The following is a 144,179-nucleotide window of genomic DNA, read 5'->3' as shown; positions in this document are numbered from 1 at the left end:
AATTTTGTTAGAGATACCAACAATATATATCGACTATTATATCAACAAGTTTGGTATATCAACAGTTTTTGTGAATATAGCACAGTTACTTCGTAGACTACATTGAGTTTATTTTGGCATTTTTTGACACTTCTGATACATTAATTGAACCATTTGAATTCTTAGCCGGTGAAAATGCCGAGGAAGTATAAGCAAAAGCGTGGTTCAAGAGCATATACAACTTCATACAGTCAAGAAACGTCCAATGCTATAAAAGAATGTTTAACTGGAAGAGTAAGCGTGAGAAAGGCTAGTCGAAAGTTCGGAATATACGCTTCTCATTTGCTTTAATCGCTGGACGTTGCTGTTTTCCGTCCGCTAAAGATAGTAACGCGCATCAAAGAATCAATACCAAAAAATCAGTTCCTCGGTCTTCTTGCTCTACTGCAACGTCAATTGAAAAGCGATAATTTGAGATCTGACTTCAAAAGAAATGGTCATGAAGCGTTTGCCACAGGTTAACAAAGACATTGGAGGAGGTACCGGTAGTACTGTTAAGGAAGCATTCAATGAAGATTATTAGTGAAACATTGTGGACAGGATGGGAAAACAAATCGCACCAGAGGGAAAAAGATCACACCTGGCAAAGCGATAACACCGCAAGATCTGGTGAATAACACAACTCCTACCACATCAAAGAATAACAATAACACCAAGAATAACAGTAACACCAAGAATAACAAGAAAAGGGCAAGAGTTGAACAAGTGTCATCATCCTCAGATGACGATAATGACCTACTAGAAAATGACTGTTAATGACTTTTGCACAATAAGAGGGAGCTAGTTGCAAAATTTTTTGTCCATTTAAATGTTCTTTTCATGTTTCTCTAAGTGTTTAAGGGCTGATGATTTTTTAAAACTCCAAAAAGTGATCGATGTTACCCCATAGCAGGGGTATTATTGATCAAACATGATAAAAACCTGGGGTAACATTGGTCACTTTTCGGCGTTTAAAAATAAATATTTGTAATAAAAAAATTAAAAAAATAAATATAGAGGCCTATAGCCAAGACCTATAATGTTATTACCACAAGAGAAAACTGTAAAAAGTTAATAAGATTCAGAGATGTTTAAGAAAAACTGCCAAAACTGACCAAAGTTACCCTGGCTAACGATACTCTTTAATTTGCGCAACCCTCAAATCCACAACAGAATATGCTTTGATATTTTGATTAAGGCATTGGGAAGCATTCTTTTTTTATTTTTGAGCAAAAGCTCTCAAAGAGAGTTTCAATTATTTTTTCCAAATTTTTTTTCCCTGTAATTTTCTAATTCTACAAAGTTATACAATTCTCATGACATTTTCTTTTTCATTTGACCTCCTCATAGTATCAAAGCTTTTAAACTCCTAAATAAATTATATTTCATGAAAAAATAGAACATAGATACTCACTTCTAAAAGAATTATACTATACTAATTATAGTAATATATACAAAATCAAATATTTTTAAATTCTCATATTATAGTTCAAAAATATAAACATTTCACCATGAGCTCCTGTTAAGCTATATCTCTTTGCAGTATATACATTTCCACCTATACTAAAAAGTCTTTCACTCTCCACAGAAGACAGTGGGCAGCTTAAATACTTTAAAGCAAGCTTTGCTAATAGTCGCATTTTGGTTTTCTGTGATTTCCACCACAACAAAAGATTGCTTTCTTTGTCAATAAGGTCTTCATTTGAGTAGTGTTGAATTTTGTTTAATAAAGTTTCATTTGAAATTAAAGTTTGTGGTTGACCGATTTATTTAGAACTAAATCCTACAAGTTCTTCAAAGCAATTATCAAAACCCATTTGTACTATATCTTTCTATTCATTTAGTAATGTACCATTATTTTCATATTCTGAGTCAATATTTTCAATGTCACAAGCTGCAGACCAATCATTTACAGTAACTTTGATGTTTTTTATATTTTCATGGGTTTTAATAAGTTGAATGGTTATGTTCTCAGTACTTGTTTTAGCAGCTGAAAAGGTGTTTTCATTTTTGAACATTTTTAATTTGAATCTGGGATCAAGAAATATTGACAAGATGATGTTATAGTTATCAGTATATTGTTTGAAACTATTCTCCATTGAATTAGTTGTCATCAACTAAAGGTTTATTAATGAAATGTTTCAAAAACTGTATCTGTGGTATAATATCTGAGACAATAGAATTTCTTTCACTCAAGCAAACTCTTGTTTTGTGGAAATCTTTTAGCAAAACACAAAACTGTCCAATAATCATCCATTTGTTTGCATTTAATAAAGGAAGCTTACCATTTTCAAGTGCATATATGGTTCCTTTGTTCATAAATTAGTTCTAACATATGACAGGTACTATTCCACCTTTTTGGATTATTTTGAATAAGTTTGTGCTTAGGAACATTGTTTGCTTCTTGAAGAGCTTTAAGTTTAGGGCAGACTTGGGGAGAATGGCTGAAATGCCCAACAATTGAATGCCAGTTTGCAATGACATTCTTGACAACTGTTTGTTCAAAAATACACTCATTAATTACTAGTTGCAGTGTGTGTAAAAACAAGCCATACTATCCAGTGGCGTACCAACATGTTTTGGGGCCTAGGGCGGCACTTGGTAAATGGGGCCTATATATATATATATATATATATATATATATATATATATATATATATATATATATATATATATATATATATATATACTACATTAATGAATGTATGTATAACACATTATCTTTCTCCACTTTCTTGAAAACGTTTGTAATAAACAAAAATTAGCAAATACCATCTATATCATTATCTATCAGTTTATATGTTTATATAAATATATCCATTAACGCCATTTTATCATTTATAGAAATTCATTTATGTACACAAATGATTAAAACATTAGTTTTGATTATTTATTTTAAATGATAATACAATGATGTACAATGTACAGTAAAAAAAACAGATTTACAGCAAAGAGTTACCTCTAGAAACACATTAAAATGCTTTCTTGCGAGCCTTGACTTCTGCAAATCGTTTGATTAACTCATCAAAATTCACATACTTTGCAATTTCGTTTTCTACTGATATTATGGCCAAGCTCGTCAAACGAGACTGGCTCATTGTAGAGCGGAGATAGTTTTTAATTAATTTCAATTTTGAAAAACTCCTCTCACAAGAAGCCACGGACACACATATAGTTAGAAACAGTTTAAGAGCTTCAGTCACGTTTGGCAACGATTCACGAAAGTCCATTTCGATGATAAACTGAAGCATTTTCAAGGATGTCCATGCAGCTGCAATGTCTAATTTGATGCCAGAAGCCTTCAGATGCCTTCTTAGCCTCTTTATTTCAGGCAGCATTTCTTCCTCCTCTACATCATTGAAAGTTTCTGAAAACTGATGGGCATAGGTTACAATTTCTTCATCAGTTGCCTTCAAAAGATTACCTGTGTGTACAACAGCAAACTTTTCATACACAGTGTTCATCGAGGTCAAACGTTTTTCTAATTCTACATGAAAGTGGTCAATGCACTCGAACATAGCACGCTTCAATTCTTCCTGTGGAGTTAAACCTGCATCTTTAGCAGTTTCTCCTGGCATCATCTTTTTCACTCGCTTGCGTTTTCTGCTTTCAATATCAATGCCCATTTCAGCACAAGTCTGGGTCGCATATTCTACAGCATTATGGACCAGAATTTCTCGACTCTCTACTAAAAAGGTCTTCAAGCTTTTCAGCTTCACAACACACATTTCCAAGCTAATACCTTCGATTTGAAGATATTTTTGGGCATGATTCACCTCGAGTAGAATGTGGTACCACAAATACAAGAAGCAAAGGAAATTGAAATTACAAATGTTTGTCATCAACACCTCCGCTGCTCCTCTCGTATCTAGGTTTTCAGAAGCATCACAAAGCTTTTCCACAGCCTTAACCAACTTTTCGAAATGTTTGAAGATTGGTTTCACGGCATCATGATGAGCACTCCACCTGGTATCATTAAGTCTCTTCACTGTCACTCCAACGGTTTCTTTTAGGACCTCCCATCTATGTGTTGAACATGAAAAAAACGTGTACACACTTTCCAAAGTTCCAAAAAATGTGACACAAACAGAAACACTACCAAAAGCATGTACGCCACATAAATTAAGCGAATGGTTAGCACAAGGCACAAATATTGCTTTTGGATTAAATTCTTTAATTCTGGTTTGTACTCCTGTATGAATGCCAGACATTGTCGTGGCATTATCGTATCCTTGGCTTCGACAAAGCTTTAAATCCAAGCCGTCCTTTTCAAGAGATTGAACAATTTCCTGTGTTATGGAGTCTGCCTTTTTCCCACTTAGAGGAATAAAACCTAGAAATGATTCTTTCACTTCCACGTTCCTGTTGTCAATTTTCACATACCTTATGACCTGACTCATTTGTTCAGTGTGGGATATATCTGGCGTGCTGTCAAACAATATGCCATAGAATTTAGCTTTCTTGATTTCACAAATTAATTCTTGTTTTACAGCATCGCCTAAAAGAGATATAAACTCATTTTGCACTGCAGGCGATAAATAAGAAACTGGAATCAATCCTGATTCCAATGATTGCTGAAGCCGTATGCTGTGCTCCTTTAAAACAGGGTCATAGTTTGAAAGGAGGCTAACAAATTCCAAGAAATTACCACGGTTTTCAGAAGCAAAGTCTTCCCTGTGGCCTCGAAAAGGCAAATTCTGCTTTGCCAAAAAAAGTGTTATATCTAAGAGACGATGCAAAATGTCTCTCCATTTCTTCTTCTCTCTTTCCATTACGTCTTGGTGAGCAGCGTCGATGGTTTTGTTTTGGAGAAGCCTTGCTTCAAGTGTTTTCCATTTTTCTAAATTGTTAATATGCAATTCAGAGTTTTCGTGATCTGATACTTTAGGATTCAATTTCCACCAACTATTGAATCCTGTGATGAAACTTGATTTGGTCGTTGGATTATCGTTCTTATTAAACAACTTGCAACAAAAGCAAAACAGTGATTTTTTTTCATGAGAATAGACCATCCATTTCCTCAAAATCTGTTCTCCACTTGGAAGCTTCTTGTAAAACCAGCTTTTTGTCAGCTGCCTAGTTTGACCCTTTGAATTTTCTCCTGGTTTTTGAACTGGATCAAATGGCCCCTCCAAGTTCTGGTAAATTTCACTGCCTTGTCTTATAACATCGATTCTGAGATAATCTGGCATTGGAGTGGGCCAGTTTCCAACATCATAATTTAATGTTAAATCTTCTGATTCAGAACGTATCGAATTGGTTATGTCTTCTTCTTCTTGCCTTTTGTATTGTTCTTCTTCTCCTTTTTCTTGTTCTTCATTGCTTGTTTGTTCATTCCGTTGGCCATAGCTTGTACTTGGGCCTTCTAAAGATTCAGGGCCCTCCTCTGGCCCTGCTTCATTGTTTGCCTGGGATAGTGCTCTTTTAGTAAATTTAAGTATTGAACCCGACAACCGTTGTAGTTCTTGTTCTTTGGCTTTTTCTTTTTTCTTCTTTTCCCATCCACTGGGATAGTTTCGTTTCATGTTATCAACAGGTCTCTTGACTCTGAAAATAATTGTTCTACTTTAAGACAATAAAGTATTTAGAAAATAAAACAAACCTTCGCGTTACGGGGTTTGAAATCGAACCAAACCTAATAAATAAACACTGTAAGATAAAACTGTCAAGTTTTGAATTACATTTTTCGGCTATTTTCTTTGAAAAATTTCAGTATAAGTAACAGCATAACTAATGATGTTTTCACTTCGCTTGTTAGTAGATATCTATTTAAAGTGAAATGTGCGCACATGAAAATGTAAAATTTCTGGTTTTAAAATTCCATTGTTCTATCGTTGTAGGTTTTCAATGGCCTATTGTTCTATTTACGCATCAGAGCTTCGCATGTCTCCACGAATAAAGTTAGGTAATTCTTAAGGTGTGTTTAATAACGTTTTTCATTGGAATTGTTTTTTGTCATTATTCGTGGTTTTATTTTAGAGACAGGTTGGCAGAGATTGGCTGTCTCAACGGGAGTTGTTTATTCTAGAATTTTCTTAAGGGAATTGTTTGATTGCCTTTTATTGCTAATGCTTTCACGAGTATTTTCAGAGCAGCTGTTCAAAGGGGAATTCAGATGTTCTCATTGTATATTAATGTGCCTCTAATTTAGTTAGTTGTTTGTTTTCTGTTTTGACGTATATTATATTTAATATATTATTTATTATATATATTATATTTATTATATTTACAACTATTGTTGTGTTTATTATATTAATTATATTAATTATATTAATTATATTTGTTATATTAATTATATTTATTAAATTTATTATGATAATTATATTTATTATATTTATTATATTTATTATATTTATTATATTTATTATATCTATTATATTTATTATAATTATTATATTTGTTTTAATTATTGTATTTATTATATTTATTAATGTTCACAAATAAGCTAGATATTAATTTGATTTATGAACCATAAGAATAATATGGAGGATTTAAAAAAAACGATTTTAATTTTAATGTTTTCGGAATCTGGGGCCCCCAAGATGAATGTTATCATGGTTTCGGGCTTAAATTTGTCCATTCCACCTATGGAAATAGCTCCTTCCATATGGGAAATTCGCAAGGACGAGCAAACAATATCAAAACTAAATGTTTTCGTACTACTCATAAAAATTGTTTACCAAAATAGGCTAGGCCTACTCATTTTTAAGGTCAAAATTAGTTATTAAAAACCAAGTAATTAAATTGACAATACGGATAGTGTTTAAGGACAGGCCCCTTATGTGGCTTCAACATAAAACGACGTGTGATATAAAATTATAACCTGATAACTAAAATCTTCTCACGCAGCCTTGTTAGGCCTATATGCAGGAATAAAATTATAACTTACCATGTAACTTGGTGATGACGAACTGAAGACGTGATTTGCTCTCGAATTATTGAGGTACTGAATGATAGAGTATATTAATCACATTAACGAAACAACATAAACGAATCTATTTATTAGCACTCGCGGGTGTGGGGGAGGGAGCTTCGCGGAGGGCCTCCGAAACAGTCACGGTGGTTGTTATTGGCCAAGATGTCATTTCAATTTCTTACATCTTGGTTTGTTTGCTGTGGATGTTTATTATCTTGGCAAGCAAATACGATCATGTTTCAGGTGCATTTTTGTTGTAAACAATTATGATTACAGAACAAAAATGTTGACTATTACAAAATCCGGCTGAAGTAAAAAAAATATAAATTGTATTAACATTTGGGGGCCTACTCCCAGACGGGGCCTGGGGCGGACCGCCCCCCCCGCCCCACCCTCGGTACGCCACTGATACTATCATATGGGCTATCTTTAATAGCCTTAACAATATTTCTACCGTTATCTCTAGCTATTAAATGAATTTTTGAAGGTGATATTTTAAATTCAGCCATAATATCTTCAATCGATTCAGCAATATTTGCTGCTGTATGCCGCTCAGGAAATCGAGCTACTCTAAGTACAACAGTTTTCTGATTAAATGTATTGTCTAAACAGTGACCTGTCAGGCTCATGAAGCTTTCATTTGAACTACTGGTCCATATATCAGTAGTAAAGCTTATAAATTCAGCAACTGAGTAAACATGGACAGCCATTTTTAACATAAAGTATAAAATAATTTCATCAACTGAGTAAACATGGACAGCCATTTTTAATATAAAGTATACACTAATTTTTATTATTTTACATACCCTAATGAAACAATGAAACTTTTTTAACGTCTAATTTCATTCCCTAACGAACCTCCTTTGACCGTACTGCGCATGCGTAACGCATGCGCAGAACTAATTGTTAACTTTTTTAACGCAACAACGGTGTTGATTTCGAAATTGCAGAAAATGAGCATCGCCACCGATTGCCTCGAAAGGTTGGTGTTTAAAACATTACTTAAAATTACTAAATTTTGATGTATTTTTTAATGATTTTTTATCGAATAAAATCAGAAATCATACTAAATAGGCGCAGAAATTATATTTTTGTTTTGTTCTTCAATTTCATTTTAGTTTAAATGGCCGCTTTTTTAACGAAGATGTTTCTGACAACGTTTTTCGAGAGCAGTATCGAGTCCCAAGAGCTTTATTAGATTTTTAGAAGCTAGGCTTAAAGATGGTTTGCAACATTATACTAAGCGAAATAAAAGCATTTCAGTACGTTTCCAGATAATGATATTTCTTCATTTTATTGGCACAAATGTTTTTTTTCATGTTCTCAGAGACTGTCATGGAATCTCTACCAACACAATTTATCGTATTTTACACAGTGTAGGAGAAGCTATTTTCAATGTTAGTGTACTAAGTTAATAAAACTATTGAAAGTATTTATATTATATATTTATATATATATTACATATATATAAAATTGATATATACAATACATTACATCATTTTATCATTGTTAATTTTATATATTGTAATACATCTCTGCTGTTGCTACTGTTTTTGAATATAATGATTAAATTGCCATTATTATAACCCTTGTTATATATCATTAGCACTATTAGTAGTTTACTTCACATTAGTTTATAACTATTTGTGTGTAAACTTGAATGTAAAATCTTTTGTTAGAATATGATTGATTAATTACATATGATTGATTTATATGATTGATTGATTGATTGATTACATTCTTATATTATGTTAATATATGCTATATATTGCATACTTATATTATAACAACACTTGTAAATATATATATATATATATATATATATATATATATATATATATATATATATATTTATAAGTGTTGTTATAGTATAAGTATGTAATATATAGCATATGTATAATTACATGTATATATATACATGTAATTATACATATTTTTATTTAAATAGTTTGCTAATAAAAACTACTAAGTTCCAAAGAAGAACCTCTTTATTTTCTCTGATCTTTATTGCTAGTATCATTTTAAGTTCTTTAGACAGCATTTTATTTTGTTGTGTATTTGTGTATTATTTTTTTGTGTATTTGTGTATTATATGGCATATTGGTCGACACAACAAGGAACTGAATAATCGATTAAATAGTTACTAAAATCCTCTTCAGTTTTATCTATAAAATATCTACATAAAAACACAAACAAAGAATGTTCAATGATTTTGAAGCGGTAACGTTGTTCCAACAATGGCCGCTAAAAATCACGAAGAAAATATCTAAAATTGAGATCAAAATACTATCTGAATTCTTATTTCGAAAAAACGCATTTTTTATCTGAAAAGGCAATTCCCTGGTTCGTTTATAGCATTGGATTTAATAGCGAAGTTTTTATCTTAAAAACGGAATTTTTTGAATGTTTATAGCAATGGACTTTTTTTTCCTTCGCTTTTTACGGTAAAAACTAAGCATGGAATTCTCGAAACTATTTTTGTTTCGATACGTTACGAAACGAGACTCGTAACGGAACTCTTCTCGAAATGTTTTTGAGTTACGAGAGTAAAGTTTTTAAACTTTCGAGAAATTTATTTCGATCGGGTCCCGGTTGTTACGAGAATCATTACGAGAACGGTTTCGAGTTTCTCGTAATGATTCTCGTAACAACCGAAACTCATTTTTCCCAAATTTTCATTTTCTCATTACGAGAATTATTTGTGTTTCGGGATATTTCGAGTTATTTCGAGTTCCAGAAATGATTTGCAAAAAATTTGATTAACCAGTTAATCAGTTGAAGTACGCATTTTTAGGACATTTGACGAGCGCGACAGCTGAATTTTGTTTTCTTTTTTTAAAAAACACAATTAAAGGTTGAAAATATCAATTTAAAGTCTTTTATTATATTACTTATCAAGACTAGGGTTAGGACTATTGTAATTGTAATTGTAAAAATTAAATACAATTACACATTACAATACAATAAAATTGTATCGTAATATTACAGAAGATTAATTCTTCTGCGGCTGAAAATTCAGCCACTTATAGACTAAAAATTGCTTCTGCGGCTGAAAATTAACGCATGCGCAAGTATTCATATTAATTTACTTCATTTTCTTAACTTAAATATCATTGTGAGATATCTTTTAGGAATTTGAAGAGAATTTGAAGATAATTTAAAAAATACAATGAGCGACCTATCGATTGGAAAATCTTTTGAGAATTTAGTTTTTTTTTGATGTTATCATTTATTTGTCATCTCGATGTAACTTTGCGCATGCGTTAATTTTCAGCCGCAGAAGCAATTTTTAGTCTATAAGTGGCTGAATTTTCAGCCGCAGAAGACTCAAGCATTACAGAAACAATAACAAAATTTTACTTTAGTAATGTATTGTTGTGATGAAAAACAATAACAATAAGTATTGTATTGTTTTTCTTCTAACAATACAATAAAATTCGAGAACTATTGTATTGTTTTAATGAAAACAATTACAATAACTATTGTAGTGTATTACTTTACATTAAAGTAGAAAAGCTAACGTATTTTAACGTATTTATATTCATCTCTTAACGTATTTATATTCATCAGTTTTTTGTTAATTTTTTAAAAAGTAAATGTACTATGTATAATTTAAATAATGTATTTTTTTAAAATTTTATTAGACTGTTTCAATGGTCGAGCGGTCTGAGGCATATGTCCCGTTATTAGAAAGTCGTGAGTTCGATCCCGAACAATCTATGACGTTTCGCGATTTGACTATTTCTTTAACTTCATCACTTCTTCAAACTACGTCACATTGCAAAAGCAAACCATCCTCAAAGCAAATTATGACCATTGAAAATTTTTTATTAATATTTTTTTCATTTTCTCGATATGTATCGAAATTCAGCTGTTGCGCTCGTCAAATGTCCTAAAAATGCGTCCTTCAACTGATTAACTGGTTAATCAAATTTTTTGCAAATCATTTTGGGAACTCGAAATAACTCGAAATATCCCGAAATATCCCGAAACACAAATAATTCTCGTAATGAGAAAATGAAAATTTGGGAAAAATGAGTTTCGGTTGTTACGAGAATCATTACGAGAAAATCGAAACCGTTCTCGTAATGATTCTCGTAACAACCGGGAATTTCCCGTAACGTAACCGAAATGTTACGAGAAATTAGTTGATTTTTCGAAATCGCTCTCGTAACTGATCGAAACCTCTCGTATCGTAACGTAACAATTTTCTCGATTGATTTTTCCCGAAACGTTTCGAGAATCCCTAGCTTAGTAAAAACTTCGTGTTTTATGGAAAAAACTTCGTTTTTTATGTTTATAGCATTGGCCTCTGGTTGCAGTTTTCTTAAGCATTCCTTATAATTAATTTTTGTCACTTAAATGGGCATAACTTTCAGCAGAATCATTAGTTTTTTATGAAGGTTTCACCATCGTAATACTGATTTAAAGCTCTTTACAATGATGTATAATAATTAAATATTTGAATAGTTTAAAAGTTTTGCACACGTACCTACTTTAAGTTAACTATATCAAAAGTTATCAGTTAGCCATATTCCTAGCTACTATTTCCTTTTAATATAAGTTTCAACTCGAAAATTATTAACAACAAAACAAAAGTGTTGTATAAAGTTCTTTCAGAAAAGATTTTATTTGAATAACTCATAAACTCTTTATATCTTCAAATATGGTCTTCTGTTGCATTTTTAATTGCAGTAATCGTTCTGAAAACTGCAAGAAGTCGCTTTATAGAATGCCTAAGGTTATTAATCACCATCATAAAGATACAAAATTGTTGTCAACAGAACGAAGATCAAAATGGTTTGCTGTTATAAAACGTAAAGATATCGATACAAGTGCCAGTCACTACAGAGTTTATTCTGATCATTTTGCTTCTGATTAGTTAATATTAATATATTCATTCTTATTCATATAAAAACTATATATAAGATATTTTTGTACACGTATAATAGCCTGCACAACTGAAAAATGTCTTCTTTCTTGTCTTATTGGGAATTTTGTTTATTTTGATATTGTCTTTATATAGTTAAAATATTTATACGATTCTAAACTTTTAAAGCATTTAAGTTCTTCTTTGGTGGCAGGGCTTGGTGCAAACAATAAATATGTAACAATATCAGCATGGGAAATTTTAGGATAGAATTCTGGATCGGAGAGATAATCTGTCTTTTTCAACGTATATGGATCAATATTATCAATTTTTGAGATCTTAGTTCTATATCTAGTTTTACTTTGGTTTGAAAGGTTTTTATAATAATCGCTCTCTGCCATTTTCAAGACAAAGATTGAATACGCTCAGTGTTATAATTTGTTTGTGAACCAACATGGCGGATACGCATAATTTGACATAAATTAAAACTTCATTCGGAACCAATGATATATTAACTTGCGGGATTTTATTGGACGAAAAGTGAAGCCGCTTTTTTTGTTTAAAAATTGAATCCGCTACACAGTGGGCCAGAATTCACTTTTACTGGACAAAATTCATAACTAATTTAATATTAGGGCTATATTGACTAAAATTAGGATGAGTAATAATATGATGTCTGCGCTTCTTATGAAGGTGTTATTTTTGTAATTCGTTGCTATGGATACCTAATTTTGGGTAGCAAAAACAGTTTTTTTTTAAGATATTTTTACAAGTGCTATCTTCACCAAATTTTACATAAGTACCAATATGAGGTCACGCTTTTTAAAAAAGTAAATATATTTTTTATTTAGTTGCTATGGATACCTAATTTTACTTAGCAACAGCTAAATTTTATTAGTTGTATATGTTTTATTTGTGCTACGTACACTATTTAGCACGTGTTTTATTATGAAATCCTCCCTTTGATCCTCGCTCGCAGAAAGCAAATCTTTTTTCAGTTTAATATGTGTTATTACACGTGTCATATTAACTAGTGTTATTACACGTGCTATTACTCGTTGCTAGATAAACTTGGTTTCCTGTAAAATAATTATATTCTAGCTTAGTTAATTAGTTTTTCTAATTAGCAGATTTTACAAGCTTCTACATTACTTTTCAAATTTGTATGGGTGTTATTGTACCCATGCATTCACAATCACCGAAAATCTTTGACAATGTATGCTACAAGTAGTACAAGCTTAGTAAGTGGTAGGTCTACATACTTAAAAATACAAAATAATTATGTACAACATAATTCAGGCGAAATTACAAAATAAAAGAATGGCTTTCTTTTAAGAGTTGCACAACACCATCTAGAAAATTTTCTTTTTTAGGGTGCTTAGGTGATCGTAAAGCACTGATTACTGGATCGGATGAGCACATAAAGCGCCGTAAAAGGTCTTCGTTTGTCTTTAAACGCGAACACTTCCTTGAAAAAAATTCACGGAATTTTTTAAAGTCTTTATTTCGTGCTTCTAAGGCCTCTTCACTCATCATCCCAATTGGCAACACCATCTCATCAACAACCTGCCACCCATGTATCAAGATTTTGTGCAAGCTCTGTGGCATATAGTACCAGGGATAAAGTTTTATAAAAAGCTGTGCTGTTTCTAAGCAATAGTCTTTTAATTTATCGGCATCAATCATAAAACCAGATGACAAAGTACAAAGCACAACATATATCCTTTTAATTAAATGCACATCAACATTAATAATTGCTGCTATTTGTTCAGCATTTCTGAAGAAGCGTCGGGCAGTATTGCCATTATTTGATGATCCAGAACCACCAGACCTGGGGATATCAATCACCAGCCCAACTTCATTTCTGAACCGAGATTGAATTAAATTCTTTTTAGCTTTAACTTTTTCTTTGTCTGCATCTGACCTTGATGCCCATTTCTTCACTTCAGCTTTGTAGCCGACTTTTAACAAACACTCCATGCTACGAATCCATGCATGAAGTGTTGACAAACCATACTTCAATCCGGTTGGAGTTAATGGCAAATTGCAAACAATATTAAGTTGGTTCATTTGAGTTGGTATTGAACCACAAACTGAGCAGCACTGGCTTGAATTAGTAACTGTAGATAATGCAGTGGCTACTTTTCCATCTATCATAGTAACATCAACTTTGTGAAGAACAGTTAAGTTTTCATACTTAGGCACAGCAGTTGTAGTTAAGTTTCCAATAGCATTTTCAAGAAATTGATGCTCTGCATTCATTACATCAGTTGTCTCCTTTACAAACCTAAACCGCACAATTCGGCAGTACAATGTTGATGACGGATGTGGATTTCTCCAAACAATCTTCTCCACTTGACCAGAGAATCCTGTCAATTCAAGTGGTACAAAGCAGGTAAGAAACAAACTTGCTTCTTGGACAAAGCTTCTGTTTTCCAGCTCATCAGTAACTTGAGTATAAATGTTTTGCCCGGTTGACCCATCAAAACCTACCTTTGAGCGCAGAACTAGCCTATCAAAAACAAACGAATTGATAACATCATGTTGTACTTCCAACAGCCGCAGAACAGTATGATCTACCAATGCTTGGAAATTGATGCCTGCAGAGTAATCTGTTGCTGTCCATGATTCACGACTAGGCAAACACCTCTCTTTTGCTTCACGTACATCATTGTATGGTGGATATAAATTACTTTTTTTGCTTTTCGCATTGTTTCTTAAGCGCTGATACTGAGATTTGCTCATCTCATTATCTAACAAAAGAGCCAACGCTTCTTCAGATGTATTATCAGAATGATCTAGTTCAGCATCTTTGTTATTAGCCAACTTTATTGCTATCTGAGCATATTTCTTCTACCTTTTTTCCACAGGTGTGTGCCACTAGCAAACAACAGCTCACAAGAATTTGAAGCTGACAAAGTTGCAACTTTTCTTTTCTTTGTTTTTGAAGACGAATCTTCAAATGGTAATGTAAGTCTGCCGAGTTGTTTATTTTTACTCTCCTTCATTAATGTGGTATTAAAATCATTTTCAAGCCAAGCTGAATTCTTCCTAATAAACTTTGCATCGGTTCGTTTACTTCGAGTCCATCTTTTACCATATTCAGAAATAAATAAATGAAATTGACTCTCAAACTTTTTGCCTTGAAACTTCAAATCATGTTCTTTAATAAAGTTGTATACAAGTATACTGTCTTCTTTTTTATGTATTGACAGACTGTTGAGTCTGATAAGCTGGTGAATTTCGTTTCTTGTGACACTCATTAAGCCTAAATAAAAACAGCAGTTCAACATCTAAAATGAGTAACCCCAACCAAACCAATTAAAATAGATTATTAAATCCATTTGGTTTGACAAGCGCTAAATTAACAAGAACTAAATTTGAATTACGATATATATATATATATATATATATTATTGTTCAGTACTACGATTATATTATATGTTTTCCGCGTTTTTTAAAATTTTATGCAAATAAAAATTTTTGAGCGCAATTACAGATTTTTTGTTAGGAAAGAGATGTTCAAATGTGAAAGAAAACCAAGGTGGCACCTAGTGGCAGCCATATTTATGAAATTATTAAAGGAAACATATAGAAGCTTCAAAATATCTAAGTATAAAAGCAAGATGTAGCAATAAAAAAAAATACTTTGTCAAATAAAAACAAAAGTCATACAATAAAATATAAAATAATAAGCTTGTTTAAAGTAGCTGCAAATTTGTTAATTACATACCAATTTGAGTCAAACAACTTTTAAAATCCAGATAATATATAGAGTTATAATATAATATTTTAAAAAGCGCAATATTTTATGTAAATGTTATTTATTTCCATCAATTTTTTAAACAACATTTTTCTCTTTATAATTTTTTTTTTCTAATTTACATTTGCGTCTACTTCAACCACATCATTTGTATATCCATTAAAATTTTAAGTGTATATAAACAGTTTTAAACTGTTTTATAATATCTATATAATTGATTAAAACCATTATGACATTAAAATTCTGACTTTGGTTTTTATACTTTTGTCCAGTCACTGGCCCACTGTGCGCTATTTGTAATAAAGGCAAATGCTATATCCGAAATGCGAAATAAAAGTTAAAAATGCACGTTTTTGCCCGAATTAGAAATGGCTTCCACGGCTTCACTTTTCGGATCGAAGTTAGACATCTAGTATATATAATATATCATTGCTAGGAACACAGAATAACGTTTTTCTTTTTTTATACATTTTGGTGAAATCGTTTACCGTTCGTTTTTCATGTTTACCATAATATTTTGTAAAAAAACTTCTTTCGTTGCTCTTTTTTCTTCTTTATTTCAATGTTGATTAGTCTCAGCTTCGCAGATATTGAAACCCTGGTCCATTTTAACTCATTCTTTTTGCAAAGTTTTCCACGAAAATCAGTTCGATATAAATGAAAGGATCTTTATGTCTAACACTTACTATACACACTTACTATATAAAACCAAATATAAAGTGTTGGATCAAATTTAAAGTTAAATACAGCAATTCATCTTTTTTGAAGAGAGATTTAAACAAATTCCCACATTAAATGAAATTAAGACTCGATAATTACAAACTACTGATTCGTCAACAAATTAAACTCAATATTTATATAAAGTAATTTTAAAAGTTTTTTTAATTTGTATAAACAAAAATATTCACAGATGAGGAGTTAATAATTTGAAGTATACAAAAATTATTTACATGATATTTACATATTATACCTAGTATCTCTAATGAAGAGACATCAATCTAGAAAAACTTGAGTGATTCGAAGACCCGCCAAAAATTTCATTATTTTGAGAGTTCTTAAAAGACGTGTTGTTCATTGTCTTTCTTTCTCGCAGCCATCGTCGTCAAAAAGGCAAATAATTTATATTTAAGCAACTTTCACAATTCACCTTTCGCCTCTTTTACCATTTTCTCTAGCTCAAGAACTCGAGCTCTTAATAGTTCGTTCTCTTTATCTCTATCTATTTTCTCTGCGTTTCTTTTTAAATTTGTTTCTTTGTGCCGATCAAAAGTGTTGGTTTTTAAGTTGGACATAAAATCATTTCTTACGACTAGAAAGGAAAAACTGCAAGTAACAAATAAAAACTATCGTTGAATTTATTGTAAAAAATAACTAAGGGAAAATTTTGATAAACAAAATACAAAAACAGAATAAAAAAAACATTTTAAAATGAACGAAATACCGTTAGAACTCTGGTCGTTGTCGTCACTTTGGTTTTTTAACTTAACCACTGAGTTTATATTTTTGGAGAGACTAACAGATATTTTACGATCCAGATCTACAAATGACGCACGATGGCGTTTTTTCTTTTCGACTTCGTCATTCAGCTGAGTGTTTTTTGTTAATTTCTCACTTAGATTATTAAGTTCATTTTTAATATGTTGAGTAAATTCTTCCACATTTTTTTTGGAGCCTCTTTCTAATGATTTTTCAATTATTTCAAGTTCATATTTTAGTTGATTGTGATATTCTTCCTCCCGTTTCTTTTGTTCGAGGAAACGCTCGTCTGTTACTCTTAGCGCTTTCTCGAACTTTTTACGCATTTTTCTCATTTGTTTTTCAAGTGCAAGTTTTGACTCATTTAACTGATACTGGAGTTCTGCTTGTCTCTGAATGACTAGATCTTTTTCTAAATCGAGTCTCGGTTCACGTTTATTATGGGACAGTGATCGACTAGTTCGTTTTGATTTGCTCTAAGAAACAACATACAAAAACACGCACAATAACAATTAGCGGATTTAGTAGGATGGGGGAAGGATGGTCGTCGGAGAGGAAAAGGAGGGTTGACCAACTGAAGCCATTTTGTACTTCTCAGCATTTCTTAGAAGTACAATTAGGTAATTTTCAGGTATAAAATTTCTTTCTTAAATTCTAATTCTTAGATGATTCTGTATATTTTTTTTGTACTGTGATATAATTGTCTTAAACACCCAAACCCCCTCCCCCCCCTTAAATTTAGTATGAATCTACTCCTGAGAATAAATCAATGCTTAGAAAACATTAGAGTAGAGAAAAACATTGAAGAAAAAAAAATTACCATGGGAAAACAGCCATAATATTGCAAAGATTCATCAGAAAGTACCCCTGAGTCATCAGGTACATTAAGCATTCCTGTCTCAACACATTCCTTCTTCCGGTGACCTTCATTTCTAGTATTATGATACTTTTTTGATGAAAGACGAGGAGATATAAAACGCGGATCTCTTCTGGAAAAAGAAAAAAAATCTTGTATAATATGTGTGTGTGTGTGTGAGAGAGAGAGAGATGACTTCAAGACCGTAGTAAAGCCTAATTAGTGTTTACAACTAATAAAGTTTTTGGGGGCGAAAAAAATCTTTTAAATCACTGTTTTCTACAGTGACCGCCAGGTTTCAAACCTCGCCACATCCATTTTTTTTTTTATTATTGAAAAGTAATATATCAGTTAAATAAACTAAGAGTATTAAGAACCTCCATAGAGATGGATAAAATGAAAAAAAAGAAACATTTAAGTTTTAAATGAAAAAAATAGGGGTTGCTACATGGTTGGCTGTTCTGAAATAAAGTTATTTCACATATATTTAAGACAAAGTTTTCAAACTAATTTTACTCTATATTATGTATTTTCCTATGAAAAAATGCATTAAAAACGGTATGCATTTATGAGGCTGCACCTCATAACGCACAAATAACAAGATACTCAACAAAAAAACAACAAGCTTTCTTGTTTTAAAAATAGTTTGAAATACAATTTACTCAAAATGAACAATAATGTTTAGCACAATTTTGCACTAGGTCAACAATATATCACTCCAATAACAAACATATAGACAATTTGTTTATTTAATGCTGCAAATTCAACAACACTTGGCTTCAACCTTTTCAACATGTTCTGAGTGGTTTTGTTGTCTCTTATACTTAATCCATGTTTTTTTGAAGTCATGATGAATGGATTCACCAGCTTGTTCTGAGTAAATTCCAAGCCCATTATCAGTATTGGTACTTTTTAGGAATGGTATAACATGGTTAACTGCAATATGAACTTTCCAGGGAATATTTAAAGAAACATTTTCAGAGTAAATATTTACATATTCCATCAAATTGGCATAAGATGTCTTGAATTTTATAACTGTAATCTCATAATTAGCATTTATTTTTACACCAAAGGTAGCTTGCTTCTTTGCCTGAAACTTTCTTAAACATTCAATTATTGGAAATAACTCAAGCTTTACTTGATTAGAAATATCCAGAGCAAGGATATCTAACTTATCCAAGAATCTGTTGGCATTATTGCCATCAAATCCAATGCCATGGTAAAAACTCTGAAAATTATATAATTTGAGTTTAACAATTGCTCAAAGGTTTTTTTCAAAAAAAAAAAAAAAAGTTTTAAAAAAAGTTTCCCAAGAATGGTGACTATTCCAATTAATCTATGCAACTCAGGTACTGAAATTAAATTTCCTATAATTGCACTTGGATCCTCTTTAAGATAAAATACTCTTGGGTTAATTACATTTTTATAATTAGTCATCTTTGATTTTAGTTTTCCAGCTTCAGCATATTTATTGTAATGGTTATCAAGAGAACCAAGTGTTCATTTTTGTCCATCATCCAAAAGACTCTCCTTAACACCACAGACAACTACATTTTCTAGCATGACATAAAATACCAAAAATTGAGTTTGCACACTTTAAACCAAATGCAACAGAATACTTAACATTTTGAAGATCAAGAGGATAAAGTAATTTCCTAAAATTTCCATTGCTTTCTGATACTCCCTCTGCAATAGCAACAATAAAATAGTGCTTGATTCCAGCATCGTCAAGGTCAGGATGGTTGCTAGTTTTATCAGATGGATTAAAAACATTCATAGTGACCTTCAAAAGAACTTGACCAGAATCACAGCAACTCTTACAATTGCAGAAAGAGGGTCAATATTTCTTTCAGTGATTATAAATTTAGTAAATTTATATCAATATCCTTTATATAAACCATTGATTGATTTACTATATCACCAGCTTCATAGAATTCTTCTTATTTACAAGTAAAATACTCATCCAACTCAGCTTTTAAAGCCTTTAATTTTTCAAATATATTTCCTTCAATGCTACATCCAAACCCAAGACTTATTCTAAATATAGAACACATTTTCTTGGTTTGATACTGGCAAAGTTCATTTAATAAGCTCTATTATTGTTCCAAAATTAACTTGATTAAGACCAGCACGGTCACTTTTTTTGTCTTGAATCCCAGCAATTATGGTCAATGGTTTACCATGTGTAGCAATTGTGAACTTTAACCTCTAAAAATATTTTCCTGTTTCATTTTGGTTTTTAAGATACTTGAGGCAACACGCTCTGGACTTGCTGATCCCAACCCATATGCTGCATCAACTAAATGTTTTACAGTTTGAACCTTCCCACAAAGGTGAACTATTCCTGAAGTAACAACTCCATAACATTTTAAGCACATCCTTTCATCCTTTCATTTTTTTCATGATTAAATTCAGAAGTATTAATACTAATATCTTTTGATATTTCTAAAACATCTGAAGTTCTTCTGATAACTTGACAGTTTATCTAAACAGAAAATATCTTAATGTAAAACAATTAATTTTTTATATTTAGTTGCAGAACTGAACTTTAATGAGTCCATAAATAAAAACAATAGTTATGACCACACAAATCTAACAGTATATGTGTAGAAATATATAAAAAGGTAATTTACAAAACTTTAATTATTTATGAATAAACATACTAAGTTCTTAAAATGCACTGTTAAAAAAAATGCTTTCAAATTTATTAAGGTTCATTGAGATTAAACTTTTTTTTTTTATTTAACTATAAAATGAGTTCTTGCCTTCTATAAAATTGATTGAACAAAAAAAAAACAACAACAAAAAAAAAAACAAATAAAGGTAATTAAAAAGTGTATTAGTCATGAATAAAATGAAACTTTATCTTATTAACTAACCTGAGATATTTGTTTCAGCCATTTATCAAGATATTTTGTATGATTCTTTTCCAAACAATAAAGATTCTTATAACAATTACAACAAATAACTTGAGGATGGTTTGCTAAATTTTGATCATAGATATTCCAGATAAATTTATTTTTCTTTAGCAGCTCTAGTTATTTTATGAAGCTTTGTAGACTTCTTACTAAACGTTTTAAAACAAACAGCACAAACATTGTTTTCCTCCATTTAAAAACACTAAAACTGCTGTGAACCTATGTACTGTATAAGTATGTTGAAATACAAAAATGCCATTTTTAATTGAGAACTAGAAATTCTTCTTTTATTATTTTGATTTACCTGTATTTTTCCACATATTTATTTTCATAAATGAAAATAAATATACATAAAATAAAAATTGATGTGGGGAAAAATCAAACCTGGCAGTCACTGTAGTTCACAGTGAAATTTAACTTAAAACATTTAAACATAAATTTTCATTAAAAAGTCACACTGCCTTGAGCATAGTGAACATATCAATTAAATTGCTCATAATCAGCCATTTGCAATCTCGTCATTATCTCTTTAATTGACAGTGTTGATAGATTACACTTTTTGTGGAACTCAGTCTTTTAGAATAGGTAATTAAGGCTATAAAACGCTGTTTATATAATTTAAACATTTCACTGAGAACAGTTTTAAATTGTTTCACTCGATTTAAACCATTAAAAACATTAGTTTAGCATTACTATTGTGTAATTCTAAAATTGATATCACATCTTAACATATTAGAAATGATATTCATATTGTTTAGATGAACTTTTTAAAAACAATTGAAAAACTAGTAAAAAAAAATTCTAAGAACCCTTCAGAGCAAACTTTAGGTTTATGAAACCATTATGAATCTAGTTGCTTAAAGTAATTGATGTTTTTGATGTCTAAAAGAATGTTAATAACTTAAAAAAGTCTGAAACTTGCATGAATAATGAAGTTCAGCTCTTAGTTAATTAGAGTATAAGCTGGTATCAGATTACAAGCTGGCTTAAATTTTGAAACTGCAAAATTTAAAAACTCACTCCTATCTAGCCAAAACTTTGCACATGTTTTTTTGTTTTTTTTAACCTTTAATTTATGCAAAAAATTAACAGAGACGAATGATAAATATATGCAAAAAAATAGAAATGATGAACATATGTAAAAAATAAAATAAACAAAAAAACAATAACAATAATTAAGTCTATAAAAACTGAACAATTGCTTGTTACAACTGTATCCAAAAAATATCAGTGATGTTTATATTTTTCATTCATTAAAACAAGTTTTGTAATTTAAAAGGTGTTTCACAGGAGAAAATTAAAATTTTTCTAATAAGAATGATAAAACAATCTATGGCTTTAAAACTTAATTTTCTGCCCCATGTAAAATGAGACCAGGGCTAAAAAGTCTTCCCCTTGATACTAATTTAAAAAAAAAACAATCTATCAACAATTCATCCACCTCAATTCTGTGTACTCGTAAATCTTCATGTCAGCCTTTTTTGCTAGCTAAAAAGGAGATAAATACAAATAAATAAAAAAATTCAGCTTGCAACCAATCACAAACAAACATTATTTTTTTACTTTCTCATGCTTTCGGCTTTCTTTAGTAAGTAGAAAATTTTTATCGTATTTGTTTAGCTTGTGCAGGGAATGCTCCTCTCTGTGTGATTTCTTATGGCGCTGTGAAGAAAACATGTGTCGATCACTCTTTTTGTCCTAAATTAAACATCACTATAATAGAGAAAAAATTCATGGTTTTCACCATCATTATCTTAAGAAGATCTCTGGAAAATTTATTTTTTTGAATAAATTTTTCAGAGATCTGGTTTTATGATAACTCCTTTTTTACTTTAAGGAATTAAAGGATGGTATACTCCATATAGAAATTAAGAATGTTACATTGTTATATAAGAATTTAGCTGCAAATGAGAAAAAAAGAGTTCTTAATGATTCAATATATATAGACTACCATTTATAAAAAACCTGGTTATTGAATATAATTTAGTGAGAATTTATCAAGTCAATTTCAAAATATTTATCTCAAACCTCAAGTAAATTAGGAATACAATCTTTTTAAAAAGTGAAGATTTACCCAATAGCTGTGAACAAGCTTCACTTGTTAAATAGTTTTAGAGTTTCATTATCTTTTAAATGATAATTTAAACATTTTTGAATTGTCAACCTTATCAACCATCAGCAAAACAAAAAATTGCCCTGAGACTTTCAAGCTCATTTATAGTTTCAAAAACATCAATAAAAAGCTTACATTTAAATACTTGAGAAATTATAACAGTCGAACAGTATTCTCTTTTTTTTTTTTTTTTGTTTTTTTCTTCTTCTTTAAAACCATTAATAAAAGATGGAAAGGAAACCAGGATTTTACTTGTTTTATTAATAATAAATATAAAAAAATAAAAAAAAAGTATAGGAGCAAAGTACTAAAACTTACCAAAGGCAGAGAAATTCCTGAATCAGTAGTAGGGATCCATAAGCTTAACATACTAGATGAAGTTGCTGAAGGTATTTCTTCAGATGGATGCTGCAAAAAAGATGACTTTGCTGGTGCATTCTGATAAACCCTACAACTTAAAGCTTCTTGTAAATCCGGTAAAGATGTGTGAGGACTTGGAAAACTCGTTGAGGGACTAGTTGCACTACCACCAGAACTTCTTGTACTTCGGCGCAATTTTTTCTGCAATATAAATAACAAACTTAACCTTTTTATACAAAAATAATCTGAATAACAAAAGCCAGATGAAAAGAAATGTAATTCATAGAAATTAACCAAAAAAATCTAAAATGCTATAAGAAATTGTGTTAAACCTTTTTAAAAGGATCTGGTATCAATAGAACAATGTCTTTATAACCCCGTCTGATAGCAATATCTTTTGCTGTGTCTCCTACCTGTACAAATAAGATTTGATGAGAAACTGTAACAAACAAACAAAACAAAAAAAAAATTAAATTAGTTCAAATTTAAAAAATCTAATGATAACTTCTTTTATTGCAGCTCATTCATTTTTTTATTCATGCTGCAGCTCATAAGTAGTTATTATAATTTCATGGTGTTAAATGAACTTATGTTGTGTCAAAAGAACTTACGTTGTTTGGACTTAACTCCACAGGTTGTCCACAATTTAGAATATATTGAACAAGTTTTGTACTGCCATTATCAGCACATAAATGAAGTGCTGTGTCTCCATCCTTGAATAGAAATTTTAGTTCATAATTGTGTTTTTTTTATGAGAAAGATTGAAATGACAACAGCTGCATGTAAATAGAATGTTTTAGAATCAATTAAAATTTCTTTTTATTGATATCATTTAAAGAACTTAAAAGTAAAATCAACTCACATGGTTCTGTAGGTTTGCATCTACTCCATTAGATAGTAAACATTTTAAAGCTTTCAAAGATTTCATTTGTGCAGCCAAATGAAAAGCTGTATTCCCATTCTAAATATATTAGCACTAAAATATATTCAAACTTATAAAAAAACTCAAAGGAATGAATTAAATGAAATGATCATAAAAGAAAAAAAGTTCACATTCTCCTGAGCATTCCTATTGACTGCAGCATTCAAAAGAAGAGTCATAGATTGTAAATGTGAATTAATTGTAGCTATATGAAGTGGTGTGTACCCATCCTAAAAAAGTATCATTGTTAAATAACTTAAACACAATAATATGAAGATGAAAATATATCTAAACAAGTATATATTTTAGCTGTATAAATACAGTTTTATATATTTTAGCTGTATAATATATTTTAGCTGTATAAATACAGTTTTTTTGTTTCTACTGGTAAAAACTATTAAAACTATTAGCTCTGTAATCACCTCCTTGCCGAGTTGTTGGAGAGGGATGGAACTTGGTTCCAGCCATAAGCTCTCTGAAAATGGAATCTTGTCCAAACCTGGCCTAAAACCTACCCCTGGATGATGATGAAGGTTTGAGGAAAAAGTTAGATGATTGAAATTTTGTTTGGGATATAAGAACTTTTTTTTATAAAAAGATATCAAAAACATACAGAAAAGAGAGCATTTTGAGAAGTCACACAGAAATATCTATTGAAAGTTAGTATAGATGAGTGCAAGAAAAAGAAATCAGAAGAAAAAAAGATAGTAGGATCAGAACAAAAAGTAATACTTTTAATATACTGCAATCTTTTAAACTGGGGAAGTTTATTAGTACACTTTTAAGATATTCAGTAAATACAATATGCTACATAGAAAAGTAAACTTGGCAATAATTTTTTTCTTTTTTCTTGAAGCATTTTTTTTTACTAAAAGACATACTAAACACTTCAAGATTCTAATAATTATTTATCAAATAACTAAATATTTAAATTATTGACATTTTTTAAACATTATTCTTACTAAATTTAAAAATTTAATTTTACTGTGAAAAATAACCATAAAGTTACAATTTTTATAATTTCAGTAAATTGATAAAAATTGGTTCAACTTTGTTAACTCTTAAAGTCTGGCTTTTATAGTGTCAACTGAAATTTGCTAAGTCTAACTTGTTACAGAATCCCAAGCAGATTGCAGACCATTCCAAATGTATTAACATTTTTTTGAATTTAGAGTTTTACTTTTTCTTCAAAAGGTGTTTAAATTATGAGATTGCAGTGGGCAGTCAAACTTTTTTTTTGATGACTTGATTTCTTGATAACTCTTGTGTTAAATTACTTGATTATAGTGGATTACATTAACAATAGTGGAACAATGCTTCCCTCTCCAAATATATTTGCTACAGTAAAAGAACTTTTGAATATTTTCATATTTAACACCTGAAACTGATGTTATACTCTTCATTAATGCCTAAATAGCTTAAAGCACTCATAGCGTCTTTAACTACTAAATTTTTCTTTTTTTTTTTTTTTTTTTTTTTTTCTTTGTCACATATCTTGTATAAACTAAGTTGGTATAAAACTAGAATCCACAGAAAGCATTTTTTATGAAACCTTTGGAAAGCCAGCTAAAAGCTCCTTGCAATTTATATGTAACCTTCTAAATCTTTTAATCAACATAGACAATTAATAGCTTTTCATTATGCTTTCATTTCTTAGAGTTAACAAAAAATAATGAAAAAAAAAATTATCAATTTAAATCAGCAGACATCTATATCAATTTAATAATTGAATAAGCTATACTTTGTTTTTAACATTTAAGTCAGCTTTTACATGGATGAAAAGTTCAACAACTTCATAATTATTGTTGATGCAAGCAACATGACATGGAGTGTTTCCTTCCTAAAAGAAAAAATTATTAAAAAATTAAGGCTAATAAGTAAAATGAGATATAACTCTTATAAACACCCCAAAATAGACAAAACAGTCTAATATTTATGACATAATAAAAATGTGTGTATTATCAAAATATTTTACAAAGACAGAGTATTGGCACTTCTTGCCTATCATTAATCCTATTAACCAAAAAGTTGCTTAGTATAAATCAAGCTTAAAATTTTTCTCTGCTGCATTTGCTGCTTGCAAGATTTAAGTTTTAGACAATATTTGCAATCTCCTTACTTCAAAAAATTCAACTGAATTCCATTAAAAGTAATGAAAAAATTTTGTACACTGCTAAATATTATATAATGTATAAAAGATTCTATGCTGTCAAAATGTTACATACAAACAAACAACATTTTAATATTTTTAACAGTTAACAACAAAAATTTAAGACTGCTTTTTATTTGATTCAAAAGTTGTAGTTCATTCAAAAAAATAAACCCATCAGAGAAAAATATTTTACGAAACATTACCTCATCTTGAATGTCATACTCTGCATTATTATCAAGCAGTATAGAAACGATATCATGATGACCTTCTTCAGATGCTAAGTGTAGAGGTGTTCTATTGCCCTAATTTTTTTTTTTTTTTCAAATACAGAAAAAATATAGTATAAAGTAAAAAAAAAAATCTTCCATGACAAATGTAATTCTGGACACCAGTAATAAATGTAAACTTAAATCAAAACTTAAATATTCAGCTTCATTAAGAAGCTCCAAAAAAAAAGTTTTTAAAAATAACTTGCATAGTTTTTTTAAAGATGACAATTAGTAATAGAAACAACATGTTAAATTGTATTTCAAAACATATTTTCTAGATTTTAGTAAATAATACTCATCAAACCAGAACTAGGATTAGTAATTTAACAAAAAGCAGGTATATTTTGTATTTTAATTTGGCATTTCCACACTATTGGGTTGTGTCTGCTTAAGAACATTTAGCCCTATGCAAACATTGACAGCCAAGTGACACAGACAACTTTAAATAAGATGAAAAAGGACCTGGGTTGATTTCAAAGCAGCCTTTTTAGCAGAATACAGTACTGAAACTTAATCCAGATTTCTTTACCAATAATTCAACATTAGCAATGATAACTACATTAATGCCAGAGAGACTTGTTGCACTTTTTATTGTTATTGATTATGCAGAAAGAGCAGTAAAATTTGCCAAGGGCTTCAACCTAATACTGAGATATGATGAGGAGCAGTACCAGCTTATCTTTCAAATGCTGGAGTACCACTGGAAGCAAAAGTCTGTACCTGTGAATTTTAAATAGCTGAATAATTGATCTGTTCTGTAGTCATCTGCAAAAAACTAGCAGATGAATTGTTGAATGTATTTCTATATAATTCCCATGCTGAATAACAATAATTACTTCATGCTTTTTTTTTATATATATAATAAGAAAACACTACAAAAATGCTTGTTTTCAAAACTTTGATATGGTTAAGCTGTTGCTAAACCTTTTCTAATCACTAAAAAATTGCAAAAATGTGTTTATATCATCAACTGTCATAAAACTAAAGGGTATTCAATGTGCTAAAAAAAATGTTTTTTGTATATTACTTCTGGAACAGCTTAAGCTTAATTGCTAAATATTTAGAAACAAAAGTAAAAGACTACCTTATCACGGGCATTAATGGCGCATCCTTTTTCTATGAGCAAATTTGTAACTTGTATATGTCCTTTGCAAGCAGAGTAATGAAGACAATTTTTGCCATCCTAAAAAAAAAATCAATGATAAGATTAATAAAAAACTTATCTAACTAAAAATAAATTGCTATCAACTCAGAACAAGGATCTTTACTTTTTAAACATTTATTGATGATAAAGTTTTAAAACTATCCATAAAACTATGTTATAAAGAGAAAAACAATTACTTGATCCTGAACTCGAACACTACCACCTTGCTGTAACAGTAAAATGACATCAATTTCTTTTCCCCAACCACAAGCTATAAGGAGATCCCGATGAACTTTAAGTGGATCTTCATCTGCCATTTATTTTACTTCTGACTATTTGGCATGCTTGTTTCTTCAACAAAAATAAAAAATGTTTTGAAAACAAAAACATCATATGAAACTAATAAAATTGATTCAAGTCATTAAATGTTAGAAAATGTGCACTAAAAATACTTGAAGTTCCTCATGGTTTTCATGTTATCAAGTGTTTGTGATCTGCAGACTTTTAATTTTTTATATTTATAGCTTTTACTTTTACATGGTAAAAAAGACAATAATTCCTAAATTAAATCCTTCAGCATGAATACCTTGTTTATTTTTTTAGAGTATGTATCGATAGCACTACTTAGAGTACATAAAATTTTGAGAGTACATATAATCATGTATTAGGAGTATTTACATTCAAATGTATGATGTATATCACATCCTAGTAACTCAAAGTTTTTGTTAGTTTCTTTCTGAGCAGATTTTTTTTCTATGCAGATCTTTATCATGGTTTATCAAATTCTATGTAAAAAATAAGTTAAGTTTAAGAAAAAAAATGTCAGGTACTTAAATTCATAAATTACCAAAAAAAAAGTTTTAGTACTAAAAGTTGTTAAGTTGTTGTTGAGTTGTTGTTAAGCTTTGTAGAAAATTGTTATTAAGAATTATTTTACTTGTAATCATAATCTAGAGATAAATCAACCAAATTGTCAAAATCTAAGGATTTTACAGATTTTTAAACATCTTTAACTTTCACTAAAGGCAAATGTAAAAGAAACTGTTTGATTAGTTAAATCTCAGTTTTTGTAAGTTATAAACAAAGTTTTAAAGTTTCAAAATCTCCAAAAAATTAGCAGCAAGCATTCTTATCAGAGATAAGCTACCAAACTCAATGATAAGATTGTAGGAGTGATTGTTTCTAAAATTCTTTATGAAACAAAAACAGCGACAACAAAAACTATTTAACAAAACTATCAACTGGAGAAATTTTTTAACTTAAATAAGTTTTTTTTGTAAGAAATCATTAAACATTTCAAATATATTAATCATAACAAAACCACAAAGAAATGACAAACCACAAAATGCATGAATCTTTGAACTATGCAATTTTTCATTTACCAAATGAGCTTAAAATAAACAGATTTAAAAAAGATAAAAAAGATGCTTCTTAATACTAGGATTAAATAACATTCACAGATAAAAAAATATATATACATATAATAGACTTATGGTACAATAGCTTAAAATATGAATTAACTAGCTAATTTCTTTTTAAACTGATGCTTCAATGCCTTAAAATATGTCTTGATAGCATAAACATTAACAAAATTAAAGTCTTAACAAAAGGAATATCTTTACAATTAAAGATGAAATATATTGAAGATTTAACTGTCATTTAGGAAATCATAGCCTTTATGATTGATAAAATCTAATCAACCACTTAAGTAATTAAATATTTCCTCAATCGCTTGTAAATTTAAAATTTCATTTTAATAATGTAAAGAAAACAGCAAAATAAATTGAAATTAAACAATTAAATTAATTCTTTCACAATCAATAATAAAATAATATTGTTATAGTGAAGTAAAAATAAGATCTATACTTTTAAATTATTACATTAATTTGAAGTTTAAGTTAAAACATAATATTTAAATAAGAGTAAACATTCAATTACACATATATTAAAGATTCAATTACACAAATATTATAGTGTTTTCATTAGAAAAAATCATAAGTAGAAAACTTCTCATTTAGCCTTATTTATCTTTTATCTCATTCTCTGACATGAAATACTTTGCAGAAGAAAAAATATAACTAAAAAAATGCTTCACAGCACCTCAACATATGCACCTGTATTTCTTTTAGCTTACTTTTAAAACTAACAGCTTAAAGTAAAAAAAAAAAAAAAAAAAAAAAAGAGTAAATAATTCAGAATAAAAAAATTTCATTTAACTTAATTTTAATCAAATTCTTTTCCTTTTTTTTTTTTTTTTTTTTTTTTTTTTCTTCAAAATTTTAGGATTGTTCATAAATTATTCAATAAACAATTTTTTTTTTTTTCAATAAACAAATTTTATTACAAACAAAGAAAAACCAGAAATAAGAAATTAGAGAAAGAAAAGACACAGCAGAATATTGAGAGAATAGCTAAAAACATTCTTCATTCTTCTTTTCCCTGTAAACATTAAAATTAATATTTTAAAAAAGTAAAATGAGAAGGTTTTTTAAAAGAATGTTGTGCTTTGAGTTACTTTTTTATAATACACTGACCTAAACACAATGATACTGACACTATAACGTAACATAGATTATTAGTCTTTTATTCATAAATGAACTGCTTAGACTTCTATTTTAAAACAATTTGTTTATGATTACTGTTTATTAAGAAGGCTTAGGAGAATTTTTTTTTTTTAACTGGTCAATAAAATGGTACTTTTTAAAGTATTTCCTTATCATAAAACTGAAAAAAGTTTTTTTATTTTAATTCTTATTTTGTTTAGCATAAAGTTGAAAATGTCTCTATAAGTCAAAATACAATTAATTTACAAAGTAACATTTTTGTTATGGTTTATATAAAATTTAGTAATAAAAAAAGCAATAAACATTTTTAAATAAAAAAAAAAAAATTCAAGCATAATACCTAACTACAACCAAATGCTAATTAAGGTATTATATACAATTGGTGTAAAAGTTCCATTTCCATTATCACCTTCCAAGTAAACAAATAAATTACCTTGTCACCATTCTATAAGAATAAATAAAATCATAAAGATATAGATTGAAAGAACATAAGGTAATGCTTTTTGTGAAAAGATTTTAGATATTATATATATATATATATATATATATATATATATATATATATATATATATATATATATATATATATATATATATATATATATATATATATAATATCTAAAATCTTTTCATTCAAAAACCTAGAGAAGTTTTAATGGCTATAATATTTTGGAAAAAACAACAACAATACATTAAAAAGTAACATATGGAATGTGGTGGCTTTTTTTTTTTTGGTTGATTTTTTTAGTTGTTTACTCTTTTTCAGAACCATATTATTTCAGGCACTCATCCAGAACGTTAGGAGAAGTGGATGCCTGAACCCGTTGTATTACTAGAAGCAGAGTCCTTTTAAGTTCCGACCCCTCTGAATCTCGAAGATTTCTTTGCAAGATCCCAAGATATAATTCCTTCGTTATAATTTGATCGATAACTCGAAGTTATCAACCCCAGTCATGGAGTCCCAGTTCATGACTCTTCTACCGCCGTATTTTGGGTTTAAATCTTTTAAATTCAAAGCTCCTCCCTTCTTTTTCCACACTTGCCGGTGTCGTACATATTTATTTCCCCCATAAATTTATTTCCGTGGCGCAAGTTTCAGTTACTAAGGAAAAAAAATAATGCGGCTTGCGCATAAAATTGTTTCCCTATATAAATTTATTTCCGTAGCGGAAAAAAAATTGCAGAAAAAAAATTTTTTTTTGTTTATTTGCGAGGTAAAGAAGGTAATTTTATAGCAGAACTTTTTAACTCAATAGTAAGCTAGTCACTCAAATTTATAAGGAGATCTAGAGGGGGAGCGCAAAATACCTGAGCCCATGGATTTTTTGGGCTGATTTTGTTTACTTTTTTACTGGTATTTTAATTTTTTCTATACTTTCTTAAATTTATTATACCAATACTGCCAAAAGGGGCCCAATTGGAATTACTTAGTCCGAGCGTCTGAGTACTTTTAACCGTGCCTTTAAAATATTCTCATAATACTAACTTTACCAGCTGTGAGCAACCTTTAACACGGATTATTAGTAAATAAATCAATAACAACTTAATTTATCTGAAATGTATTATCATATGACCAGATCGACAAAAAGGCTTGTATTACAACCTAGCCAGCACGGGAACGTACAAAAAACGTATAATTTACGTTTAGGACGCGTTCTAAACGCATGCAAGTAAAGACGCTCAACGATGTTCTCTTTGGGTGATTAAGTTCCATATGTCTATAAAGTTGATCCTGATTGATCCAGTTAAGAGACCAATTGCCTGGAGGAAAATATCACAATCCAGATGTTGATGTTCTTGAGGAAACTCAAAACTGCCCTCGTACTAACGTTGTGTCTGAACGTCCCCGTAAGCAAGCCCACCTAGAGCCGATTGTAGGCAACCTCACTTCGGTCCTAAGTGTGTCTGATGTTTGGTTTTTTTGCGGGACCAATATGGGCAAACACAATTAACAAATAGTGAGCACAACTTTACGGGACCGGTCTGGTTTTAATATGGGCTTCCCATATATAAATTTAGAAGTGGGCAAGTCCACATAAGGCCTATTATAGGCTGACTTATATAGGTCATAAGTGTGTTTGATAGTTGGTTTATTTATGGAACCAATGTGGGCAAACGGAACAAAAAAAATGTTAAAAAGCAAGATAATTCAACTTTACTGGACCTGTGTGGTTTTAACGTGGGCTTATCTTAGGGAGCGAAAACCCGACACGAATACCAGCGGGTACTCGTAGACGGGTAATTTTAATAACTTTAGTTACCCGATATCCAAGCCTTCGGGTCGGGTATTACCCGATTTAAACTAACCAAGTATTACCCGTAGAAGTACCCGATTAACGGGTAATTTTATTACACGATTTCGTTACCCGAAAATCGGGTAATAAAATTAACCGATAATTCGGATAATAAAATTACCCGAAATCAGGTAATAAACCCGATCCTCGAACCGAAATTTTCGCGCTATCGGGTATTTTCGTTCATTTTTTTTTTTTTTTTTTTCTGTGCTTTTTCAAAATTTAAATTTATTTCAATTCTTTTAATATCACATTTATTTCTATTTATTAGTTCCACCCAGCTTGTGTAAGTATTAATTTTTAACTAATTTAAAGTTAATACTTACATGGAGTGGGTGGAACTAATACTCCATGTAAGTATTAATTCCACCTACTCCATGTAAGTAATAATTTTTAATTGAATAATTTCAAATGTTTTTAAACTATTTTAGAAAACATTTGGTGATAATTACATTTATTGTTTAGGATTGCAACTAGAAAAATTTCATCAGATTTTGAATCTGAAATGGAATTTGAAAATGACATTAATTATTTCCCTCTTAAGAAAAAAAAATTAGCTGGGAAAACTCAACTTAGTGCCACAACTCAAATTCTTCCCCCTTTATTTTCTGTGCCATTTTCTGTTACGGCGTCAAGTTCACCAACATTAATAACAACTTTACCGATTATGCCTATATCTTATGAAACACCATTTTCATCTCTTGACATAGCAGCATTGATGACACCAACCCAGTGTACTCGTTTATCAAACACGTCAACAGGTTGTATGTCAAAGACGGTAACAACGACATCACCAGATTCAAATATTGGTGAGTTACATAATTTAAAAAACTCATAAGGATGTCTACCTTGCATATTTTTTAATGTATTTGATCTCAAGCTGAATCAGCTGTTAGTAATTTGATTTTTATTATTTATGATTTATGGCATTATAGTACAGTTAACACTATTTTAGATGTTTTACAGTACAAAACATTGGGAGTGCATTATCTTGCAGTAATATATCTAGTAAGTGATTATTGATTGTTGATTACTTGGTTTTTTTCAGATTAAAAGACTATATATGTGATAATGTAAGTAATTATTTACACTTTACCAAGATCAAACAATGCATGGATTGGTGGTACAGTTACTGAAAGTGTGTGTGGATATTCAGCAAACCCAGACTATCCACACCAATATGCTAAATGCTATCCTTAGCCAAGGGAATAAAATGGTGCAGGCTTCACGTTTACCAGACGGGATAATATTTCTGATGGACACCATGGAAGCTTTTGATGTAATTAAAATGAAGCTAAAAGATATCAATATTGCAAACATAATTGTAAGATAATACTTATGACCTAGATATTAGTTTAATTTACAGTTCAATATAAAATAGGAAAGCAATATAAATGAGTAGAAGCAGCTACTTATCTATATTTCTTTCCTATTTTATAATGAACTTTAAGCTTTGTTAATTTTAGCATAATATTTTTAGTCTATCGTATTTTAAGATTGCAATATCAGTATTCTGGTGTTTAGTAAATATCATGTATCATTCATAAAAACTGTATATGCATTTTTGCTACTATATAATAAATTTTTAATTTTTATATTGTTTAAAAAAACCTTTTTTAGATTATCTTAAGGTGTTTGACTAAATGTTTTGCAGGTTAACTTTCTAGCCGGTATCGGAGGGAGAAAAGTCGACGAAGCTGTTCGCCGTATGATGCAGCAGTTGTTTAACAATAACTTAGCTCTGCAATTTAATTGTCAGCGAGGGCAGTCAAAAAAAGTGTTAAAGGGTACTGAGCTATTTCAAGTGATTTATAGTGAGTATTCATAGTTTTAAATAAATTTTGGTAATATTTCTCTGCTATTTTGCCAGATATTAAATACAATTGAACATATGTAAATTTTGTTTGGTTAGTTTTAAAAATTGTGCACTCTATTGTTATGTTTAGTAAAAACCCTTATGGTTTAGATCAGGCCAGGATTAACCATTAGGCAAACAAGACATTTGCCTCGGGCACCAAGCGTTTGGTGGCACCACAAGTCCTCAAGAAATATTTTTTTTTAACAAATTTAAGTCCAGAAACAACTGAAAATAGAACAAGTGCTATGAAAATGAAGAAATACCTTATAATAAAAATTCACATTCAAGTTTGGTAAAATCTTGAATGCTTAAAAATTAAGCTATGAATGAGCCGGTTTTTTCTATTTAGCTTTTTTTTAAACTAATTATTTTTTTCGCGCTTTAATGATTTTTTTTTTTGCGCTTTAACGACTTCACTTGAGGATATTTTTTTTATTAACAACGTGAAACTATTATTAAAGCCGCTTTATCATTTATTTTATCTTTTTTTTTTGATTCTGATATTAAGGAATTATTTATAGGAGCTTACACCTTACGTTTGTTGTTTTTTAGCCTTATTTTGCATAATTTTTTAATTTTTATGTAAATTACATTTTCGTTTTACATTATTTAATCATTTTTATTTACACCTTTTTGCATACTTTTTTCAATTTCAGATCCCAAAATATCAATATCAATCAATATCAATATATTAATATATATATTTCGTGTTAAGGATGTTACAAAAAACACAGGTCATTGCAAATAGTAATTCACTAATAAAACGCAATGACCTAAATAATATAAAGAAAAGATAAGAGAAAAACATAAGAAATAAACTAGTCACATAGTAAAAATAGAACTTTACAAAAATTTATAAGTAACACTTATAAAACAGACTTTTAAAAGAATTAAAATATAGGTCAAATAGTTATTATAATGTATTCACATATACATACATATATATGCATATACACAAATAAGAAATTATAAAATGTACATAAACATAAAGAAAAAAGTTATAGAGGTTAAGAATAAAGTTAAGCGTAACTTTTTAGATAAAAATGATGGAGTGACTTTAAGAACAGATTCTTGGATCTAACGATAAAATCTGTTTTTTGGGTGTACGGAAGGGTGTTCCAAGAAAGGATACACTGATATGTAATGGAATTTATTCCATGTTTAGTTGTCTGTTTTTGTGGGATGGTTAAGTTGTTAAAAGTGACTGATCTTAGGTTATTCCCACACGTTGTCCTACTGTTAAAGTAGTTACGAAATATGGAAGGAAGGAGACCGTGTTGTTGATCCCAGACAAATGAACAATTTAGAAACTGGATTAAATCATAGAAACGAAGAACTTTGTATGTAAGATACAGGATGTCAGTAGGGAAGACTCTCGGACAGAAATGAATTATTCGTATTGCTCTATTTTGAAGCGAAACGATTTTAGACAGACGGACGGTTTTAGATTGTCCCCAAACTTGGCATGCATATTGTAAATGTGAACCAAAAATTGAGTGATATATAGATAGTAATGTTTCAAAATTAACGTAGTGTCGAATTTTTGTTAACATGCCGTTGGCACGGTTTAATTTGAGAGTAAGGTTATTTATATGTGTTTTAAATGAAAGTTTCTCATCTATCACAACACCAAGATAAGTTATGTAACTAGACAAAGGCAGCTTTTGGCCACTTATTCTAAAGTTCAAGTATTTTGGAAGATTCTTGTTAGTTTTTTTAGAAAAGTTAGTATACTGCGTCTTAAATATTACTATTTCTGTTTTTTTAGTATTCAATGAGATTTTGTTTGCTCGGAGCCATTGAACAAGACTGGCCATATCCTCATTAATATATTTATTTAGTTTTTTGAGGGAGTTTGTCGTTAATTGAAGATTTGTATCATCAGCAAAATGATACGTGTTTGAATGTTTGATAGAAAGATTAAGATCATTGATGTAAATAATAAAGAGAAGAGGACCTAATATGGATCCCTGAGGAATACCAATGCAAACACTTTTGATGTCTGAGAAGGTGCCATTTAAAGTAACAAACTGTTGACGATTGGAAAGGTATGATTTAAACCATTGCAACGGGATGCCGCGTACACCATAATAGTTAAGCTTTGATAGGAGAATGCCATGGTCTACGGTGTCAAAAGCTTTTTATAAATCAATGAAAACCCCACAGGCAAAGTTTCCATTATCAAGAGCAACTCTTATACTTTCTGTAATTTCAATAAGAGCGTGAGCTGTAGAATGCTTTTTACGAAAACCAAACTGGTGTTTATATAAACATTGATTTTGGTTTAGGAAGTCGTATAATTTATTATGCATAACTTTTTCAAAAATTTTGCTTAAATTAGAAAGAAGAGAGATCGGACGATAGTTGGTGCAGTCAACCGTTGATCCTTTTTTGTGGACTGGAATAACTTGGGCCAGTTTGAAGACATCAGGAAATATTCCTTTGCAAAATGAATTATTTAAGATGATACTTAAGTGGTTTGCATAGATTTTTTGACACCAGTTTAAAAAGTTTTGTTGGAAGGCTGTTCGGTCCAACACTCTTACCTTCAATGATAGTGGAATTTATATAGTCGAGGGTTTCCTCTTCAGTTATTGGTTGCACATAAAAAGAGTTGCTATTAGGATTGGTCAGATACTTTTGAAAGTTGAATTTAGACTTCGGAATTCCATTGGATAATTTTGAAGCAATCGTAGTAAAGAAATTGTTAAAATGATTAGAGATAGCTTTAGGATTAGTTTCGCATTTGTTGTTGATCAGTATGCTTGTTGGGGAGTAACTTTTATTTGGCTTTACATTTATCAACTCTTTTATACCTTTCCACGTGTTTTTTATATTATTGATATTTTGACTGAAAAAGTTTGTGTAATATTCCTTTTTGCTGAACTTTATAAGATTGCTTATACTATTACGATATTGTTTAAACTTTATAAAAAGTAAATTTTTCTTTCTACAGTCTTTTGATTTTAAATATTTTTTATGAATTTTATTTTTAATTGTAATTGACTTGAGAATGCCTTTCGTTATCCAAGGTTTATTATCACTAGTTACTTGATCTTTTGTCAATTTTTAAAAAAAAATGAAGCATGTTCAGTTTATTAACTATTAATTTTAATTCAGAAATACTTTATTGTAGGTTTTATATGAGTGATAGTAGTACAAACTATAAATATATTTGTTAACAACTGTTTTCTTTACATAATATTGAACATACCAGCGGTCACAGTCAGCGAAAAATCAGGGGCCCCGGGCAGAAGGGGGCACCGATGTGGGTTTGTGCCTTGGGCACTAAAAAGGCTTAATCCGGCCCTGGTTCAGATTTTCAAAGACGATAAGAATATTGTGTATTTAAGATTCTTTAACTACTGGAAATGTATTATTTTTTATAGAAGCCTTAAAGCTTAACAACCTGACGTCGACATGCACGATGAAAGATTTCGAAATGTCCCTTGCAAAATGGCTTATTGGTGCTCGCGATCGAGATGGTAATAGAACTAAGCGTGGCGAAGCAAGAAAACAGTCTAACAAGCTCTAATTTATTCATACTTTTTTTTGTATAATATAATATTTACATTGATAGGAAATATATATTATTCTCAACATATTATTTATTGTTTTTATCAATATATATATATATATATATATATATATATATATATATATATATATATATATATATATATATATATATTAGGGATATGACTTTTTTGCAACCTACTAGGCCTGTATCGTAATTCAATGAACTTTTATGTAAAAAGAACGAATAGATGTTTCATTTTGACATATTTTGAAAAAAGGTCACCCCAAAACCAAAAAATCGAATTTTCAATAGGTACACTTTTGTACAGTAAATGAATATTAAAGGCTGAAGATGTTGTAAGAGTCATACTCCTGTTGTTATTTTATTTATTTATGCAACATGTACTGTGATATAACAAAAAACATTATGTGATATATAATTATACATGTATTACAAAATTAACAGTATCAAAGCGTCTAGTACAACAATATACATAACTGTCTGTGTCTATAGGCCTACTGTGTTTAGTACAGGGGTCACATGATGCTCACGTCTCATAAAGAGTCTAGCGCTTATTACTTAGAATGAATCGAAGTTGCAGTTTGTCTTTCTTTCTGCAGGAAGCATACAGGTCTTGCATCACCTTGATTGCACGTTCAGCTATCTGATTACTTCGTGGTATGTCGATGACGGATGGCTCTTTCTTCCAGTGATTTTTGAATGACTGCAATGCCTTTTTGTAAGGCTTCAATACATCAGATAAATTCTTGAAGTCATTGTCATTGTACTTTTGACTACTAAACCAATGTTCTGCCCACTCATATGAAATGAACCTGCAAACCTTCTCCAAATTCTTTCTCGCTTCAGGCATAAGAATGAACGCCAGAATGGCGAGAATGGCTCTTGAGTTCCATCTGGCATTGCTCATATTAGGAATGTTCTGAAAGTGAATCAGAGGGAAGTTTCTTTGTTCTTCATAGAACCTAAACACTCTTGTTAAATGGTACAAAAACTTCATATCGTCTCTCCACCCTGATTTATCAAGAATTTCTACAGTTCCATTCACAAACTTATCCTTCAGTTCATCATACTTATTCAACAGTTCAGACACAAATGGGTATTCAATGTTTGGAGATTTGGTATCACCCCCAAGTTCTTCGTCCATCACCAGACGGAGAATCCTGTCTAGTACGTGATGCTGACAACCGATAAATTGTGGTATTGTGACACCCTTTAATTTAAACATACGTTGCAACTTCACAACAACTCCATTTCTCTTCCCAGTATTGACGTTTGTTGTATCAGTAATGATCATCTTAATTGAATTCCACAAATTGTATTCATCAATAAGTTTGGCAATTTTTTCAGCAACAGTTTCAGCTTTGCCATCTTTTAAACGCAGTGCATCAAGTTTCACGTCAGTTCTTTCATTCTGAAGTACAACTACCTGATATTCCTTATCATCTATTCGTTTGCCGTCAAAGTGTAAGGACCACTGTTCCATTTTAAGTTGTTGTATCATTTCTTTTTTTAATTTACCTGCCTCTTTGAATGTGGACTTGTAAATTGCTGATTGACTTGGAGTTGGAATATCAATACCTTGTTGTGATAATACATTGCATATTTTAGCAGCTTTCTTTGTGGAAACTCCACTTGATGTAACCATACTTACAGCAAATTTACTTTTGTAGTGCTTTCTAGTTTTTTTCTGAGTGTCCTCATCATCGTCTTTATCACCGTCGTCGTCTTCATCATCTTCACTCTTACTTTTGCAGTTTTCAGATTCAGTACCACTGTCTGTGGTAGACAGGACTTGTGATGTGGAAGGTATTGCTGTTCCAGACTGGACTTTCCTTCTCTTGGAAGGGTGAATGGTTTCTTTACTTGCCACTTGTCCTGTTGAGTACCCCACCTGTCCTTTACTTTCTTTTTGTAGGTGGTATAGACGTTTATCTTCCGAGGATAACCACTGGCCATTCACTTTCGTGATGTCAAATAATGCATTGAGAACATCATATTTTCCACGCTTGACACATTCATCATAGACCTTCAACACCTTCATAAGCTTTGCTCTTATCACTTGATCAGACATGTGGAAAATTCAGTTTATTGTCCCACAATTTTGTAATTTCCTTAGAAATTTGGTCTATTCGTTCTTTTCTTCCTTTAACATATGCTCCGAGAAACTGGTATCTTCCTACGATCTGCAACTGAAGTGGTATTCTGGATTTTTCATCGAGTGAATGTTCTTCTACAGCCACGCTTCCTCTTCTTCTGTGTGACTCTTGAAATCTCACCAAATTTTTAGTCTAAGTCTTCTTGTTCTTTGTTACTGTGGTATGACTTTTCTTGTGAGACATCATATAATATTGTTACGACTTTACGGATAGCTGAGCGTAAATATCCGTTTAATAAAGTCGTTTAATTAATAAAATACTTTAACTGTATAGTAATCCAATTATAGTTCGATAATCCAGTCAATGTTGATAACAGTTCGATAATCCAGTCCGTATCCTAACGATAATGCTACAACTACTTATACTTCGTACACTTACAGCGTCTTTAGTTCGCTACAGTAGTTCCTTATTAGCTCAGTTACACGCAGAGTACTTCATAGAACTATTCACATTATCAACACTGAGCTCACATTAGCAACACTGAGAATTAAGCTGAGAATTAAGCTTAAGATTAAAACATCGGTCAAAAATGAATGTATAAAAATGGTAAATCAAATTTTTATTTTGGGGGTGACCTTTTTTTGTTGCAGAAAGCTATTTGGGCCTTTTTTCATGATTTTAAGTAAAAGTTCATCGATTTATGATACAGGAAACATTTTATTTGAAAAAAAATTAAAAAGTCATATCCCTAATATATATATATATATATATATATATATATACATATATGTATAAGTATATGTATATATGAGAACGTAAGAGTTTAGTTGTTAAATATTTAACTTGACATATAGGTCAAGTTAAATATTTAACATAGTAGTTTATTGATACCAATATATATTGGAATCCATATGGATTGTCAAACTAAAGTTTCATATAGGTCCCAAAAAAAAGGAGTTTATTGGGTCCAATATGGGCCAACCATCGAATGCGCCATATAGGTCACAGTTAATAAAAGAAAATAGAAGTTTATTGGGTCCAATATGGGGTAACCATAAAAAATTATGTTTGGCTCAAAGTAAATAAAAGAAAAGAGGAGTTTGTTGGGTCCAATATGGGCAAACCATGAAAAACTCTGTTAAGAAAAATAAAATAAAAACATAGGAGTTTGTTGGATCCAATATGGGCTAACTATATGGACTAGCCCATATAGGACCCGTTGATAAACCGCGGACAAATTTTTATGGGTCTAATATAGGATTCCTACATATGGCCCATAAAACACCCCACATGGGTCCGATATATGACCCATGAACTATTGTTAACTGGGGTGACTTTGCTTCTTATGACTGCAGGTTAAAAATGAAACCTAACATTACAACAGTAGCTGCAGCTGTTGTCATCATGTTTAACAATAACAAAACAGCTGATTGGCTGGATGGGAAATCCCAGGAAGAAATTGCAAGGCTAGTTTTACTAGCAAGGCGAAATAGAAAAGGATATATCAGAAAGTACAGAGAAAAAAAAGCAAATATATTACAGTACAAAATCAATGAGATGGACAAGCGCAACTTAGAAAAGGAAATAAAAGAACAAAAGACAAGCGAAGAAAAAGAGTTTTTGACAACAGAAATTCGAAAAGATGGTGGTTTAATTTTGTGTAAAGATGATTTGGAGCAAATCCTAGGCACTAAAAATGAAATTCTAATGAAGTTGCTAAGGCAAATTAAATTTCGAAAAAAAGTACTTCAGCAAAAATTTTCAGAAAAGTGGTTACAGTTAGGAGAAAAGGGCAAAAGGTGAAAATTACAAAAAATTTGGTATAGAGGCATTAAAAACAAACCTGCTATCAATTTTTAAATTTTTAAAAAATGCTCCAGAACAACGAGCAAAAACAATAAAATGTTCAGTAATCAGACAGAATAATGAAAGACAAGAAATGTTGTTAACATTAAAACAAAAGGTCAGGTTAGAGGGTGACGCTAGATTATTAATGGAAACTGGAAAAAAAAAAGAACAGGCACATCAAAGGGAAGGATTCCAAAGTTTTTAGGAAAAAGAATTAAACATAAAATGGTAGATGAAGGTGGCAAGGGTGTATGGTATTCAGGGTTCGTAGTAAGTGTTTTAGATGACAATGAATTTGATGAGGAATGCGAGTTTGAGATACTATATGACAGATTTGAGGATAAATACAATATTGAGTTAGTCAAAGAGTTGAGGATGAAATGTGTTTTGATAGAGGGAAAGGCTGATGCTTATGTGGAGGGTTAAGTTTGAAAAAAGCATAAATGTTGTTAATTGTTTTTGACGCAATGTTGTTATTGTTTTTGACGCAATGTCAATTCAACTTCAATTTATTGTATTTATATTTGTTTTTATTATTATTCAATTTAATGTCTTTATGTTTGCAATCTGTTTGATCATCTAGAGCTGTGTTTGCGCACCCCCAATTCTTTATATGTATATTTGATTTCTGTTGTACCTCTGCAGCCATGGCAACATACTGGTAAGTCATGCTTTCTATTTTTGCCCTGATTTACCTGTCAATAAATGTATCCTTGTGTTTAGGTATTTGTAAGTCATTATATGTATGTTTTTGTAGGTGCACCCACAAGTCATGATATGAATACCTGTCTTCTGTTCACCTCTGCAGCAGTGTTGATTTACCGGTAAGTAATTATTTGTATGTTTGTGTGTACGCACCCATAAGTCACTATATGTATGTTTGTGTTTATGTGCCTGTCAGTCATTATGTGTATGCTTGTGTTCATTTGGACCTCTGGAGCACTATTTAGGTACAGGTAAGTTCTGCAAATTGTTGTGTTTATGTACCGATGAGTCATTATATATATACTTGTCTTCTGTTGGAACTGTGGCCGGAATTTCATGTGATAATACTGGTCAATATATGTAAGTTTCTTTTTATGTACTTTTAAGTCATTATATGTATGTTTGTGTTCTGTTAAATCTATATATATATTTTTTAAACATCTTTATTTTAACAAGGCAACCACTGCAAGCAACCACTTTTAGAGTTGGAAGTTAATGGAAGAGCCAAAGCAAAGTTTATATAGCTGATAACAATTAACAGAAAACTTAAAAGGTTGCAAAAAGATGGGTAATTTTATCATGCCAGACTTTATCAAAAGCCTTTGATATCCAGAGAAGTAGAATTTGCTTAACCACTTCTATCTAATGCTATGTAGTACTGTTCTGAAACAACAGTTAGAAAGTCAGCTCTAAGACAAGATGGTTGAAATCCATGTGCTTTTTATTTTATCTGCAAATAGAGCCACCTTTAAGCTTTTCAGGATGACCAATAGTTTTGGCTAAAAATTAACCCATTACTTAGTTACACTAGTGTGAATTAGGAGCGTTCCGTGCCACATAGTCTTTGTGTTTTGTATTGTGATGTTATTGTTGTGCTGTTTTGTGTTGATAGACAACTTGGCTTACCTTCTCGTGGTGTCTATTGTTAAAAATGATTATTAGGTTGTTTCGTTACTGAAACTTGCTACCTCTAATCATTCACTAAAAGCCAAGAAATAAGTTTTAGAATAAAAAAATTTTTTTATGTTATTTTCATTTTTTTTATCTTAGGCGTTTTCATAAGTTCACATAAACAATCTTAAAGAGTAAGTTTCTTATTTTATAATTATTTTGGTTTCAAATGTTTTTAATTTATACATTTTTAAAATGAATTAACAAAATGTTTTTAACACGTTATTATTTATCTGTGTTTCTAATAATAATATTTTACATTTTTAATATTAATATTTTTACATTTAATAATAATATTTTTACATTTCTGCTGTTATACCTGCCTATTGCTGTTGTAAAAACTCCAAATTTCAAAAAGTTCATTTACTGTAAGTTATTTTCATTAAAAATTAAATTTTAACTTTATTAAAGAACCTCCTGTCTGTTAAATAGGTCGTTCTGAGTAATTTTGACAGTTTTCAATGCACAAGAAGTTTCTGTTTCAATGCACAAGAAATTTCCTTACACAAGAAGTTACTGATCAGTCGGTAAATTAAGCAATAGTTTTAAAATGTATTATTTGGATTCCATGATTCGATTATGCATATTTGCATGGTGTAATTATAACTTAACCCCAAATTTTAATATCCAAAACCAAGTGAATAAGTAAAAACCCTCAGCCTGTTAAATAGAAGATTCTGGTCAATCCCTTCCAATTTAAAAAAAAAATTGGATCATTATGGAAAATTTCAAGTGAAATGTAACAACAGTTCAAAAATATCAAATACATTAAAAGTCGATATGCCAATTGGTTTGTGCAGCCTTTTTGCAGTAATTTACTGAACAGTCTGTAAATTAAACAATAATTTCAAAATGATGTATTATTTGGATTCCATGATTTGATTATGCATATTTGCATGGTGTAATTGTAATATAAACCTAAATTTTATTTTCCAAAACTAAGTAAATATATAAAAATCCTCAGTCTGTAAAATAGATGAACTTGGGCAGTCCGCACAGATTAAAAAAAAAAATTGTGGTATTTTATTAGCTGATAGTTGTTGCATCACTATGAAAAATTTAAAGCCAAATGTATTAATGGTTCTAAAGTTATTCAAGAGTCAATATGACACCAAAACTAGTTAAAATAGTAAGTAAATAAGTTAAAACTCACAGTCTGTAAAATAGACGATTCTGGGCAATCCCTTCAAAAGTAAATTTTTTTTTTGGTATTTTGTTGTTTTATAGTTGTTGAATCAATATGGAAAACATCAAGTCAAATGTAATAACGGTTCAAAAGTTATTCAAGAGTCAATGTGACACCAAAACCAAGTAAATAAGTTAAAACCCACAGTCTGTAAAATAGACGATTCTGGGCAATCCCTTCAGAATTAAATTTTTTTTTTGTTGGTATTTTGTTGTTTTATGGTTGTTGAATCAATATGGAAAATATCAAGTCAAATTTAATAACGGTTCAAAAGTTATTCAAAAGTCAATATGATCCAAAAATACTCTCTTTTTCGGTGCCATAACAATGCAAATTTTCCATACTTAAGCCTTTCCATACTTAAACCTTTCGTCAAAAAATCATCAATTTTTGCACTACAAAAAACTCAATAACTTTTAATCCGCTTAACTTCAAAGGCCGAATGACCCCTCATTTTTTAAGTCAATTCAAGCTCTATACAATGATATAAATTATATATGTTTATTTAAATTATAAAAAAATCTTCTGGAATGGCTAACGAAAAATAAAAAAATCTTCTGGAATGGCTAACGAAATGGCGGTTTGTTTTTTCTTTCAAGTTTGGTTTCAAGATTGGTCTGGAGCAGACTTGAAAAAATGACTTGAAAATTCAAAAACTCTCGTTTTTCAAGTCTGACTTCAGTTCAAGTTCGCTTCCTGCATTCCGTTCAAGTCAGAGTTCAGATTTGAAGTCTGACTTGAAATTTCAAGTCCTCTTCTTGCATTCAGAAGGAATTTTTGCTCTCTCAAGTCTGGTTTGAAATCAGACTTGAAAACGGTCTATTTTTGGCGGTTTTCAAGTCTGACTTGAGTTGAAGTTCGCTTTATGCATTCGCTCAAGTCGCACTTAAGGTTTGAAGTTCGACTTCAAATTTGAAGTTCGGTTCTTGCATTCCACCCTCAGTCTTTTTTTATATATGCGAACCAGGTATAATTCGGTTGTAAGAATTCGGTACTTTACGCACGTAACATTTTGTTAAAAGGACTTAAGTTGAAAATGTGACCAAATGCTTTTAACGAAAGACTCAAGTTGTATTTAATCAAATTTCAACTTTGAATTAACTACCGTAAAGAATTTGAAAACCTTTAAATGGTTTCCGAGGAAAAGAATACTAAAGTCTTTATACCTGGCTTTGTTTTTGCAGGTTTGCTAAAGGAAGCGGCTGAATCGGAATATATCTGTGTACGTATAAGCATTTCAAAAGATGTTTAATGAAATCAATTCTCTAAAAATGATAAAATTATGTTACTCATGGATCATCATGTTAAAAATCAATATTTATTATCTATTATCAAATCAGGATAATATCATTGCGTTGAACGAGATACTCTTAAATTTTTTTAGGAAAGAAGAACAGGATTATTGGATCTAGTCAATAATTTTAAATTCTGCTTTGTCGTTTGCCGAAATATATTAGTTTTAAGATTGTGAAATATATTAAATTTTTTAATGGATTTTTGTAACGGCAGTTGCGCATGAAAACCTAAAATTTACACAATATTTCAATATATGCCTAGTATAATGTTTAATTATAATATTGTATAAGTAATTAGTAAAGTTTATCTCTATTATAGTTTATGGTAAAGAATCTATAAATTGAATATATTATTATAGGACTTCATAAGTAAAATTATAAGTTTGTATCTATTTATTGAACTAAAATGAACAATATATTAACAATTGAGTAAGAATAACTCCATGTCAATAAAGTTAAAGTATGTCTTAGAAATATATCTTAGAAATTGTCATCACATACATTTGCTATCACATCCATTCCTCACTATCTCTGTTCTATATAAAAGTATTCATTCCTTATTACATACATTCATACATACATACATACATACATACATACATACATACATACATACATACATACATACATACATACATACATACATACATACATACATACATGAGAGTTTACTTTATTTTCAGGTTTACCCTATATTTTTTTTTTTAAAAAAGTTTTTTTTTAAAATTACCAAATCAAAAAATCAGAGACTCATGACAAAAAAAAAAGAAAAAGAGTTTCACTAAGTGAAACTCTTTTTCTTTTTTTTTTGTCATGAGATTTCCAGTAAGTCAGTTAAGCACACTAAATATACAGTTTAGCTTTGAACTTTTCTTTAATAGTGTGTGGTCAAATAATGTTTTATATCAAAACTGTAAACATTTTTAATTTAGGATGGTTTCCTTCTAGGGGAACACAGCACAAAGATAGTTAGCCGAATAAGTGATGCAGATCATAATGGTGTTGAATTAGAAAAAGAAATAAGTAAGAAAAGTTTCTGCTATTTAAGAAATTTTTGGAGCGTTTGGCAAATTTTTTGTGCAATACAGTGTTGTTAGTTAACCCATGATGCTTTAAGTATGGACAGGTAGGGTAAAGTCTTTATTTTAACTTTTTTTTAAAAAACATAATTATTGAAATATTAATAAATCACCATTATGAGATTAATCATGTTTTTCTTTCAGTTTTGCATGGAACAGTTCAAAATAGTTCAACTTTTAGGTAACCTATAAATATATTTCAGATAAACTTTTAAGTGAGTGGCCAAAAATGGTAAACTCAATAAAAAATCAGTTTTAAATAGACTAAAAAACCTATTTCATACTTAAGCTAATTTATATAAGTGTTCAAATATACTGAATCTCATGGAATTGTTATCTAAACAAATATTTGGTGGTATAAGACAATACCAATATCTGATTTACCATGTTCAATAATTCTTAATAATGATCAAAACTCATTTTCTAAAAGAAACTTAATGACAACTAGTTAGTCATAATGTAATAATTTATGATGGTAAAGGTTTGTAAGCATTAAAAAACTTTTGATGTTACTTTAGTTATTACGACAATCTTGGCACAGTTTCTGACAAACAGCTCAACGAAAAACTATTCAAAACTCAAGCTGATGTATGTAGAAAAAAATTTATGCACCATTTATGGGGTGTTTATTTAAAAGGAAAGTGAGAGGATTTTTTTTAATAGTATTTAATATTTGGAATCAAAATTAATAATATTTGAATTATGATATTTATGCTGTAGATCAGCTCTAACAGCAAGAAGTTTTGAGTTATACTCAATTTCAAATACACAGTATATCATCATTTGTAGTTTCACATAAAAAGATCATTTTTATTTATGCATAAATGCTGATTTATCTACAAGAAATTCACCATAATTTATGTCCCTTGACATTCACACTTATGTCTTTTTATGCATACAATTATTAAGAAAAAATGCTAATTGATTATTTGGTATAATTACACTCCCTCTTGGTCATAATGAAACTTTCACCCCATGGACTATAACGCTCAGCGTCAGGTGTCTGGTCTTCAGGCAACACATTGTACAGTTCTTTATCATCTTCTGGATCCTCATTCAATTTGTTGTCAACTTTTATGTGTCTTAGGTCATGTGTCAACACACTTTCCCCACTTCTATTGTTTGCTTCAAGATGATCCCTGTAATTCTTTCAATCTTATATTGAGAGTTGCATCAGTTATCCAGGGGCTTTATCAATACTTTATTACCAAGTTTAAATTTGTTGGTGTTCTTATAAGAATCATGTGCATTTTTATTGTCATCAATTCCTCTTGCTCTAATTTCGTATTTGCAGGTGCATTAGAAGACTTACAACAATCTTTTAGACTGATGTTTTACCATTAAACTGTCTTGAGTATGCTGCACAGAACTCTCTTCTCTGTTCTTTTGACAGATTGATAACATCGTTCTACAATTCCATTTCCTGAAGGTACAAAAGCGTACTTGAAGTGAAGTTTAATGTTCTATTAGTTCATAAACTGTGAAAATTATGTGCTTTGAAATGCTTTATCATTATCCATCAGGGTTTTGTTTGGACCGCCTTGTTCAAAAAAGATTGCGTTTAGTTCCTGAATAATACATGTACTAGTTTGATCTTTAAGACGGCGTCATATTTCATACTGTGAAGGCCCACAGTCATTTAGGGTAAGATAGTGTTGTTCCTCATAATGAGTTATATTCATACCAAGTTATTGCCATGTTCTTTTGATTTTCCTTCTCGGCCATTTTATTGAACTTGGATTAATTGATTGGCAGGCTATACATTTTTCAACCACTTGTCTGATTTCTTCCTTGCTTACTGATGGGTCAATTCTATGAACAAAATACAATGTTCTCTTTACACCATAATTTCCTGTGGACCTATGAACATGATTTATTTCTTTGGAAGATTAAGAAGCACTAATTGTTCCACCTGCAGCAAGTTCAGGGGGCTTATTGACTATATTCAACCAATTTCCACACACTCGAGTAAGTGCATCAGCTAAGTTTGACTCAGAGGGTACAAGTTTGATATCCACTTTGAGTTTGTATTCTTCTAATCAGCATTGATGTTATAATCAGGGACAAATTTTATTCTCTTCTTTATTGTAAACACACAATCAGTGTCATACAATCCTTACTTAAATTTTATTTAAATAATGCTTATCATACATTAATTACTAAAATTTGCACTTTTATACACATAATGAGTAGCATACTTTCCTTACTAAAAACGTTTTACAATTATGTTAATACACTATTTAAATCTAAATTAAAAAAAATTCACGCATTATCCCTGTCACTTTGAATATATATTTATGTTGCTCTCTGAGCAGGTTTGATCATTATGATGGAATTGTAAAGTAAAGTATTGTTTTTAACATTTTTGTTGTGATTGATTAATAGGCAATGATTGGTATCTACTTTATTCGAAGAAAAACAAGAAGTTTTTTAAGCGTACGAGAACGATCTATAATAAAAAATTTATTATGTACAAATTCATTTAGACATAAAGGTAAGTCAGTAGGATTTTTTTATTTTATTTTTTTGTTTCTTATTGAAATTCTGTGTGTGTCGGTGTCTGTACTTGTGTGTATTTAATGGAAACTTGTTCTTTTACAAATTAAAATATAGAAAACAATTTTATTATTTTTTAAAAATACATTCAAATTCCAAATTACTTATTTAGCTTTAGTAGTATTTCTTTTCACACCATATTCTGAAAACAATAAATCAACGTTCATCGTCCCATACAAATGTTTTATATGTACCAAGAATGGGTAAGAAGTTTTTTTTTTATATGTACCAAGAATGGATAAGAAATATTTTTACATGTACCAAGAATGGGTATGAAATTTTTTATGGTTTAAATGGTTTCTTTATAAATTTTGAAATGAATAATCTTTTAAAAAAGGAATTCTATATTGAAATAATTTTTTAAGTTTAGTAAATTTTCAAATATTAATTGTATTAATTATGTTATATCTTTCTTTTAAGTGATGCAATACCTGTAAACATTGACATAATCAACCTCAGTAACTTAGAAACACGTGAGTATGCTTGTAGATCTCGATTACTTGGATCAGAATCAAACCCAAGATCTCAATATCTCAAATTACTTCAAGAAGAATTTCGGTAAGTTTGATATATGTTAGTTTGTTACATGTTTGTATAATTTCTTATTTTTTCAAGTTATTTGAAAAAATAAGAAATTATTTTTTCAAGTTATTTTTTTAAAAAATTGATTTTATTTTTGCTATACACATATAAAAAGTTCACAAAAAATACCAAACTACTTTCTCTCATTTAAATCCAGCTGAAAGTTTCAAGTAAAATGGTTGAATATGTACTAAATTTATGATAAACTAATTCAGGTTTTATCCTAAACTAATTCCTTAATATGTAACTCAGCCTTTGCCTGGACCTGTATGGCCCAAGATAATTTAGTTATCTTGCCTGGTAAAATCAAGATCAGGCATTTTGTCTTTGGATAACATAAAATAGGTAGGTATTTTGCATATCTCATTTTTATACTGAGATTGTTAGGACTTGGGTAATTATAAATTTATCAGACTTACAGGTTTGATAAGAAAATTCATTTTTCTATCTTAGGGCATGTGAGGTGATCTTCTGTTCACTTATTTTTTATATCTATGATAAATTGTAATAAGTCACTGTTTGTGCACAAGCTTATGTTATTTCTTACAACTCTTGATAAAAAGGTTAACTATGGATTTATTTTAGATTATAACATTGTAATGTTACATTCATTCTAAAATGTGAATGACACTTGTAACTTAAGGCAAAATATTTTAAAAAAATACATATTTTTATCAAAATGAATTATGCCATTTTTAAAAATTTTATGTTCTGGCGTTGTTTTTCATTTCCAGAACTTGTGTTAGTCATAAAAAATTAGACAAAACCTCTTAAAATAAATCCACAAAGTCATTTTGAAATCCAAAAATAATCTTTGAAAAAAACTACAGTTGATTTAAAAAGATTATATGGGGCATTCCATGTCAAGTGGAGCCACCCATCCAACATCACTGACTTGGAATTTGATGAAAATTGTTGGGCATATGGACAGAAGAAAAACATGTAAATTTTTTTGACTTTTTTCAATTATTTCCTAAGATATTACCTTTCAAAGTTTTGACCTTTTCACTTGACCTTGGTAATTTAAAATGTCATAACTTTTTTGCTATTATACTTAGGAAGTTGATTTTGGTGGCAAGCAGAAGCTCTTGCACAGACGAACAACTTTGTGTCTATACAAAAAAGTGATAAGTTCAATAGAAAAAAAGTTATTAGTCATTTGACCATTGATAGCAAAGGTCAAAGATCATAATTTTTTTTTTACACATTGCTTTTTCTATTGTGGATGTTCCATAAAAAAATCTTTTTGGTATTCCCATAAACAGCTTTGGAATTATTATTAAAGTATAAGTAGGTTCTAAAAATTTCATATAAATATGAAATTTTTAGAACCTACTTATACTTTAATAGAACTTTGAAAGGTCATATCTCAGGAAATAATTGACCTAAGTCAAAATTTACATGTTTTTCTTCTGTCCACATGCCCAACATGTGAGCCAATTTTCATCAAAATCTAAGTTGTTAATGTCTGATGGGTGGTTCCACTTGACGTGGAATGCCCCATATGGAGAAAACAATATCTTATTTAAGTTATGAACTAAGCATTTTTAAAATAAGTTATTACAAGTAAGCATATGCGTCTCTTTATTTTTTTATTTGAGACAAGACAATCTTAAAAGCTTTATCCCGATCTGCGATAAAAATTGAGACAACTTTCAACTCTCAGTGGAAATCCGGGACAATACCGAGACGAGACAAGATGTCCCGGACAAAATAGGAGCTTTACGATTTCCCACAATTTACATCTTTTTAATGGAACATAACGAGATATAACAAGACATACAAGTTAATCCTTAATGTGAAATTTAAATAATGAATTTCTGGCACAATTACCATCATTTATTTCAACTGCTACTATTGGTCTTATACCATCTATATAAACACAGCGTTAGCAATATTAATGGTAGCAGCTGAAATCAGAGAGAAAAAAAATTTTAGGATAGTATTTAACTTTTTCCACTAAAGTATTGTTGAAGAAAGGGATAAATGTGTGTCCAAAGGCTAAGTTTCTGATCATTTAACATTGTTTAACACTGAGGTCAGTATTCACTTCTAATGCAAGAGTTTGTTTACACTCATATTTAAAGGAAAGGTTTTATCCAAAGTGTCTTTAACTTTTTTGATCTATAAAACATCTGAATTTTTTAAAAATGTGTAATTCTTGCAGAGCCTAAAAGTAGAGCATAATATTCAACACCTAGTTCTTTTATTTATTCTCTTTTGCTTCGCTCTCCAAGGACCACCTATTGTTTATGGGGTTTTCCAGAACCAAAATGGATGCTTTTATTGGTCATAAGATTTTCTTGAAGCCATTGATATTCTTTTTTTTCATAAAAAAAAAATCATTCTTCACTTTTGAAATAAATCTATCTAAAGTAGTCTTTATTTATCTTCTCTTTGCTAATTTCTTCAGTTTTATTTGATTTCGTTAAGTAAATCTTTCCATAATCGAAATTTATCCACGTATATTCGGGATAAAATCTAATCTTTTTGTTGTTGTTGTTTTTAAAATCATTAATATATATCAGAAACATTTTTGAGTACTTTATATAAATTTTCACTTTACACTGTTTAACATTTTATGTTATTATTTCTTTGACAATTATCACATTAAGTTTCCTATAATGTTTAAGAAAATGATGTTACTTGTATATTACAGGAAACACTAAAGTTGTTAAGTAATGCTTTTTAAAATATCTAGTACTTTTCGAATAATAAATCATTATTAAAAAAAAAAAACATTTTGACAAATTTCTAAGTAGCATATGATGACAAAAATATATTTCGTCATACAAGTCAAAAAACTCAAATTCAAGAAAAACAAACCTTGTTTTCCGCCATTTTTATTTGTTTTGATATAATAAACTACTATTAAGAAATAGCTAAAAACAGGTTTTTATGGGTTCATTGACATTTGTATTTCTTCAATAACTCCCTATACCGCAGGTGACCTCAGCAATCCCTTAATACTCTAAAAGTAAAAGTGTTAATTAACTGAAAAAATATATCTCCTTGGAACTCGGTGGAACATTAAAGCTGATATTTAAAACAAAAAGTGTGTATTTGTATATTCTATATTATTTTAGAAAATTCTTCTAATTTGAACAAAAAAAAATCAGATTTTTTATTTTAATATATTTGAAATATGTAAAGTTAAAAGAATATCTTAAAAGTAAATTTAGACTTTAATTTAGATTAAAAGGTCTCCATTTTTACTAAATAAAAGTCTCTGATTTTTCAGATTTCTTTGGAAATAAATTTAGAATTTTTAACTTCTTTTAACCATAAAATGTAAAATTTAAGTTTTATGAAAAAACTGTTTTTACTTTTTATATAAATAATCAGTGTAATTTAATATTGTTAAAAAAAGGGCACTATATTTACAAAAATGTTGTGAGGGGTTTATTGCCATTTTTTTTTTGTTTTGAGTCACTGTGCATCATTTCTGGCAGGCAAAACAAACTTGGTTGGCAAAAAAATTTTCTTCACTGTGCACAGTGGGCCAGAATTCACTTTTACTGGACAAAATTCATAACTAATTTAATATTAGGGCTACATTGACTAAAATTAGGATGAGTAATAATATGATGTCTGCGCTTCTTATGAAGGTGTTATTATTTAATTTGTTGTTATGGATACCTAATTTTGGGTAGCAAAAACATTTAGCACGTGTTTTATTATGAAAGCCTCTCTTTGATCCTCAATCGCAGAAAGCAAATCTTTTTTCAGTTTAATATGTGTTATTACACGTGTCATATTAACTAGTGTTATTACACGTGCTATTACACGTTGCTAAATAAACTTGGTTTCCTGTAAGATAATTATATTCTAGCTTAGTTAATTAGTTTTTCTAATTAGCAGATTTTACAAGCGTCTACAGAACTTTTCAAATTTTTATGGGTATTATTGTACCCATGCATTCACAATCACCGAAAATCTTTGACAATGTATGCTACAAGTAGTACAAGCTTAGTAAGTGGTAGGTCTACATATTTAAAAATACAAAATAAATATGTACAACATAATTCAGGCGAAGTTACAAATTAAAAAGAATGGCTTTCTTTTAAGAGTTGCACAACACCATCTGGAAAATTTTCTTTTTTAGGGTGCTTAGGTGATCGTAAAGCACTGATTACTGGATCGGATGAGCACATAAAACGCCGTAAAAGGTCTTCGTTTGTCTTTAAACGCGAACACTTCTTTGAAAAAAATTCACGGAATTTTTTAAAGTCTTTATTTCGTGCTTCTAAGGCCTCTTCACTCATCATCCCAATTGGCAACACCATCTCATCAACAACCTGCCACCCATGTATCAAGATTTTGTGCAATCTCTGTGGCATGTAGTACCAGGGATAAAGTTTTATAAAAAGCTGTGCTGTTTCTAAGCAATAGTCTTTTAATTTATCGGCATCAATCATAAAACCAGATGACAAAGTACACAGCACAACATATATCCTTTTAATTAAATGCACATCAACATTAATAATTGCTGCTGTTTGTTCAGCATTTCTGAATAAACGTCGGGCAGTATTGCCATTATTTGATGATCCAGAACCACCAGAACTGGGGATAACAATCACCAGCCCAACTTCATTTCTGAACCGAGATTGAATTAAATTCTTTTTAGCTTTAACTTTTTCTTTGTCTGCATCTGACCTTGATGCCCATTTCTTCACTTCAGCTTTGTAGCCGACTTTTAACAAACACTCCATGCTACGAATCCATGCATGAAGTGTTGACAAGCCATACTTCAATCCGGTTGGAGTTAATGGCAAATTGCAAACAATATTAAGTTGGTTCATTTGAGTTGGTATTAAACCACAAACTGAGCAGTACTGACTTGAATTAGTAACTGTAGATAATGCAGTGGCTACTTTTCCATCTATCATAGTAACATCAACTTTGTGAAGAACAGTTAAGTTTTCATACTTAGGCACAGCAGTTGTAGTTAAGTTTCCAATCGCATTTTCAAGAAATTGATACTCTGCATTCATTGCATCAGTTGTCTCCTTTACAAACCTAAACCGCACAATTCGGCAGTACAATGTTGATGACGGATGTGGATTTCTCCAAACAATCTTCTCCACTTGACCAGAGAATCCTGTCAATTCAAGTGGTACAAAGCAGGTAAGAAACAAACTTGCTTCTTGGACAAAACTTCTGTTTTCCAGCTCATCAGTAACTTGTGTATAAATGTTTTGCCCAGTTGACCCATCAAAGCCTACCTTTGAGCGCAGAACTAGCCTATCAAAAACAAACGAATTGATAACATCTTGTTGTACTTCCAACAGCCGCAGAACAGTATGATCTACCAATGGTTGGAAATTGATGCCTGCAGAGTAATCTGTTGCTGTCCATGATTCGCGACTAGGCAAACACTTCTCTTTTGCCTCACGTACATCATTGTATGGTGGATATAAATTACTTTTTTTGCTTTTCGCATTGTTTCTTAAGCGCTGATACTGAGATATGCTCATCTCATTATCTAACAAAAGAGCCAACGCTTCTTCAGATGTATTATCAGAATGATCTAGTTCAGCATCTTTGTCATTAGCCAACTTTATTGCTATCTGAGCATCTTTTCTTCTACCTTTTTTCCACAGGTGTGTGCCACTAGCAAACAACAGCTCTCAAGAATTTGAAGCTGACAAAGTTGCAACTTTTCTTTTCTTTGTTTTTAAAGACAAATCTTCAAATGGTAATGTAGGTCTGCCGAGTTGTTTATTTTTACTCTCCTTTATTAATGTGGTATTAAAATCATTTTCAAGCCAAGCTGAACTCTTCCTAATAAACTTTGCATCGGTTCGTTTACTTCGAGTCCATCTTTTACCATATTCAGAAATAAATAAATGAAATTGACTCTCAAACTTTTTGCCTTGAAACTTCAAATCATGTTCTTTAATAAAGTTGTATACAAGTATATTGTCTTCTTTTTTATGTATTGACAGACTGTTGAGTCTGATAAACTGATGAATTTCGTTTCTTGTGACACTCATTAAACCTAAATAAAAACAGCAGTTCAACATCTAAAATGAGTAACCCCAACCAAACCAATTAAAATAGATTATTAAATCCATTTGGTTTGATAAGCGCTAAATTAACAAGAACTAAATTTGAATTACGATATATATATATATATATATATATATATATATATATATATATATATATATATATATATATTTTGTTCAGTACTACGCTTAGTATGAGTGAGATCGTATTATATGTTTTCCGCGTTTTTTAAAATTTTGTGCAAATAAAAATTTTTGAGCGCAATTACAGATTTTTTGTTAGGTAAGAGATGTTCAAATGTGAAAGAAAACCAAGGTGGCGCCTAGTGGCAGCCATATTTACGAAATTATTAAAGAAGACATATAGAAGCTTCAAAATATCTAAGTATAAAAGCAAGATGTAACAATTAAAAAAAATACTTTGTCAAATAAAAACAAAAATCATACAATAAAATATAAAATAATAAGCTTGTTTAAAGTTGCTGCAAATTTGTTAATTACATACCAATTTGAGTCAAACAACTTTTAAAATCCAGATAATATATTGAGTTGTAATATAATATTTTAAAAAGCGCAATATTTTATGTAAATGTTATTTATTTCCATCGATTTTTTAAACAACGTTTTTCTATTTATAATTTTTTTTTTCTAATTCAACCACATTATTTGTATATCCATTAAAATTTTAAGTGTATATAAACGGTTTTAAACTGTTTTATAATATCTATATGATTGTTTAAAACCATTATGACATAAAATTTTGACTTTGGTTTTTATACTTTTGTCCAGTCACTGGCCCACTGTGCTGTGGAAGCGCGAGTTTAGATATCCAGTTAATATATATAATTGATCTGTCTCGAACGTTTCATAATACCCGGGACACAATTTTTAAATCCGAGACAAAATTATTGTCCCGATTTATAACTTTATTCCGGGACAATTTTTTTCCTTTGTCTCGTTATTTTTTTCTGGGACATTTCTCGTCTCGTTATGCTTGTCCCGGTTCATTTAGAGAAAACGATTCCGCGACGCAGAGGTTAAATTACAAGACTTTCTAATCTTTTGTTTCAAATGTATGATAATATGGTAATGAGTATTAATAATATTTAAAAATTTTTTTAGGGACAGATTTTTCTCAAAGACTGGTTCTGTTTCTTTGGCAGATAATGCTTACAGTTTAATGTATCGAGCCTTATTCACAATGAAGGTAAAAAATATTTTTCTTTATGTTTTTTGTATGTAAATCTTCTAACCATTTATAATGCAAAACTAATTTGGGATGATTGTTATCAAAAAACTGCAACAAATTACAAATCTGCCATTTGCATCAGACTACTATCTTTTAAATACGCTACTATCTTTTACATCAGGCTACTTTTTTATTTAACAAATATCTAAACATTTAAATCCAAAAATATCCGTTGGATTGAACAGCTTGTTGAGTCCAAAAACTTAGAAGTCATTGCATGAACCAAAAAAATTATGAACATTACACAACATAGATGAAAATGAAATCTGTTTTTATATTGGTATATTTCATATATTACAAATATTTTGCAAAATTATTGTTTTACCTCTGATGGTATACACATTAAATAACTACAATATGAAATGAATATTGTAGTTGCATAATGTGTAACTGTTAGTATGGTATTACAAGTTCTACCAATACAGTTTAGTTTAGTGGAGGATCTCTATATGCAATATACGTCAAATATGTATGCATTCTAAAAGAGGCTGGTGAAGAAGGTATGATTGGTTTGCTTTTACCCATTTAAAGCATTGAAGTTATTTTATAAATACCGATGTTGCATTTTACCGATGTTTGTGGTTTGATACAAATCATTAATTGCCGTAACAAACTTAACCATGGAAGTCTGGGAAGCATTCAAGTTGCTTCATATTGGTATAATGAAAATCTAAATGAGTAATAATTGCGTTTCAAAGGAACAATTTTCTATCACGTTTTTTATCGTTGTACTTACAGAAATTAAAAAATTGTTCCCTTTTTTCTGACATTTTTTTCATTGAAATTACTAATACGTTTTGGATCCAAGAAAAACAGAAAGGTTATTTTACAACTAGTTAAAAATGACTTAAGCTTCAGCTAAACGTTTTTAATTGCTCACAATTTCAAATTTGTTACTAAGATGGTTTTTATTTACACATTTTTTAGCAAACTCTTTTAAGCGTTTATTCAAGCGTTTATTCAATCATTTCTAACGTGATCGTGATTTCGATTATTTATGATCAATATACACAAATGTTAAACAAGGTTTGAATCCTTTGACGATGATGATGATATTAAAAAATCTTAATCCTTTTTTATTTTATAGGAATTGCAAGAGCAAATACAAGCTTCCGAAATTTCTGTTCAGGAATTAGAAGACCGGTCAAAAAAACCTATACAGCATCCACTGTTTTAATAAAGCATGTGCTGACGATACAAGCCAATAATATGTTTGATATAAATGAACACTTAACAGTAGAAGACAGTCAGGCTTGATGAGTTTAACATTTGACAAAATAAAGCCAGAGTTTTCAATGTTTCAATCTTTTCAACAAATGCATCTCTCTAAATATAGTTAATAACGAGTTAAAATCGGATAAAGATAAAATATCTTTTTTCACGCTAATAAAATCTAATTTTAGATCGAAATTTTGTTTTACTAAAAGGTCTTATCTGAAACTCTCTAGACGTGTTTCTAAAATTTTTTTTAAATTTAACATGAGTTTGCGTGAGTAAGAGCGCTAATAGTTGTAATAAAAATCTTGTCGGCGAAACTCCTCAATAAAATTTTATATATTAATATAAAAATTACGTATGATATCCAAGTGTACTTATCGGTGCTTCTAATTGTCTTTTTTTTTTTGGTGGTGGGGGGGGGTGTGTGTGTGTGAGGATTTCAAGAGCTCTAAATATTATATTGCGATTTTTTTGTTGAATTAAATAGTCTTTACACCGCAACCACTTGGGACCATGACAACATTGGTGCAAGGATTGTTGCAGTTAAATCCATTTGCTGCGTTAGTTGGACCTGCCATGCAATCATTAGTTATATCATTAAGGAAGTTGGCTCCGCTCGTAGTAAAACCATTTAATCCAACTCGTTGAGGGTTCGATAATGGTGTTCCTTGTTGATAGATGTGATGGTGGTGATGGTGATTTACATGATGAATGTGATGGATATTGATATTTTTTGTGTTACCGTCATTAGCAACATTGATGGGTGAACCACAGTTTCCGTTCTCGTTAGTGCAATCGTTAGTGAAAACTTGATCTGCACTAGGTTTTATCTGCACAGGAAATCTTGGTGGTAAATTTTGAAAGTTATCAGTGTAATCAAAGTGGTCATTGCAAGGGCCGTAATTTCCGTTTACTCCATTGGTTGAAACTGTATTTACCGAGTAGCCGTTAGAAATTCTGTTTAAAGCATTACAGTTGTTAATGGTATTTGTACAACCTATGTTACTGTGGTCAGTCAGCTTGTTACTTGAGCACGGAAAAATATTAATTGGATTTGCACCACATCGAAATGAAGATTGACATGGATTGCTGCAGCTCGATGATATTAAGAATGGAGGTGTTAAGATAGTCCGTCGGTTGTGCTTATTTCTAATTTTTGATCGTAATTCTCCTTTCAGGACACTGTCATCTTGAGGAACTATTACCGGGACAGGAATTGCATACGCAACACCGAAAGGTAATCCGCTTCCAAAATTTGCTGGTATAGGAAATGGTTTCAAGAAATCGTTTCCAAATCCACCTAAACTTATTAGAGGTGAAAATCTGTTGTCTTGGTAACCACTGATAATAGATGGCAGAAAGGGGAGATTTTTCAAGTCAGTGTGTTCAAGAATATATTGTCTTTTATTTGCAGCTTCAACAGAGTTATCATAATTTTGCTCCTCTTCTTCCTCGGGTCCTTCTTCACTTTCTTCTTGAGAATCGAATTCTTTATTTTCATCCAATTTATTTTCTGCAACTCTATCATCAATATTATCTTTCTTTTCGACGTTTTCATCTACTTCAAAGTCTTGTCTTTCTCTGACAGATGCTTCGTCTTCAGATGTAGTTTGCTCAGCCCCGTCTTCTTTTGCATCTCTTTTTTCTTTTATAGGTGCTTCTGCAACTGACCGTTTCATCTCTTTGACGGTATTCGGTTGAGTTTCTTTGTAATGTTGGATATCTTTTGGACTCTCAGCTTGCAGTTTAACAGTTCGTCGAACGAGGTTTTCATTGACCTAAAACGGATTTTAAATGATCGGTGTCATCATCAGCTTTTTTTTATATAACGAAACAAAACAGAATTTCAATTCAATCTTAAATAAGTAATGGCAAAATTCTCTATAATCACCTTTATCTTGTCATCTTCCTCGTTGTTGTCTGTACTTCGCACGTTTCTCGTGTTTGCCACGAATAACTGATCAAAGTTATCGGTCAATGCCTTAATGTAACCTGCATAAAAATCTCTACTGTGTGGCAGTCCACCGTCTTCAATTGGATGCCCTTTAACTAAGATTGCCACAGTAACGATATATAATATACAAAACATTGTTTTAATTTTTTGTAAAGTCACGCATGTGCATTGCACCAATTATATTTTGTTTGAATTGATTGTCGGTTAAGCCACTATTATATTCTCTATGGTACCGCAATAATGGAAATTTTTCTTCTTGTTCTTTTTTGCTGCTGTTTATTTGCAGCATATGAGTAGAGACTCGGTGAAGCGGAGATTTCGAGAACTTGCCTGTTAAATTAACTTAACGCACATTCATTTCACTGTACAACAAAAATATTTTGATTGGTTTATTATATTTCTTGTTGTTGTCGGGCAGACTGTCAACTAATTTGATTTCTTATCTCATGCGTGCAAATTTATAAACCTGTTATCAATGATTGAGCGCTTTTCATAATGCAGTGATGCAATAAATAAAATTGTAATTATTCGAATGATTACTGTTAAAGACGCATAAAAGGTTTCTAATTATGTTTGAATCAGGTGCTTGGATCGAAACTCGCACCTAAATGTTTAAACAGGTTTATAAAAAAAATTACGCATCGTTTTATTTTTTAGTATTACAGGAGAAAACTTTCGGAAAAAACATGGTAGTCGTCTATCATTATTTTCTCTCGAACTTGATTTAAATATTTTATTATAAAGTATTTTAGCCAATCATATTTAAATGTATTAGGATTATTTTGAAATATTAGAATACGTCAAAAACAACAACGCTAAACACATAAATATAATTTCAGTTGCATTAGGAAAATAAAACAAAAAATTAATTACCTCCATATTTTTTTATCTTCTATTTTTTATCTTCTGTTTTTATAAATAAAAATAACAATTTTAAACTCTGTGCTTTTCTTTCGTTTCTTAAATAAACAGAAACTGTTATAAAGTATATTGTCTATTTTTTAAGAGAAGCAAGTCTTCTTTTTCTTTTTAAATAGCCATCAACTCCTCCGTATGTTCCATAATTGTTTCCTAAAATGTGTACTGGTTGGTTGCTGAGGTAGTCATGTCCGCATCCACATAGAGGACGGTCATAATGTGGTTCATACCCACCGCAATGGTACTCGGGTACACAATGGTGAACTCCGTAAATGTTATGGTTGCTGCAGCAATTAGGACAGCCATCATTTTGGTGGCCACCACAGTCATGTACACCACAGTCATAGTTACAACAGTCATGAACAAAATCATGATGACCATTGTCATGGTTGCAGGAATCATGGCAACAAGGCTCGTGATGGTGCACATGTTTGCACTCGCAAGGATGATGACAATGACATTCATGATGGCTGCATGGATGGCAATGATCATGGTGGTGCTCGTGGCAGGTGTGATGTATTGTCGGGTGGCAGTGTGTAACATGGTGATGATGACAGCAATCGTGATGGTGAACATCATGGTGACAGTGGCAGCAATCATGACAATCCTGATGAGAACAAGTATAATGACATGGACAGCAACATCCGTTGTTATTGTTTCCGTTGCCTGCCGAACAACAACAGCAATTATTATTGTTGTTATCGTTGTTACCTCTTTTTGCAATCACCCCTCGTGCGATTCCGCGAGTGACGGGTATAAGTACGCTATCACGACTATCTGTGGGAATCAAGTAGTTTTGCATGGCTATTGCATTAAATGGTGTAAAGCTATTGATTGGTGCAAAAGAGTTAAAACGTGTAAACGTCATCTCACTTCCAACAGGGCTAAAAGGAGAACGTAAAAATCCATATCCAAATAAACCAGGTGAGAAACTTCGTTGCTGGAACATCAAGTTTTCTGGTTCTGGCTCGTCTAAAAAAATTTTCCTTTCGTTCAAAGAAAATCCCTCATCATTACTTTGTTGAATGTCATCAGAATATTGTTCACTAAGTGGTGTATCAGATCGAATTTGTTTATGTACATCTTTTTCATCTTGCTTCCAATCTTCAAAATTTTGTCGAAGTTTTTTATGTTTAGACTTTGATTTACTAAACTTTTTGTCGTACTTTTTGGCATTATTTTCATCAATTTTTTTACTCTGAGTAAAAGCATCTTCTTCAAAATCTGAACTAGATGGTTTTCTTTCGTCACTTGAATTTTCATCTGGATCAGCACCACTCGAATATTCTAAATCATGGTTGGAAGCTGCTTCGTCATTTATGGTGGTACGATCTGCATCATCCACTAATGTTTTTTTAACATTATTATGATCGGCTTCAATTTGTAAGTCTCCGGGCTTTGCACTAATGAAATTGGTTTCTAGACCAACCTTGCTCTCTTCACTATTAACAGGGTTTCTAACATTAATTTCATTAGAATCTTCCAAATCGGTCTTCACATTTTCGCTATCCATTTGTTCAGCTTCAGAAGAGTTGTTAATATCATTACGTTTTTCATTTATTGCAGCGTTTCCAACATAGTTTTCGCCGTTACCTTCAGGCACTGTGTCGCGCTTTTGAATCTCAGAATCTTCGTCTACTTTGTCTTGAACATGTCTCTTTTTATATTGTTTTTCTTCGTCTCGCTTCTTAACATTTTTTCCGTCATGATTGATTGCATTGCTCTCTTTTTCTTGGTTTGTGATTTCCGCTCTTTTATCAACTTTTTGAAGAGATTTATCAGTTAACTTTGCTGCCTAATAAATATAAGAATGTCTTGAGTTAATTGTTTTTTAAAGAAAAACTTATCTTTTACATAAATCATTTTTCTTTTATATAATAAATATTTTTTTTAACTTCTCTTTTGCTTAACAAACTATTTTTAAAGTATAATTGAATAACGTAACATTTGATTAGACGAAAGATCAAATGTCTGTCTCTGTTCAATTTCTTTTTTGGAAAACTTTTTTTTCAAGCCGAAACTTGTAACAAAATATTTGGTACAACATTGAAATATCAACTTAAAAAAAAAGTTGAATTTTTTTCGGCTGAAAAAGAATTGTCAACTTTTGTGTTTGGAGCTTCGTAAGCTCTTCGACTTAATGCATTAACTTCCCTGGTTAACTAATTTTCCAAGTCATGTGGAGTCTTTATCATTAGTAAACAAAAATTACTAAATTAAATTTTTCTTTAACTAGAACTACTCCCAAGGCTAAACAAATTTTCAAAAAGTTTTTGCTGTTTTCGAGCTAAATATTTAAAACATCTATTTGAAAGTGTTTGGTCCAGAAATATTTTATTTTACGAAATAAAGACGCAAGTTGAAGCATTTAAAGCGAATACAAAATTAATGTTTACGCCTAATACTTCTTCAAAAATACATTTACAAGATTTTAACTATAAATCTTTCTAAAACTTATTTCCCCCACCAGTCACCTCCACATGAAAAACTGTTGCCAACTCCATGATTGTTGCAATGATCATGGCAGGAACAAACAGGATCGTGGTGATGGTGATGATGCACTTCTTCTATAGGAAAATGATGAACTGTACTGGTGCTTTGAGGGTGTTTGTGGTGATGATGATGTATATTGTGATGATACACATGATGAGGATGAATAACAGTTTCATGATCGTGGATATCATGGTGATGATAATGGTGAGTCACGTCATGGCACACGTGATGATGGTGGCAGCATTCATGATGATGACGATTGCAGCAGCCACAGCATTCATGATGGCAACAATCGTATGGATGACAAGAATGATGAGAATAAGTGTGATGGTGACAATATGGCTCACAGAAGTCCGATAAATGATGGTGACAGCAATAGCATGGTTCCGAGCAACAATGGTGATGACAAGTGCAGCAACATGGGCAACAACAGCAGCAGTTATTATTCCCGTTATTTCCGTTGTTACCATTATTTCCGTTATTACCATTGTTATTTCCGTTGTTACCATTATTACTATTACTGTTACACCCGCAGCTACAACAGCAATTATTATTATTTCCGTTATTGTTGTTATTCCCACCACAGCAATTATTGTTATTATTGTTATTGTTATTATTATTGTTATTATCTTTCTTTGTAGAGTCTGTAGTTGAGTTTGCCAAAGGAGAAGCAGCATTAGTTTCGTTTTTTGCATTCACTAGACCTGGTAATTTATCTTTTTCACTGCTTTCATCAACAACCAAAGGTACAATGTTTTGTTTTTTGGAATTCTGTAGATTGCAGCTGCAGCAATTTGGAAAGGTGCTTTTATGCTTTTGATGTGGTGAAATTGTATCCCTTACTTCTCCTTGCTCTGGCATAAACGTTTCACGTTGTTCATACGGTGATACAAAATCTGCGTTTAATGGAGACCTTAAGGACAGCTTTTGCACATATTGCATTGGAACATCTAATGATGAAGATTGAAATTCGTTTGAACTGTATGGGGAAGACTTTTGATTTCTCCTCCGCCTTTGGAAGTTCTCACTTTCTTTTTCTTCTATATCAGGCACAGGACCATAAGCTATGGGCACTGGATTGTAATGAAATACTCTTGCCACGTAAGGGGATGATCTGTAGTTGCGTACGTTTGTAGGGAAAAAAGTCATGCTTGAAATTCTCGCACTGTTCTCAGGAGACTGTTCCCGCGACGACCTTATCATATCTTCGTTAGCTTGTTGAATATCGTTGAAATCATAACCAGCATCAGACTTGTAGATTGGATTGGCATCTTGAGTGGCTGAATCTGATCGTCTCGTCGAGTTTTCAACTTCAGGTTCTTCGGGAGCAAACTCCAAAGACTCGGTTTCTCCTGATCCTGATTCTTCTTGTTCGTATTTGTCACTGCGCCGCGATTCTTCGGCATCATTCTCATCTTCACTGTTGTATTCGGAAAATGCATCTCGTTTTTGTTTGTGGCTAACTTTCGTCTTTTTCAACGCTTCATTCTATAACAAAAACAGAGTTTGTGGAGCGCAAGTTTCAATAACAGGAGTTTTTTTATTTTTTTGTACAACAAAGTTTTTGAAGCATTTCGTACCGCTGTACGGTAAGCTTATATTTTAGCTTTCAAACTTCTTTTTGAAATTAGTTTAACAATTTTTTGACGCACATTATTCTGCAATTTTGTGACGAACAATCATTCTAAACGGCATCAAGTTATTTTCTTTTTATTAAAAAATGAAGCATTAATGTGTAAAAAGGAATTCTTTAAAAGACTCCATTTTCTGAAACTGCTTCATAAACTCTGCTTTTCGTATTTAACCTTCCACCAAAAGAAAATCCATGAATTTTGAATAAGTCTTAGAAGTACATTTATTAAAAATATGTCTTTAAAGCCTTTTATTTCTTATAGATCTCGCGGATCCTACATAATTCATATACCTTACATATCAGTAAACTAGATTTACAAATATCTATTTGCATCAAAATATTTGTTTTCTAAATAAGCAGTATATCAGTTCAAAATTTCAATGATTCAATGACCCGTAACACAACAAAGTATGTTTCGGTTAGAATCATAAGATACGTTCTTCATAAAACAGCATAATACGGTATAAATCATATGAAAGGTGTTCTTACAACAATACAAAAAAGACTGAAGATGCTGCTAACATAGAAGACTTTTTCATTAAGTTTCATTATTTTATGTTATCGATGAACAACACTAAGCGTCTGTTACGCCATTTTAATCTATTTTTAAGCTGATAAAAGAAAAAAAAGATTTGTGAAAAGGTTTTTTTAAGATTTTCTTTAGGCGATAAGACTTCGTTCTTCCTTTTTTATATTCTTAAATTCTGTTAAAACTCATCATTATTTCAATACGTTAAGCCAACCTGAACTTTGAACGCTGGGTACCGTATGGTTACCGTAGCAGACCCTGAAGTAAGTTGTTGTCGCGTGATAAATTATTAATTACTCATTAATTAGTCTACTTTTCAAATTAGAGTTTTATTAATCAAAAAGTTTGAATAAAAATTTTAAAAACCTGGGACCAATGCTATAAACAATTCGAAGTTTTTTTCGAGAAAAAAAATCTTTCGTAAAAACGCAATTTTTTAAGTAAATTATTTTTACGTAAAAAAATTCGAAAACTCGAAGAATTTATCGCGTTTTGTATTGTTTTCGGCCATTGCTATAAAGCATAAAACTTATACGTCATTAAAATTCACGAACTTTTTTTTATTCGTAATACACCATTGAAAACAACAATTTTTTTTTTAATTTTTATTAAGTAGGCCTACTTAATAAATTTTATTAGTTATTAAGTAGGCTGTGCTGTCTATTCTATTTTTATGAATATTTTTACATTCTAGTATTTGGTGTTTAAAAAAAATGTGTAAAATTAAAGAAGGAACATGGATTTAATTTTTTCGGATGAAGACTTAGATTTCGAAGTTGCAGAAAATGAGCTTCGCCACCGATTGCCTCGAAAGGTTGGTGTTTAAAACATTACTTAAAAGTACTAAATTTTGATGTTTTTTTTAAAGATTTTTTATCGAATAAAATCAGAAATCATACTAAATACGCGCAGAAATTATATTTTTGTTTTGTTTTTCAATATCATTTTAGTTTAATGGTCGCTTTTTTAACGAAGATGTTTTTGACAACTTTTTTCGAAAGCAGTTCGAGTCCCAAGAGCTTTATTAGATTTTTAAAAACAAGGCTTAAAGATGATTTGCAACATTATACTAAGCGAAATAGAAGCATTTCAGTACGTTTCCAGATAATGGTATTTCTTCATTTTATTGGCACAAATGTTTTTTTTTTTATGTTCTCAGAGACTGTCATGGAATCTCTACCAACACAATTTATCGTATTATACACAGTGTAGGAGAAGCTATTTTCAATGTTAGTGTACTAAATTAATAAAACTATTGAAAGTATATATATATATATATATATATATATATATATATATATATATATATATATATATATATATATATATATATATATATATATATATATATATATATATATATTTACATCAAAATATAATATAATGTAATTATACATATTTCTATTTAAATAGTTTTTCTAATTAAAACATACTAAGATTCCCAAGAAGAACCTCTTTGTTTTCTCTAATCTTTATTGCTAGTAACATTTTAAGTTCTTTAGACAGCATTTTATTTTGTTGTGTATTTGTGTATTATATGGCATATTTATCGACTATTTATACTTTTCTTTAGTCAAACACTATGAAAAATTTGTTTAACCAAAATTACTATCGAAAACCTACATAAATAAGTATGGAATTTTAAATTCATGCATGAATTGTTAACGAAACACAACAAGGAACTGAATAATCGATTAAATGCAGATTTTAAGTAATTAGTTTATTATGGAGCTACCAAAATCCTTTTCAGTTTTATCTACAAAATATCTACATAAAAACACAAAAAAAGAATGTTCAATGATTTTGAAGCGCTAACGTTGTTCCAACAATGGCCGCTAAAAATCACGAAGAAAATATCTAAAACTGAGATCAAGAATCTATCTGAAGTTTTTTTTCGAAAAAACGCATTTTTTATCTGAAAAGGCAATTCCCTGGTTCGTTTATAGCATTGGATTTAATAGCGAAGTTTTTATCTTAAAAACGGAATTTTTTGAATGTTTATAGCAATGGACTTTTTTTTTCTTCGCTTTTTACGGTAAAAACTTCGCGCTTTACGGAAAAAACTTCGTTTTTTATGCTTAAAGCATTGGCCCCAGCTTAAAATTTTTTTTTTGCTTTTTGAAGTTCAAAATATCGTACAAAGCTTTCGAAACTTTTAGCTAAAAAGATAAATACTTACTTCATGGGAACTTTTAGATAATTCCTCTTCATCTTTTGTGCTTCTTGTTTGACGATCAGTTTCAAACAGTTGGTCGAAGTTGTCGGTAATGGCTTTAATATACCCTGCATAAAACTCTCGGCTGTGAGGTAGCTCCGAATTTAATGGCTTTGATTGGATAATAACCAAAGTTGAGAACAAGAGCATGCATAGTCCCAGCGTTTTCATTTTCTGCTACTTTCTTTAATTTTAAATTTAAAATTGAAAATAAAATTTTAAATTGAAAAATAAAAACATAAATTAGCTAATTTCACGCTTCTATGGCATCATAGAGCTTGAGCAAAGCTAGAAATGGGCAGGTGAGCTTTGACAATGCTGCAAACCGAGAGAGCCCAGTTAAAATTCACAATAGACTGCAAAACATTTCGAGACGGTTAACACAACGCTGTTGTCACACTGAGGTACCTACCTTTATAATCGTTTTTTAAAATTCGTTATTTTCTAGCGAATGTACCGAAAACGAGCTGAAACCATACGCCTAAAACTCAAGCAGAGTGTATAGAGTCTATGACTATTGCGTTAAATATTTTACTTTTGTCGTAATTTCTTTATTGTAAAGTAATAACAAAACTTTTAATTAAAACCTCGTTTTTTAAGGTACTTTTTAAATTATAATGTTTTTTAATAATCTTCTAAACTTATTTTAATAGCTCAAAGCAACATCTTTTATTAAAGTTAATTACAAATTCCCGAAATTTTCGGCAGAATAACTTATAATAGCATGTAAAAACATATGCGGAGTGAGACATTCTGCTGATCCAATCAAATCTAACATCATGTGAGATAAAATTTTCTATTAACGGAGTTTTTCCATTAACGGAGGTGGATAACTGTACATAAACTTTTCCATTAGTGGAGGTGGATAACTGTTATTACTAATGTTCACTTTAATTTAAACCCTTAAATCCTGCATTGATTTGATTTTCATAACGAAAAAGCCTTTTGAATTGAGAAATAACTCCATTTAAAGATACAACTAAATCAACTGCAACAGTGACTTTCCTCTTTCTTTATTTGAAATTTCATCATCCAAAAGAGCTACCGCTACTACAATAATATATCAATCATATGCCTGTATTGTTAACATCTTTCAGAAATTGAATTGAAATTGAAAAAAGTTTTTTGTATTTAAGAAAAATTCTTGGTCTTGGTAATTGATTTGGAAATTGATATTGTTACTTATTCTATAAAATTTAAGTTTGAATAATCTTTATGACTTTTCATGTTAATTTACGATTTATTTTTTTAAAGGTGAACATTAAAATGTAAATATTCTGCGTCCTACTAAAGCTATCTGCATCCTACTAAAAACTATCTGCGTCCTACTAAAAGTTAACAAGTTAAAAAAATTTGTAAATTCTCACAGAGTTGTTCATGGCTTACATTTTTTTTTTTTTTTTTTTAATAAGAAACGTGTTTATAAGAAACTAGTACTAGAAGCCTCAAAATCTTTAGAAACTATTAGTACTAAGTTATTTTTACGATAAGAAACTTATTTTAATAAGAGTTCGAGGATTATTTCCTAATTTGTGTTCTGTTCTGGGGCCAATGCTATAAACATAAAAAACGAAGTTTTTTCCGTAAAGCACGAAGTTTTTACCGTAAAAAGCGAAGAAAAAAAAAGTCCATTGCTATAAACATTCAAAAAATTCCGTTTTTAAGATAAAAACTTCGCTTTTAAATCCAATGCTATAAACGAACAAGGGAATTATCTTTTCAGATAAAAAATGCGTTTTTTCGAAAAAAAACTTCAGGGGCCAATGCTATAAATAATTCGAAGTTTTTTTCGAGAAAAAAAATCTTTCGTAAAAACGCAATTTTTTAAGTAAATTATTTTTACGTAAAAAAATTCGAAAACTCGAAGAATTTATCGCTGTTTGCATTGTTTTCGGCCATTGCTATAAAACATAAAACGTATACGTCACTAAAATTCACGAACTTTTTTTATTCGTAATACATCATTGAAAACAACAATATTTTTTTAATTTTTAATAAGTAGGCCTACTTAATAAATTTTATTAGTTATTAAGTAGGCTGTACTGTAAATCTAATCTTGACATTAGAATGTGTAATAGCAAAGCCATTATTTCATATCTATAAATTTTAAAAGCTCATCCATTAACAAAAAAAAATTGTTTTTTACCTCTGAAATAGCTTGGGCCTCAACCAAAAAAAATTTGGTTTAAATATAATTTCAACTTTATATTTTAAAATAAATATTTAGGCTCTACTATCATTAAATTTCTGATTTGATTTGCAAACTAAGTACTTATTTTATTCGCGATTCGAAACTTAAAATATTGATTCATAGGGCCCTAGTTATTTTACCATCATCGTTCTTTTTGAAGCAAAAAAGACATTTTTGCAGAATTCATTTGCATGAGAAAATAATATATCACTCAGGTTTGTTCCCTTCATGATTAATGAAACGCAGGTAGCTTCATGATTACTGAGACGCTTGGGAAAACATATAAGAGAAATAATATAGGCATTTATAGCTTCAAATAATTTGATGCAATAAAGATACTCAGCTTATTTTCAATTTAAGACGTCTCGTTATTGGTTTTGCAACAAGTTGCTGACGTAATGTAAGGTTTTATTGTTGAAGTATTGATTTATTATAAAACATTTTGTTAACCCTTGTGTGCACAACCGGGTACCCGGGTGCCCACTAAAGCACATTTTTTAATGTAAATAAGTTAGTAGATAATATTTTACTTTGGGCATTTAGATATCCATTACATGGCTCAAATTTAACATAGTTGTGCATAAAAAATACCAGAAACAAAAAAATTTCTTAAAATAATTAAGTTTGAAGTGAACATGCTTTGTGGACGCAACCGGGTACCCTGGTACCCGCAATAAGAAATCTCAAGATTGGTTGAACTTAAAAACTCAGTTATCAATTTGCTACATTTTTCTAAATAAAATATAAAGTTTATAAAAAACGTTAACAAAAAAACACTCATATATTACATTCAACACATTTAACAAAACCAAATGAATGTTCGTCACACAGGATTATTGCATTGAGAGCAACTCTTTCTTGTTTTTCTTCTCTTCTTTGTTGGCTGTTGGTAACAAATATGGCAAGAACCAGTAATTTTTTTCTTCCAGATGAATCTCTTATAACTGATGGAATTAAAACTTAATCCACTAAAACACTTTGCTGTCCAATCACACTTTCAATAGCAATCTTAGTATTGTAATGCCTTCTTACCTGCAAGTTTTGATACCGAATGTTTATCTATGGTTTAGCAAGCTCTTCACTTAATTGGTGCATAAACAACCTTCACTGATTGGTTTTTTTTTTAATCATCTTATTATTTTCATAATAAATCAAATACGATGCAAGTGTACTGATGTCTAACATGTTAAAAAACATTACCAGTGGCCATCTCAAAGTGTGACGTTGTGTAGTGTACCTACTTATCATTTGGTCCATGGTATCAACTCCTGTTTTGGATTTGTTATAATAAGTAATAATGTGTGACTTTTTTTTTAGATCCTCATTTACAGCAATATCAGAGTGCATTGTTGATAAAAGAATTACTGTTTTTTTTTTTTTTGGTACGTAAGAGCACATTGTTATGTTTTCATGGAAGGCAAATATAGATGAGTATAATTCTCTTGATTTATTTGGACCCATTATCGGTGGAATGTATGGTTTGTTTTTCTTTAATGTGCCAACTATAGTCAAGTTCCATGAGAGCAATTGTTGAGCAAGAGATAAACTAGTAAAAAAATTATCTTTGCAAATGTTTCTCCCACTGCCTTTGTACGCAACTGCGAGTTCTTTAGCAACTCTTTTACCTTGGTTTTTTTCTCGTATATGACCAGTTTTCCCAGTGTAAATGAAACCATTAAGAGGAAAAGCATTTTCAGCATCACAAACCCACTATATTTTAATGCCATATTTGGCTGGTTTTGAGGGAATGTACTGAGTAAACTTTGTGCGACCACGAAAAGGATAAAGTTGTTCATCTACTGTTAAATTTTCTGTTGGCTTATAGATTTGCGATAAAATTTTGTTAAGCATTGTCCAGATATCACGAATTGGAGCGGCTTTATCTGTTATTTTGCGCTGCTTGCGAGTATTGGCATCATCAAATCTAATAAAACGCATAATGTTTCGAAACCTATTGATTCCCATTGTTGCTCGATATAGTGGGTATGAGCTAGAATGCCACATATCACTAACGTGGTCAGTATTAGAGTTATTTACACCAGAACAAATCAAAATAGCCATAAAAGAATATATTTCCTGAACTGTAACTGGCTTCCATTCTCTTTTAGAATCTGAATTGAGATTGAGTGATGAGTATACCGAGAATGCTTTTTTATTTGTATGTCGAGTAACAATATCTGCCATTTCCACAGTAAATATCTTTAAGAAAATGTTACTGATCGAGAGTGTTTCGGTGCTCTTACTAGGACCACTTCGCTGACGCACTATGTTTCGTAATGGGGTTTTATTTTGTTGAGAAGGGATTTTATTCCATACAATTCCTTTAGCTATGTAAGTACTCTGTGATTCTGCTAAAATTAAGAAGAAACATTTATTTCATAAACATAAAATAAAAAAAATAATGACTTTTTGTATATCAATTTTATTAACTACCTTCTTGTGCTTCAACTGCTTTTTTATCATTTTTCTGATTGTCACAATATATATATATATATATATATATAATTTGGTCTGACTTTATTAAAACTAACCTGAAATATAAACATTATCATCATTATCAGAAACTTCATGCTCTTACATATTGTTAGGCACCCAATCACCATCCTCGCCATCAGAGTTATTGCTAGAAATATCACTGTTGGATTCTATCAATGCAACTAAATAGGCCTCTTTTTCTACATCATATAATCTGAAATAAAATTATAGTTTTATTATTCAATATTGTGATTCTTCAATAAAATAATACACTAGAATTAAATTTATTTTACCTTTAAAATTCTGCTATTGATAATTCCTCCATAACTCAGTTGTTAATTTTCTATTGTTATCTTAGTATTATATTATTCCAGCACTATAACTTGAATAATAATTGAAAAACTATTTTAAATAAAACAATGTATAACAATAAACAATAAAAAAATAATTTAATTTATAGTTTGCATAGAATTTACATTTTAAAGCCTGAAAAAAAAAGTTGGGTACCCCGGTACCCTTGTTGTCTAACAATGTTAGTAAATTTGGTTGTGTACACAAGGGTTAAAGAGTTTCGATTGCGTGAGGGCTGATCAATTCCTCTCAATTCTTCTCTATTATTTTTATAAGTACTAAATTATTATTAAATTACTTTAAAATTTGATTACTTTTACTTATTTTTCTAACAAAATTTGAATACTTACAATTCCTTTTCTAATAAAACAATTGATGATTTACTTTGTTTTAGTTAATAGTTTTGGAGGTATACTGTAAAGTTTTAAATCGATTAAATAACTCTACATTCACCATTAGTTTTTTAGTGTAAGTAACCGAAAAAGAGTTGAAGAAATTTACTTCCTCTGCAACACATAATAATTTTTATCTGGGTATTACGTTTCTGAATTACAATGAGAATGATCTTTACGCAGCATAAAAACGACGTAGGAATTGATAAAATTAAAATAAATAAAGTTTGGAATCACCTTTAAATTTCATGCACTTTCGAAGCCCCACCCACCCCCACCCCCTTTCTTTATTCTTTTATTGCAGATTATGAAAGACCATTGTTTAAAATGAAGAAAATTGTATCCAATTTGTTTTATGACCAATGCAAAGTATTCAAACATAAACTTGAAGAAAAAAACATTACCAAAACGCCAACGTTCGCCATTTTTTAAACGCCATTAAATTTTGTTAAACTAAATGTTAATATTGAAAAATAATATGGTTTTCACGGTCACAGCGACTACTTTTAAAAGTAACGATGATGAGCAATTAGTAATAAACAAATGAGTATAAGAAAAACTTAAAAGTTGATAAAATAAATGATAGATTACTTCCTCTTTTAAGTTATTTTGTTAAAAATCTTTTGTACTTAAATCAGCATCATCTCATTGTTTACTTAATGGCTCTTCGATTCACCTTAAAGATTGTGTTTGATTCCGTTTCTCTGGCCCAAATTGTATTAAGATTTGCAAACAATTTGGACTCTACTATTCGTTGGTGCAGAAATTATGGTTTAATTGCAGAAACAATAAACTGTGTTTTATGTGATTAACCTTGCATCCAGCAAAATTACTTAGCGGCTGTGGACCTCGTCATTTGGACAGTTAAACGCTGCAAAAGAACTTTTAATATTAGAAAAGGCCATATCTGTGAAAGATCTTATTTGGAATTATGCAAAATTACAGGCATAACGTATATATGGTGTAGAAGCGCCGGATCGAGCCGTGGATTATTGTATGAAAACATGATTTGAACATTGGCAGTCAGCATACAGCAGTTGATTGGAATTAATTTTCCTGAGACGTGTGTGTTTTTGACCTTCAAGCTGGTGTAGCAATAAATCATATTAAAGCGATGTGTATTCACTTTGCATATTTTGATGTAAAAATCAGTAATCAAGACTAATATAGGTTCTTCACTAAGTAATGTGGGCTCCTCACTAAGTATGTTCATACTTGTGTTCATCTCAAGCATCTTGAGAAATGGTATATAATAGAGAAAGAAGCCTTTTAAATTTTCAATACCAATTATATGGAAAGAGCAAAAAAATCATTCGAGTAACTATTTTCTTTTTTTTTTTTTTTTTTTTTGCAGCATTAATATTTCTGGTAATAACTCGAAAAATAAGAAAGCAATTGTCTATCCTAATTTTACTTTAGCTAATTGGCCAGTAAAACATGGACCAGGACTTTCTGTTCCTGAGCCACTTCACTCTATTGATTATGCTTTACAGAACAGTTCCAAAGTCAACCGAGTATAAATGAGTTCCAACGTTCTTCGTTTTCAACGTTTCTCAACGTTCTTTCTTTCAACGTTCTATTGATTACACAAACTGAGTTGAATAATTTAGTGAGCGATTTAGGTTTGCTAAGGAAAAACAGAGTTGATTGGTTGAAGACTAAGTAATAAATGAGTTGTGATTAAGTTTTTGGAAGTTTGTGATTAAGTTTGTGAAAATACTTATACTGTAGTAATTTAATGTGATTGCGGTGGATTTTATTAATTTTTATGTTTTAATTTTATTATGTGTGCTCAGAGTATATTGAGTAATGCAAAAGTGTGGGACAGCGATAATGACAACAGCGATGTGAGTGTGAGGGCGGCGGATTTTATTTTATTTTTTTTTATATTTATTTATTTATTTACTTATTTATTTACTTTTATGTTAAAGATGATTAATGTGATTATGGTGATGCGGTAGAATGAAGCAGAATAATTTAGACGCGCGGTAGGAACATCAGACTTTTTAATACAATTGTTAACGCATATAGCAATAATAAAGATATTATTAATAATAATAATAATATTGCCTTACTTAAAATGAAAACAAAAGTAAAAATACTTACGACTGATTTTTCTTCTCTTACTTATTTTTCTTAATTAATATTCTCAATTATTTCTCATCAATATATATATTCTCTTAATATTAACTCATACAAATAACAATACATTAATACTTATAACAACGCAAATTGAAAGTTACTCAAATACATTTCCTTACCAAATCCTTCTCATAAGTTCCTCTTTAAGTTGTCCATAAATTCTTTTCATTAAATTCTCCTTAAATCTTCAAAAATCCTTTTCTCATAAAATCCTTTTTTAAAATCTCTCAAAATTCTTTTAAATTCTTTTCTCATATAATCTCTTAAAATCTCATAAAATTTTTTCTTTCTCTTAAAGTTCTTTTTAAAATCTTTCATAACTCTTTCTTAATACATCTTCATCAAAATTTTCCCGAAAACATCTCTCCAAAGAGAGAGTCCAAGGAAATCTACAAAAAAATCTCCCAAAAAAAATCTCAAAAAAATCTAAAAGATTTTCTCAACCGTTCCTTTTCTATCTGTCCGCAGGTGTTATTTTGAATTCTTGTTCAGACAATAGATTTCTTTTTCTTCAAGTTCGTTCAGTACTTTCGTTTCAACTGTTGAGTCATGGTATTCTTTAAAACAAGTTTTACTAGTTTTCTTTTTATTAGTCTTTATATCAGAGTGGCTACAGAACTTTCTAGAACTTTACTAATTAAAATCATATCATTGTGTTTCAAGTCGTGTTTGCGAAAACAGTTTTAATCATTTATGGTGTGACTTATTCATTTTTCATGTTACACGACATGTGTCCACCTGGTGTGTTTGTGGTTGACTCGCTCTTTTCCTATTTCGAATGTAGCGTGTTTTAGTCGGGTAAAACTTAAAGATAATGTTTACAATTTTCTTCATCTTCGCCCCACACATTAATATAATTGTGAAAAAGTGAAACTATGATTTTTTATGTTGTAAATTTTCCTTATTTCAAAATATACAACCGATGTCATATTGTGAGAGAATTGTGGGTAATAAAAAAAACTGATGCTAAATAAGGTTTCAGCACCAAAAATTATATGGGCTTTAGGTAAATTGGTTTCAAATGTCCTTAGAAAGATTTTTTTATTGGCTTGTGTACTTACTACCTTTCCAGCAGCCCTTTAGCATACCGGCTTATCTGCAACTTGTTGCAAAGGAAAATGAACCCCTATGTAAAAAAATATTTATAGCGTTTCGCAAGCTACTTAAAATCTTCAGTTTTTCTAAAATATACTTAAAACAAAAAACATTTGGATCAAATAAGTAAGACTTAAACTTAATCAGCCGAAATTATTTAATTTTTTTGCCCATCAATTTGATTGAAAATTGTTGCCTGCAATTCATTGTTTCAATATAAGAACCATCTATGGCACCTATATCTCGTACTCCTAGAAATTAGAGGATGAAGTAGTTTCATGCTTAAACAGACTGTAAAATTTTAAATCATTCTATGGTGCATTCACGACGCAATTTTATATCATCTACCATGAGCAATAAATAAATATTAAGAAATCTTCATAATCTCTAATTACTGATGTGTGGTCATAATGCCTCTTAGCAGCTAGTGTATTTACAGCTCATAAAAACTGATTTTAAAAGTGTGAATCACTCTTGCCATTCATTGTGTGTCGTGAAATGCTATCAAACACCACGTATGATTAGTTCGATAATGACGCTCACCATCTTCGCGCATCCCTCTTTCGATGCGCTCACTGATCCTCAATGTCATCAGTCAAATTTTTTTTTATACATACCATTCTCAGCGGGTTTGTGTTACTATATTCTATATAGTATACCTAATGAAAAAATACGCGACTATTTTTCACCCGGTTGCTAGTCATCAGAGGTAAGAGCTTCTGCGTTTAAGTTCCCCACAACCCACTGAGATACTTAAGTGGATACTTGAATTGGTTTCCTGATTTTATTTGTGATTGCTCGCGTCACCCGCTTGATGTCAGCTCCCACCGCTTACTTTAAAACCTTGAAAACAAAAAAAAGGATAGAAAACTAAAAAAAAAAAACTGATGGTATCTGTAAATAAAAAATATGCAGCATGTTGATTTTTTTTTTTTTTTTTAGTAGTATACATGATCACACTTTAGTTTATTATACAGCTCCATTTTATTATAGTTTATAGTTATGGCTCCCATTATTGTCCCAGTGTTCAGAATCATTAACACAATATCTCACGGCAAACTCAATTCCTTTTTGCAAAATTTCATTCTCTAATGTTAACAAATGAATAACGAATACAAAACGATCAATATCTCCGCGAAATTCCTGTTGCATAAAATTACAAGGTACATCTTGAAACGTTTTCCATTTGTTTAAGGTAAGTCTTATCTTGACCTCTTTATGAAAAGCCAGATTTCTCACAGCAACTGCCCCGAAAAGGTTTTTGTTAGTGGTAAGGCCATATAACAACAAACTGACGTTTTTGAGATGAAGTTGAGTTTCATTATAAGCAACTTTATACTCCATTTTATCCTTAATGATTAACGGCGGACTAAAATCTGGTCGATAACAAACAGTAAATGAATCGGGAACGTAAAGTTTAACGTGGCATAGTCTTCTGCCTTTCTCGTCTGCAAATGTAACCTTCTTACGCTGCGAGCATTCTGTTCCGTTTTGTTCATTCAGAGAGTATGATGCAGCTGTAACTTTTCTACTATAATTGGAGAACAAATCAGGATATACGCGAGGAGATATATGTACTGCATTATCAAAAATATCAAAATTTCTTTCGAGCTTGAGCATTTTAGTTTATGACAGTTTAAACTTCTTCAGCTGTGATCTTTGCAACCTTTTTATTTAGCAAATCGTTTTCCAATCATATTCTATTAGCAGTAAAAGAACAATAAAATATAAAATTTGTTATTGCTATAAATATGCTTTCTCAATTCCCAACCGTGTCATTAACTATGCTATTTTTAACACTGATGCTTCTTCAAACTAAAGTTAAGTTTCGAAGTTTTCTCAACAAGTGAGCATCATTAATATTTACAACGCGCAATTTATCAATCATACATAAATAATAATTTAATGCGTTTGTATTGAATTAAAGAAATAAATCAGAAATGTTGTTTATATCATATTTAATTATTTTTATCTTTGCATATTATTTTGTTTTGATTTTATACTTTTATTATTATATTTCAATATTATATTTATAATATACTTATTTGTTACTTTTAGATAACATTTTATAAAATTTCACATAATATATTATGTTAATTAATATAAGTATCAAAGAAGTATATATTTACAGGAGGGAGAAGCACCTGTTCACCATCGAAGCGTAAAAAGGAGTGAGGTCATTAAATTTAACTTTAAGATTTAAAATATGAACTCGTCTTAATCATCTTAAAAGCACCTCATATTTATGTTATATTAGAAAAAAGTTTGATTTAAAAATTTAACAAAAACTTAAAAATTTGAACAGAAAAAAATTTAGCAAATGTTATTAAAGAGCATTTGTATATATATACAAATGCATTATGCATATACACACGCGCAATTTAACTGACACTCGCGACCTTTAGAATTTTTATTAGCTTTTCATTAGTATTGTGAATTATTTTTTTCATTTATTTAACCAAACAAAAAACAAAAAAACAAAAATTGAAACCACATATATTTTCGATATATTTCGAGATTAAGTAAAATATTTGCATCTTAACTTAATACTTTTTAATTGCTAATAATTTAAAAAAAGTTTAGTTCGAGAAAAAATCACAATTTGATGTTAGCTAGGACGAACTAACTACCTCTCAATTCTTTATTTGACACTTTAAAAATTCTTATTCTCCTCTACTGTCGCCCTGAAATTTAGAAGTTTACATGAATTTAATAATCGCGATGAGTTATTTTAATTTTTTTTTCAGGGATTTGCAACAGAGGTTTCAGGAAGTCATTTTTTTTGAGTGCTTTTAAAGATGGAATTTTACATAAAGATTGATTTTATTTTGATAGACATTCATAAAGTTATTTAAGTATTTCATAAAGTTTTTCTTTTTTATTTACATTATACATTGTTTCCTTTTTTTTTGTTTTTATATCAAGCTTTATTTGAACATTAAAAAAACCCGGAGAATTTTTTTCTCTTTACACACATTTTCTAACCCATATTGACTCACAATAAAGAGTAGATCCATCTTTTTTGAAAAATATATCCAAATTCTTTATGAAAATGTACGATGAGCAAATTTTCTTTAGATTTTGTAAATCAGGCATATATATATATATATATATATATATATATATATATATATATATATATATATATATATATATATATATATATATATATATATATATATATATATATATATATATATATATATATATATATATATATGACACTCTGTTTTCCTTCCATGATATATAAGTTGTTTGCTTCATATTATTCCGATTTACATTCCCTAATTCAACAGATAAATACTTTTAATTACAAAAGTGTGCTTCCCGTAATCTTTTATTAAAACCTTTAAGGAACTGGAATGTTAAAAGTTACATTAACATTTTTGTTATTAACTTTGAAGCTCGTTTTTTTCCCTCTGTTTTTATCTTGAAAGTTATAAAGAGTTTTAAAGACCGCTGCAACATCAATCTTATAATTGTTTTTTATAGCGCAACGAACGGCTTTACTTTGTCAGTCGAGCACAACTTTCGTTATCAATTTATGAAGATCGTGTTTTTGAAATAGGAATATGTATAAGTTACCAGTTTGTCATCCACGAAGAATGAATTCAATCTTATAATTAAAATAAAAGGCACATGGCATAGATTTTCTAAACTCATTAATAAACTTTGGATATAAGATAATAATTAAAAAAATCTAAATTTTTAAAATTTACATTAATTGTTTCATACTGCGTCATAAACCAATAAAAAAAATTCAATCAAGAATAAGGTTTTTACATACGTTGGATTATTTTTATTTCTAAAACGTAGACCTTTTACTTTCATAAATAGACATTATTTGCAGAAATTAAACAAAAAGCTACAACAGGCATTAAAAAACTGTTCAAAAAACAGGCCATCTTTCTATTATTATTAATGGTTTATTAAAATAAGATTTTCCAAAAAAAAGTTTTTATTTCATATTTTCCTGTTTTATTGAATTAAAAATTAATGTAGTGCTGACTATATTGTTGGAATTTGTTAAGTGCCACCTTCCCCACCTTTTTTTTCTTTTCCCCTCTTCAATCCATAAGACCTTCCGACGGTCGTGGTTTTAAAAAATTTGAAGATTAAATTTTTAGTGTCGATTCAACGTAAGTTTGCCCAAAAAATCATGTTTCTCTTTGCAACTCGGAAATTGTTTATACGATAAAAAAAATTATCCATTTTGTTTCACGGAAAGTATCTTTATGTTTGATACAGTCAAAGCGCCATTTAATTATTTCATAGACATTTTGCTAAGTTACTTTTTGAAAAACAAAAAGGTTAATTTTTTAATGAACTTGACGAAATGCTTGCGTAACGATAAGAATAAAAAACTTGATGCAAAACTAAATGGCGATTTTTGACTAGAATTTTTTTTTTCAAAAGCCATTTATTAACCATCAATTAAAATATTAATATGTTGTTTAAAGATCTCGGTCTGTAGACGGATTTTTCCAATTGTGGAGAAATTAGGACAATATCGACTTTTAACAGCACTTTGATAAATTTTGAATATTTTTCAAATTAGCAGCGATTTCAAAAGAACTTCAAAAAAAGTCATTCTCAGAATATGCTCTTTTAATTGATTTAGTTTTATAATCATTTAGTGTTCATTTTAAATTTTTATTTAGGACACCGTAACTATTATGCTGTGACCGCTATAGAAAAGGAAAAAATTAAATACATTAGAAAACCAGGAGCGTCGAAAAAACTTCCAAGAAATATGTGAGCAAAAAGCACGTTTCGAAACGAGTCTGAGTAATTGATTAGTGCTGTTTGCATAGATTTACCCTTAAAATAACAGAAGTTAAAGTAATGGAAGCAAAATTAATTCCTCGACATGAATATCATCGGGCAATTAGTAAATTGTCCACAATTTAATAATGGCTTTCTTGAAAATCTCTCGTGTATTATGCATATGGTATTGTTTTAGATATGTATTTCATTTTTTTTGGGGAAAGATTTGAATTACGCCTTCGAAATGAAAAATGGGAAAGGAAGGAAAACTAAAAGTAATTTCAAAACTTATTGATCAAGAAAAATGCGATTAAAAAGAATTGCCTATATCTAATGTCATTCATACACTGACATCTATACCTAACCGTTTCTCAATAACATGTCCGACCACATATCCTAATTGTCATTGTTTAATATTAGAAATGCTTGAACCAATATCTTGTGAGCCAACAACTTGACTTGAATCTTGTGAGCAAACAACTTGACTTAAGTGGATACCTGAGTAGAAGTATTATATGTGACTTCTCCATTAATAACTCACGATATAAATGGAGAAAAAAGATATTATGAGGTTTTTCTGATCAAAATTTAAAAAAACGTCTACAAAGTAACCAGCAGCCGAATGCAGAAAATCAATGTTATACATTAAGATAAAAAAATGGTAAAAGAAGCTTGAACAAAAAGATTTGAAAAAAAAGAATACGTTGTTATTTTTTTATAACAAAACAATTATTTTTGTTAAAACCCTTTCAGTGCTAAAAAATAATAAAATACTCGATTTTTCATTTTTTCCCTATGAAATTCTTGTCAAAAAATCAAAGCTTCCTGAAAGTGTGCGATGAAAAGGCACTTTGTCTATGGTGCTCTTTCTTTCATCGATAGCAGTAAATCAAGACATTTAAATTTTATTTTAAGTCGAAAACAGTTTCAGAATAACTCTATGTTTTTATAATAAAATCTTAAGTATTTCAAATAAGGTATGATTAAGTTTCAATGAAACTATTTCCTTATCGATTCACATTTAAACGTTTGGTATTATGAAATCAAAATTAACTGGAGCAAAACTTTTATTTTTTTCCAGTGGATTTTTCAATTAAATTCGTGATATATAGGAAAGGTTTTATACATTTTAAGAACTTTTTTTTTCTTTTAGTTCTTAATTAATATCTACCTTTGAATGTTTTTCAATTCCAAAAAATAATTTAATAAATTACAAACTCTTTTGTCTGTAAACCTTATTACAAAAGATTCCTACTTGTTTCAAGACTGTTGATCAAAAAGGGTTACTAAATTTCCTTTCACTCGCACATCAAATTGAGTTGAATTAAAACCAACGAAAAGTAGTTCCGTAATCTTGCTTAAGAAATTTTTAAAATTACTGTACATATAAAATACTATCAGTATCAGATTAACGCTGTTCAAGCTTCGCGATTTTTGTTTAAGAGACTATTTAATGGGTTGATCCTATTATGCATGTAAACACCAAATATCGGTCAATTAAAAAAAGATCAACGAAGACCTGTGTCGCTGAAATACGCAAGAATAAATAATCCTTTTTTAATTATCACTAACATATTTTATGGTGACATATACGTACTAAAATCAACGTTCATGGCTTTGGATAAATCATTTTTGTTTAAATTCTAAAGACATATTGACAAACAAGGCTGGTTGCTGAATCTGTTCGTTGCAGTTTTTGAGCCGAAAAGATCTCAATTAATCTTACCACTGTTAAAAGATGGTTTTCTGCTTAATTTAAAAGCAAAAATATCTAACTAGTTATAGTGTATTGAAAGATACTTGTAAATGGCAACTTTTAAGAATGCTTTTGATCCTGTTATTGATATTGATGCTGGAAAGTTTACAGAAGCAGAGAAAAATATTTTATTAAAAGTAGTAGCTCGAGATGAAGAAATTAGAATTCAAGAAAAAAGTAAAATTGAGTAAGTGTGTGTGTGTGTTTTTGTATATAGTAGATGTTTACAAATGTTTTTAAAGCCAGTTTTTCCTATTATTTACTTATTTTGTAATGTGCTGAAAGTTATAAACTGTAAAGTTTACAAGTAAAAAGCTCACAGTGAGAAGGTCATAAGGTTAATCACTGAATACCATTTAATTCTTTCATTTATAACGCTGAGATAACTTGAAATCATCAGAAACAGTTTTTTTGTAATTTCAGTTTAAATTAACTAGGTTCTTGTGTCTACATCAATATCAAAACTAATCCAGCAAAATACTTGATAAAAAATGAAGTTTTATTTGAAATTTAATTTCAGAATATTTACATTCATTACCAACCATTTTTTACTACCTAAACCCAAAATTCAGTGCAGATAAAAATCAATATAATTATATGTCTTTTTTTTTTAGATGTAATACAATATATAATATATAATATATATATATATATATATATATATATATATATATATATATATATATATATATATATATATATATATATATATATATATATATATATATAAAATCCTGTTGGTGTTCACCTATTTTCTTTTCTTTTTAATCAGAAACCTTAAGATTGATTTAAACAACTTAAGAGAGAAGGGTGTTCCTGATGGAGAGGATGAAGTATATGGAAGAGTTTGCAAGCGTTGCCGAACTCCACTAGGTCTTATATTTAACTCTGGTGCTCTCTGTCCCAATTGTAGTGGAAAAGTGTGCAAGTCATGTCGTGTTACAATTGACCCACCAATTGCTGAAAACTCATGGTTATGTACTGTTTGTGCAAAAATCAGGTACAAACATTTTTTGGTTTATTTTATTACCTTATTGTTTACTTTATCCTACCTGTGAGCTATATAGTGCATAATAAACACTATTATAAATAAAGAGCAATTCATGTTTATTTAAAGCATTTATAAAGACTAGTTAAAGAAAAAACCATTTTCTGTGGTTTTTTTTAGAGAAAGGATAAGAGAAATTTTCTATTATATTACATGTATCATTCTTCTTTTTAAAATGTGCCCATGAGCTGTACCAAGTATCAAAGAAGTCTGGAATGGACATTCAATTTAAAGTTGGAAAAAATTTAAATCATTTACTGTTGATGTTTAGCTTGCTGTTTTGCTAAAGTTTTGGCTCTTTTGATAATGATTCTAGAAAATCTACATAATAACTTAGCACAGACATAAACAGCTATTGTTAAAATACTATTTTTTTATTTACAAAGAGAAAAAAAAACTATGATAAATCACTGGATTATGGTAAAAGTATACCAGTATTTTTTTTTTAGAGATATAAGGGCAGAATCTGGCGCATGGTTTTATGATAGTTCTTCTAAAAAAACAAAGACAAAAAAAGTATATGGCAGTTTCCTTATAAAAAGTATTTTTTCAAAAGGTTAGTCATAGCACCAAACTTTTGCATTAAAAGAAATGCTTTGTTGTATACTGCATAATATATTTGTATTGTTATGGTTGTTCTATGGTATTTGTAGCTAGAAAGCGGGATTCAATTATTTATAAAGATCCTGATTGGACTGAAATTATTGAGAAAGGTATTAATAGTTTTTAATTAAAAGTAAGTGTTAATGAATGTAACTTTGTAATTTAGTTTTTGTCTGCTAACACAACATCAATTAATAGCCTGTTCAGCATTTATTTAATATCAATCAAAACTGAATGCCTTAACAAGATTACCTCTTTAAAAATAATTCACCAATAAATATACTCTTTTGGCATGCAAAAATGAAACACTTAATTTAATTTGAACTAAATCTTTAATCCCAATTCTAAACTTAAGTTGTTGAAAGAGCTGTTAAAGGTTTTAAATGTTAAATGACTTTAAAGGGCATTAAAGGAATTGAAACCCTATTTTTTTTTATTTATTTAAAACTATGGAGGTGACAAAAGACAACTTTTCTGGCCTTTCAATCTTTCAGTTTTTAAAATCTCAAAATTACGCAAATATGTTATTTAGTTAAAATGCAATTCTTGAAAAATCTATATTTTCCACTAACACAAGCAGATAGTGTCACATGGTCATTAAATGTTGTATTTTTACAAATCCGACTATTAAATTTTTATTTCATAATAATAAAACTGTATTTTCCAATTTGGTATGCTTTCAGTTCTTTTTTCATTCTATTAGGTGAGAGTGAAAAGAGTAAGAAAAGAATTTTTCATGTAAAAAACATCTAAAGTGGGTTTGTTTAAAAATCTTTAAAAGATTTTTTGTTTAGATGAGCCAATACCAGAGGAGGATGATGACCGTGATGTAGGATATTTAATGATCAGTCCAACTGAAACTAATAATAGTTTTTCAATTAAAACAGGTAACACAGATGTTTTATTTGATAAATCTGTAGTTAATGGTGATGGGAGCTTAATAATTAGCACTCAAAAAGGTGCTCCTTTGCCTTTAAATTTGCTTCTTCTGGCCCATGGAAGTTTAAAGTCAGACAACAGTACTTTAAGTTACAGTCCACAAACAGAGATAACTGAAAAAATATTTGTTGACGAAATGTTAGTTGACAAGGAAGTTACTTCATTAAATCAACAAAAATTATATTCAAATATAGTTTATGACTTGAAAGATTCATCTTCAGATGAAGGTGAGAAATCTCAAAGTGTTTCTCATTATGAAGAAAAACATAATGAAGATGATGATAAACAGTTGGAAAAAGGTAATTTTATTTATGTTGTGTAAGCCTTTTAATGGAAAATATTTTATTTCAAATAAAATTTAGGTTTATGCAGGTTTGTGCATATTAAATGGTGCAATAGCCATTTTAATGATCAGGATGATAAAGCTTATGGCAAAAGATTATGGTTAGCAAAGTTATTCACAGTTTTTTTAGGTTTTTTTGAGCTAAAAACACTACAACAGAAATTCGTGTGGCTAAAACTATTACATTAATGATTTTCTTAGTTGAAATTAAATTTTTAATATTATTTGAAAACAGTTCCAAGTGTTTTTTATTTTCAGACTTATGTGAATTAATTGAAGAGCCTGTTGTAGAAATTGAAGATCTTGGAAAAACATTAAAGAGAGAAAATGTAGAAAATGAAAATAGTCAATTAAATGTCTCCTTACTAACTGATGAGACAGGAAGTGATGCAGACCTTCAAGAAAAGTTAGACATTGAAAAGCCAAAAGTTCTTTCACAAATTGTTAAGTCTGAAGATGGAAAATTAAATGGAATCACCTCCCAAGGTGTGCTGATCTTTTGCCTAAAAGTATTCTTTCTTTAACCAATAAAAAGATATAAAAGATTTTAGTTAAGTTATTATAATTTATTATAAATATTTGTAATTAAATAATCTATTTGTAATTTCCTTAAAATAAAAGTATCTAATATAATATTTCTAATGAATTTTCAAAACAATTTTCATGAATCATTTTTAAGATCTAAACCTAAAAGTTTGCAAATAATAGATATCTGTGGATTTTTCTAGTTATTTTAAAGTTTTAGAGCTTTCTTAGAACTTTGTTCTGATTTCAAAACTTTGAAGAAAAAACCTTGAAATATTACAAAGTACTTCAAAAATTATAGAAACTTAGTTATTTTTTTTTTTATCCACTAAGCTTTTTCATTAGAATTAAAGAGAAATCATTTTATGCAAACCTAATTTTTGTTACACATATTTTTTTTAAGGCTAAGGGTTTATTCCAGTCAAAATAAACAAAATTATAACACTGTAAGTTTCTCTGTAGATAAAAAATAATGTATAAAATGCATGAGTTGTGGAATTTTTATACATTTAAAAGTTGCAAAAGTGTAAACTTCAAAAAGAATTTACTTTAAAAAATATAATTATTTTTAAGTCTACAAAAGTTCTTTTTTTAGTAGTGGAATCTCAAAGAGAGAAAGTTTCAGATGAGGCATTGTTTCAAAATAAATTTAATGAAGAATTGCTTAAAAAGAACTTTTTAAATGCAAAAGATGAAGGTGTGATCAGTAAAGATAGTTACACTAAAGAAATTTCTCAGAATTCTTCTATAAATAGGGGTTCAGCAGAACAGAGTATGAACATACCAATTGAATTTTCAAAGGAGATTGAATCTTCAATAGAGCAACCTCATTTAGATTTAGACTTAAGTAAAGATCTAAGAAAAGAAAAGTTTAAGAGATCAAAAACTGATGAGCATATTAGAGCTAGTGAAAATGAAATTGAAGATTATTTAAATCCAATCAGTCCACAAGGTTTGTTATTAGCAACTTCAGTGTTATATAAAAATATTTTATATTCCCCAAAGTATTTTATATTCCCCAAAGTATTTTATATTCCCCAAACTTTAAAAAATATTTTTTAGCTCTATAGATATCATAAGACTAATTATCTTTATTTTAAAGGATGTAAAAGTTTTATGTTCTATTTTAGTGATTGCACCTTGTAGAAAATTATCAGATCAAGAACTCATGCAATTTCAAAATTATGCTAATGAAGATTTGATTAAAAAGAACTTATTAAATATAGAGGATGAAGTTGTGATTTGTAAAGATAATCATATGAAAAAAGAAAAAGTTAATCAACTTTCTGATGAAAGAGACCTAAAAGATCAGAGCATGAACATTAAAATGGATTTTTCTAAGATGAGGAAAATTGGGTCTTCAATAGAGCATCCTCTTGTTTTGCATGATGATTTAGACCTTAAAGAATTACAGAACATACTTCTAAGAAAAAAAACTTTAATTAAATTAAAAACTGATGAGCATAGCGAAGACAGTGAAAGTGAAATTGAAGATTGCTTAAATGTATTAATCCCAAAAGGTGTGTACTTGTGTACCCTACATTTAATCAACTAGATTTAAATTCCAAAAAATTTTTTTTTCATATAACTTGGATTTCCTAATAAATAAAAGCCTTTGGGAAATGCTTTATTTTAAATAAGTGTAAATGAAAAGATAGAAAAGCAAAGTACGAGCTTTGTAAATTCCTGCAATTATTAGCAAGAAACATTCGTACTATTCATTATGTTATGCTTTTTTTAAGTCTTTGGTTGGTTCAGTTTTTTTTAATTTAATAAGAAAATTTATTTTATTTGTAGAAAAAAGTTCTTTGAAAGTTTATTTCTCTTGTCAGAAATGCTACAAAGATATTAAAAGAAAAGAACATTTTGATTAATAGAACTTTTATGGTCATTTAAAAAATAATTTCTCATTTCTCAGATTTTATCTTATTCTCATCCACATTTTTCATGTTTTTTAAAGTCAATATAAGTTTTTCTTTTTGGCAACAATCTGCAGAAAGTTACTGATCTGTTTTACAAAATTTATAAAACTATAATCATTTTTATTTTGAAAAAATATTCAACAGTTTTTGAGTTTCAATTGTTTTTACCATTTTAAAAAAATAAAATGAAAAAAAATTACATCAGTTTATTTATAGAAATGAGAATTTCGTCTTTGGCTGATCCTTCAAGTTTAAGTATGTTGTCATTAGTTGTGCTACCAGTCTAAGCAAACCAAGTAAATGTGTTATATTCTATTTTTAGTGGTTACATCTTGTAGAAAGTTGTCAGATGAGGAGTTTATACAATTTCAAAATAATGTAAATGAAGATTTGGTTAAAAAAACCTTTATAAATATAGAGGATGAAGTTGTGATTGGTAAAGATAATCATATGAAGAAAGAAAGTGTTAATCAACTTTCTGATGAAAGAGATCTAAAAGAACAAAGTATGAACATAAAAATGGACTTTTCTAAAATGAGGAAAATTGGATCTTCAATAGAACAATCTCTTGTTTTGCACAATGATTTAGATCTAATAGAATTACAAAGTATGCTTCCAAAAAAAAAAAAGTTTAAAAAATTGAAGACTGATGAGCATAGTGGAGGCAGTGAGAACGAAAGTGAAACTGAAGATTTCTTGAATCCTTTTATCCAAAAAGGTGTGTGTTTTGCACACCTTATTTAAATTAAATATCTAGAAACTTTTTTATCTCATTTTGTTTATAAAATGAAAAATAAAATTTTCATTTTAGTTTAAAAGTGTTAAATTATCAACAATTTTCATAGCATCCTTTAAATCTGTGCAATGCTCTATATTTAGTTTGCTATCTATATTACACAGAGCAACAAAAATTTCAAAATATTTTGTTTATTATGATTTCTTCACAATTCTTTACTATTATTGGTGTGCTGATTCCAAAAATGTTATTGGTTTTTCATCAACCATTTTTAAGTTACACTTATAGTGCTGATTTTTGGTTTTACCTTTTTATATACCAATCTCTAATGACTTTTAATATACTTAAAATTTTTCACTTTCCTGTTTCAGATTGTTTTTTAGAAATTTAAATTTTAACTTTATAGATTATGGCAAATAGAAAATATAGAAACTTGAAAGATGCATTTGCATATGTTTGTGGATATTATGTTGGGCCAAAAAACCGATGCCACATAAAATTGTAGCATTCTAAAAATTCTGAATAGCATGCCAATTGGTGACCCTGCACTATGAAGATTGTTTATAGACAGCTCAACTCAAAGCCTCAAAATAAACTGTAGAGAATTTAAATGGGATGTTTGTGGAGATTACAAGATGCTTGGTTATTTGTTAGTCTACTGGTTGGATATACAACCCACTCATGTCTTCTTTTTTTATAAGATAGCAGAGCAGATGATGATCCTTACCATAAAGTTCAGTGGCCACCAAAGAAGGAACTAGTAGTTGCAAAGTTTAACGTTTTCATACAGCCTCTCCTAGAGCATGAAAAAAATTTTGTTTCCACCTCTTTATATAAAATTAGAATTTATAAAATAATATGTTAAGGTCTTAGATTTTGAAGGAGAGGCTTTTCAAGAAGTTTGACTTATGTTTCCAATACTCTCTGATGCCAAAGTTAAGAGTGGAATATTTGCTGGACCACAAGTTACTGTGATGTTGAAATCATAAAATCTTGGAAAAAAAATGAGCCAAATTGAAAGGGAAGCATGGCCCTCATTGTGAGGTGTAATACAATTCTTTTAAGGGAATCAAAAGACCCAAATTACAAAAACATTGCCACAAAGCTAATTGAAAGTTACAAGAATATATGGGTTGCTGCATGTCTTTGAAACTGCATTTTTTCAATTTGCATCTTGATTTTTTTCAAGATAACTAAGGAGACTTTAATGAAAAGCTCTGTGAGAGATTTCAATACTTATTTGATTCAAATTTTTAAAAACGCACACAAATGTTTATGAACAAAGTTTATTTTATCAATCTTGTACATATCAACTTTTAACATCAAGAGAAACTAAAAATGTTTAAGTAAATGTTAACTTGATGGTTTCTTTCTTTAAATTATATGAATCCTCAAAATGTAAAAATAGTTTGATTAATGGCTAAAATGGACTGCAAAAAATTTTTTAAAGAAATTTATATAGCTAAAACATTAAACCCATTGCCATTGTAACTACAGTTTTTCTTTTTTTTTTTTTTTTTCTCACTAACTTTAAACATTAAGTTTTTAAAACGTTTTTTACAAGTTTTATTTTTAAAAATAGTTTTAGTTCAAATAATAATTGTAAAAAAAAAAATTATTTCTGTTCTCATTTTAGTTGTTAACAATGTTGCTCCCAACTTGTCTGAAAATGGTATGAAGCTGGAACTTTTCTATTATTATTCAGCAGCACAGAGATTAGTTTTAGCACTGTGTATTTAAAAAACTTTGTTTTCCTAGATAAAGCACCTCTGGACAATGAAAATTTTGAGAAGAAAGAGCACAGAAACAGAGCTGTACGTTGTTTGTTCAACTTCTTAAAAGATGTTCTTGTTGTAGTATTTTTTATTAAAAACATGGCATTCTTATTATCTGTATATTTTAGTTATTCTAACTCTTGCTTAAATTTTATTCAAATCCTAGTAAATCTTATAAAAACAACTTATTACCAAATAATTTTTAAATTTAGGGCAGCACAGAGAGTATTGGTAGTAACTACAGCATTGATGATGATATCCAACCTGCTGTTGGTATAGCTGGAGAAATTAAGGTTGGGTTTAAGTATAACGCTAAAGGGAAAATCTTTGAGGTGCAAGTTCACCAAGCAAAAGATCTTATTGTTGTTGATGTGAAGAAGAACTCAACTGATCCGTAAGTTTTTCATAACAGCTTCCTGTTGCATTTTTTATATTTTTTAACTTAATTATAATTATATATTATAATATAATAATATAATTTATAATAATTAGCAACTTTTATTTACACACAGTTTCAATAAAACTTGTTTAAGATTAGTTTTAAAATTTTAGGATTTCTTTGTCATTTCTAGATATGTTAAAGTCTACTTACAGCCAGATGTAAAAAGAGGTGGTAAACGAAAAACTAAGCCTAAAAAGAACTCATTAAATCCAGAATTTGATGAAATTCTGAAAGTGAGTAATGCTATTTAGTACTATACCTTCTTTTGATAAATCCTTGCTTTCTATTTGCAATTTAAAATTTTTTTATCCATTAGTTTGACAATATAGAATACGCTGATCTGATGACACGCACATGTTTAATCAGTGTCTGGCACTATGATTTCTACACTAAGAATGTCTTACTTGGAGAAGTTTCCATGAATCTGCAAGAGTATGTAAATTCTGGATATTCATTAGAAGAACCATTACCTCAATGGTATAATTTGTGTGCTCGGGTTAGAAAATGTTTTTTATTTTTCTGTTTGTTTTTTTTTGTTTCTTTGTTTGTTTTGTTTCTGTGTTTATTTTGGTAATAAAAATGTTTTAAAAAAGTTTATGAAACAAGTAAGAAAAAAAAAAAGAAGAAGAAAAACATGTTTATAAAAATTATTTTTTTTATGAACAGAAAAGTCTATAGAAAGTTTTTTTTTTACATTTAGAAAGTTTCCAAAGCACAAGTCAAGTTTATTGGCAAGATTGTTGTTAATCTCCGATTTGAGTCATCTCCTAAAAACAAGGAGTCTAGTCTTCTTGATTTATCAAAAGGATCACTGTATGTCAAAGTGAAACGTGCGCATAATGTTCTTGCTGTGTATGAACAAGGATATTCAAATCCATTTTGTAAAGGGTATGTTCATATGAACTAACGGGTGACAACTAAAAAACGAGACTGGATTTAAAGACACATATCTCTTTAAAGAAGTAGGATAAAACAAAAAGGAAAAATGTTCTAGAAAGTATTTTTATTCTAGTTTTTATATATATAATCAGTTGTTCTCAATTAAACCATTTCTTCTGACTTTATCAACTAGGCCTGGTATAGACTGAGCTAGGCTCCGTATGAGCTCAATATCAATTTTATTAAGGCAATAATTGATTCTAGAACGTAATTTTTTAAGATTTTCTGCATGCCAATTATTCTTGTAGACAAAGCCTTTAAAAATACTCCAAAAATTTTCGATAGGACGACATTCTGGCAAGTTTGCAGGGTTATCCGCTTTCTCAACATAATGCACGTTTTCCTTGTTTAGGTACATGATTACTGTTTTTATATAGTGAGATGATGCTAAATCTGACCAGAATACATATGCACCATCTGAATGATACTTATTGATGAATGGAATAAGTCTCTTCTTAATACATTTGTTTAAATAGATTTTTTGATTTACAGCCAGTCCACTTGGTACAAAATAAGGCCGAGAAATTCCATTTTCAGAAAAAGCAATCCATAGAAGTAATTTTTTTTGAAACTTTTGTTTTGTTTGGCATTTAACTGTAGATGGAGTAGATTTTACATCACTAGTATAAAATATATCATTTCCATTGATACTGGAGTGATTTAACGTGAAATAAGACTCATCGTCAATCATTGGTTTACGATTTTTGAATTTCTGACATAATCGACTGCACTTAGTTCTAGCTGCTGCTTTTTGCTGGTCAGAGCGTTTGTAATCGTCATGTTTTTTCTTGACTTAATATTTGTTCTTTTTTTTAATGTTTTACTAATGTGTTGCTGAGTACAGTTGAACTTTTTAGCTGCCTGTCGTTGAGAAACTCCGTCTTTATGGTCAAACATGAGTTTGAGCCTTTCAATGTTTGTCCTGGTCATTTTTTTAGCTTTTACTCCACTTCCTTGAACTCTTTGGTACCCAGATTCACTTTCAGCACGTTTAATTATCTTGTGGATAGTACTTTTAGGTATATTCTCAACTTTAAAGTGGTCATAAGTGAACTTTTTACCAGCATTTTTGTAATTTGAATAAAATTCATACACACGTTTTCTTATCTCTTCTTGTTTTGAATTTATTTTTTTATTCATTTTTCTATAAAAACTAAAAATACATAAAATATTTAAAAACTAGAATAAAAATACCTTCTAAAACAGTTTTCCTATTTTTAAATTCTTATTCCTTTGAAAAGATATGTGTCTTTAAATCCAGTCTCGTTTTTTAGTTGTCACCCGTTATATCTATAACATGATACTTAAAGAATCTTACTAAGTAATATTGTAATATGGCCAGTCCAGTATTTTAAAAAGTTAGAAGTTAACTAAATTTATTTTAATTTCTACATCATAATTTGTTTCTTGAGTGTAAAACAAAATATATGCAGTATTGATTCTGCAAATTTTACAAAACATTACTTTTTCTGCAATTTGCCAGCTATAATAATATATATTTTGTTTTGTAATTTGGCAGCTATAGCAAGTTATAATTTAAATAAAATGCTCAGTTGTTTGGCAACTACTGTAACAATATATTTTTGTTTAGTTCTCTTATATGCCCTGGATCTATTTTTCCAAAATTTAAGACATCAGTTGCAAAAAATACAGTTAATCCTGTTTGGGAAGATGAGTTTGTTTTTACAGAAGTATCTTTAAATTCCTTAAAAAATTCAACTCTGCAACTTTCAGTTTGGGACTATGAGAAAGGAAGTCAACATGTTATTCTTGGAGCTGTTCGTTTGGGTCAAGGTAAACTTGAAGGTTTAATGTACGATTCTTTTGGTGATGAAGTTACTGTTTGGCAAAATATGTTAGACAATCCAAGTAGCATGGAGGATTACATCATACCTCTGCGATCATCCTTAGATAGTGTAAAGGAGTAAGTCAATAATTTTTCAAGAGAAACTACAAGAATCTTATGAAACTTTTTTTATTTTACTTTCAAATAACAGAGTGATTATTTCGAGTAAATAATAAGGTTAAAAGGGTGTAGTATTTATAATAATTAATACATTTAACAGGGTGTAGTATTTATTGTAATTGATAAATATACCAGGATCTAAAATATGCTGTAGTAGCTTTTGTGGTATGTCAAATTTTTAATATTTTTTCTAAAAAGAAATTTTTAAGAAAATTGTTTATTTTAAAAATTCTAAGTTACTTCATCTAAACTATACTTTTAGTTTCAGATTTTTTAAATTTTTTTTATTTTTGCTTTCTTTATTTTGTTAGGGATGACTCCACACCTGCAATCCGTATAAAAGAAAACTCAGAAAAGGATTTAACTATAACTAAAAGGGTAGAGATAAATTGGAGTGTTTTGATGTTCTTTTATTGCGCTCATGGCAGTCTATTCTAAAAGTCTATTCATAGCACAACTTTAAACTTTGACTGAGGACTGATAGAAAAAACTTTAAATGGAAATTACTAATATGATAAACAAACGAAAAAAAAAACTTATATTTGAGACTCGTTAATCCTTTTCTATTTTTGTAATAATTTGTATTCAAAGTCTGTTTGATAATAAATTTTTCTTACTGCTTTCATTTTTTACTTTTTAATTTCTTTTTTTTCTTTAAACTGTTGAGAACTTTTTTACATGATTCAATGAAAATCATACAACTTTTAATTCTAGTATTATATAGCTTTTCATCTATTTTTTTTCTGATATTTGAGTCAATTTAATATTACAGGTTACTGTGGGTTACCATAGCTGTTCTTGCATTTTAAACAATTCAGTTACTTATTAGTAGCAATTCATAATTGTTTTTCTTAAAATGTACACAAGTGACCATTAAAAATGTATTTTTGGAAAAAAAGTAACAAACAAGGCTCTGAGTAAGTACCTGCTTCATTATTGTCTAACAACTTATTGAAAAGCTAAATATAAAACGTACATAATTGTTATCATCTTTGAATATTCACATGGGTTCTTTACATATTAAATTAAAGTGCTTTGAATGAGCTTTTTCCACCTGTCTTGTTTTAGGGAGAGAGTGAAACTTTTAACAATTAGGAAGTACTTGAGTCATTTTTAATACCACAAAGTTTACTCTGCTATATTTAGCTGACTAAAAAAAACAGAAATGGTTACAATGTAAACATCTTGTAAGAACAAAAACTACTTTATTATGAAAAGTTTGATGACAACATAAAGCTTTTAGATTGTGGCAGCGTTAAAATATCCATCATTCAATGTCTATCATTGTTTTTTTTCTTTCAATTCAAGGTTTTTCATGAGCTTTGAATGAGATATTCCTTTAAATATCTGAGTTTTCCTTTTTGAGATTAATCTAAAATATTTCAACACAGTGTGTGTTTTTACAAAAAAGAACCAAAATTCTTTTCAAAATTCATGTACACTCAAAGTATTGATTAAATATGAATTAACTGCCAAAAGCATCTCTACCTATAAAAAACACAAAGTCATGGCTTAAATTTGCACAATAATGTAAATGTAAGAAAAGATTGCCATGGTTGTGGTGGTTTTCTTTGAATATGATTTATTCTTTTAATATGTTGGTGTTTGTTGAATGTACTGGTGTTCTTTTATTTCATTGTATTTCTTTTTTTATTACTATTTTATAATCCAATTGAGTTCTTTAATGATTTTTTACTTATGATATTTTTATAAATTTTAATTTATAAAAAAGTTTTTAATTTTTAACATTGTTTTAGCCTTCTGCAATAAGCCAACGATCATTATCAAAGTTTTTGCAGCCAGATTCTGTCAGCTTGGTGAGTTTCAATAATGCAATTTTAAACCAATCCAATGTTACAACAAAGTAGCATGTTCAAGATATGAGAGAGATTTAAATTTTAAGTTATTTTTGTTGTTATTATTGTTGCTGTTATTGTTGTTATTGTTTTTGTTATTGTTGTTATCATTGCTGTTGTTATTGATGATGTTGCTTTTGTTGTTATTACTAATATTACTATAATCATAATAGATATAACAATTCATAATATACAATTTAAAATATTATTGTAATAAGAACAGCATTACGAATAACAAAGTTATTACAATATTTATATGAATATGTAAATAACAACAGTAATATAAAAACAACAATTTTATAATAATAGTAACATATAATATTGTAATCATAATAAATATAACAACAAAACATACTTAATCAATATATATATTTTTTAATAAGAGAGTATAAATAACAACGATATAATAATAACAATAATATATATTGCTATACTAATAATAGATATAACATGGCAAGGTTAACCATTGTATTAATCTATCAATTCATCACCCAGCTATACTATTGACATGATGAAAAATATAACACATGATAATAAATGCACTTGATGTATTTGAGAAGGAAATATATGTAGTAAAGTTAACAGTTTATGGTAGCTTATCAAACTTTAGTAAATTGCATCCAAGGCCATCATTATAGTTCTCTCAGTATAATTTCTGTTAATGTGACTCGCCTTGTTCGGTATTACTAAATTATAGTAATTTCAATATTGATCAAGTTTTATGTAAATGTTATACTTGGTTATCCTACTGTAAAATTTTAAACTGAGTAATTTTTTTTTTTAGCTTTTTAGTATTTCAAGTAAATGTAAAAGTGTTATTTTTCTGAGATAATTTAAGTTCATTTGAGATGAACTGAAGCAAGTTGAAATAATAAAATTTTAGACTTCATTTTATAAATAATTTGTTTATATGTTTTCATTGTGCAAGGTGTGATAAATTCTTTGTTGAGAATTCAGCAATTCTACTTTAGAAATAAAACACTTATAAAAAAAACAATCATTTCAAATATTTCCTATCACAAAGTCTTTTTAAACCTTGTTCAAGCTGTTATTATGTAGAAAAACATGACTTTAAAAACATTTTTTTATCAGATTAAAGTTAAACATCCTGTCTTTTGTTTGCCGCTTGTCATTAAGGCTTTTGTTTTTATTTCAGTACTATGGTAATTGCTAGAAATATAAAAATCTTTGTAACATGATTTAAGTTAGAGTTATAGATTATAAAAAGTGATATTTTTGCAGAGATTTCTTGCTTTAAATATTTATAGATTTACTAAAATGATTTAGTTATAGATTTAAAAATTGATAAATTTTACAAGGTTTCTTATTATTAAATCATATTTGAAGAGTGATTTTCAAAAGTAAAATACTTTAAAAAAGTAAGTTGACAAAGTTATTTTGTGTGCATAATGGTAAACACAAGCAAGATGTACAGAAGAATAGTTTACTCTATTATGTATTGCACTTGCTCAGGTGAAATGCTGCAAAGAAAAGTAATTTTTTTTTCTTTAAAAGTAATAGCTTTGAGAGCTTGATTCTTTTTTTACATTCCTTAAGATAAGTTTACTTTAAGTTAAAGTAATGGTTTGTTCACCATGATTTGCATAATTGTTTTTGTATAAAGTAAAGTGGTGGTATTTAAGGTAGTTGCTATTAAATTCATGTTAGAATGTGAATTCAACCTTGTAATAGATTAAATGTTGTATAAAATTTATGATTTGGTATAAGTTTTTTGTTATTTATTCAAAATATTTTATAGATTTATGTATGTATGTATGTATGTATGTATGTATGTATGTATGTATGTATGTATGTATGTATGTATGTATGTATGTATGTATGTATGTATGTGTGTAATGTATGTAATGTATGTAATGTATAAAATGTATGTAATGTAATGTATGTAATGTATGTAATGTATGTAATGTATGTAATGTATGTAATGTATGTAATGTATGTAATGTAGTAATGCATGTAATGTATGTAATGTATGTAATGTATGTAATGTATGTAATGTATGTAATGTATGTATGGAATGTATCTAATGTATCTAATGTATCTAATTTAATGTGATGTGATGTGATGTGATGTAATATAACGTATGTAAAGTATGTAATGTATGTAATGTATGTAATGTATGTAATGTATGTAATGTATTAATGTATGTAATGTATGTAATTATGTAATATATTTAATGTATGTAATGTATGTAATGTATGTAATGTATGCAACCTATGTAATGTATCTAATGTAATGTGATGTGATGTGATGTATGTAATGTATGTAATGTATGTAATGTATGTAATGTATCTAATGTAATGTGATGTGATGTGATGTATGTAATGTATGTAATGTATGTAATGTATGTAATGTATGTAATGTATGCAACCTATGTAATGTATGCTATGTATGCAATCTATGTAATGTATCTAATGTATCTAATGTAATGTGATGTGATGTATGTAATATATGTAATGTATGTAATGTATGTAATATATGTAATGTATGTAATGTATATAATGTATGTAATGTATGTAATGAATGTAATGTATGTAATTATGTAATGTATGTAATGTATGTAATGTATGCAACCTATGTAATGTATGCTATGTATGCAATCTATGTAATGTATGCTATGTATGCAATCTATGTAATGTATCTAATGTATCTAATGTAATGTGATGTGATGTATGTAATGTATGTAATGTATGTAATGTATGTAATGTATGTAATGTATGTAATGTATGTAATGTATGTAATGTATGTAATGTATGTAATGTATGTAATGTATGTAATGTATGTAATGTAATGTATCTAATATCTAATGCATCTATTGTAATGTAATGTGATGTGATGTGATGTGATGTGATGTGATGTATTGTATGTATATATTTTTTGAAAATTCCTAATGCTATATACAAGTATTTTATGTTCTTTGATTGAAAAGAAACTCTAAATAGCTCTCCAATTATTTTCAGGCAAGTTCAGGTTCAATGCTAAGTGTTTACAGTTCACAAGGTGGAGAGCAGCACAATTTAGTAATATCTGGTCAAATACTCTTTTCATTAAAGTATGACAACCTTTCAGGAATTTTCTCTGTGAATATTGATAAAGCAAAAGACATTGCTGCAGCCAACGCAAAGCAGCAATGCTCTGATCCGTAAGTAGTCTTAGAAATCTTTCTTTTTGTTAAGGATTTTTTTAAATAAACTTGAAAACTTAAACTTTGCTACAATTATAATGGTTGTGAAATTATGATGTTAAAAATTTGAATCCTTTTTGTTGGCATGTTTTTCAGTTTATTTTTGATAATCAATGCTCTTTAATACCAAACCAGTTTCGTTCAGTACAAATGCGTATACATAGATAGATACCACTTAGCATTAAACATAGTAGTTAATCCTAGTATAATTTAATTAATACTGTAGATTTTCAAATTTCGATTACAGAATAAATAATCTCTAAAATCTTTGAAACAATTTAAAAAGTTATTTAGAAAAGTTGTTTATTTTTTGAAGAAAATATAATTGCCAGTCTCTTTACTTACGCACTGGCTTTGCATATCTTTTCCTTTAGTTATGTTAAAGTATATCTACTGCCAGACAAATCAAAATCTACAAAGAAAAAAACAACTCATAAAAGAAAAACTCTAAATCCTCAATGGAACGAAGTTATAAAAGTATGTATGACTTTATTGGTTGTTGTAATTGTAAAGAACTTCTTTAAAAAATGTTTATAATTAAAAATATGAAGAGTTCTTACATTTTTAAAGTTGTTTGATTTTTTATTACATTGCATTTCATTACTTTTGGTATATTTTTAATACATTTTACTTATGTAGTACAAATTAAGCAAGGAAGAACTTCTAGAAAAAATCCTTTTATTGTCTATTTGGAATCATGATCGTTTTGGCCGTAATGATTTCTTGGGTGAAGTACAAGTAAATATGCAAGAATATTTAAAAACAAACTCATTAGATGTTGAAAAAAGTATCTGGTACACCCTTCAAGAGATGGTAAGTAAAAGGTATTTTATCAAATAGTGAAATTTTATAATTTTTCAAGTTTTTAATTCTCTAAGTTTTTCTTCAAATCTGTTTAGACATTAGTTAGTGTTGGGTCCACTACTGAAAGCAAAGGTCAGCTACGTGTAGCTTTAAAGTATGACAACAATGTTCTTACCTTGGTTATAAAGGATGCTGTTGGTCTACCGCAAGTTAATCCTGATAAACTTATCAGTCCATTTGTTAGATGGTGACTTCTAATCTCTATTTTATTTCTTATTTACTATATTATTATATTTATATTTTGGTATCAAATACTTTTTTTTTTTACTTTGCTATACAATCTTTGTTTTTTTAATTTTAGTTATTTGTTACCAGATAGAACACGTAAGTCAAAAAGGAAAACTACTGTACAAAAGAAAACACCAAGTCCTGTTTGGAATGAGAAATTTGAATTTAATCAAGTTAGTTCTGATGATTTGCAATCTTGTGTCCTTGAAGTTACTGTCTGGGATCATGATTCTTCTAGCCATCAGTTTTTAGCTGGTACACGTTTAGGTTTATCACAAGGTGATGAATATTGGCATGATTGTGTTGATAAAGAAGTTTTGATATGGGAGTCAATGATGCACCACCGTGGTATTTTTGCAGAATTTACTATTCCTTTGAGGGGGACAATGACATCAAAAAAAGGGTGAGATTAGTAAAGACAAAAATTATTTATGTTTTTGGGCAAATTATAAAAATAAAAAACGAAGTTTTTAATTTTATAGTGAAGTTTCCATTCCAATGATCAGCCAATCAATTTCAAATTCCCAACTAATAGAAACTAGCAGTAAACAACTTGTGCAAGAAGTATGTTCACTTTAAAATTTTAAGTATGGTTATTATCATTTTTTGTGAAATGTATTGTTAATAGCTACAGTTATTGTACATTTTTTAGGCTCTGACTAACAAATAAAATGTAGATTTGCAACAATATACACTTTTTTAATATTATGATTTTTCAGTTTGAAACCATTACAAGTTCTGATAAATTATTGGGACCTGGTGTAAGTTGTTATTATTTTTTCATATTAACTTTATTTCAATTTTTGTAATGATTTGTAAAAAAATTTTTCTTCAAATATCCATGATCATCAGATTCATTTAAGTTATTTGTTTAAATGTGTTATTGTCTCAAATGTCACTTCCTCCTATTGATTGGTTAATGTAGCATAATAAATATGAAAAATATCTATTAATAAATACTTGCATTATTTTCATTATCAGTGTCTTCTAAAAAACTCATATTTTACTTGTTAATATTGTAATTTTAACTATCATCAGGTTCCTGTGGTGAAAATTGCCTTACAGTTTGTTTCTCCAGAAAGTCTGCAAATAGAAGAAGAGAAAAAAGGTATCAAGAAGAAATCAACAAAAGGTATTCTAAAAGTTCACTTAAAAGATGGTAAAAATCTACCAATCAAGAAAGATGGTGATTTACCCAGTTCCTTTTGTAAAGTGTAAGTTACATGAGAAATGTTTAACAATGAATAAGGCAATAAATAATATTTTACAATCATATTATGTCATGTAAAAATCATATACTATGTTATGCTTTCAAAATACCCACTAAAACTTAACTTTTATAAAATAGATTTATGTACCCTAAAAAGAAGAACTTAAAGTTCAAGACAAAATCTTTCATGAAGAGTGTAGATCCAAACTGGGACACTGGTATTTTATGTTATTATTATAATTTACTTAAGTACTGGACAAAATTATTGCAGTTATCTATTATTCTGATAATAGACAGTCTTTTTCTCTTTCTCTATTCAATAATACATCTTAGATATTTTAAAAAGCATTAACTGTAAAATATAGAAAAAGTTTAAGAGAGTTTGTTAATAACTTTTTTATAAAAAATTGGATATTGTGTACCTCTAATACTCAAACATTTTGAAAAGCAAGTCTAAAATGATCACTTTGTTGCAAAAACTGAGCAAGCATTTATCAATTAAATAAATTTAAAGCTTTAAGAAAACTATTTGAACAAAGTTTGAAAACAGGTATCAAGGCAAAAGTATGCAATAAAGCTGACAGTAGTGTTTTGCATTACTTAAAATAATCATACTGTCAAATAAAATGTGTGACCAAAAAAAGTATGAAATAATAAATCTTTAATTGTTTTTTTGTTTTTTTTAACAATATTTTGCAATATCAAAATATCAAAATAATGTTTTATACTACTCCCATCATGTTAAATTTTTTTTTAAAAATGACAAAATAAGAAGACATTAAAGAAAAAAATATGCGCAAGTATTTGGAAAATCCTAATATCAACTACAACTCTATAACAAAAGAGCTGCATCCCTACACCATTAGTCATGTTATTCATTGTTTCTCTTTTTTTTCCACCACCAGATTTTTGTATGAACAAAATTTGATCATACGAAATTCTGGTGGTGCAAAAATAGAAGAATGTTCAAGATAAAAAACTGGTTAGAAAACTTGTTAATGGTTTCATGATTAACTCAGGTCTCTCAATTATGGAATGCACAAAAGTTAAGAATTTCCTCATAGTTTTGTTGCTAAAGCTTGAAATGATTTTTATTCAAATCACATAAGGTGCCAAACTGTTCTGAAACTGGGCAATAATTAAACACAAAATGAAAAAAATTAAAATATTGCAGAGACATCAGAGATTTTAAATTTTTTGAAATTTATTTTCTTTGAAATATTTTATCTTTACTTATTGAAGGATTTGATTATTATTTAAATTTAAATAAGATTTGATAAATATTATTTTTGGTAGTTTTCCTACTTATGTATTTATTTTGTTTACATGCTTTAAATTATTTATTTTTACATTTATTTTTTTTCTTTTAAAGATTTGTTGAATTTTTCTTTTAAAGGTATGTCTTTTGAAGGTGTAATGCATCATGAATTGGCTGATAGATGTTTAGAAATTGCAGTTTTTGATGAAAGTGCTGATAAAAATTCAAATAAAATTGGAATCATTAGATTAGGATCTGGTGAATTCAAAGAAAAATGGGATGATAGTACAGGGCGCGAGACAGAAATATGGAATTCAATGCTCAACAATCCAGACAAATGGGTTAGTTTAGCTCTTCCTTTAAGGCTCCAACCAAGGTAACCAAAAAATCTTTACTACTCTACTAAATGTAAAATTTTTGTTTTTTGCTTTTTTCAGCAATTGTATAAAATGCATGTTTATCTTTTTAAATTTCATTAAAGTGTACAGAAAAGTGAAGCTCATATTCAAGATATAAAAAAGAAAAAGAAAAGTAAATCAGAGACACACAAAGAAAAAGAAGTGCTTATTGAGGATGATGAAAAAAAAGATCAAAATAAGCATATTGAAAATAATGGTAATGAATCACCACGCACTGCTGCATTACGTGCCATGGGAGTATTTGCTAACACCATTGTTGATGACATACAAAAAGAGAATGAGTATAACCCACCTGTGGAAGGTCTTACTTCCATTGCTGAAGAGAATGAAATAGAGCTAAGTTTATCACCAAAAAGAGTTCCTGAAATAACTGTCTCAACTGTAAGTTCTGCTTTTTTGTCTTTAAGTTTTTGAATTGTTTTTTTTTTTTTTAATTTTTTACATAAAATTTTTATATTAGTGTATTTTTTTGCTTCCAGTATGTAAAACCTGGAGATCCACCATTTCCTGGTGCTGGTGAGGTTCATGTTGAAGAATACAAAGCTAAAGAGCCTAAGAAGCAAACTCCAGCAATGTCTTTATTAAAGCGCTCGGTATATTTATTGCTTTAATCTTAGTTTAATTTGAACTTGACTTTAATGATGTCATAATGTGTTGTCAAAATCAGTTGTTAATTTTACTATAAAGCTTTGTTAGCATAGTTGTGTTGCTTCTTTCTCAAATTAACATCAAAGTCTCAATTTATTTTTAAATTTAAATTGCTATCTGTATTAAAATTAAAGTTTTGACTGTTTACAAAGTTATGAGAATTATGTTTTAATAACTTGTTATAGACAAGTGAAACAAGCTTGGCAAGCGTTTATAGTACAGATAGTGCTAATATTTATGGCCAAATTCCAATTCGTGGTGAAATTCAGTTTGGGATGAAGTATGATGATAAAGATGCAAAATTTGAAATCCATATATTTAAAGCAATCAGCTTAGCTGCTGTTGATACTAAAAAAGAAACCTCTGATCCGTAAGTTCACATTTTCTGCAATAAAACATTTCTGTTTTCTATGCCTGTGTTTCTAAAAGTTAGAAACTGTGTTTTTTGAAATTTTCTTTCTTTTTCTTTTTTTAGGTATTGTAAAGTTTACTTACTTCCTGATAAAACAAAAAAAGGGAAAAAAAAAACAAAAACAAAGAAGAAAACTTTGGATCCAGATTGGGAAGAAGTATTGACGGTATAATGATTTTTTTAATGTTAACTTTTTAAGTAAAATGTTTTATTCTTGGTTATTTCTTGTATTTATTGAGTTGTTAAAATATTTTGTTTCTGATTTTTTTTTTCTAACATTGTGAACCCAGAAATTACTTTTTAATTTTTACTTCATATTGCTTTTGCTTTTTAGCAACAAAAAACTGATGATTTTAAACCATTAGTGAATTTTTTTTATTATTGTAGCTGTTTATTTTAAAGTAATAATCTTATGGTACAAAGTTTCTTATGGTCAGAGTTGATTATAATATCACTTCCTAACAACAAGCTCTATAAGTTTTACACAAGTAAGCAAAAGTGCATGCGGTCTAGCGTTATTATTGTGGAACACATTTCCTTTATGACTATCAAACTCTAAACTTTTGTTGTTGAGTGTTACTTCCAGTTTTATTGCTGGAAGTGATTATTGAATTTGTCTGATTATTTGGAAGCAGCTCAAAAGCACAAGTCCTTTCTAAACTCACCTGATTGACAAAATATTTTTTAAATGCAGTTTTAAGTTTTACTGTGGTTTGTATTGGTTTTCAATTGATGTTATTGTAGAAATCATATATTTTTTTTTATCTCCAGTGATGATTTGTTTCAACAGAGTCAATTCCATTCTGTTTGAAAATATCAAAAATATTGATTTATTGTACTAAATAAATCTCTTTCAAATCATGGCACCTAAATATCAAACTTCTTAACAATTCTAAGACATTTAAAATGATTTTTATTTGTTGTTCAGGATACATTTAGTCTCTCTGCAATTTCTTTCAGTTACACAACGATCCAATTATGGCTATGATTTGATCATTATCATTGTCAGTAGGTTGGTCATCTTTGAATGAAACCACAAAAATTGAATTTGTTTAAACCAATTTTGAAGCATGTGTCACACCTCTTTGTGAGCCTTGGCAGTTATTTTTTTTATTTCTACAGAAATAAAAAACCAAGCAAGAAGCCTCTGACAGCTTTAAACAAAATTAAGTGGAATTTCTTAAAGTAAGTTAAAAGTAACAGCAACTATCAAAAGGAATCATAAAATTGATAGATACATTCAGCTAAAAAGTTATTACCATCTATTTGTGAAAAATAGAATTACTTTCTTACCAATTTTTAGAAAAGCTCTTAAACTAAGTCTTAGAGGTTTTTCTCCTGTTACCATTCATTTATTGGATTAAAAGCGATCAATTTTTTTAAAAATCTCTATAAGAAGATTAATTTAGAATGATTATGCTAGTTATGCTAAAATATATAGAAGATTAATAATAGCGTCAAATCTTCTGATCCTTTTAAATTTATAAAATGCTTTCTTTTTAGTTTTCAATTTCTCAGCGTGATCTTCGAACACGAACATTATGGGTGTCTGTTTGGCATCAAGAGAGACTTGGAAGAAACATTTTTCTCGGAGAAGTCATGCTTAACATGGATTTGTTAGTAGATCAAGGAGAACTTAGCTCTACATTACCTAAATTATACACTCTGTGTGAAAAGGTAGGATTATGCGAGAATTTTTCAACCAAAATCAAATGTGTGTATATAAATTAAATATTGGTACAATCTTAAAAATTTTTTTCATAATATAAAAATTGTTTCAACATTTATATCTCATAAAATAATTTTATGTAATTTACAAAGTAATTAACAACTTATTGATTTCTCAGTAAAAACTTGAACTTAACTAAATAATAATTGATTTTTTTAGTTTAATAAAAAAAGCTGGTCTGAACAGTTTTTGAATAAATTGAATTTTTTTTTTTTCAGAAAAAGATTTTGATATATTTTTTACAAAGATTTGTTAAGAAACATTTGCTCTACAAGAAGATATAAATTTTATTTACAATTTTAGTTTTTAAATTACAAGCATTTAAAGTAAAAAAAAAAAAGTTTTATTATACAATGAATGTCTTTTTAAGTTAAATGTGTTAATTAGCCATGCAATTAAAGTTATATAATTAATAGAAATAAAGTAATTAAATAGATGAATATAATTAACTACAAATATGAGGAAGTAAAGTAAAAAATATCAGTCTCTACATTTTTTTGGAACAACAGAACTTGCCACTAAGCGTATACTTTTGCAAGTATGCAAATCACACCCAGCTTTGACATTTCAAATTTAAGAGGAGGCTTGGAACCATGTTTGCAGAGATTTGTTTGATTACCTTTGTCACCATTGAAGTTGATTTCAAATTTCAAGACATTTGACGTAGAGTTTAAGTCATTTTTTGCTTTAAGAAATTTACTCTTGCATGTATTGAAATATTTATATTGAAATATTTACATTAAAATATTTATATTACAAGAAACTGCCCTGAAATGTTGCAATTTTACCTGCAGTTCTGTCACTTAATTTCGAACATTTGATGAAAGCAGAGTAACTTTGCTTTGCCTGGTTAATCATTCAAAAATAAATTAATTTGTTTCATATGTTGTAAATAACTAGCAACAAGTTCAAGTACTTGTTAGCAGGTTCTATCAAAACCTCAATCAGCAAGTTTAATAAGCATATAAACTAATATTAACTTAGTAATAGTATTTAAAATGGTGACTGTACCAGTACCAATAGAGCTTGCAGGGTTCTTTACACTGAACAATAAAGTTGTATTTGGAATGCCATTCATAAATAATGCTTTACATAATGATAAGTTGCCATATCTTATTTGTGCGATTGTAGCATTGAGTTTCTGGTCAGTGTAATTCTTTGTTTTTTTTTTGTTTGCTATTGTGTGCAACTTCTTTATTGACTGAGATAGAGTGAGTAAATGTTTTTTAAGTTATTAAATTACGTTGATAACTCATATTTATATAAGGGCTATTAAATAACTATATAATTATATAAAAAAGCGTGTTCAATTAAACAGGAAATCTTTAAACCAAATAGTTTTATACCGTATGATAGAGTGAAAAATTTCATATAATAACATAATTAAGAAATCTGAAAATGTTTTTCCCTTTAAAAATTAGCCCATAAAAACTAAAAACACAAAAGTTGTTCAATTTAACATGCTGTTCAATTTTTTACCCGCTTTTATTCTAATAGATGAAGGGTTATTTTATTGCTATTAAATTACAATTACAAAATTATGAGGAGAGGTGGGGGGAGGGGGAGGTATAGTTCCAATGGTGTGTGAAAGTCTGATGTGAAACTTGGCGAGTTTTTTTTACCAATCCATATAGCTCCTATAAAAGTAGTTATAGATTGGCTGCCAATTGTTGGATGTCTATAAAATAAAATAAAAAAGAACCTATTATAAATTGTGAAAAAGTAGAGAAAAAAAAGCTATAAAATGGTGTCACAGCTACGTCTATATCAATAACTTAAATAATTAATTGTTTAAACAACTTAAGTACTTAAATTTCTCTTTGCTTTACCATGTTTGCCAACTTCAATTAATTTTGTTGAATTTATTGTGGGCTATTTTAAAAAACTGTTTTTTTCTTTTGTTTTCAATTTATTTCTAGTAGTTTTGGCTTACGCATTACTTATATTTATCTAGTTTAACTTTATATATAACTCTAGTAATATTTTTTTTAAAAAAAGTTAAAAATGGAAAGTGAATGGGTGGAGCCTTTAAAGAAAATGTAATCTGAAAATTGGAAACGTATTAATTTCAATAAGGGATAAAAATATTAAGTGCAAAGGTTGTCCTTCAATCTTTAAAGCAAAACAAGAACCAACAGCATTTAATTTATCATTTAATAAAAGAAGAAAATGTAAATATTTGAAAAATGACAGGAATTTCTCACCATACTTCATCATTAGGATTGATTTTAAGTTCGAATTCAAGCCCTAACCAAGACTAACTTTTAATTGTTGCCAGTTTTTCCTAGAAAGATCCTTTTGATCTTGTTTTGGCTCAAATGGTTGCTGTTGATCTTGTTCCCATTTATAAATTGCTAAGAAAAATTGATATTCAAAAAGGATGGGCTGCTGAAAATTTTAAAATTCCAAATTCAAGGCAAGCTATGTCTTTAATGTTTTTGGAAAAAACTTAAGAAAGATGGTTTGTGATTTGTCAAAAATGATCAAGAATGAAAATAGATTTTCATTAACTCGACTTTCAATAAGAATCTAAGTATATGTGCATAAGCTTACACTTACAAAATAATCCAGTTCAATGTCTAGGAATGATGAGGATTTTTGGCTCAATGAAAGCTGAAAATGGTGTTAAATTTTAATGATCATACTTTTGAAATGGTTACAGATGGAGCTAGTGTACTAAAAAAAATCTGAAGATTGTCTCAAATAAGTCATCAACTTTCTCATGGAATTCACCACTAAGTAATGATGATCTTCAACGCTGTTCTCTTAATGAGTTTGGGAAAGAATCGGCTTTAATTTTGGATACAAGAACACGTTGGAATTCAATGTCTTAAATGATATTAACATTTCTTGAAATTAAACCAGTAGTTAGGAAAACAATAGAGCATTTTGATACATTAGAAACTGGTAGAGATATGCGATGTAAGTTTAGAAATTATTGAAGCTGATGCTCATTTCCTTTGTAGAAAGATTTTACTCTTTTTGGAGCTGAAAAAACTTTTGAATTCATTTCAACAAAATTAAAAGATCTGGGTAAAACATCTGATGGCCCAAGCATCTGATCTCTTTTTTATTTACAACGGTGAAAAGAATTTCAGAAGAACGAAATCTTGAGCTGCATTATCAGAGGCAATGAATCGGTATATGATCAAACTCAAAAAGATTCTTTTTTAAGCTATTTAAAGAAAAAAGAACTAATTATAGCAAGAGATATTATAGCAAGAGATTTAACGGTCTTAAAGATGCATCTACAGTTGAACGTGAAACCTACAATACGTTAAAAGACCTTACGTTTTGTCATATTTATATAGTACTATCGCATTAAAATATATTTCATCATTTGGGGATTACTTAAAAATACTGAAGTTACTTAAGTAATTTTTCTCATTACTAGCCACAGCTGGTCCGCAAAACACTTTTTAATCAGCAAGAGTGGAAGATAGCAGTTAAAAACTTTTTACTCTTTGCTAAAACAGGTGTGCTTACTTTCTGTAAACCTAACAATTTTTATGATAGTTTGAAATGGTAATAGCAATTCTTAACGAAGAAAAGGCGATTTAGCATGTTAAGAAATGTTAAGATTAAGAATCACTGATACTTATCAGACTGAAAATTTTTATGAATTTACTCCCAGGTCTTACTATTTTTAACAAATGAACGAAGCTTGTTACAAACAGCATTAAATTTTGTTTAAAAAACCAAAAAATTTAGGCTATGAGTTGGCCTGCCAATAGCCCTAACTTTAATTGCATTTTTATGATTTGTCTGGCCGTGATCTTTGGTCACGGCTAGACAAAAAAATGAAAGAATTGAATATGGCCGCTACAAAGCAATAAGTTTTGGAAAAAGCTGTACAAAATCTTTTGGAGTTAATGACTGAATGTGTAGATATTTGTTTTAGAGACAAACTTAGTTATACAAAAGAGAGTTTGTCATGTTTTTTAGGGAGAAGCTCCTGTAGCTCATCTTACAGTAGGTGAACTTAAAATTTCTTTGATGTTTGAAGACCAAGGCTTACTAAACGAAAAAGAGAAGAAAAGACATGATGAACAGGAAGAACTATTTGGGTCCAAAAAGAAGAAAAAGAAAGGAAAAAAGAAAACTCCGGGGAAAATCAATGTTCATATTAAGGAAGCTTGTGATTTACCGGCAGCTGATCGTGACGGATTTTCAGATCCTTTTTGCAAATGGTTAGTAATCTTTTTAAATGTTAATGAATGAAACAGAATTTCTTGCACAGTTATAAAACTTAAGAATGTTCAAAGAATCCTTTTACATATGTATATTCTTTGTAAAATTTTTATATATTCTTAGCTATCTACTTCCTCTAAAGAGCAGTAAAACTAAGCGTAAGACTCCTGTTATAAAGCGGACATGCAATCCGGTATGGGATTATCAAATGACCTATGAACTAGATTACGAAGATTTGGCTGATTTTGGAATTGAGTTCACTGTGGGTTAATACTCTTTAGGCATTTGGTTATTTAATAATATACAATGCCTTATTGTTTTGTTTGTTGTTGTTGATGTTTTTGGTATTGTACAGGGCCATGCGGTTATCTAAACCGAAAAAATTAGTGACTTTAACAATGGCCCTTTAAAACAGTAAATGTTTATCTAAACAAAAGTAGAAATTTTTATCACTGAAAAAAATATAGTCTTCCAAACTTAGCTAGATGTTTGTGCATTTCAACCAGTTGCCGACAGTTGCAGTGTAATAAGAAATAAAAAAAAAGTATGGTTTACAAAATTATATAACTAAAACTTAGTTATTATTATTAATATGTTTAGATTTCAAAATTGACAAATGTTACTTAAAATATTTAACGAAATGGAAGAAAAAAAAGTTGGAAAAAATATCTAAGATATTTTTTATGTGATGTTTTTTCTACTTACACCTCGTTGTTTTTATTTTTTGACGCTCTCTTTGCTATTATTACGACAATGTCGTTGCTATTATTACTATTTTATTTTAATATTTTAGATCTGGGATTGGGATAGAGCAAAAGGGAATGACTTTTTAGGCTGTACTCGAATCAATTTAGGAGGACAGATGGGAAATTGGGACGATGCTGAAGGTGTCGAAATTTTAGCTTGGCAACACTTAATAGACCAACCTAATAAATGGAAAGATTTTGTCATCCCTTTGCGCTCTTCGAAGGATGTGAGAAAGTGGGACGCATATAAAGGAAAATAATTTCCTAAAAATTATCTGCGAAAGTTAGCTCTGGCTTAAAATCATGACTTGTTTTTTTTTTCGTCAATTTTTAAGGTTGACAAAAACAAATCAATTTTATATATTTAAAAAAAAAACAAAGTTTGGCGTTTTTAAAAACGTTTCTTTTGTGCTGGTTCGTGTTAATAGGAATGTTGTTTTTAACAGTTGTTGTTTGTTGTAGTTGATATTGTTTTGTCAAGCGATTATAGAAATAATGTTTATATTGTTAAATGTCATTTGTATGGCCAAGGGGTAAAAAACTTTTTATAGAAATATATATTTTTTTCAATTTTATTTAAAACTAATTTTAAAATATGAATGTTGTATAAAGGTGAAATGAAAATACGAAATGGAACCAAATTTTTTTTTCTTTTCTTAAAAATATAAATTATTATTAAGCTGTATGCATCAGAATGGTTTAAAAATTCTCTTCTTTTAAACTTACTTTGTAATTCTTTTCCTTTAGATATGTATTCTTTACTTAGTTTCTGTCATAAGTGCCTAAACAGTCTTGATTTGTTTTGCCATAATTGTAGTAGCATCACCTTTCCCAGGAGTATTTTTCATACAAGTTAATTTTACATAAAGAAAAACTTGTAATTAATCTCAGCAGCTCTCTCTTAAACATCTTGATTATAATATAGAATCCAGGTTTTGAAGTTAAAGATGACCGAAGGTCATTATGTGGTTGCAATATCACATACACAAAAGTTTATCTTGACCTCAAATCAGTATGCTTTCTTCTTGGCCAGCGCCAGGTATCCTTGCTTTCTGTGCATGTGAGACAACAGAGCAAGGGAGAAAGATTTGGTAGAAAGGAATAGGCTTACAAACTCAAACCTCGTGATCTAAACATTCAACATGAGCCACTCGTGAACAGAAATAAAGTTACATTTGTATCTCTGCAGATAAAAGTGAGTCTCATGAAACAACTTGTATCTCGTTTCTGCATTTCTTGGCCTTTCAATTGAGAAAATCAAAGCCGGTGTGTTTGATAATCCAGAGCTTCAGTAACTCATCAAAGTACTCTTCTTAAAGAACGTTTCATCGAAACAATCTTAGAATTTAAAAAGGATGATTGGTTATTATTCTTAGACGTTGCTAAGAACAAAGAATTGCACCCAAATTTTTTAGAAACTATTGCAGAGCTCCAAAACGCTAGGTTATCTTACTAATTTCCCCGGAAAATCTTGATAACATCAGTTATGAGCAAGACAAGCAATTCCAGCAAGATTTTAAAATCATGGAAGAAAGTCATCACAGCAGGTAGGATGGAAATATGATAGTTGATTAGTGTTAGAGCATCAAGCCAGATTGCCAGATAAATTACTGCAAAAAAAGCGTAAATATTTACCTTAGCTACTTGCACATATATCTTTTGAAAGAACAACAATATCCTTTGTATCAATTACAATATTCTTTTGATAAATTTAAAAAAATTGCACAAACACAACAGTTTATATATTTTTTATTTATTTTTGATTGTACGAAAAGTTTAAAAGAAACCTCAAAATAAGTTTGTTAAATGCATAACACGATTCAAAGAAGATTTTGTTCCTCGGTGATTATAAGAGTTTATTTCTTCAATGGAGACTAAACAATTTCCACAGATCATAAATTATTTTATAGATAAATTTTTTGTTATTCCGAAGTCAAGAGCGTATTTTTCTTAATTGTTTACAAATTCTTTTTTTTTTCAAACGTGTTAGTATTACCAAACTTTTTAAGAGCAGTTCATTTAAAAACTCGCTTGGTCGTAAAGCCAAGGGCTAAAAGAAATGTCTCTATTTGTCTTTTTTTTAATTTTTATCAATCGTTATTCTTTACCTATTTTTTACCATTTGCAATTTAAGCTGTCGGCTGTTCTTTTTCCAGACATATTCATAGGAAAAAAAAAGGTAAGCTAAAGTTGTGGTCTAGTTAATACCGAAATATTTATCTTTCCCTTCAGAATAAACTTCTCTTAAATGTTTCTTTCACCACATTTTATTTAACTTGGTAAAAACGTGGTGTTTAATTAGCTTTATATGGAATTTTACTTACAATACTAGTAATAACTAGTACTAGTAACCAACTTGTGAGTTACTAACTCCTCAAACTTATATTCAGTGACAAGCATGCTTTTGTCACTATATATAAGTTGCAGTTGCATGATTATTACATTAGGCGAACGTGAGGGTTTCACAATGGTATCGCTAGGTTAAATCTGAAAATTATAGATATAAATCATTTATTTTTCATCGTTTTATTTTACAACTAATTAAACAAAACATCAAATGTTAATAAAACATCAATATAAAATTTTGGAACATAGCTGAAAATTGATATTTTTATTATGGAGACTTATCAAATAAGAAGTAAAATTATAAAAGATAGGGGATATTTTCATCAGTTACGGAAAGTCGAGAAAATATTTTAATTAGTAAATAAACAAAAAGGTTTTATATACTTAATTTACGTAATTTAAAACTAAGAGAATATCGACATTTTATTACATAACTGTTGTCTTCTAGTGAGTCGAAAAACAAACATCTTGAAGAGGATCGTGAAACCTAGTCTCGAGGAAGATCAGTGAGCGGTTAAAAATTATAACAGCAGGGTTTTTCGGGGAATAAAAGCAAGGTTTTTTAAAAAAGCCAACTAATTTTAGCAATGACATAAAAACTCTTGACGCAGTCAAAGCGTGCAATTTAATAATTAAGTTTAGGCTCGAGTTGACGTTGGTAAGCAAAAGTAAGAAGAGCAGCTAAAATGAGACGCCTTTGTATAATTTCGAAATTGTTATTATAGCGGTAAGAACTAAAAAAATGTCTATATTTTGTAAAACATTTTAATCAATTTCAAAGTTCGCAGTAAGTGCTTTAGTTTTTGTTTGCAAAGTGAGAATTGTCAGCCATATAGACCTCGCTTACCCGTTCTAAATTTGAATGATTTGTTAACGAAATTATTGTATTCCCACTATTATAGATTAAAATTTGTTTTAGTTCAGCCAAAGTTCTTAAATCGCAGTAGTTGTGCCTTACACTTTTGCCATTTATTTCAAGTTATCAAATTTGTCAATTCAACGTTTAAATTGTCACTTATTTGATTAAAGTTGTTTTTTAAAATTCTCAGCTCTTCAAATAGTTGTTTAACTGTAATATTCTATACACTCAGCTCAGACTTAAAATATGAAGTATTTCACAAATATTTACAACTTTAATTAAATATAAATAAACAGCTTAAGAATTTTACAAGATACTCGCATCATTTTTAAATCTAGCAGCTTAACTAAGAGCAGAATGAATGGTTATTAAGCCTTTGTTTTTATGTTTTTGTGTTTTGTCAATGTTAAAATCTCCACGCAAAAAACTCAACAAATTTTAAAGGTTTACACGATGTCTAACAAAACAAATCTGAGGTTTTTTTCTTATTAAAATTTATTAAAGTAATTAATCTTCCTATTTATCAATTGAGTTAAATAGGGTCTGTAAATAGGCGTCGGCAATAATCCAAATTCTTTACATTCCATATATTTGCATAACGTATTATGTTAAAACAACTTTAAGACAACCGTAATAGATAGTGCTGAAGATTTTAAATTTCTTAGAAATAGCGATCAACTTAGAGCACGCGTCTTTTCAGATTAAAAATATGGAATGAGAGTTTGTACTAAAAGATGAAGACGTTAGGAAAAAAATTAAAAAAGTAGAAAAGAGTAATTAAACAAATCACAAACCAGTTTTGCACATGTAATATCACTTTAAATAATATCTTTTTACAACCCACATGAAAAAAGTGATGAATCTTATTTATTCATCATTTTTCCATCTAAAAACGAAAAAGTAATGGTAAATGTATAAGTTACTTTCAGCCGTATATGTTTTAGTATAAAATATTTTTGAAGAGTATTATTTCATGCTATTTACATGAGATAATATCTCTTTAGTTTCATGCTCTATGATAGTAAAATACTTTTCTGTTACATAGGATTATAGAAACAAAATATTTTTCTTATAATATAAAATTTTAAATAATTTTTTGTTTAATTTCATGCCATCTTTTTGTACTTTTTGCAATATTTTTTTAAATTTATTAACTCATATTATTAGAAAAATATTACACTTTTATAATCCTATATAGAAAAATACTTTATTATTATAGTGTGTTTTAATTATATAACTTATGTTCTATTTGAACCTAAAAAATATGTTTTTAAATGAAATGTTTTTAAATTTTTCTTTTGTAAAACAATTTGTTTTTAAAATCTCATGCACTATAAAAAAAGTATTTTTATTGCTTTAGTTTTGTTTCTAATTATATTTTAGAATTCTTAAATAAATAAAAGAATTTTACAGATATGGACGAATGCCCTTACTTGAGAGACCGAGATGCTTGTGGTGTAGGGTTTGTTGTTGACATTAAAGGAAAGAAATCTTTTCAAGTAAAATTTTTTAAAGTTATTTTATGTTTTTTCAATATTGAAATACACACATAAACCTTTGGATAATTATGATGATGATGATGATGATGATGATGATGATGATGATGATGATGATGATGATGTTGATGATGATGATGATGATGATGATGATGATGATGATGATGATGATGATGATGATGATGATGATGATGATGATATGATGGTGATGATGATGATGATGATGATAATGATGATGATGATGATGATGATGATGATGATGATGATTATATGTTTTGGAAAAGTACAAAGTTTTAATTAATTTTAAGATTTTATGTGAATCACAACATATGCTAAATCGAATGAATCACAGAGGTGGTTGCCAATGTAGCAGTGAAAATGGTACTCCATCTGGTGATGGAGCAGGTGTTCTTACTGCTATACCCCATAAGTTGTACAAAAAAATTTTAACAGATATAGGGTATGTCTCTTTTGATCAAGCTTTTTAAATAATTAAATTTAGGTAACAGTTAATTTCTTAAAAGTACCAGTTGGTCTGAATCTTGTAAAATCCTCATTAAAACCTACATGAATATAGCATTAGAGAAGCTACATTCATAAAATTAGAGAAACTGCAAGTTTTTTTAATGTAGTTTAATATTAAAGAACAATCAAAAATAATAATAGTATTTAATAATACCATAGAAAATCAAATACAATTAAAGTTAATATAAATACATAATAAAAATATATAATGTAATGGGATATATATAAATGCATACATATAAATAACAGAATAAATATATTGTATATATATAATGAAAGTGTATAATGTAAATGAATGATCTAATTATATAACTAAGTGAAATTACTTGAGCTATTTTACAAAGTTATTGAAAGATAAAAAATGATTTAAAAAAATTTACATTAAGGGGGAAAAATCTCACACCTGGGAATTATGCAACTGGTATATTCTTTTTGGAAAATAATGCAGAGGAGGTAAATTATGTGTGTAAATTTATAAAATAAATGCTTAATGTTTTTTCAATTATTCTGTGAAGTCATTTTCTTTTTGTTCTCAGGCCAAAAAATCAGTTTATTTGTTTGAGCAGTTAGCCATACAATGTGGTTGCAACATATTAGCATGGCGTGATGTTCCTTTTAAATCAGCTGAAATTGGTTTGCTTGCAAAAGAGACTCTACCAACAATAAAACAAGTTTTTAGTTTCATACTAGTTTTACTTTACATATTTTTTGATTTTACTTTAAAAAAAATACTATAATTTTACACTTAAATAACTCTAAACTTGGTAGTCATCTGGATTCATTTTTGATGCATACTTTTTTTTTGTAAGCCAGGTTTTAATTTTAGTTTATTATCTATCTAACTGCTCAATAAAAACCATTCTAATATCCTGTCCTTTAATTTGTTAGTTTGCATAAAATTTTTTGTTTTTGTCATAAAATCAGATAAAACATTTTTCTTTTTTAAAGGTGTTTATAACCAATCAAAATAATCAAAACAACTTTGATAAGCAGGTAAGATATAAGTTTTTGCTTAGATTTTTTAATTAACAGCAGTAACATTAGTAGAAAATTAAGATTGTGATGACGGCAATCCAAGTGTTTAAAAGGCTATAAACAAATATTACAATATTTGCTAAAAATACTTTTTGTCACAAAACTTTAAAAGTGTAAACTCACCCAAAAGATTGCTGATTATTATTGGTTTTTCTAAAAAAGTTTTATTAGTTATCAGTTTCTCACTAAATAATTCAACAACCATATATTTTTTAGATATATTTTTTGAGAAAAATTGCCACTCATCAAATGCGAAAGTATGGAAAAAGATTTTATATATGCAGTTTATCAACACAAGTTGTTGTTTACAAGGTCTGTGAATATTTCAACAATTTTGTGTATGTAATAAAATTTACTTGAAATGTTTAGCTCCAGTTCAGTCTGTTATGTGCTTAATAGAAACTTAATTTTGTTCTTCTTTATGGTTACTGGTAGTGAAAATTGCCCAAATCTTCTATTTTCTAAATGATTTTTTTGATTATAGTGTGTTTTTCAAATAAAATTTTACTTTTTTGTTATAATTTAATCATATATGGATTTTTTTGTGCACATTTTTGTTCATGTAAATTTGCAAGATGCAGCTCCTCTATCTTTATACAAGATGTTTTTTTAAATTTTGATCCCTAAATATAATTTAAAAGTTAAAGTTTAAAGTTATAAAAATTTATTCAAAGTAGAAAAATATCACTATTGAAAGTTTAGTTTAGATTTTTAAAATACTCCAAAGTACTATTATATTTTACTATTTTGCTGAAGAATTCTTGTTTTAAGTGTTACTTATATCATTATAAATAAACTTTTAAAATGTAATACAACCCTAATTCACATTTTTTTATGCAAATAACATAAAAATCAAACAAAAAAAAGACTTCCTAAAATTAGGGAAAATAAAAGGCAGTTAATTTTTTATAGGGATTGTTTACACCAGACCAACTTCAGTTATTTTATGATGATTTGCAAGACCCTGATTATGAGTATGTAGTTTTTAATGCAAAGTAATATCCAGTTTCATAATCAGTAAAGAAATAAAAATTTAAAAGTAAATTTTAAAAAATTTAAAAAAAAATAGATATTATACAATTGATTTTTTCAAAAGAGTTCTCTATAGTTTTTTTTATACAGAACACACTTAGCAATAGTACATAGTAGGTTTTCGACTAATACAAAACCAAGCTGGGAGAGGGCTCATCCACACAGGCAAGTTTATTTAGATTTATGTTTTTAATAATCATTTTTAATGCAATTATGTTGTTCAAAAACTAAGTATCTGTAGCTATTATTTATGCAGTGGAATTAGTTTTTACTAGATTATTAAATACCATTTAATTTTCAAGTTTTTATTTTAGAACACTGTAATAATTAATCGTATTTAACTGTTATTAAAGATTACTTGCCCATAATGGTGAAATAAATACCATTCAAGGAAACATTAAGAATATGAAAGCTAGAGAAGGCAACATGTCTTGCAGTTATTTTAAAGATAAGCTAGAAATGTATGTTTAAATTTTTTTTTTTTTTTGTTTTTAGGAGTTTTTTGAATATTGTTTAAGGCCACATTATTTTTTAAAAACAAATCATTAAAATGGTTTGGTATTATATAATGCAATATACTTTTCAAAAGTTCTCTTTGTTAAAAATTTTTAAAAATGTGTGCATAGAAGTTATTGTGAAAAACACTATGATACAGTTTAAAATCAAATGATATTCTTTGCAGGTTGTTTCCTGTTGTTGAAGAAGAACAATCAGATTCAGGTGCTATTGACAATGTTTTAGAATTTTTAGTTGCTGTAGGCAACCGAAAGTTGCATGAAGTAAGAAATAGCTCTGTTTTTATTTTTATTCTTACAAAGTTATCAATGTTTTAAGAGTAAAAATTATTTTTTGAACTTTTTTTATGTAATGAAATGCAGTTACATAAGTGTAATGTCATTGATTTTTTTTTTTTTTTTAACTTTTTAAATTGACAAATTTGAGTTAAAATATTGTATTTACCAAAATCATTATATTAAGAGATAATGAAAGTAATCCTTGGTAACCTTGGAAAACTAGATTTACATTATTTTTTATTAAGTAAATATCTTTTGAATGGTAGGTTTGTGAGATGCAAGCTTTTAGCCTAAAAAAGTATCTTTGGTGATTCAGTACTTATTTCTTTTTCAAACAAACCTGGAATTACAGTATTTTAACTCTAAGTCATTGAAATTACATTTTTTTTTACAGGCTATGATGATGCTTGTTCCAGAAGCTTGGCAAAATGATAATCTTATGAATGAGAAAAAGAAGAGTTTCTACAAATGGAATTCATGTGCAATTGAACCATGGGATGGTCCTGGTACTCCTCAAAATAGATATTTTTAAAAATGTGTATAATATTGTACAAAATAACTACTTTTGTAATTTTTTCTGACTTTTTTCCCTTCTTTATTCACACAAAAAAACAACTTTGATATGCACATTTTCAAAAAACATGTTTAACATGTAGTAAATATATTCTAAAATTAATGTTCTAAATAAATGTAATACAAGTAATTTTTTGCAAGTTGATAAAAAACTTTATTAATTTTGCTAGCACTATTTACCTTTTCTGATGGTCAGTATATTGGTGCTATATTGGATAGAAATGGTTTGCGACCATCACGTTATTACATAACTGATAATGGATTACTGATTATGGCAAGTGAGGTTGGAGTTTCTTCAATAAATGAAACTCAAGTGATATTGAAGGTTTGTTGTAAAAAAAGTATTTTTCAAAAATTGTTTCAAAAACATTTTTAAAACATCAAATTTAAAAAATTCAAACAAAGATTAGGTTTTTTTTGCTTTTAAATTATTATGGAGAAGTCTTTTTTTTACATAGTCATGTAGTGAATGGTTTAAATTTTCTGCTTCAAATATTTTTAGGGACGGTTAATGCCGGGTAAAATGCTGTTTGTTGATACACATCTTGGTTCAGTAATAAATGATAAAGAATTAAAGCATTCCATCTCCGTAGCAAATCCAACTAGTGAATGGTTGGTGTCTAACTTAAAAACACTTGATGACTTTTATAATGTTTATATTAAAACAAATGGCAGTGTTCCACCATTGATATCAAAAGAGCGCCCCTCTCCACAAATGGGAGGAATCTCTGTTGAGACTGATAGAAGACTGCCATTATTTGGATATTCTGTTGAAGATATTAACATGCTTATACTACCCATGGTGAAAGATGGGTGAGGAATTATTATTTCTTTTTTTTAAGTTATTTGAAAAAGGCAATAAATAAGTTAAAATTATGCATTTAGGTTTTTAACTTTTTTTATAAAACATTTTTGGAAAAAGTAGTTAAATGATTAGGAAAGAAGCAATTGGGTCGATGGGGAATGATGCACCACTTGCATGTATGACCATGTATCCCCAACTAGTGTTTGATTATTTCAAGCAGCTTTTTGCACAGGTTTAGCTATCAATTTTTACTTTATTTATTCAACTACCTTCTTTTTTTACAAAATTTTCAATCATTTTTTTTAACTAAAATAAGTTCTAAACTGTTCTTAAAAAATGAGCACCATGGGTATTGGTTTTCCTCATTTACACATTCCTTAATTACTATGAAGTTCAATTTTTTGTTATTTACTGTTGCGTTGCTTATGGTTGTCAAGTACTTTGTTTTAGGTGACAAATCCTCCAATTGATCCATTCAGAGAAAAAGTTGTAATGTCCTTGGTAAGTCTCATTTTTTATTTAGTACTTGTAAATAAATCAAAGAGCAATTTAATGAAAAATTTATTTTAGGCATGTCCAATAGGTCCAGAAGCTAACTTTCTTTGCCCTGGAAGTGATCAGTGCAAAAGAATATATTTGGAAACCCCAATACTTTCTCCCTCTGATCTCATTGTCCTCACAATGACAAGAATTTCTGAATGGAAGGTGAAACTTAAAAGTTAAAACTTTATTTTTTCTGAAGTTTTATAATCCTTTATATCTGCATTGTTTGAATTCAACTAGTTTAATTATGTCAATTTTTCTATCCAACCTATCAAAATTAAATGAAAACTTTTACAAATTAGGTAAAATCAATAGACATTGTGTATGACTGTAGCAAAGAAATAGGTGGTCTAGTTTCAACACTTGATGCAATTTGTGTTCAAGCTGAAGAGGCTATTGATGCTGGATACTCTCTAATACTTCTTACAGATAGAAGTGCTGGTCCAACTTTGGTACCCATAAGGTTTGAGTTTTTATTTATATTTTAAGAAGATTAGTTTAATGAAATAACTTTAAAATTTTTGTTTTGCTGGTTTCTATTTAGTTCACTATTGGCGGTGGGAGCAGTTCATCAGTATTTAATTCTCAAAAGAAAAAGATGTAAAACCAGTTTGATAATAGAATCTGGAGAAGTGAGGTGAGCAAAAAATTTTCTTTTTTTTTGTAGTTGATCTTTTTGTATGCTTATCCAATGAAGCTCATTCAAGTTTCGAACATTTTGTGAATAATTTAGGCTTATTTTTAAAAAAATGATTAAAGCTAGTAATCTTTGTTTTAATTTTTGTTTATGTTGTTGTTTTTTTCAGTTCATATTACCTTTTTTTGTCATTTCATTGTTTTAAATATTAATTTGTTCTTCATTTCATTGTTTTAAATATTCATTTATTCTTCATTTTATTCTTTTAAATATTCATTCATTCTTCATTTCATTCTTTTAAATAACCATTCATTCTTCATTTTATTCTTTTAAATAACCATTCATTCTTCATTTCATTCTTTTAAATAACCATTCATTCTTCATTTCATTCTTTTAAATATTCATTCTTCATTTCATTCTTTTAAATATTCATTCTTCATTTCATTCTTTTAAATATTCATTCTTCATTTCATTCTTTTAAATATTCATTCATTCTTTTAAATATTCATTCATTCTTTTAAATATTCATTCATTCTCCATTTCATTCTTTTAACTTTTTGCTTCATTTCATTCTTTTAACTTATAATTTCTATGTTTTTAGGGAAATTCATCATCTATGCACATTGCTTGGATTTGGAGCTGATGCTATTTTGCCATACCTTGTTTATGAGACATTCAGCAAACTAAGGGAATCAGGTTTTCTCAACTTTTTTGTGTTTGTGATCTGCTTAAATCATAAAAAATTTATAAAAACCATCAATTGCATTTTTTATTCAGCAAATTTTTTTTACAAATTCATTTTAGTTTGGTTTAGAAATGATTTGTTAAAATTAATATCTCTTTTTCATCATTATCTTCCAGTTGGAATTGAAAAATTCTCTTAACATGAAAAAAAAAAATCTTTTAAGGTTTGATTGATGCCAAACTTACTGATGATGCAATAGTAACTAATTACAAAAAAGCTGCTGATATTGGTATACGAAAAGTAATGGCAAAAATGGGTATTTCAACACTTCACAGCTACAAAGTTTGTTTTGTTGTTTTCTATATGTTCTGTATAAAATAAAGTTTGTTTTAAATTTTTATTCATTTATTAATTTCATAATTGTTCTTTAAAACATAATTTTAACAATCAGGTTAACTTAATTTTTCAAATTTTTTAATTTTATTTTTATTCTTTTAGGGTGCACAAATTTTTGAAGCAGTTGGTTTAGGAGAAGAGGTAAGAAGACTATTGAAAAAAAAAATTATATTATTATTTTTCTTCAGATTTAAGTATCATAAAAGTTGCAAGTCATACTTGTAATTTCTAAATGAAACTCATGAGAACAAAAAAAAATGATAAAAAGTTTACTTTTTTCATAATAAGTTTATAATTTATTTTTCCAGGTGATGACTAAGTGCTTTACTGGAACTGTTTCTCGAATATCAGGAGCAGATTTCAATACTTTGGCTCAAGAAGCAATAGATAGACATCGCCTTGCTTTTTCTGAACGAGAATGTGACAATGTTTTAATGAACAACAAAGGTGCTTACCATTGGCGTGATGGTGGTCAGAAACATGTTAATGATCCTCAAAGTATCACATATTTGCAGGTTAAGCAACTTACCATATTTATACTTTGAAATTATTCTTAAAATAAAAAGTACTGATCTATAAGAGAAGCTTTTATAAATTTAGGTAACAGTACCTTAAAAAAAAATTTTTTTTTGATTACACATAACACAAATCTAAATGAAGAATCAACAAAAGTTTGTGTCACAATTCCTCAGTTTAAAAAAAAAAAATCTGTATTTTCATGAAGAATGTTCTTCAATAGCAGTTTTTCTGATTTAGAGTGCTACTCAAAATAAAAATACAAAAGAATATGAGAAATTTGTCAAGGCAACAGTTTCCACAGTTAGTATCAGCTATTTTTTTAAACTACACTATGTTAATTTTGTTTTATTTCAAAATCTATACTTAAATTTTGCATTTGTATTGATTATTTTTTAAGTCTAGTTTTAAGAAATAAATGCATAAAATAATTTACTTGCATAAGAAATATTGTTATTAAAAGTAGTTTAAATAGTTTTATTAAAAAGAACTTTTTAACCAAAGAATAGTTGCAAAGATGAAATTTTAGATTAGAATAAATTTAGATACAAGCTTGCACATTACGAGGACAGCTTGAGTTTGTATTTTCAAATCAGCCAATTCCATTAACAGAAGTGGAGTCAGCTGCTGAGATTGTAAAAAGATTTTGCACTGGTGAAAAATTATAAATAATTTTAATACTCTTATCTATTGATAATAGCAACAAGCAATAATAGTAATAAACAATAAGCAGTAGTTATAAACTTTTGATTCGTATAAATGAATTTTGAGTTTTTTCAAAACATGATTTTAAAATGCTTTATTTTTCAATTAAGGTGCTATGAGTTTCGGTTCAATCTCAGAAGAAACACATAAAACAATGGCAATAGCAATGAATCGGTAAACAAAATTTAAATTGAAAAAAACTTTTTTAAACTTAATTTGGTAATAGATTAAAATTAGATATTTTTTTGTTTGAAAGTAAAGTAAAAAACTCAATAGTAAATTTAAAAATAGCTGTGCTTTATTTAGTATACTTACCTATTTACATTTTAAAAAAAGATGCATACTTTACCTACATTAGATACATTACATACATTAGATACATTAGATACATTACATACATTACATACATTACATATATTACATATATTACATACATTACATACATTACATACATTACATACATTACATACATTACATACATTACATACATTACATTACATACATTACATACATTACATACATTACATACATTACATACATTACATACATTACATACATTACATACATTACATACATTACATTACATACATTACATACATTACATACATTACATACATTACATACATTACATACATTACATACATTACATACTTTACATAGATTGCATACGATGCATATATTGAATACATTACATTATATACATTACATACATTACATACATTACATACATTACATACATTACATACATTACATACATTACATACATTACATACATTACATACATTACATACATTACATACATTACATACTTTACATAGATTGCATACGATGCATATATTGAATACATTACATTATATACATTACATACATTACATACATTACATACATTACATACATTACATACATTACATACATTACATACATTACATACATTACATACATTACATACATTACATACATTACATACTTTACATAGATTGCATACGATGCATATATTGAATACATTACATTATATACATTACATACTTTACATACATTACATACATTACATACATTACATTACATTACATACATTACATACATTACATACATTACATTACATTACATACATTACATACATTACATACATTACATACATTACATACATTACATACATTACATACATTACATACATTACATACATTACATACATTACATACATTACATACATTACATACATTACATACATTACATAAATTGCATACATTACATATATTACATATATTACATACATTAGATACATTACATACATTACATACATTACATACATTACATACATTACATACATTACATACATTACATACATTACATACATTACATACATTACATACATTACATACATTACATACATTACATACATTACATACATTACATACTTTACATAGATTGCATACGATGCATATATTGAATACATTACATTATATACATTACATACATTACCTACATTAGATACCTTACATACATTACATACATTACATACATTACATACTTTACATACATTACATACATTACATACATTACATACTTTACATACTTTACATAGATTGCATACGATGCATATATTGAATACATTACATTATATACATTACATACATTACCTACATTAGATACATTACATACATTACATACATTACATACATTACATTACATACATTACATACATTACATACATTACATACATTACATACTTTACATAGATTGCATACGATGCATATATTGAATACATTACATTATATACATTACATACATTACATACATCTAATAGCGTAATTCTTTTTTGGATGTTCATTTCCTGGTGTATTGTTTTTTTTTTGTTTTTTTTTTTTTTACTAATTACTTATGTTTGAGACACTTTTAGTCAGAATATCAAACATTTGCTTATTCCTTGTTATTAAGTATAAAAAATTTTGAGAAAAAATGTGGATATAATTTCAATTGACAAAAATTTTTTAGATACACAGTAAGTGAAGTCTTTAGCTGTGTTTATAAAGAACCTTCAAAATTAGGAACATGGATTTTTAAAAAAATTATTGAAGTTTTCACTTTTTCACTTTTTCAACAAGCAAAAAAGTTTTTCATTTGAAAATTAGTATTTTTTTAATTTCATAGTGAAAATTACCAACTTGATAAGTAATTATAAAAATAACTGGAAAAAAATCAAATTTTTTTTCAAGAATTTTTGCAAAAAGTAATTCTGGAGAAGGTGGTGAAGATCCTACTCGTTATATTGTCCAGGATCCAGAGAACAATATGTGTTCAGCAATCAAGCAAGTTGCATCTGGGAGGTTTGGTGTGACAAGTAGTTATCTGGCACATGCAACTGAGCTTCAGATTAAAATGGCTCAGGTATCCATCCTATATGAGTTCCTTTAAAACAATATTTCAAAAATGAAATTCATAAATATATTGGCTAATAATACCTAGTTTACATTATTCAAATTATAATATCAGTAAAAAATTTTAGTTAACTTTAAAGCATAAAATAGTAAAAGAATTTTTAAAAAAAACTTTTCTTGTTCATCTTTATTGACTTTAATAAGTTGGTTAAAAAAAACAAACAAACTCTTGATTGAGCCTCACCCATAATTGGGCATAATTTGGATTTACAATATTGTACATCACCATTGTAAAGTTTTGATAGTCGCATATAAAAAGATAAAACCATGATCATTATACATTTTAAGTTTTATTGAGTTAAGGAATCTAGGGTTAAAGGCCAGTGGCCTAAAGAGTTTATGAGTTCTGCTTATGGCTTCTCAAAGTCAAGGATATTGCTTCAAAGACTCCATCTTTTTTATAGGGAGCAAAACCTGGAGAGGGTGGTGAGCTGCCTGGTTTTAAGGTTACTGCTAAAATAGCAGAAACAAGATTTTCTATCCCTGGAGTTTCATTAATAAGCCCACCGCCTCATCATGATATTTACTCTATAGAAGATTTAGCGCAGGTTTAAAAAGATTGTTTGAAGTTAATTTGAATGAAAAGGAAATTGAAATAATCTATAATGTTATATGTTTAGTATTGGATAAAATGTTGCTTTTTTGTAGCTCATCTATGACTTAAAATGTGCGAATTCTGATGCACGAATCAGTGTCAAACTGGTATCTGAAGTTGGTGTTGGTGTTGTTGCTTCTGGAGTTGCAAAAGTATAAAATTTGTTTAAGAAAAACATGCAAAATTTAAATTTTATTTTGGGTTTTTTAACTGAAAAATTGTGTACTTAGTATTTTTTATATGCTTTTTTCCATGTTTCAAATTTGAAAATCTTTTATAGGGTTGCGCCGAACACATTGTTCTTTCAGGCCATGATGGAGGGACTGGTGCAAGTAGCTGGACAGGTGTAAAACACGCTGGTTTGCCATGGGAGCTTGGATTAACTGAAACACATCAAACTCTTACAAAAAATAATTTGAGAGAAAAAGTTGTATTACAAGTTGATGGACAAATAAGAACTGGTAATTTGTAATTTAAAGTTGCATTTATTAAATAAGTTATAATTGAAAAGTTACACTTTAAAATATTGAAGCTATTTATACCAATCCTTTTTGTGAATATTGATAACTATTTAGAAAATTTATACATCACATATTGTTTTCATGTGTCTAGCATTATACTTCTACTATAAAATATTATCTATAAGAATAAAAAATATACAGGGCATGATGTGTTGATTGCTGCTATAATGGGTGCAGATGAATTTGGATTTTCAACTGCTCCACTTATTGCCCTTGGCTGCACAATGATGCGAAAGTGTCATTTAAATACTTGTCCTGTTGGTATTGCAACACAAGTACCTACTTCTTATCTTTTTTCTTTTATTTTTAAGTTGATTTAAAATTGTCTATTTATAAGTGTATATCCTTTAAAAAACATATTTTTTAAAGGAAATTTAGTTTTATCTATTACTTCATCTGTTTGTTTTTCTAGGATCCTGTCTTAAGAAAGAAGTTTAGCGGGAAACCTGAACATGTTATCAACTATTTTTTTATGGTAGCTGAAGAAGTAAGCATTTTTATGTCTAGAAATCTTTTCAAATTTGGAAAAGAAAATCCAATTATCAAAAAAGCAAAATTTCCCTTCAAACCTTTTCCTATTATGTTTTTTAGATTCGACTTCTTCTATCTCAGCTGGGTTACAGGTGTATTGCTGATGTGATTGGAAAAGCAGAATTACTAAGACCTTTACGAAAACATACTAATGAGAAAACAAAGGTGAAGTTTAACATTTTTTGAACTTCTCATAGATTTTTTATTTCTGCATTCTAAATTTTTAGTTTGCTTAATTAGCTTCTTGACTTCAGTAAAATTCTGGCAAGCACTCCAGTCACTGGTGGAAATATCAAGCAAGATTTTAACTTAACTAATCGAAAGGTTTTATTTTAATTATTATTTAAAAGGTATAAAAAGCATATAGAAAAAAAGTTTCAGATCTGAACAGTTTTGTTTTTGTTGCAATACAAGCAAATTTATAAATGCTTGATTTTATATTTAGTTATTTTCAATTTTAATTTAAAATTTAGCTGATAAAGATATTATTTGTTAAAAATATTATTTAACTGCAATGTTTATGCCTGCAATTCATATGCTACACAAAGAAATATTCTTTTTCAGGATAATGATATAATTACACTATGCCAACCAGTGATTGATGGAGAAATAAAAAACATTTATATAGAACTTGGCATTGAAAATACAGATCGAACATTTGCTACTTCTCTCAGCAACAGAATATCAAGGTGCCCCCAATTTTCTCAATCAATTTGTTTTAAAGATCCTACTTTTATAATAAGTTCCTATTTACTTTGATTTTTGCATCTAACAAATTTTGATTTTGATTCAAGCATCTATTGAATTATTATTTTGCAACTAAGAAGTTTATGTCGCTTTTTTTAGAAAGCATCTGAACGGTTTAAGTGAAGACAGCATTCACATTAAACTCAAAGGAACAGGAGGTTCAATGCTAGCTGCCATTTTTTAATCTCAAATTATGAGTTGCATTTTTTTTTTTTAGCGTTAAACAACTGCTTTAAGCTTCTATGAATGAACTTTTATTCTGTTTTCTCTAAGAAAACAAACTTTTTACTGAGGGAATGATAAAAGCTATGATTTTGCAACCACATTTTCCTAATCTGAAACCAATAGAATTTTGTGATTTAAAACCTCAGCTGACACTTTAAGTTGCTAAATGCAATTTTTTAAGTCTTTGAAATTGTTACAAAAGTAAAGGTGGAAATAGGTGTTTATTTATATATACAATAAATGTGATCTAAAAATTAATAATTGTAATAACTTTTTTTTTAATCATAAACTTACTTTAAAAAAATATATATATACAATATTTACCATTTATTTATGTAGGACAATCTTTTGGAGCATTTTTGGCAGCTGGTGTTACATTAGAACTTGAGGGGGATGCAAATGACTATATTGGAAAAGTATTATGCATAAATCATTAAATTATTTAATTTTAAAATAATGATATTATTTTTTCACTACTACCAATGTATAAGTCAAGACTTTAAACCATTTAAAAATGGTCAAAAACATTCCATAAAGAATATAAGAAGGCAAAAATAATCTGTGGAAAATACGGCTTGACTTATGTATCAGTTGTAAAACATTAAACTACTCTTTTCAGTTAGTATTGGAGCTCAACTTAAAAAATGGGTTAACTTTTACACCAGTATATATGGTAATTTGTAAAGCTTTAGTAAATAATCAAATTTTAAAATGTGTTGATTAAATATTAGTTATAAATTGCATAAGGTATATATACTTATCTAATTATTATTACCTTTTTTTTTAATGCAACAAAATTTTAAAAAATGCTTACTACCTCAAGTTGGAATATCTTTTAAATGTATACATACTGATTCTTGTGTATTCCTATTATTTAATTCAATAAATAAATAAAGAAAATCATTGAAAAAGCATAAGATTTTTGTTTTAATTTTACAGCTCTATTATATTCTACTCCTTTTTTTTCAAAAATTTTTTTTTTAAATTACAGTATCTGTTAAAAGAGATCTTTAGGCTGAACTATAGTTTGTTTTCTTGCAATCATTTTAGTATATTTCATGAATATATATATATATATATATATATATATATATATATATATATATATATATATATATATATATATATATATATATATATATATATATATAATTATTTTTATAGTTTTAATACAGTGTCTGAACTTATTTCATGTTTGGTTTTTTGCCAAAAAGTTTTTTAATTTCAATTAATAACAAAGTTTACACTATTTTGTTCAAATAAGTGTGATTGTTAAAGTCAAATGACCACAAGCAATTTGAAATTATTCTTAGGGTCTTTCTGGTGGAAAAATAATCATTTACCCAAGTCAAAGTTTGAGGGACTCATTTAAATCAAATGAAAATGTTGTAGCTGGGAATGTTTGTCTTTATGGTGCAACAAGTGGCAAAGCATTTTTCAGTGGGATAGTAGCTGAAAGATTTTGTGTTCGTAATTCAGGTGTATTGGCAGTTGCTGAGGGTTGTGGAGACCATGGGTGTGAATATATGACAGGAGGTACAGCTGTTATACTTGGACATACAGGTAGAAACTTTGCTGCTGGAATGAGTGGAGGAATTGCTTATGTGTTAGACATGTAAGCTCATTACCTATGATTAAAAAATAAATTTGTGCTTTGCTCCAAATTTAATTATTTGCTAAATATCATAAAAATTTATAGAAAAAATATTATTTTATAGGAGCAAAACATTTTATTTGAAATGCAACACTGAAGGAGTATCTTTGCTACCCCTGGATGAAAGTGATTTAATTAGTTTGAGAGAGATAATAGAGAAACATTTCCAACATACTAGATCCAATATTGCTGAAAAGATTTTAATTGAGTGGAATAGCTACATTCAATATTTTGTAAAGGCAAGCTTAAAAACATTTTAAATTACTGATATGTTTTGGTAGCAACATACCGTGGTGTGATGTAAGAAAGTCCTAGTTTTTAATATCTCAATTTATAAGAGCGAACTAATACTAATAAATAATGAATTCGAATTCTTGCTTTTTGATAATATTGTAGAATAATAAATAAATTTTACCCTATTTTAGGCGTGAATACATTCAAAAATATCTTAATTTAAGCAGTAATATAGTTTGAGGTGATGACAAAAAGAAAGTACTATAATTTTGTTTGGAATAAAAGAAAGTCCTAATAAGTAATAAAGAAAGTCCTAATGTTTAGTATTATATGTTTCTTGAAGATTAAAATGACTAATACACTAAAGGCATTTTTCTGACAGACATTTATTAATTCTACATATAATATAAAATTAAAAATTCTGTTCCATTATTCTACGTATAACTTTACTTAGTTTTAGACTTTTTAGCTGCTTTTTCTTGTTTTTCTTTCAAATTTTCTAGCCGAATTCATTTTCTTTCCTGTTTCTCAGACTCCTTTTCAGCTTTTTTTCTCTTTCTTTCTTGCTTTTCCTCAATTCTCTGTCTTTCTAATTCTTCTTTAGCTCTCTTTTTCTCCTCTAAACTAGCAATATATTCGTCAGACGTATGACTGATGAAACTCTTGTTGCTTGTTTTGGTACTTTTTTACTCTGAAATTCTTCTGGACTAACAAATATTGAATCAAAAACATTTTCATTTGCTTGCAAAGGTCCTTGAACTGGTGCTAAAGCTGTCTCATTAATTTCAATTGTTGATTCTGGTTGTGTTAAGTTCTCATTACTTACTGGAGTTTCCTCTAATAGCGTTTCTAGAACCATGTTCTTTTCTCGAGTTGTGGGATCAACGCCCTCTATTTTGTCCATTTTCTTCTGCCAGTAATAAAATAAGGCTTCTTGTTCTATTGCACCTGTCCAATACATAAGATTGCGATGGGCTCTAAAAGATTTTAATTGCTCTTGTGTCATATCAGTTTCTAAATCATTTTTGGCCTTATCAATATGACTTAACAGTTTGGCTGTAATCAGAGTTTCAGCGGATTCTTTAGGATCTCTTTAAATTTCATTTTCTTGTACACTTAGCGGGACTTTTGTAAGATCCAAATTTTCTAGTAAAAAAGGACGCAAACTGCAGCATTTAAATCCATTTGGTATAAAAGTCGGATTTTCCTGTTTTTTTGCAATTGCGGTCTGGAGCAGGGACGCAAATGTCCTTTTTGGTAGAGCAACTCCAAGGTTTTGCATTCTCCATTCTGTGACTATGTCGGTCCAAATATCTTTTGCAACATGAAAGTAAACTCGCTCCAATGGCTATGCAAAATGGGTGCAATTAGGTGGCAAACAAATGATGACAATACCATTTTCTCTGCAAAATTGTCCCAAATCTAAGGTCAAATGTGATTTGTGGCCATCTAAAAAAAAAATTATTGCTAATAAGACATTATTTTTTCTTAAAAGTTCAATGAAAGGTCCAGATATATAATCGTAAAATGTTTGGGACACCTTCGGCTGATTGGCCCATAACCCTATCTTTAGGAAAGTCAGCTGCAATTTCTGGTGGAATTCACCGTTCATATGGATACAAAACCATGGTGCAAATAAATTACTTGCATTTACTGCTATTATAACTGAGAAACTTTCTTTATCACTATTTGCAGTGATGTTATACAATCGTTTATTTTTTTGTCCAATTGCATTTTTAATAGATGGACACAGATCAAAAGATGACTCATCAAGGTTCCTAATTCGATTAAGATCCTCAAACACAAACAATAAATCATTTTTATCCATATACTCTATTATTTTTTGGAACCAGGTTTTAATATCTTGTTTAGAAACAAGTGTTCTATGTTTTGGAAGTGTCTGAGCCTTTCGAATCGAAAGTATTGAATGTCTCTTGAAAATATTGCGTGCCCAACGAGTGCCAATTACTTTTTGGTCAAGATTCATTTTTTGTGCTAAAATAGATACACCCTTAAGAAGACCCTAAAATAGATATACTCCTTAGAAGAAGTTTCTTCAGGACTGGCATACCAACATTGGCCATATCAATTAGCCAATTTTTAATTTTAACCTCTACGTTTTTATCAAAAATTATTGGACAACCCTATTTGACTCTTTGCTCGACCTTGTATTTGTTGAACAAGGGTTGTCTTAGGTATTTTATAAAATATAGACGCTGCATATATTGTCATAGTCTTCTTTTTTATTTTATTAATGCTTCATCCATATGTGAATATGGCTTGTAAGATTTTTTTGGGCCTAAAACAAAAAATTAAATTATTTTTGTAAGGCTTTCTTTTGTATACGGTAAAAAAGAGGAAAAAAGAAAGTCACATCAAATTTTTCGTAAAAATATTAGTTTTTACGTGTAAATCGATCGTTTTTCATCATGCAAATTCCAAACTTACCACGTTCATGTGCCATTATTGATCAAAACAGTTTTTTAACAACAAAATTTTTACAATAAAAAACCTAAATCTTCACCATACAATTTTTGACGAAATGTTCAAAATAGCATTAACTTATATTGACTATTTACATCTCAGTAGAACAAATACTCTGATTGGCCGAATTCTCCACCAATCCAGTCATTTTTTTTATGGACAGTTTCTTCAAAAACATTTAGTTAAAGTAACAAAAAGTATTTTCTCAAAATAATTATTTTGTAATATACAAAATTTATCATTTCTTACATTAGGACTTTCTTACAGCATAGGACTTTGTTAGGTCACACCACGGTATAACAGATATCATAAGTAGCAAATATCTGATTTATTTGCAAATAAATCAAACATTAAATAAAAAAAATTGTTTGTTGTAAGCTTTTTGTAATTGGATTTTTTATGATAAATGTTGCTTACAAAACTGGAATTGAGGTATTTTTTTTTTAAATAGTTTTTTTTTTCCACTTTACTTGATTGGTGAGAAACTTATTAAAATTTATTAAAAGTCTAATGCGTAATATCTAAACATTTATCTGAAGTACTTTTTGATTGGCTCTTCTCTTAGGTCTTACCTATAGATTATCAGCAAGCTCTAAATAACTTGAAGAACAAAGTAAGTTCTTTACAAAAATTTTTTTGGTATTTTATGTTCATCGTCAAAGCTCTAACTCTTCTTTTTCTCTTCTAACTTTTCTTTTTGTAAAATTTTCAAAACTTTAAACAGTTTACTTAATGTTTATTTATTTTATTTATTTTTTTAAAATTTTTAGTTTCAGTTCACAAAAGTTTTTTTGCTCAAAGTTGACAAGTTTTTTATAAAGTTAAAAAAATTTATAAATTTTGTTTCTCAATTTTTCTTTATTTTTCAAATTTCATTTTCAAATTTGTTTTTTCAAATTTTTAATTTTTTACAAATTTCCATTATTTTTATGTAAACATTAAAGAAACTTCAGTAATATGTTTTAAAATAAATTTTCAAATGTATCATTTATTATTTCATAACTTTCTATTCTTAAAGATACATTTCAATTTTTAAAAGTATCTTTAAGAATAGGAAGTTATGAAATAATAAATTAAAATTTTTTTTTAAAGATATCTTCAGAGAATGATTCAATAACAGTTTTTCCTAAGCGTGAGAGAATAGATAGCATTGCTGATATTGAAGATATAATACCTGAGATAGAACAAGAAAATAAAATAATAGACAGTGTACTTGATAAAACAAGGTAACAATTTCTTTAAAGTTTTTTTTTTTGTTGTTGTTGTTTTTTGTTAAGTATATTCCAAAAAAAATCACATTGTGCAAATTGATAAAAATCTAAAATGTAAAATTATAAGATTTTAGTATAAGTTTTCTGATGTAAAATTTGTGTAAAATAAAGTATACAAATGTTTTGTATAAACATATTATATAACTAGTAAAAAAATTTTTTTTTCTCCAGAGGATTTCTAGTTTATGAGAGAAGCCATAACAAATATCGACTTGCCAAAAAAAGGGTGAATGACTGGAATGAAATTTATTGCAAAGTTAACAAAAGAGATCTCAAAATCCAGGCTGCCAGGTTTTTTTTTTAACTTTTTGCTGAACATTTTTCTTTTTTTTCTTCAAGTTTAATTGAGTAAACTTAAAGAAAACAATCAAATAAAACAATTAATCTTAAAATATTTTGAATTAGAAATTTTTTGATTTTAGACATTTTAAAGATAAGTAACAAAATATTTTTTAAAATTCTTTTTTAGATGCATGGACTGTGGTGTTCCTTTTTGTCAATCACACACAGGATGTCCTTTAGGAAATGTTATTCCAAAATGGAATGATCTTGTTTTTACTGTAAGATTTCATGTAGTTTTCTTAAAAAAGAGATTTAAAAAAGATATGAATGTAAGAGAACTTTTTCCATTTGTAAATTTTAGTTTGTAAAAAGGCCTCTTATTCAATCTTTATGCAGGTGATTAGTTTGCTTACTTTTACAAAATACTAAGTGACTTTGTTTGCATCGTGTGTATAAAAGTTAACTTAATTTTTACATTTTTCTTTAAATAAAGGATAATTGGAAAGATGCTCTTCATCACTTACTGCAAACTAATAATTTCCCAGAGTTTACTGGGCGAGCTTGTCCTGCGCCATGTGAGGTATTAAATATTTATAAAAGGTGCTTTCTAAAATTATTCTTCTGTTTGTATACATCATGTATGCATACATGTGTGTGTATACATTATCCATGTATACATGTGTGTATACATTATGCATGTATAGATGTATTTATATTATACATGTATACATCTATTATATATATGTGTATAAAAATATATGTATGCATGTATTACATATACATATGTTTCTATACATTATGTGTTTCTATACATCATGTGATACATACACGTGTAAATGCATCACGTAACATCATAGTTTAAAATAATTTTTTTGTTTAATTAGCATCATTTGTAGCTTAAGTTTTTACTTCTTTTCAAGAGTGCTTGCGTTTTAAGCATCAATTCTGAACCTGTTACAATAAAAAGTATTGAATGTGCAATCATTGACCATGCCTTTGATCAAGGTTGGATAACGCCACAGGTGATCTCAAACTCATTTTTTGAATTTTTTCAAATTTTAAAAGTGGGGTCAAAAAGGAAATACAAAGCATTTTAAACTCTGGTTTATTTAGATTCCTTTAGTTAGAACTGGAAAGAAAGTTGCAATTGTTGGAAGTGGCCCTGCTGGATTAGCTGCTGCTGCTCAATTAAATAAGGTTTTTTTTTTGTTTTTTTTTATAAATAAATATATTAAAATAGTAATTTTATTATTTTCTTTTACATCATGAGTACTTTTGTTATTTAAAAAGTAGCTGTTCAAATATAAGTTCAAATATAAAAAGTAGCTAACACTAAATTCAGTTACAGTAATGAAAGATAACATTACAGCATAAAATAATTAAAAATACAAAAGAAACTTCTATTGAGATTATTTATTAATTTGTAAATAAAGTATGGTGACCAGCCTAAAGATAAAGGACAATCCTTACCATGTAGGGTAAGGTTGCTAATATTGTACCGATGCCTATATTGTACTTTTAACATAACTCGTTATTTTTACAACCCACAAAAAAATTTTTAACTTATTTTTTATCTTTGCTGAATGAAATTAAGTAGTCAACTGTTTTTTTTTGTGATCCAACTTCATTAAGCCCAGAATAAGCTCTTTTTGGTTTTTTATTGAAGATTTCTTATTTTAGGTTTTTATGGCTAAGTGTATTTCACTAAAAAAAGCAGAAGATATGATTTGTTCAGTGTACTTATGTTAAAGCATAATTTATCTAAATTTAAAATAAATACTTAGAATTTAAAAAAACGTGTGTAAAGTTTAACAAAACCCTCTTGAGATTTCAATTAGAGAAATATCCATACTTACAATACGATTTTCACCACTTAAACAAAAAAAATAAAAATTTTAGTATTACTCTTGTATTGACAAGCAGTCCTTAAAAAGATGCACTCTCTAGTTCAGTTTTACCAATATGTTAAGGCTGGTGTCAATATGGCTGTGAAGGTGCTAATCAAAAACAGACACAATATATCTGAAACTTTTGCCAAAAATTATATTTTTATGTATTTTTTTTTACAATATTTAGTGTGGTTGTTTTTAAAACAGATATAGTATATATTGTTTTACATTATTTATTATAACTTTCTTTAATAACTACCTTCCTCCTCTATTCTATTCTTAGCTAACCCATTGGTAAACATACAATTTAAATAAAAATTATACCATATGTGGTGATACCTGTTTTTGGCATTTTCCAGAAGAAAAAAAAAATTCAAGTTGCACAGAGTTTATTAAATAAAAAATTTCATTTCATTATATTATGGGCAGTTAGGTGATATGTTATGTTATATCAGAATATTTCCAATTGCTGATTTTATAAAAACCGTTCCTCTTAATCAGTTCTTTAAGTCCCTTAAATCTAAAATCATAAAATATTTGCAAAGCTGTAAAGTAATTGAAATCAAGCAAGTGGTACAATATTGGATTACAATGGTACAATTAAGGATCTAGTTTCCTTAATTGTACTCTTAGCGCTATTTTTTTAATTTGATTCTTCGAGACTTAACGCTTTTTAAATTTTGAGTTTTTTAAACATCTTTACAACAAACAATCCCTAAATTATGAAATCCTATCGAAAATCCATGTTTTCACTCAGTAGCTTACCTGCATTTTTTAGCTTTGTCTTAGGGGGTACAATATTGGCAACCTTACCCTACATTAATGGTTGAGAACATAAGCAATCCTGATCAAGTAATTTTAACTCAATTTGAGTTAAAATTACTTGATCAAGATTAGTAGAATATGCTTAATGTATTTTATTTTAATCTTCATGTAAAAAATATTGAAAAGTACATGTAAAAATATTTTCTTTGGTTAGTTAGATCCTCAAAATGCGAAAACTAGTGAACTAATATGTTTTGTGAATAAACTCTTATCATTACTCATTGTTTTTTTTCTGTTACTGCTTTTTTTGTGCAACAAGATAATTTTGTGAAATCTTTTTTCTTTAGGCTGGTCACCATGTGACAGTGTTTGAGCGAAACGATCGTTGCGGTGGCTTGCTCATCTATGGAATACCCAACATGAAGCTCAGTAAACAAGTAAGACCTCTATACAAAAAATCTTTTTGTGGGTACACAGAAAGACAATTTCAATATTGATTTGAAGTGGTTCTAGTTACAGACATTTCAATTTTTATCTTTAGGTTGTGCAAAGGCGTATAGATCTTCTTGCCAAGGAAGGAATTACATTTCAGACAAATACAGATGTTGGATCTGATGTGGATCCGAATGATCTTTTGAAACAGTTTGATGCTGTCTTGTTAGCAATAGGTTCAACATGGCCACGTGATTTACCTATTCCTGGTATTAAAACATTTGTTTCAATTTCTAATCGGACCAATTTGAATAAAGGAAGAAAAAAAAAAAAGCTTTTTTATTTGAATTTTGTTTGAAAAAGAAGTTAATTGATGTTTTTTGTTGTAAAACATAAAAGTTGATAAAGTTGTTCTTTGTAAATGTATTCGGTAGGTTTTATTGTTTGCTGGGCTTTATTTTAAATGTATTTAGTAAGTTTTAATTAAATTTCTACTAAAATTACCATGTTACCATGTTTAGGACGCCAATTAAATGGAATACATTTTGCAATGGAGTTTTTAGAAACCTCTCAAAAACATGCTCTTGGAAAATACTCACTGCCAAGGTTAGATGTCAAAGGGAAGAATGTGGTTGTGATTGGAGGAGGAGACACTGGTGTAGATTGTATTGGAACCTCAGTTCGAATGGTATTTTCCTTCTTTCATTTTTTTGTTGTAATTTAATATAATGTAATTTTATTTGACTCATTCTCTATATAGGATGCAAAAAGTATTACCACATTTGAGTTACTGGCAGAACCTCCTAAAAATCCTTCTTCATTTAATTCGTGGCCTCTTTTACCAAGAGTACTACGTGTTGAGTATGGTCATGAAGAGGTAACACTATAGGCCGGGTGAATAAAAATGAGCAATTGCTTTTACTCAGTAATTGGTCAGCTTTACGTGAATAAAAAACTTAAGCAGTTTTCCTCATATTTTTATTCGCGTAAAGGTAAGCAATTTACTCAGTAATTGCTCAATTTTACGTGAATAAAAACTAAAGAAAAGTTGTTGAAGTTTTTATTCACGTAAAGCTGACCAATTACTAAGTAAAAGCAATTGCTCATTTTTATTCACCCGGCCTTATAGCTCATTTTTTGTTTAAACTTTATAAGAAAATGTAAGAAAAGAAAACATTTCATATAATATTCAAATATGATTAATTTCAAACGCATGATCTGATGGTGATCAAACAATAATACCAATTGTTTTTTTTTGTTTTTCTCATTTACATTGTTGATTTAACATCTTTATTCGAAGAAGTGTCTTTATTTATATTTAATAAGCCATTTATACTAAAAGACAAGACATTTAAGTCTAAATTAAAATAACTTATGGTGATGTGCATGCTATCATTTAATAAAAGTTGCTGTAGAGACGTTCATAAATTTTGAATGTTAGTGTTTTTATGATAGCACGCGCTCACCAAAATGCAAGAAAATGCAAGTTTTTGTTGAAATCTCTTTTGACAACGTGTTTGATGATGAGATATCGTGTATGCTTTTTATGTTGCAGTAATGAAATATTTTATATTAAAAGTTTTCTTATTTTTTAAATTTGTTAAATATATTTTAGGTGTGTTAAATATGTTTTTTTTTTAAACGTGAAATTAGGTTGCTCTTAAGTACGGAAGAGATCCCCGCATCTACAATACCATGTGTAAAGAGTTTGTCGACAACGGTGAAGGTCACGTATGTGCTGTGTTGACCGCCGAAGTTACGTGGGTGAAGGTACGTAGCTTAAAAGACATTTTTTTTTTTAAAGCCGTATATCAAAACACCAATTGCAGTAAAGATTCTTCTTTCGGCCAACTTTTACATTTGTTACACTTTTTAAGGAATTTACCGAAGATTACACAATATTTTTCCCCAAAAAATACGGTTCACAAGTGATGACAGGTAAAAGTTTGGGACCCATGACACTAAATTTACAATAAAAAAGGCATTTAGATTTTAAAGCTCATAAAAAGGGGAAATAGGCCATTTGACAAATGAAGTCAAAAAAATTCATTACCTCACAAAATCGTTTTTAATGGCTAAAAGTTTGAGGTAGCATTTTGTATCTTTTTTTTCAGCATTCACTTTATAAAACAAACAGATTCATGAAATCCTTAAAATTGTCATTATAAAGAGTGGTGAATGTGAAAATTAGTCTGTTTGATGAATACCATCTCTAAAGACTACCAGATTCACAAAGAATAATAGAAGCTCATTCGAAAACAAAAAATTGCCCCGTATGCCAGAGGCCCTTAGCTTTAGTAGTTTTTCTCCTTCTTTACTACTTGTAACCAAAAGAATTTTTTTTTGTTTTAAGGATGTAACCGGCAGGTGGCTTATGAAAGAAGTTCCTGGTACCGATAGAATCTTTGACGCTGACATTGTATTAATTGCTCTCGGTTTTATTGGTCCCGAAAGAACTATCTCAAAGTTGCTCAATGTTAAGCACGACCTTCGTTCAACTATTGAAACTGCGAGGGGGGTATTTAACACTAACGTTGCCAACCTTTACGCGGCTGGTGGTATTAGGCATTTCGTTTTTTTTTCTTAAAATGTTTTTAAATTGTTGAACATCTGTTCAAAATTCTTTTCATTTTATGCAATAAAAACTTTCGCATTTATTTTTAAGATTGTCGTTATGGTCAGTCGCTCATTGTAACTGCTATTGCCGAAGGAAGACAAGCTGCTCGTCAGATTGATCTTGATTTAATGGGAACAACATTACTCGCAGGTCCTGGTGGAGATGTTCTTCCTCCTCGACCTCTCCTAAAACAATACAATTTCTAGATTTATGAACTGCTATTGTATATGTTTAAACCCATTGATATATTTTACAAATTTTATTACACATTCTTTTTATTTATTTATTTTTTTCTTTTTATTACTAAAATAATTTAGTTTGCCTCTCAAATTTTTGATAAAAAATTTTTTTATAAACGTTGCAGAAAGTCTTCTATGAATAACAAAAAAAATTTACGACTCATCTGATGTGATTGGTCGAACGTCTTTTTTGTACCAAGACTATTTTTAGTTTAAATGAAACATATTTTTACTACTTTTACTTTTCTAATATTTTTATAGAAGAAATATGGTGCTGCGGCATAATCTTTTTTATGAAAAATCTTTAGGAAGAACTTCCTAAAATAAGTAAAATTAGAAAGTATTTACAATCAGCAGATAATCATTGAAATATTTCCTATATATCATGTTTTTATTATTTATAATATAATAAATTGTTATTTTAGGCTTTTAGTTTTCAAGAAAACTTATCTTTGTAATAAAACTTTAAAATGGTTTCCGTTTTTTTATGAAAGCTTCGTGATTTTATTTCGCCAGTATCTGATCATTAATTGAGATTTAACTTCCTTTTAAATCAGTTGATGTCAACGTTGTGGAAACCAGCAGGTGTTTATTATGAAGAACATATTAGTAATTAAAGGAAGAAGTATTAATAAATATTCGATAATATGATTTTTATAGAGTGCTTTATACCAAAATAAAAATGCTAACTAGATATAGAAGTTTAAAAACATGAAACTTGTTTACGGGAAACTGGGATTTGTTTACGGGAAATTCTTGCTGTTGTTAACAAAGAACGTGTAATAAAATTACGGTTGTACACTTATATATAAAAATTATGATTGTAATAAGAAAATGACTAAAAAATATTGATTACTTTTTTAAAGCAATTTTTGTAATTCCGTAAGTAAACTCTCAAAAAGCGTCAAATTTATTAGAGAAGTGTGGTCAAGATATTCTTGTAGCCACAATGCTTATCCAGTTTACACATTTACTAAGAAAGTGTCCGATCCGTGTCCAAACCATATCTACTTGAAACATAATTTAGTCTTTTAAGTTATAATGGAGATACTGAATCAGTTATAATGGAGATAATAAATAGCTATATTTCTTCCACATGTATTTTGTGAATTATTTCGAGATTAGAAATTTATTCTTTGAACTTCTGTTTTGTTTTTTAAAAAAATGCTTTTTTCTTTTCATTTTTGTTCTTTTTAAATTTTTATCTCCTTCTGAACTTTCTTAATCTTTTTCAAATAAAGGAGTTGCCTGTCATTAATCCGTCGATTGCATCGAATTTCGAAATCAAGACGAAATCTGTTACTTTGTATCTTCTCTTCACAGAACTTATTGTAATTTCATTAAAATACTTACAGTGAATCTTTTTTGAAATATTAGAGCAAATAAATCTCATAAAAACAACAACGCCCCTCAAATCCCATTTATAATGATTTACAATTAAAAGTTTGCAAACAATTGTTTTAAATGAAAATTGTTATAAAAACTATATAAATATTTTCTGTGATGTTAAATAGTTTTAATACAAATATATTATTTAAGAAATTAGTTTTAAAGTTCATTTTAAAGTTATTAAAAAAGTAGATTTTTTAACTTGACCTTACTACCTGACTTTTTACGGGTTTTTTAATTTTTGATGCGCAAAGCTGGCAAATTTAACAAGCATCCGATTAAATTGGTCTAAATGAAATGTCAGTAAAAAGACCAAAAGAAAAAAATCATTATCAGAAACTTTTAAATAAAAATATATGCTTTAATCTTCTGATGTTTTGTCTGTTTGAAATTTTTAGAACATATTTTTCTAGTGTATACTAGCGCCAGATGGTGTTAGTAAAAATACTTTTAAAGACGCCTCAACAATTGGTCGTGATGATAATTATGCTATTGTCGAGACCATTGATACATAATCTTAAGGAGATAAAATGTATTCATAAAAAAAAGAACCCAAAAAATGGTTGATCAAGCAAATTATGTAGATAAAATTCCAACCTTTATTGAAAAATCACAAGAAAGTCTCTGAAGTTTCATTAACCTAAAACATTTTTCATTCTTCTCATCACCCTATCTAAAAGTTTTCTTTTTAAATTCCACACTTTCGATTTATAGAACTTTGATTTTTTAAAATTTGATTTGAAAATTTTATTTGAAGATCAACACTATAAAAATTCCAAAAATATTTATGCTAATCCAAATAAAGCAAACCAAACTGTAACACAACAAATTTTGGTATCTTTCAGCTAAGATAAAAAATTCGCAGCTTTAAACTCTTCCTATCAGTTAATTGCAAACTCTTGTAGTCAGTTGATTGCAAATTCTTCCCATCAGTTGATTGCAAACTTTTTCCATCATTTGATTGCAAATTCTTCCCCACCAGTTGATTGGACAAAAATTCTACCCACCTGTTGAATGGACAGAAAAAACAAAACATAAAATGTAACTTATTAACCAAATAATTAGAAAAAGGTTAATATATTTATTATTTTAATTTATGACATTTCAATAACTTTTGCTGTAATTTCCTTTAAGTAAAAAGAGGGTCTGTCATACTGATCACATAAGAACACACTATACTGCGTCTTTTTAACACTCAGT

The 144,179-nt window shown here is 28.9% G+C and overlaps 9 protein-coding genes and 4 pseudogenes across 25 annotated transcripts; 5 read left to right on the top strand and 8 right to left on the bottom strand.

The window, feature by feature from the left end:
- The window catches only part of LOC149890863 (uncharacterized), a 5,085-nt pseudogene extending 3,427 nt beyond the window's left edge, over positions 1-1,658 (bottom strand).
- Positions 1,659-2,894: 1,236 nt separating this feature from the next.
- LOC149890862 (zinc finger MYM-type protein 1-like) lies at positions 2,895-6,006 on the bottom strand. Its single transcript, XM_090083359.1, has 2 exons — positions 5,700-6,006; positions 2,895-5,565 (listed from the first exon to the last, which is right to left on the bottom strand). Exons 1-2 carry the CDS (start codon positions 5,807-5,809, stop codon positions 2,991-2,993), a joined length of 2,685 nt encoding a protein of 894 aa, XP_089939485.1. The 5' UTR covers positions 5,810-6,006; the 3' UTR covers positions 2,895-2,990.
- A 10,414-nt stretch (positions 6,007-16,420) lies between these two features.
- On the bottom strand, positions 16,421-31,397 carry LOC145180483 (uncharacterized). 3 transcript variants are annotated; one of them, XM_090081434.1, is made up of 17 exons: positions 31,033-31,397; positions 30,682-30,786; positions 29,117-29,167; positions 27,975-28,128; positions 27,718-27,816; positions 26,568-26,666; positions 25,954-26,052; positions 24,344-24,442; positions 24,153-24,251; positions 23,902-24,003; positions 23,623-23,703; positions 23,249-23,491; positions 22,381-22,515; positions 22,259-22,305; positions 17,864-18,032; positions 17,009-17,519; positions 16,421-16,876 (listed from the first exon to the last, which is right to left on the bottom strand). In XM_090081434.1, exons 4-17 carry the CDS (start codon positions 28,092-28,094, stop codon positions 16,704-16,706), a joined length of 2,076 nt encoding a protein of 691 aa, XP_089937560.1. In that variant the 5' UTR covers positions 28,095-28,128; positions 29,117-29,167; positions 30,682-30,786; positions 31,033-31,397; the 3' UTR covers positions 16,421-16,703. The 3 variants fall into 3 exon arrangements, with proteins under 3 accessions (XP_089937560.1, XP_089937562.1, XP_089937561.1); XM_090081436.1 differs by lacking the exon at positions 29,117-29,167 and having other exon boundaries at positions 31,033-31,320; XM_090081435.1 differs by lacking the exon at positions 31,033-31,397 and having other exon boundaries at positions 30,682-30,806.
- LOC149890861 (uncharacterized) lies at positions 18,451-21,155 on the bottom strand (annotated as a pseudogene).
- A 1,635-nt stretch (positions 31,398-33,032) lies between the features above and the next one.
- LOC149890860 (uncharacterized) lies at positions 33,033-38,097 on the top strand. The gene is made up of 5 exons (XM_090082359.1): positions 33,033-33,448; positions 33,591-33,643; positions 33,736-33,959; positions 34,290-34,449; positions 37,883-38,097. The coding sequence occupies exons 1-5, from the start codon at positions 33,141-33,143 to the stop codon at positions 38,026-38,028; spliced, it is 891 nt and encodes a 296-aa protein (XP_089938485.1). The 5' UTR covers positions 33,033-33,140; the 3' UTR covers positions 38,029-38,097.
- Positions 38,098-41,477: 3,380 nt separating this feature from the next.
- On the top strand, positions 41,478-42,573 carry LOC149890859 (uncharacterized; annotated as a pseudogene).
- Positions 42,574-45,818: 3,245 nt separating this feature from the next.
- LOC145180786 (BRISC complex subunit abraxas 2-like) lies at positions 45,819-59,200 on the top strand. 2 transcript variants are annotated; one of them, XM_090082325.1, is made up of 9 exons: positions 45,819-46,042; positions 47,048-47,138; positions 47,339-47,375; positions 47,713-47,782; positions 49,580-49,688; positions 49,863-49,953; positions 50,171-50,308; positions 57,466-57,550; positions 58,680-59,200. In XM_090082325.1, the coding sequence occupies exons 1-9, from the start codon at positions 45,950-45,952 to the stop codon at positions 58,767-58,769; spliced, it is 804 nt and encodes a 267-aa protein (XP_089938451.1). In that variant the 5' UTR covers positions 45,819-45,949; the 3' UTR covers positions 58,770-59,200. The 2 variants fall into 2 exon arrangements, with proteins under 2 accessions (XP_089938451.1, XP_089938452.1); XM_090082326.1 differs by having other exon boundaries at positions 45,861-46,042; positions 47,048-47,241.
- Positions 58,882-61,096, bottom strand: LOC145180784 (uncharacterized). Its single transcript, XM_080055740.2, has 2 exons — positions 60,702-61,096; positions 58,882-60,588 (listed from the first exon to the last, which is right to left on the bottom strand). Exons 1-2 carry the CDS (start codon positions 60,897-60,899, stop codon positions 59,290-59,292), a joined length of 1,497 nt encoding a protein of 498 aa, XP_079911866.2. The 5' UTR covers positions 60,900-61,096; the 3' UTR covers positions 58,882-59,289.
- A 533-nt stretch (positions 61,097-61,629) lies between these two features.
- On the bottom strand, positions 61,630-68,902 carry LOC145180782 (uncharacterized). Of its 2 annotated transcripts, XM_080055737.2 has the most exons (3): positions 68,517-68,877; positions 64,150-65,663; positions 61,630-63,477 (listed from the first exon to the last, which is right to left on the bottom strand). In XM_080055737.2, exons 1-3 carry the CDS (start codon positions 68,721-68,723, stop codon positions 63,465-63,467), a joined length of 1,734 nt encoding a protein of 577 aa, XP_079911863.2. In that variant the 5' UTR covers positions 68,724-68,877; the 3' UTR covers positions 61,630-63,464. The 2 variants fall into 2 exon arrangements, with proteins under 2 accessions (XP_079911863.2, XP_079911861.2); XM_080055735.2 differs by lacking the exon at positions 64,150-65,663 and having other exon boundaries at positions 68,517-68,902.
- A 9,216-nt stretch (positions 68,903-78,118) lies between these two features.
- On the bottom strand, positions 78,119-83,354 carry LOC145180787 (protein phosphatase 1 regulatory subunit 3B-like). Its single transcript, XM_090082323.1, has 2 exons — positions 83,221-83,354; positions 78,119-78,898 (listed from the first exon to the last, which is right to left on the bottom strand). The coding sequence occupies exon 2, from the start codon at positions 78,816-78,818 to the stop codon at positions 78,186-78,188; it is 633 nt and encodes a 210-aa protein (XP_089938449.1). The 5' UTR covers positions 78,819-78,898; positions 83,221-83,354; the 3' UTR covers positions 78,119-78,185.
- LOC145180777 (uncharacterized) lies at positions 83,266-112,362 on the top strand. Of its 9 annotated transcripts, none has more exons than XM_090082316.1 (36): positions 83,266-83,908; positions 84,494-84,721; positions 85,219-85,325; positions 85,423-85,482; positions 86,167-86,610; positions 86,913-87,140; positions 87,778-88,131; positions 88,310-88,699; positions 89,424-89,819; positions 91,474-91,509; positions 91,596-91,651; positions 91,825-92,006; positions 92,185-92,287; positions 92,371-92,550; positions 92,755-92,942; positions 94,585-94,917; positions 95,271-95,337; positions 96,717-96,776; positions 99,794-99,975; positions 100,392-100,494; positions 100,657-100,830; positions 100,917-101,068; positions 101,183-101,512; positions 101,592-101,673; positions 101,829-101,870; positions 102,148-102,323; positions 102,458-102,537; positions 103,716-103,953; positions 104,059-104,377; positions 104,476-104,589; positions 104,830-105,014; positions 105,120-105,222; positions 106,560-106,733; positions 110,731-110,975; positions 111,100-111,238; positions 111,770-112,362. In XM_090082316.1, the coding sequence occupies exons 1-36, from the start codon at positions 83,772-83,774 to the stop codon at positions 111,980-111,982; spliced, it is 6,600 nt and encodes a 2,199-aa protein (XP_089938442.1). In that variant the 5' UTR covers positions 83,266-83,771; the 3' UTR covers positions 111,983-112,362. The 9 variants fall into 9 exon arrangements, 7 of the variants coding, with proteins under 7 accessions (XP_089938442.1, XP_089938441.1, XP_089938444.1 ...); XM_090082315.1 differs by having other exon boundaries at positions 87,775-88,131; XM_090082318.1 differs by lacking the exon at positions 89,424-89,819.
- A 3,926-nt stretch (positions 112,363-116,288) lies between these two features.
- LOC145180729 (uncharacterized) lies at positions 116,289-141,611 on the top strand. 5 transcript variants are annotated; one of them, XM_090081202.1, is made up of 52 exons: positions 116,289-116,426; positions 116,732-116,883; positions 117,335-117,401; positions 117,485-117,619; positions 117,897-117,941; positions 118,200-118,295; positions 118,896-118,957; positions 119,106-119,180; positions 119,369-119,476; positions 119,698-119,794; positions 120,204-120,315; positions 120,553-120,707; positions 120,885-121,195; positions 121,320-121,419; positions 121,638-121,688; positions 121,758-121,892; positions 122,033-122,193; positions 122,275-122,367; positions 122,969-123,063; positions 123,276-123,394; positions 123,551-123,589; positions 123,757-123,963; positions 124,205-124,267; positions 124,510-124,618; positions 124,780-124,843; positions 126,883-127,054; positions 127,509-127,652; positions 127,753-127,851; positions 127,980-128,160; positions 128,362-128,495; positions 128,633-128,707; positions 128,812-128,916; positions 128,992-129,075; positions 129,316-129,440; positions 129,598-129,656; positions 130,063-130,139; positions 131,037-131,338; positions 131,442-131,616; positions 134,661-134,708; positions 135,188-135,321; positions 135,538-135,657; positions 135,836-135,926; positions 136,142-136,228; positions 136,569-136,670; positions 136,762-136,845; positions 138,650-138,739; positions 138,844-139,003; positions 139,256-139,422; positions 139,495-139,611; positions 140,388-140,504; positions 141,088-141,292; positions 141,400-141,611. In XM_090081202.1, exons 1-52 carry the CDS (start codon positions 116,343-116,345, stop codon positions 141,555-141,557), a joined length of 6,147 nt encoding a protein of 2,048 aa, XP_089937328.1. In that variant the 5' UTR covers positions 116,289-116,342; the 3' UTR covers positions 141,558-141,611. The 5 variants fall into 5 exon arrangements, 2 of the variants coding, with proteins under 2 accessions (XP_089937328.1, XP_089937329.1); XM_090081203.1 differs by lacking the exon at positions 127,509-127,652; XR_016450554.1 differs by lacking the exons at positions 138,844-139,003; positions 139,256-139,422; positions 139,495-139,611; ... (1 more) ...; positions 141,088-141,292; positions 141,400-141,611 and adding an exon at positions 136,010-136,044.
- Positions 132,121-132,893, bottom strand: LOC149890858 (uncharacterized; annotated as a pseudogene).
- Positions 141,612-144,179: the final 2,568 nt, after the last annotated feature.

Source organism: Hydra viridissima, unplaced genomic scaffold (assembly GCF_058129835.1).
Source record: "Hydra viridissima isolate aposymbiotic clone 2 unplaced genomic scaffold, HvirCarnegie_v1 scaffold_3, whole genome shotgun sequence".
Classification (NCBI taxonomy): Eukaryota; Metazoa; Cnidaria; class Hydrozoa; order Anthoathecata; family Hydridae; genus Hydra; species Hydra viridissima.
The sequence above is the reverse complement of the archived record's forward strand: the minus strand, read 5'-3'. Positions and strand labels throughout refer to the sequence as shown.

Coding starts and splice junctions, on each gene's coding strand:
- LOC145180777 (XM_090082315.1), top strand. CDS start 83,772: ATGGCAACTTTTAAGAATGCTTTTGATCCTGTTATTGATATTGATGCT. Junction 101,674..101,828: donor GTAAACAACTTGTGCAAGAA/GTATGTTCACTT, acceptor ATGATTTTTCAG/TTTGAAACCATTACAAGTTC. Junction 106,734..110,730: donor TATACACTCTGTGTGAAAAG/GTAGGATTATGC, acceptor CATGTTTTTTAG/GGAGAAGCTCCTGTAGCTCA.
- LOC145180787 (XM_090082323.1), bottom strand. CDS start 78,818: ATGCTCAAGCTCGAAAGAAATTTTGATATTTTTGATAATGCAGTACAT.
- LOC145180786 (XM_090082325.1), top strand. CDS start 45,950: ATGGTTTCCGAGGAAAAGAATACTAAAGTCTTTATACCTGGCTTTGTT. Junction 49,954..50,170: donor TTTATATGTACCAAGAATGG/GTAAGAAGTTTT, acceptor CTTTCTTTTAAG/TGATGCAATACCTGTAAACA. Junction 57,551..58,679: donor GAGCCTTATTCACAATGAAG/GTAAAAAATATT, acceptor TTTATTTTATAG/GAATTGCAAGAGCAAATACA.
- LOC149890860 (XM_090082359.1), top strand. CDS start 33,141: ATGGAATTTGAAAATGACATTAATTATTTCCCTCTTAAGAAAAAAAAA. Junction 33,449..33,590: donor CCAGATTCAAATATTGGTGA/GTTACATAATTT, acceptor ACACTATTTTAG/ATGTTTTACAGTACAAAACA. Junction 34,450..37,882: donor GCTATTTCAAGTGATTTATA/GTGAGTATTCAT, acceptor TATTTTTTATAG/AAGCCTTAAAGCTTAACAAC.
- LOC145180784 (XM_080055740.2), bottom strand. CDS start 60,899: ATGTTTTGTATATTATATATCGTTACTGTGGCAATCTTAGTTAAAGGG. Junction 60,589..60,701: donor AGGAAGATGACAAGATAAAG/GTGATTATAGAG, acceptor AATCCGTTTTAG/GTCAATGAAAACCTCGTTCG.
- LOC145180483 (XM_090081434.1), bottom strand. CDS start 28,094: ATGGCAGATGAAGATCCACTTAAAGTTCATCGGGATCTCCTTATAGCT. Junction 24,252..24,343: donor ATAGGAATGCTCAGGAGAAT/GTGAACTTTTTT, acceptor TAATATATTTAG/AATGGGAATACAGCTTTTCA. Junction 22,306..22,380: donor AAAGCCGAAAGCATGAGAAA/GTAAAAAAATAA, acceptor TCTCCTTTTTAG/CTAGCAAAAAAGGCTGACAT.
- LOC145180729 (XM_090081202.1), top strand. CDS start 116,343: ATGGACGAATGCCCTTACTTGAGAGACCGAGATGCTTGTGGTGTAGGG. Junction 120,708..120,884: donor AAACTCAAGTGATATTGAAG/GTTTGTTGTAAA, acceptor AAATATTTTTAG/GGACGGTTAATGCCGGGTAA. Junction 135,927..136,141: donor GGAATGATCTTGTTTTTACT/GTAAGATTTCAT, acceptor CTTTAAATAAAG/GATAATTGGAAAGATGCTCT.
- LOC149890862 (XM_090083359.1), bottom strand. CDS start 5,809: ATGTGCGCACATTTCACTTTAAATAGATATCTACTAACAAGCGAAGTG. Junction 5,566..5,699: donor AAAGAAAATAGCCGAAAAAT/GTAATTCAAAAC, acceptor AATTATTTTCAG/AGTCAAGAGACCTGTTGATA.
- LOC145180782 (XM_080055735.2), bottom strand. CDS start 68,723: ATGAAAACGCTGGGACTATGCATGCTCTTGTTCTCAACTTTGGTTATT. Junction 63,478..68,516: donor TATCTAAAAGTTCCCATGAA/GTAAGTATTTAT, acceptor TATATTTATTAG/GCAGCAAAGTTAACTGATAA.